General features: G+C 43.5%; 1 protein-coding gene across 1 annotated transcript; it reads right to left on the bottom strand.

Annotated features, from left to right (window-relative positions):
- Positions 1–737: 737 nt before the first annotated feature.
- Positions 738–72731, bottom strand: GAS6 (growth arrest specific 6). Its single transcript, XM_032777823.2, has 15 exons — positions 72641–72731; positions 71847–72013; positions 53793–53817; positions 52944–53006; positions 41588–41710; positions 39203–39322; positions 33733–33858; positions 32466–32587; positions 30920–31038; positions 30319–30508; positions 22580–22744; positions 20665–20833; positions 16222–16394; positions 14298–14526; positions 738–1287 (listed from the first exon to the last, which is right to left on the bottom strand). The coding sequence occupies exons 1-15, from the start codon at positions 72708–72710 to the stop codon at positions 1136–1138; spliced, it is 2013 nt and encodes a 670-aa protein (XP_032633714.1). The 5' UTR covers positions 72711–72731; the 3' UTR covers positions 738–1135.
- Positions 72732–121896: the final 49165 nt, after the last annotated feature.

The raw sequence follows: 121896 nt of genomic DNA, 5'->3' as shown, positions 1-121896 counted from the left end.
TCTCTAGAGGCTGGCAATAGCTGAAAGTGAGTAGACAAAACAACAATTTGCACAGAGACAGTGTGCAACAGTGAGAGAAAGTCTGATCCGCCTAAAACAGTGTTAGCAAAGCCTACTGTGTCTATCTTGAAAAGCCCTTGCTGGTAAGCATGGAAATTAACACACTTTGTTCTGCTGCATCCTCTGGTGAATAAGCCCATACACATTCTCAGCCACACTACTATCCAACCTGGGTAGCTCACACTTAATCACAAAGCCTCAGTGCTCCTATAGGCTCATGGTGAGTGAGCCAACCTAAAAATTAAGTGGCAAAAGTTACATCACTGCATGATATTCCCTGTTCTCAGTATCTTTCATCACTTGCCTCACTGATTACTAACATAAGACACTTTGACTTCTACCTGAGCTACGTTTTCCTTTTAATTGTTTCTTGCTGACCCAATATTTCCTCTCACTTTCAAGTTCTCCATTGACCAAGAGCTTTTTCTAAAGGTTGTGACTGAGCTTGTTATCTCTGGAGAGCATGTTACAAAACAAATCCTAAAAAAACCACACCCACACATCTCCCTGCCACCTAAATATGAACTTGTGCTCTAGTCTAGAGCCTACTTACAGCTTTTCAGAGGCCAATGAACACACTAGTCACTGAAAGATGAATAAAATGGTATCGGCTCTGCAAATCATCCCCCCAAGAAACAAATCTCAGTGCAGTTAAGAAGTTTTATGTAAATATTTTATTCTTTCATATTTTGTAAATCAGAAAGCAGTGTTTGATAATAAAAATAATACAGCAATATTATTTTTCTTCCAGTTCACCCTGACATATTACCAGGTTTTCCACATTACAGCTATCCATCTGTCTTTTTACAGTCTTAACATTCACTTTAGGTATAATCTTCACTTTTGGATTATTAATCTTAAGTATTCTGAACTATTTACAAATATATTACAAACTCTAAACCTCAAAGCAAAGAAATATTTCAATAATCAATTTGACTTGTGAGGATCAGTAGCGCCTACATAACTTCAGTGTTTAAAGAGAAACTATACACATAGTGCCGGAAGTCTGAATAATTTATATCTTAAAAAAGCATGGAAAGTTTTTGAATATAAAACTTCTACACTGCAGTGGTACCTATTGACCAGTCTCAGTTGGAGGACAAGAATGGGATGTGATGTCACTGTGCTTGTAAAAAGCCTCATCTAAGTCCAGTGCCTTATTATTCATCTTCACAGTCATGCAGCCATGGTAGAATGCAGTGACTGGAGTGGAAGTGACAGGAACATCTGTGTAAAAGCAGAAGAAAATTTCTTTAACTTCCTTAAGTTTCAACAAACATCATCTCTACCAAGTTAAATGATTGGTACTTTGATTAATTCTAATACATTCCCATTTCCTCTCCTCGATTCTGCACCCTTCCATTCCACCTTCATGGTAAGCAGAATGCAAGAACACTCTCTTTCATATTTAGGGCCTTTTCTTGAAGGGACCTCACATGAGCTTCCATTTCCACACACACAAAAAGAGGTCAAAGGCCAGATCCTCAGCGAAGGTCCATTGACCTCAATAGAGCTATGCCAGTTTACATCAACTGAGGATCTGGTCCCACACTTTGAACATTAGACCCTCATTGCTTTTCCATTTCAAAGTAGACTCAGACTTTAAGGCCAGAAGGGACCATCGTGATCATTTAGTCTGATCCCCTGCATAACAGAACACAAAGCCTCACCCACCCACTCCCGTAATAGACCCACAGCCCATGCCCAAACAACAGATGCAGGTTTTGCATCTGTTATTCTGGTAGCAGTGGCACCGGAATAGGGGCAGCCAGGGGCCAGGGCCCTTCTACTTTTCACCAAAGGCCCCCCGTCCCTCCTCTTCCCCCGAGGCCCCACCCCCCAGCCAGAGCAGCAGCTGGAGCCCAGCAGCAGGGGGTGCCGCACCACAGACCCTCCACCTGCCCAGGGTAGGAGGACCGAGAGGAGCCCCCAGCTCGTGTCCCCGTCCCTGGACCTTCCACCCAGGGCAGGTGGAGGTTCCGCAGATCCTCACAGCTACCTGGCCGCGTGGCTCTTACCATGGCCAGGCTGCAGCTCTGAGGCCCCGTCCCCCAGCCAGAGTCAGGTCAGTGTAAAAGCCAAGTGGGCAGTTGCAAACCCTCCACCTGTCCTGGGAGGGGGTCCGCAGGGCGGGGACATGGGCTGGGGGCTGCTCTCGCCTCCCCACCCCCGCCCTGATCAGGTGGAGGGTCCATGGCTCCTGGCCTGCTCTGGCTTGGCTGGGGGTGTGGCCTCAGAGAGTGGGGACGGGGCCAGAGAGGGCAGGAGCTTTAGCCCCCCACTTTTGGGAAGACTCCGCCAGGCCTGTTTGGCAGGGTCTGGTGGCAGACACACCAACTCAAAGGAGCACCAGATCCTGCCAGAACAGATGCAAAACCTGCAGACATATCTCCACACTACGACCCCGTCCCCCCATAACACACCTTTCAAGATCCATGGATCCTACAAATGCCTATCACAACATGCAGTGTACCTCATCCAGTGCGCTAAATGCCCCAACAACAACTATGTGGATGATACCAGAAAAATCACAAGGAACTCACACAGGACAATGATAAAAGACAGAAACACTATCACCTGGCAGTGTTGCCAACTCTCATGATTCTGTCATGAGTCGTATGGTAATTATTAAAGTTCCAGCTCCTGGAGTCAAGTGGATATGTGATGATTTCAGCCTTCATTCTTAAAGAAAAAGTACGTTTCTAGCCCTTGTGGCTGTGAAGAAAGCTTCAAAATGTGACCCCAGTGCACCCTAAAGACTCAAAAAGCAGAGGGCAAATAAAAATCTATTATTTTTACATAATCTCATGTTTTTAAAGTCACTCTCATGATAGTTGGTGAGCCTGATTCATGATTTTTTTGAACATTAGAGGTTGGCAATACTGGAACTCTTTTCATAAAGTGATCACTCGATCTCTGACTTATCACTCCTCATCCTCAAGGGAAACCTGCACAACACTTTCAAAAGACGAGCCTGGGAGCTTAAATTCGTAAGGCCTTGTCTCCTCTATAAAGTTTTGTTGGCAAAAGTTATGCTGCTTTAATTAAAGCCACTGTTGCATGTCCACACTAATTCCTTGTGTTGGCAGAGTGCAGCCACACTAACAGCTCTTGCATCCATACAGAAAGCAGTGCACTATGGTAGCTATCCCACTGTGCAACTGGCTGCAAGGTGCTTTGGGAAAGGTTTGCAATGTACAGTGTCACATGATGTAGGCTTCTTAATCCCATTGTTCCAGGGCATCCTAGTAGATTGTCAGCCACTTTTTCAATTGAAGTGTATGTGGGGAGGGAGAGGAGACTGGGTGTCTGCAGCAGGGGAGACAGCAGGCTCACTGACCTATTCTGAGGCAGGGGGAGGGGGACACCCCCACACATTAGCCCCCAGCTCTGTTCGGCACAGCAGTCTCTCCCGAAGCAGCCCGCTTTGCCTGCCTGCAGTTCTGTGATTCCTACTAAGTTCTCCCACAGCCTCCTCAGCTGCCAGGAGCAGCATCCTGAACTCTCTGTGCTGAGGATAGGGTTGGCCGGGAGTCTCCCAGAATTGGCCTCAATTTCTGGATTGCTATTGAAAGTAATCTGGGAGTTTTTAAACAAGCCAAAAGTCTGGCAAGGCAGGCTTCTTATCTGCCCTCGCTCGGCAAGGCTCCTGGAAGGGGTTGGCATGTCTGGCTCCTAGGCACAGGCAGCAAGGGGGTCCCTGGACGCCGACACCACAGCCTACAGGAGCTGCGGGGGTGTTGTCTGCAGGCAGGGGCAGCGTAGCTTTGTAGTGTGTACACCTCCCCTGTTTTGCCAGCAAAACTTCATAGTGTAGACAAGGCCTAACTCTGCTAGACACAAACTCATGGAATAAATAGAGATACTAAATTAATGGCTTACTACAACAAGCTGTAACCCACTAATCACCGCCTTTGGTTTTCTGACTGCAGAGGTGTTAACGGGCAACTCTACCCTGAATGGTCCCTTAGAATGTGCTGTCTAGTTATGCTAAACAATCTGTTCCACCCTGCACTGAGCTCTGAAGCTGGAAGTCCCTTTCCCAGACCTGAAGAAGTGCTCTGTATGGCTCAAGAGCTTGTCTCTCTCACCAACAGAAGTTAGTCCAATAAATGATATTGTCTCACCCATCTTGTTTCTTTAATATCCTGGGACTGACAGGGCTACAACTATACTGCATATCAAGAAATTAAAAACATTCTCTGGAAAGGAGCTGAAGGCAATAATGCTTCCTAAATTATTTCACCCTTTTAAGAGAGCTTTAATGGGCACGTAAAAAACCTTTTATTCAATGCCCACTAGTGGCCATATAAATACTGAAGCCGGAAAAAAAGACAGAAATTTAGCACATGCCAATAAATCAGAAGAAAATTGTTGATATTATTATTACTAATTTCTATAATTCTATCACTTAGCCTCCTTAAACACAGAGATTAAAAGGCAAAAAGCACACAATAAAACTGTTAAATGAAAGCTTACTGAGATAAGTGTCCTCTTTCATGCCCTGAAGGCCACTAGCTTGTCTGTCTACAGTTTAGGCTAGTCTAAACAAGCTGGTTGCGTAACAGAAAGTGATGAATTGCTCAAGAATGATTTAATCTCACAATGGCATGGGAACATGGGTAAACCCCTCATCTCCACATCAAAGCAAGGGGGACTAGATCAACAGGATTCTCCCATGACATAAACACTACTTCCCTGGATACTACAGGACATCCAAACATGTCCTGCTTGGAGACACGCAGGGCCAAATTCAAAGTTTGTGTATGCAGGCATAACTCTACTGAATTTGGCAGCTTTAAATTTGGTCCGCAGACTTTTGGGTTTCAGAGCAGACAGAGAAGCACGTGGTGCCACACCTGTGAGTCATGAAACGGGTTTACTTTTACATATCTTGTTTAGTTTCTTTAAACAATATCCTGTAGCTAGGGCTTGGGGCATTTTCTACAGTGACCAGCTGAATTAGCATAGTTTAACCAACTTTATTTCATGCTTTTCCCCCACTTGCCATATTTAAAACAACAGACTTCTTATGCTGGGGGATAAATCGTCATTGGGGTGCATCGTAGGAAACTAAACTAAACTCTCATCTCAGGAGAAACTGATAGACAACCTGGTCTAGGGTAACAAACGTAAGTGGGAAAGGGGCGATGGGCAGTGTAGGCACAGGATGAGCTGAATGACCTGCAGGGTGCTAGGACTTCTAAGATGGTATATAAAAATGAATTAATTTCATTGCATTAGTATTATATATGCACCTCATTAGTAAAGAATTTCTAGTACTTCCACAGTAAATCTTTTAAAAATTATGATGGATGAACCTCAGAAAAGACAGTTACCTGTTCCGTAACTGGCGTTCTTCAAGATGTGTTGCTCATATCCATTCCACATTAGGTGTGTGTGCTCACCACATGCACTAGTGCCGGAAGTTTTTCCCTCAGCAGTATCCGTAGGGGAGCAGCTTTGGTGCCATCTGGAGTGACACCTGCATGGCGCGGTACAAAGAGTGCCGCCAGCTCCCCCCACCCTCAGTTCCTTTTTGTCAGAAACTCCGACAATGGGGAAGGAGGGCGGGTTGTGGAATGGACATGAGGAACATCTCAACGAAAACCAGTTACAGAACAGGTAGCTGTCTTTTCTTCTTCGAGTGCTTGCTCATGTCCATGCCACATTAGGCGACTCTCAGCAGTTCCCCTGGAGGCAGGTAGGAGTTCACGGCTGTGCAGATTGTAATACAGCTCTGCTGAACCCAGTGTTGTCTCTGGCCAGCTGAGTGATGGCACAGTAAGATGCAAACATGTGGACCAAGGACCACCTTGCAGTTCTTCTGATGTCTTGGATAGAGATGTGCACCAGGGAGGCTGCCGAAGATGCCTGCACTGTAGTTGAATGGGCCATGACAATTGATGACACCTTTGCTAGGTCATAACAGGTCTTTGTGAAAGAGATGATCCAGTTGGAAATCCTCTGTGAAGAAGCTGGAAGGTCCTTTATCCTATCCTCCATAGCGATGAAGAGCTGGGTCGATTTATGGAAAGGCTTGGTATGCTCCAAACAAAAAGCCACGATCCTCTGGACACCAGTGCGTGCAGACGCCTCTCCTTGGAAGTCTTGTGCAGCTTGGGAGAGAACACGGGCAGGAATATGTCCTGGATCACATAGAAGGAAGGTACTACCTTTGGCAGGAAGGCTGGGTGGGGCTGCAGCTGGACCACGTCCTTAAAAAACACTGTAAGGCAGTTCCAAGGTCAAGGCCTTAATCTCTGGGACTCGTCTCCCTAATGTCACTGCCACCAGGAAAGTAACCTTCCAGGACAAGTAGGAAAGAGAGCAGGAGTCCAGCAGCTCAAAAGGCGGGCTGCTGAGCCTAGAGAGGACCAGGTTAAGGTCCTACTGTGGGATGGGGTCCATACCTGTGGGTAAAGCCTCTCGAGGCCCCTTAGGAACCTGACAGTTATGTCATGAGAAAAGACCGTCTGACCTTGGATCGGCTGGTGGAATGCAGAGATGGCTGCAAGGTGCACTCCGATGGAAGAATGCACCAGACCCTGGTTCCTGAGCTGCACTAACGAACATGACGGAGAAATGCCACACCCTTATCCGCAGCAGGAAAACCTCGTCTACTTGGCCAAGTAAGTTAGTCTCGTGGATAGCTTCCTACTCTCCAGGAGGACCTGCTGGACTTCCTTTGTGCAGGTACGCTCCTCTAGGTTCAACCATGGAACATCCACACCGAGAGGTGTAGAGACTCAAGGTTGGGGTGTAGGAGCTGACCATGATCCTGTGATAGCGGGTCCAGATGGTAGGGAAGGGGCCAGGGAGGGGCCACCGCCATGTTCATGAGCATGCCTAACCAGTGCTGGCAAGGCCATGCAGGTGTGATTATGATAACCTGTGTCTTCTCCCTCTTGATCTTTACTGGGACACGGCTGACTAGAGGGATCAGAAGGAACACATACATCAGACCCTTGGTGCATGACAGGATGAAGGCATCGGAGAGGGAGCCCTTGCTCAGGCCCTGCCAGGAACAAAACCGATGACACTTGCTGTTTCGCCTGGTGGCAAAACAGATCTACCTGGGGAGTTCCGCACCTCTGGAAGATTATGCAGGTCACCTCCAGGTGGAGCGACCAATTGTGGTGAGAGGAGAAGTCCCTGCTGAGGTGATCTGCTAGGGCATTCCTGATGCCTGGGAGGTGACCAGCTTTCAGATGGATGCTGTGGCCGATGCGGAAGTCCCAGAGATGGAGAGCCTCTTGGCAGAGAGCCGACGAGCGCGCTCCTCCTTGCCTGCTGATGGAGAACATTGAGGCTGTACTGTCCATCAGGACTCTCAGCACTCTGCCCAACAGATGTGGCAGAAAAACCCTGCAGGCCAGCCGGACCGCTCTGAGATCCTTCACATTTATGTGTAACATTGTCTCCTCCAGAGTCCACATCCCCGGGTCCGGAGATGTCCGCGGTGCGCCCCCAAACCAAGGTCCGAAGCGTCCGACACTAGCTTGACAGATGTATTAGGACTGTTGAATGGGACTCCTTCCAGGACCTTCTCACAATCGGTCTACCACTGCAGCAAGATGAGAACCACTGGAGGAATGGTTCTTTTCCAGATGGTCCCTGGATTGGGAATAGGTTGACGCCAGCCATTACTGCAAGAGCCACATGCGGAGCCTGCCATGGAAGACCATGTATGTGCAAGCTATCATGTAGCCTAGCAGGTGCAGGCACACCCTGGCCGTTGTCAGGGGAAATGCAGACGCTTCCGTGATGAGGTCCATCAGGGCCTGAAACCTGTCTAACAGCAGGAATGCTCTCACCCAGGTTGAGTTGAGCATGGCTCTGATGAATTCTATCCTTTGAACTGGAACTAATGTGGACCTTTTGTGGTTGACCAGTAGTCCCAAGGAGTGGCACGTGGCTTGTAGTATAGTGACATCGCATTGGACCTGAGCCTTGGAGTTGCCTTTGAGCAGCCAGTCGTCAAGGTACAGGTAAATCTGGATACCCAGTGCCTGAGGTAGGCCGTGACTACCGCCATGTATTTGGTAAACACTCTTGATGCTATAGTCAAGCCAAATAGAAGGACCGCAAGCTAGTAGTGGGCTGAACCAACCATAAAACGGAGAAAGCATCTGTGTCCTGGGAAGATCGCTACATGAAAGTATGCGTCTTTCAGGTCAAGGGCAGCATATCAGTCTCTTGGATCCAAGGAGGGGATAATGTAGGCCAGGGAGACCATGCAAAACTTTAGCTTCTTTAGGTATCTGTTGAGATCTCGCAGGTCCAGAATGGGACATAGACTTCCCTTGGCCTTTGGGATCAGAAAATACCAGGAATAGAAACACTCCTCCGGTAAGGAAGTGGGAGCTCCTCCACCGCCCCCAGCTGTAAGAGCCCCTGAACTTCCTGCTCGAGAAGGCTCTCGTGAGAAGGGTCCCTGAAGAGGAATGGGGAGGAGTGGAAATAAATTGGAGGGTGTAGCTGTGCACCACCATGCTGAGGATTCAGCGGGCCGAAGTTATTGCCAACCACGCTGGGAGGAAAAAGGAAAGTTGGTTGGGAAAAAAAAAAAATGGGAAAAAATCGGATCCAGGAAACAGACTAGTGGGTGGCCCTCAGGTGTATGCTGAAAATGACTTTTTAGCTTCTTGCTTGGAGTGGGTCAAGCCCGACTGGGCAGAGTGTGGAGGCTGGTGGCTCATGCGCCATCTATAGCCCTTGAGCTCTTTGTGCAGCAGGTCCTGCCCAGGCTGGCTCCCTTGCCCCTTGAGAAGTTGCAGGTTTGAACCGCTTACATGCCAGGCTCGGAACACAGACACCAGGTTTTTAGGGTAATTCGGGAGTCCCTCAGCCCATGTAATGTGTTGTCCATGTGCTCCACAACTCAGGAGAGGAACAGCCGGGACACTCGCCACATGGAGATGGCGGACGCCACGGTGTGGGTGGCAGAGTCTGCCGCCTTGGATGCCGCTTGAAGAGGTGCCCCCGTTGAGGATCATCCAGAATTCTTTACAGGAACCTTCCAGGAGGGCACTCTCGAACTTGGCCACGGTCTTCCAAAAATAAAGTCATAGTGGCCAAGGAGGGCCTATGGTAGGCCACCCTCAACTGTAAACTAGATGAGGAATAAATTTTCCATCCGAACAAGTCCCGTGTCCTGGTGTCTTTATTTTGGGGGTAGCTCCGAATTGCCCCTGGTGTTCCCTGTGGTTAACTGCCTCGACCACCAGGGAATTTGAGGCAGGATAGGAGTAAAGGTATTCATGCCCCCTAGTTGGGACAAAGTACTTGTGCTCTGCCCATTTGGAAATGGGGGGCAAAGAGAAGGGGTGTCATAAGTAGATAGGTAAGGTAAGGGTTAATTTTCTTTTACTGTAAAGGGTTTACAAAGGGAACCAAACACCTGACCAGAGGACCAATCAGGAAACCGGATTTTTCAAAAGTAAGGGTGGGAACCTCTGGAGGTTTTTGGCTTTGTTCTGGTCTTTTTGGTTTCCTCGCCTGTGAGTAAAGCTTTTCTTCTAACTCATTCTCTTTCAAAATATTCTACTCAAGTGTGAGTACAAAAGGAAACAAGTAATCGGCTGTGAATGATTGATTTGTATTTCATGGGTGTGATTTGCTGGACTGGTTTAATTGGCTCTCTTTTAAATAACTGTTTTATTCTATTTTTCTTATAAGCCATAGTCTGTATTGAGTTCTTAAATGCAGTATTATGTTCTGTAATTTTCTTTCTTCTTTTTATATAAGTTTCTTTTTAAACTTGTGGGAGTTTCTTTTCCCTAGTGGGGCAGAGGAGGAGAGGATTTCTGTGCCAGGACCTAGGGGGGATGTGAAAAGCCAAGCTCTGATGTCTTACTTCCCTATTGGTCCAGGGCGGGAAAGGCACGGAAAAGGAGGGTTTGAATTTCTTGTGTGCTGAACTGGTTTGAATACATAGCCTCGGGGAGCAGATTTGCCTCTCTGGTTGTATTCACGGGAATAGAAGCATCCGCCCGTGTTTAACCCAGGAAGCGGGGAACTGGGGGATGAGAATACAGGGGCTCTGGCTGGAGGGGTTCCCCAAGGAAGAATATAAGACCGAGGGGGAGCGAAACCACTGGAAATCGGCTGTGCAGCGAGTAAGATCACAGCTGGGTATAAGCTTGGGGGAGGTTCACAGTAAACACTCAGATGTTGAACTCTAAGTCCAGATTTGAGACAGACGTTTACCACAAGGGGGTTTGCCACAAAGCACTGGATATCTTCAATACTCCTTTGTGAAGGTGAAGGGCCACCCTAGCAGGGGCTATGGAGGAGAGGATGTTGAACAGGGAGTCCGCTTGCTCCTCCAACTCCTCCGCCTGCAGACCAAGGTTGGACGCAACCCTCTTCAACAGCTCCTGGTCTGCCTTAGTGTCATCTTGAGGAACCAGGTGAGGGAGCTCTGTGATGGTCTCATCTGGTGATGACAGGAGGTCAGTACCGCGGGCTTCATGGCACCCATTGGTGGTCCAGCAGGCTGTTCCCCTGGGTCCACATGGACTTCCATGGTCTTATCCCCTGGGGCCTCAAGCACTGGAGGGAGTTGGGTCAGAGGCCATTGGCCTGTCCAAGTCTCACAACACTGAGCGGGCAGTCTGGGAGGGCTGGGTGAACCCCCATGGGTTCCAGGGGTACCACAGGGCCAACCACTGGGCCTTAGGCCACGGGGCAGATTTCGTTACCGATGATGCAAGTGGCACCGAGGATCTGGAAGGCTGACCTGCCGATGTGGAGCTTTGCTCCATACCGGAGCCTTATCTGGAGCGATTGCTACCTGGTGACCTGGATCCACTGGAGCAGCAACTCCATGCATGGCGATAATTGTGCTTGCGTCTAGAGGAGGACTGGACTGAGCGGGCCATGCACCTCTGTGGGGACCTTGGTGATGGGTGGCGCTCGGCAGATCCACGACAGGAGACCAGTGATCCATGCCTCAGCTTTGAGACCGGTACTGGGACGAGCGGGACCTGGAGGTATTGCAGTTCGGGCGCCAGGGGATCTCCCCAAATACGGTGACACGTCTCGGAGATCGTTGGCGGGGCCTGCAGCTCCGGTCCTCCAATCGTTCCCAGGATCTGTAATGGCGTTCCAGTGACACAAGGGACAGTATCGATGTTCCTGCTGGGGAGCGTGTGCATCTGTGGGTCTGTACCAGGTAACCGGTGAGGTCTGCCTTGAATGCCACTGCTGGTGCCCAAGGTCCGATGACTGTAGAGGACTCCAATGCATCTGCCTCCCTAACTCCAAGGCACGATGGCTTTGAGCAGGTGAATGGTGTCAGGAAGTTCCCCTGGATGGGGAGCGAACTGTTGGGCCAAGGGCAAATAGGAAGGTCCCAAGGAGGGCTTACCCCAAGATCTGGGCACCACCGGGGCTGGTGTGGGTGGCAGTGGGAGCATCAGGATCTCTGGTGCAGCCTGGAGTGCTTCAGGCATCAACGGCACCTGAAGCTGATGAAGGCCTGCCTCTCCGTCCGGGCTTCCAGGCAAGGAACAGGGTGGACTGCATCGCCCGACATGAGCTGAGGCCCAACTTCCCGACAAGGGAAATGAGCCTTCCAGCACGGGTCTTAGTTCACCCCCATCCCTGTCCTTCCCGTTGCAGGGAGTAGGAGACCATCCCTTACTGGCCTCCTTAGACCTCTTGGCCAGGGCTGTGGACAGGGATCGGTACCAGCTCATTGACGGTAGGGCACTACGCACCGATGCCGCGGTGCTGGGTGCTGAGTTGGACCTTTGCTCCGGGGCTGGAGTGAGCGCCAACTCCATCAGGAGTACTTTGAGTCTGATCTCACACTCTTAGACATACATTTTAACAGTGAGAGTAATTCACCACTGGGACAATTTACCAAGGGTTGTGGTAGATTCTCCGTCACTGACTATTTTACAATCAATAGTGGATATTTTTTAAAAAGATCTGATCTGGGAATTATTTTGGGGAAGTTCTATGGCCTGTGTTACACAGAGGTCAGACTAGAGGTTAACAACGGTTCCCTCTGGCCTTGGAATTTATGAAAAATAAATGGCTGCCACAGCTCAGATTTTAAAAGATCTACAAAATGGATCCTTTGCCATAATGACCTCTGTTACACTAGACAAAATAAGCATTTAATCCTCCTGCTTCAGGGCATACAGGATTACTAGATGAGTCAGGAAGAAATTTCCAGTTGATACAGTCTTGAACAATTTGAAAAATAGCTGTCATACCACTTAATTAGAAATAGTAAGTGTTCTTGATGCAGTGGGGCAAGATATGAACCTGCAGCAACACACATGTTCAGAGACATTTCTGTTAGTGGGATTTATGCAGTGTAAATAGTGTTTCCCTGCAATCAAGGAAACAAATTCCACTTCTCGTGACCAAGGATGAGCTTCCATTGATTAAAGCTCTTTCTGCACTGCAAGCTAATGCTCCGACAGTCCATAGAAGAGAGACCAATTAAAGATGCCATGTACACAGACCGAAAGAACAGCCCTATTATTAATGTTAGGAATAATATATTATTATTAGGTGTTAGAGCTAAACAGAAATTTCCAAATGCTGATTTTTCTATGAAAATGTTCATAGAAACGTTGATCGAAAAAAAAACCCTAACATTCCCCTGCCGCACTCCCTGTGTTCAGCCAGCCCTATACAGCTAGTCAACATGTTCCAAATTTCAAGAAAAAAATGGGAAATGACAAAAATATTAATGATTTTTTTCTCTCCATTTTTTTTTATTAGACCTAGCACATGTACCTATTCCAGTCAGAGCTTACTGAAAATGTACCTTACACTGCACTCAAAAGCCAGCCTAAAAACAAACTACTCTAGAGAACTATAGCACAAAAAGCTACCTCCATTCTAAGTGTGAGACAGACACTTCCTAATTTTCAGGAGAAAATCCTGCCCTCTGCTGCACCAGTGATGAAAGAGAGCATTGGTTACCTCCTACTGGTGCAACAGCTGGGAAAAGTCGCAGTTCAGTATGGCACTCCGCTAAGTGCTAGATGGAGGGACTGGCTATTGCACCCGCCAACGCACCAGAGCCCCAGGAGGGTGTGGTCTCCCATCTTCTGGCATGCCTAGGAGCCAAGTCTCCTAGTATAAATACTGTTTTGTGCAGCATGAGCTATGGGGAAGCTTACATTACTCCTTCTAGGAACAGCAGTAAAGGGCACTCTACTATGTTACCCTTCAGCTGCCCTGTGCTGGCTTAACTGCTGCGGCACCTACCACAAGGCCAGCACTGCTCCAGCCTCTCTTCCCCATATTACATGGAGTTGACATGCAAGGCCAGGACTTTGGCTGTGAGTACTGCAGATAGTAACTACTATTATGCAGAGAGACATGCTTTTCAGGGCTTCCTTATTTGCATTTCTCAGCAATAGGGAGTGGTAAACCAGTTCAGCCAGAATGAGAGAGAACCCCGAATAGCCAAATCTTTTATTCAAATCAAGGATCAATCTGTCAGGTTCCAGGCAGAGAACAGAAGTGACTCCTGCAGAGGCTCTATTTTTGCTGGAAAAGCCAGAAGTTGTGGCAGCCTCTATGCTGTGTCCCCTGGGTGTCCCTGGCTGGAAATGACATGAGCTCTTACACATAGTGCTCCCTGGATGACATCAGCAGAGAAGCTACAGAACCACAGCAATGAGCCTCTAACACTTCTGACAGAGGTGAGGTGAATGGGTCACCCACACAATAGAGGGCTAGAGGTACCAAGAGCCTGCATGGAGCCTTGAGTCAGTCTGCTAGGCTAGGAGACAAAGGGAGTGAGAACCTCAAAAGGTTGGACTACACCTTTAAAGTGTTTTGGTCCTTATCTGATACTGATCTCAGACTCCTATGTGAAGGTAATGCTAATTCAGGGCTGCACACATTTGAGGTAATAACCACCACAGATTGTGCCAGACTGATAGTGACCCTCCACATAGCTCTTCTTTGAACAGGTAACCCCATTTGCTGACCAAAAAAACCCAACCAACATTCCTAATCTTGCTTCTTCCTCTCCAAAAGGGTTGATATAGTCATTCAACAAAAACAAGTTAAAAAAACCCCGCAGGCTATCAATGCTAAGTGCTCTCCTTGCACCTACTCATGCACAACAAAACTCACTTGAGCAGAAATAGTGTTTGACTTCAGGGTCTAATGAACACATTTGATCCCTTTTCCAATTACCAGTACTATTATTTTTGTTAGAATCTGCATTCTGCTTTGCAGAACTTGATAATTACCTGGCAGTCCTCCCACATATGTCTTCACAGATGACTGCAGGTAGCCCTCCAAGAGAAACAGACTGTCCTGTAGCTGGGAACGGCTTAATTCACTCTGTCCTGCAGTCCCATCCACGGTGAGCGATAACTGCCCCTTGCTGATGAAGATGTTCACAGAGTGTTCCTGATCATCACAAACGTTTATTGCCAGTCTGGACACAACTGTGCTCTCCATGGCCAAGATAATGAACTGGATAGCAAAAGAATGCAATAAGTGAAGACACAGGCACAAACTGAAACAGACACACTTACAATTTTTCTGTTTCATAATGCTCGTGACTGCAGCTGTTTAGAAGGCTTTTTACAGAGCCAGCAAAGAACTGATTATATTATTATTACTGGAAATCAGATTCTGAGCTCACTTACACTAGATTTATACCTTGCGTAATTCCATTGTCTGGGTCTGATACTCATTTACATTAACAGCACACCCAAAGAGCTCTGTGCAGCTCCAAAGCTTGTCTCTCACCCACAGAAGTTGGTCCAACAAAAGACATTACCTTCCCCACCTTGTCTCTCTAATATTCTGGGACCAACATAGGTATAACAGCACTGTAACCACCACCACTCTGGCAGTTCAAAGGAGCCATAAGGATAGACGACTGGTGCTGCCCCAGACTGGGAGGGGGGCGCCAGCTAAAGAGGAAGACCTCCATGTGACTCCTCCCATCCTGGAGCCCCCGCACTGTCCCTGTCCCCACCTCACATTACAGCAGCCTGCTCCCTGCCCAGGCTCAATTTCTGGAGACAGGAACCAACTCTGAGCATCCTGGGAGGGTAGGGGTGGAGCTCCGACTCACTTGGTCCCTACCCCCAGAAGCTGAGCCTGGGCAAGGGGCAGCCTGCTGCTGTCGCAGCCAGGTGCTCTCCCAGGCAGCTGCTGTGCTGCACCAGGCAGCATCCCAGGCAACGTGGCTGGAAGAGGCTCTGGCCCCGCCCCTTCCTCTCCCCGCCTGGGGCCTGCTGCTGGAGGGGCATTTGACTCTTTGTGCCCCTCCCATGAGTTGTCTCACTACCAGAGTGGTGTTGAGCAGCCAAAGGGCTTGTCTTCACTACCGCAGTAAATAGACCTAAGTTACGCTACTCCAGTTACATGAATGAGGTAGCTGGAGTTGACATAACTTAGGTCGACATAGCCTGGTGTCTTCACTGCACTGAGTCGATGGGAGACGCTTTCCAGTTGACTTCCCTTCAGCTCCCTGAGAAGAGTGAGTACCAGAGTGCACTCTTCACTAGACCCGCTAAATCGATACCCGCTGCATTGATTGCAGCAGTGTCGATCTCCCAGTACTGAAGATAAGCCCTAAGTATAAATGAGAAGTAGGCTCACTGACTTCAGCGGAGTTACTTCAGAATTGTGACAGCAAAATCTAGCCCTATATTATGAATATAACAAACTATATTGGTTATACTGTACATGGGACTTTGCAGACACTCTGGAGTTAGGCCCATGTTACTCCCTTGACTACAGTGGAGTTATTATGCGCTTACACTACAGAACACAAAGTCTCCGTACAAAGTAGTTTATAGTATAATTCAGACTAGTATAATAAAATGAGATAGTGACTCAAATTCAAGAGGTTGAGCAGATATTGTCAGTGTGGAGATATCTTCTACTGAATCAATATCCTTTATAAGGGCCAAATGTTCAAAGGAGCGTCTACCCTCCTTCTAAAACTCTCCTCACAAAAAGCAGAATTCCTGTACTCCGATGATGCTCAAACATCTAATTTGCATATAAAATTCTGAACTGGTGAACATAAATGTATACACAAAATGGCAGGCACAAATTTTCAGATTTTTTGGATTATGGCCCTTGAAATTCTGATGAAAAAAAATCAAGGGATCCTTTTGTTTTACACCAGTAGAAGATTCAAGCTTGTACCTGTTGTTTAAGTTTCTTTGTGGAATGATAGTCAATCAGAGCCAATGATAAAGGGACTGAAGCTTCTTCACCAACCAGAGCAAACAGTACCCCAGTATCTGCTGCTGGTCGAATTACAGTGTTTACTTCTACTTCCCAATTCCTTTCAGTTTCATTTCCAGCAGATGGTTGCACTACAGAAAGAGATGCATGTCAAAAAAACAATGATTGACCAAGTGGCAGACAAGACGACTATAAATGGAAGAGCACATGGACAGATTGCTACTTCTCTTTGATCCAGAAAAAAACAAGTGTTAGTGTATAAAATCAGAAAGGAAAATGGTAACAGCTCTGCCTTGTTACACTCCACAGAAAGGGCCTCTGCCTTTTAGAAAGTCAAAAGTCAATGTTGAGGGTTTTGTTTTTTTAAACCAAGGATAGAGATTCAAGGGCTATCAATCATGGGCGGTACGTAGCATAGGTTAAGAAAGGATGAGCTCCCCCAACAGCCTCATGTGACTCCATCCATGTTCGGCCTCAAGACTCCCTACTGTTTGCTGCTGGTTGCCCCACCCCAAGCAGACTGCCTCCTCTTCCAGGAAGCCTGCTGGATGGGGCTAGGGCAGCTAGCCTGTGGCCAGGAATTGGGGTGGCTGGGGTCCCCCCGACACTGGAGCTGCACCACTCAGCACTCCAGGGTTGGGGGCGGAGGAGGCATGCGCCACCTGGTGCTCCGGGGCTGCAGGCTCTCCGGGGGCCTGGAACTGGGGGAGGTGGGGGCAGGACATCAGGCAGGAGGCACAGGTGAGGCCGAGAGATAGCCTCCCCGACCCCATGGTTCATCCACCGCCCATACTATCAATCCATCACATTCTCAGAGCTGCTGCAAGATGTCTTGAACTTTACAAAATGATTGAGGGATTGATTTCAAATCTGACACAGAGGAAACAGAACACTTTCACACAAACATGAAAACAAAAAACTGAAGAAATATAAATAGAACACTTTGAGCACTATCCCTTTATAAGCCAATCAGAAGTTCTGAAGCCATTTTAGCTTGCCATAAATGGTCTCATGCTGAACTCAGAAGTAGATCCTGTTGATACGCTTGTAGCTTTTTAGTTTTCAATCTGATATTGGCTAGAAAGAAAGAGGCTTACATGATTTCCACAAGAACATATCATAAGAACAGTTATACTAGGTCAGACCAATGGTCCATCTAACCCAGTATCCTGTCAATCCAACAGTGGTCAATGCTAGGTGCTTCAGAAGGAATGAACAGAACAAGTAATCATCAAGTGATCCAACCCGTCGCTCATTGCCAGCTTCTGACAAACAGAGACTAAGGACATTTCAGAGCATGGTATTGCATTCCTGCCCATCCTGGCTAATAGCCATGGATGTACCTATCCTCTTATGAACTTTGCCTTTACAATATCCTCTGGCAAAATATTCCACAGGTTGACTATGCGTTGTGTGAAAAAAATATTTCCTTTTTTGTTTGTTTTAAACTTGCTGCCCATTAATTTCATTTGGTGACCTCTAGTTCTTGTCTTATGAGAAGGAGTAAATAACACTCCCTTATTTACTTTCTCCAGAACAGTCATGATTTTATAGATCTCTATCATATACCCCCTTAGCCGTCTCTTTTACAAGCTGGAAAGTCCCAGTCTTTTTAATCTCTCCTCATATGGAAGCTGTTCCATACCCCTAATCATTTTTGTTGCCCTTTGCTGTATCTTTTCCAGTTCCAATGTATCTTTTTCGAGATGGACAACCAGATCTGCACGCAGTATTCAAGATGTGGCCTGTCTCGACAAGATCATACAGAATACTGATTTATTACTGCTGTAAATAGGATAAATGGTGTCTTTACATCCTTTTACTGTTACTAAACAAAAAAACCAAAGTATAATTGTTTATAATAAATGAATATAAATATGTAAATTCTGAGAATACAACTCTTAAGAATGTGGTCTCATTTGCACTTCAGATGCCAGACTCTATTTGGCAGTTCTTACATCTTTGTTGTAAACAGTATGACAGCCACCTAATAAGATATTCTCTAATTTATACTAGCAAAACAGAAAAATCCACATAATCCTGCACAAAAGGTTTCAGGAGAGGAGAACTTGTAATCAGGTCTGTCAGCATTTAAAACTTTTACCAATGTCAATCGTCTATTTTAGTTCTTCTGTGGACAGGTATAAATGGAAGAATCTGAAACAAAGGCAAAGCCATCCTTCTAATTTCTAAATTATGATTAAGAGAGGGTTGGAACTAAACCCAGGCCAATTTCACACAGCCTGTGTTGAAGTCCTCGCTGTATCATTGATATTGTGACCATGACTAATTTGAATTTAATGAATATCAACTTAAATCACAAGTGAAATTCAGTACAGACATTTCATTTTAGGCAATAGTGAACTTCTATCTATCTAATGCCATGGCTACACTACAGAGTTTAGAGCGGTGCAGCTGCACCTATGCTAGTGCAGATGCTCTAAGCCGACGGAAAAGAGCTCTCCTGTCGACTTAATCACTCCAGCCTCCACAAGCCGCAGTAGGTATGTTGGTGGGAGAAGCTCTCCAGCCAACATAGCACTGTTCACATCAGTGCTTAGATCGATGTAACTTACGTTGGAGAAAGGGAGGGACTTATTCAGACCAGAGTGACTTTACAGTTTACATTATGTGACAGACCCAAACCAGTGGGTACAGGAGTCTGGTAGAAGGCAAATATACTGGTCACTGGATGAGTAGTTTTCTGTTCCCTGGGTGACCAGAGTGGGGGCTGCACTAGAGTAATCAGGAACCTGCTAGAACTAATTAAGGCAGACAGGCTGATTAGAACACCTGGAGCCAATCAAGGCAGGCTAATCAGGGCACCTGGGTTTAAAAAGGAGCTCACTCCAGTCAGGCCAGAGGAGAGGAAGTACATGTGAGGAGCTGGGAGCAAGAGGCACAAGGAGCTGAGAGTGAGAGGGTGTGCTGCTGGAGGACTACGGAGTAAATGCGTTATCAGATACCAGGAGGAAGGTCCTATGGTAAGGACAAAGAAGGTCTTTGGAGGAGGCCATGGAGAAGTAGCCCAAGGAGTTGTAGCTGTCATGCAGCTGTTACAGGAGGCACTATAGACAGCTGCAATCATTGGGCTGGAACCCGGAGTAGAGGGCGGGCCCGGGTTCCCCCCAAACCTCCCAACTCCTGATCAGACACAGGAGAAGTTGACCCAGACTGTAGGGAAGATCACTGAGGTGAGCAAATCTGCCAATAAGCGCAGGACCCACCAAGTAGAAGAGGAACTTTGTCACAATTGGTATAAGTTGTGTATACATAGCTGTGACGGGGCGGCAACTCAATGGCGTGGCACCTCCTGCTGGTTGTCCTGGGAATTCACTCTTCCAGCCAGCGTGCCCTCTGCAGACCGGTGTCTTGCCTGTTGCTGGTCCGAGTCCCTCCTGGACCCTGGTGCCCTTCTACGTCAGGGTTCTGCCCCCAGCAGTAACCCACAATATAGGTCTCTCCTCCCAGGGGAACCCCCAACCCTCTAGCCCCACCTTGCCTCAGTGGCTACTGTCAGTCACCATCTAGCCCCTGCTCACTGGGGCGGATTGCAGTCTACAAACCACTCATCATCGGCAAGGGGAGTTGGACCAGCTGCCTCTGCCTATCTCTGGGCTGCCCTCTGCAACCCCAGTACCTTTTCTGGCCTTCAGCAAGGCCTGCAGCCTGGGGGCTTTGCAGGCCAGAGCTCCCCAGCTCCTCTGGCCTTTCCCCAGCCCTGCTCCAGTCTAGGTACCCTGCTCAGCTCGCAGCAGTCAGATCCCTCCCTCTCAAAAGACTAGAGAGAGTATCTTCAACCTTCTGGCCCACTGCCCTCTTATAAGGGCCAGCTGGGCCCAGATTGCACTGGCTACAGCTGGGGCTGCTTTCCCAATCAGCCCAGCTTTTCCTCTGCCACAGCCCTCTCACAGGGCTGTTTTAAGGCCTTCAGGGCAGGAGCGGGGTAACAATCCCGTACAATAAGCTTAAGTCATAAATCTAATAAACATTACTCTGACTGATAGTTTCTTGTTTAAGAGAAGTCAGAGTTACAATAGCAGAGGATTAGGGTACATACACAGAGGGAACCTAATCAGAGTTGCCAATATGTTGGGTTCTGGCCAGCATTATTAGATCTTCCTTTTCATTAATCCCAAATTCAGCTTCTCACTACAGCTGCTAGGTTTCTTAATTAGGAAAGAGCTAATTAACCTGCTTTATTTTTTTTAGTATACATGATAATTTTTCCTTACCCATGTACATCATTTCAGAGCATATGCATATATGTCTTTAAAAACATACAAAGGCTTACCTGACAAGTCAGGAATACATACATTTTTACAACTGTTATTTCTATTCTATTTGAATACATAGGTATGGATAGCACACTATGACAATGATTAAAAAAAAAGCACTTACTATAATTGAAATTAAATATAGCAAAACCACTGCCAGGATAGAAGGATCCTCGTCCTGCCACTGAGAAGCACTGCATCTTGTCATTCAGCTTTATTGTTTCTTGGATAGTAGTATCTTCGCCATTCAACCAGTTCCATCCCCGCATACAACCATCCAGCCGAGGGTTTATCTTGTAAGACAGAGACATAATCTTACCTTGAGTTCTGTGTTAAACAGAGAGAGGACTATGGGCACAGAGGGTTCTACAAGATCAAACTATATAATGGTGTGGGGAAAATAATCTCACCACATTTACCAACACGCAGCCACAGCAAAACAGACTTGGGCCCCAAGCCTGCAATGATAACCATACAGGCAGACCTCTGTGCCATAGGCACTGACGCTGTGGGTGCTCCAGGGCTGTTCAATAGGAGGTTCTGGGGGGAGGAGGTGGAGTGAGGGCAAGGCGGATATGGAACAGGGATGGAGCTAGGATGGGAAGAGGCTGGGTAGGCGTGGGACCTTGGGGAAAAGGGGTGGAGTGGGTCCTGGGATGGAGTGAGGGGTCGAGCACAGCCAGGAAAATTAGAAAGTCAGTGCCTATGCTCTGTGCCCCTGCAGACCTCCACTGAAGTCTGTAAAGCTCCACTGGGGAGCAGGGGTATGGCTCATGCAGGGACTAAATTTGCCTTTGTAACTGTGTTACCTACTTCTACATGCTGCATATTATTAGTGCCACTTATTTCTAAGAATCCCTGAGAGATTAGCCATGTGTAAATCCATGTGAAACTCCTTACAAACAGAGGGCATTTATATGTAACGGATTATAACACATTTCACCGTAAAAAGCTCACGTCACACGTGTTGAACATAATGAGAAATAACCAAGTGGTATGTACTGCGACCAGAGAGATGTAAAAGACCTATGGCTAAGAGCCAGAAGTTGGGTGCAACCTCACACACACACCCCTTTAATTCCAGCTTTTATTTATATTTTAAACTCTAGCATTAAAATGTGAGAAAGCAAGTAGACAAAAGGCTCCCTTGAAGCTGCTAGATTAGTAACAGCATCCACACTCAACGGACAGAGAGAAAGTAAAGTGTCAGATATAGAATAAAAACCCAGGAGTGTCTGGCTCCCAGGCCCATGTTCAGATCACACCTCTAGTTGAAACACATTCAGAGTGGCAATCACCCTGAGCGACTTATCATGGGGAGGAGAGACCTCCTTAGGTTGTTACATTTCCGGTCTCGAGGCCACAGGGTTGTCACCTTATTTAAAAACAAAATAAAACCCAGCCCCATTGTTCAAGGTGGAAAGTCAGTCAAAAGAGAGGTAGAACAACAGCTATTTGAACAATAACTCATATAAACCTTCTGGCACTGTTGGCTTACATGGGAATTCTGGCTACATTAATTTAACGGCTTCCAAAATAGTCCCAAGTCTCAATCAAACACATCCAAGGAGTGTCTTGACTTTCATTTCTATAAAAGTATCTATCTTAATTAGAAAAAACGGGAATTGGTTTCTTAGCTGTAACTGACTTTCATGAAGACGGAGCACAGGGGACAAAAAAACATCTCAAATCAAAAACAAAAACCACATACAAGCCAGTAAAAAGCCTTTTATAGGGTGAGAAACCGCCCGTGCTACCGTGACTGAGGCTCACTACTAAAAATAGATGCTAAAAAGTTAGCAGAAATAAAAGTTTGGCATAATAACTATTTCAACATTAAGTACTCTGCTGGTGTATGGAAGGAAAGCTCCCCCTCTCAAAAACACACTGGACGTGATTTGTGTCTCACTTAACCTGCTGTAAATCAGTACTTACTCCACTGGGGTCTATAAAGGTAGCCTGTTGTAAGTGAAGCTACAAAAGTCAGGCCCGCTACACTCTGTGTACCAACATGACTGAATATTAAGAGCAGTACTCACGGGCTGAATAAGGTCTTTACTTTTAAAAGGAATGCCTCCTACTGTTAAGTTCAGCTGATACAGTCCTTTGTCCAAAGTAAACAGATCTCCTGCAACTGCTATTTTCATAACTGCATCCTTGTTGACCTTTATAAACAAACTTCTCTCCAGTTCTTCAACAGAGATCTAAAGAAATAAAATTGTAAATAAGAATATTCAGAGACAGAGAGGTTTAGTATCTGCAAAGTCACAAAGTACAGACACAATTAATGAAATCCTCAAGCTAAGAAAATATTTATTGTGCCGAGCCCATTTCATTAACTTTTTACAATCTCTTTTACCTTTTTTAATTTTAAAAACAAAACACTTGATAACTTGTGCTGTCATAACAGTAGACCCTATCCACCTGTTTTATAACAAATAGAAAAAAACCCACATTTGTTTCAAGTTGAAATCAACATTGCAAAAGGCAGAGAACACAGTCTATAATATGAGTGGATTAATCATTTAATGTTTATACAGTGTTTTGGAGATGTAACACTAACTGTAACAACAAGTTATTTATTATCCTCCTCCTATTACAGTCATAGATGAAAAGAAAAGCTGAAAGGACAGATAAGGGAGGGTTTCTTATTGGACCTGCAATTAATGAATAACAGATACTTTCAGGTCAGAAATGGGTCCCATCTTGGAGCAGTGACAGCTTAATAAAGAACAAAAGAAGAAAGGTTTCATATCTGAGAGAGTATTTAAAAAGTTGTATATTTATACAGTGCTTTTCATTCCAAGAGGATACCAAAGAGCTTTACAAGCTATGGCTCCGATCCTCCATGACATATCTCCAGGAAGATCCCTATGTCCATGCAAAACCCAACTGACTTCAGTGGGACGCCAGGTTGGCACAAGGATTTGCCTGCATGCATCACAGTGCAGAATTAGGGCCCACATACATAAATTACCATTGAAATACAGCCACCTCCAGAGAGAAAGGGAGGGAGTCAGGCACAAAACTGACATGCAACACACAGAACAAAAATGGGAGTTGGGGAAAAATGTGGCCAAGGAAACTAGGGCAAATGCTATTCCTTTGAGAAGTGGCATGCGATTTTTAACATCTACTCAGAACAAAAAGGACTTCAGTTATCTCACTTTAAATTCTCATCTAGATGTCTCTCTGACACATACATACGCACACACCCCTCTTTCAGAAAGTTGAAAGGTTAAGTTGATTCTATTAGGATTTGAACCTGTGGTTCTGACAAATACAGGTGTGTCAAACTTAATGCTTAAGGGTACAATTTTCAGAATTGCCTAAGGGCTAGATTCACAAAGAAACGTAGGTGCACAACTGCCATTTTAGGAGCCTAAGACCCAACATTTAAGCACCAGTTAGATCCTCAAAACTCCTGTTGACCTGCCACCTAATCCTGGAGATACCTCAATTCCCTAGGTGCCCAAGATTCTCCCTGTAAAGTCACCATGGTGCCCAAGTTCCCACTGCTGGCATGCACAAAACTGCCTAAGCCGTGACACTGTTGAGCTGCTCAACATCCTCACTCATACCTAAACCCTGATGGGACTGTCAAACTCAGGATTCCCTGTCTACCTCTGTAACAGGCACCGATCCAGTAGGAGTTCTCAGAGTACACTTACTGAATTCGGCCTGGCAGAAGACAGCCGGGGCAATCATATCAGGAATTTTGAGGACAGGGAATTGTGTCAGAATACCCAGAAGGCCAGTGGTTAGGCCAATCATCTAGGATGTGGCCGACCCATTTTCAAATTCCCACTTAATTTGGAGCAAGGGACTTGAACCCAGGTTGAGTACCCTAATCATCACAATTGTTTGTAAAAAGGTATCATCTAGAAGCCCCAGGCACGGTACGAACACTGAACCGAAACATGGTCCCTGCCCTGCCCCAGATAAGAGACAACAGATGGAAACAGAGAGATGAGGGCAGTACAAGAAAACAATGAGATAATGTTGATTGGCATGATAGGTTGTGGTATCAGCAGTGCACATGAGCATAATATTCATTGATTCCAAGGCCAGAATGGACCATCCTGATCACCTAGGCTGACCTCCTGTATGGCAAAGGCCCTAGAACGTCCACAGAATAATTCCTAGAGCAAATCTAGGACATCCAATCTGATTTAAAAATGATCTGTGATGGAGCATCCACCACGAACCTTGGTAAATTGTTCCAATGGTTAATTACTCTAACCATTAAAAATGTATGCCTTATTTCAAGTCTGAATTTTGCCTAGCTTCATCTGCCCTTCTAAAAACTTTCCTTTCCTGTGATGCTTTGCTCATCAAGCTTTCTGTAGGCATCAGAGCAGAGGAGAGTTTTAAGGAGGTATGTTTTAAGGAGAGGGGGTATTTTGGTGCACTATATATTTAATTTGGAGCTGTTCCACTCTGTATAAAAAAGGAGAGACTGAAAGAACCCCACCCAGAAACCCAATCGCCCTGTTGTTCAGACACTTACTTGGGACATGGGAGATGCAAATTCAAGCCCCTGCTTCAAATCAGGCAGAGCAGGGATCTGAAAACAGGTCTCCCACATCCCAGGTGAGTGCTGTAACCACTGTGCTATTGGCCATAATGGCGCTGGGGAGGAGGGGCTAAATCTCATTTTCAAAAGTGATGCAGGCACTTACGAACCTAAATCCCACTAGAGGTTGGCTCCTAAGTGCCTAAATCACTTCTGCAACTGGCATTTAGGCCTCTAATTCACATAGACCTGGGTCTTCAAAGGTGTTTAGACAGCTAACTCCACTGAAGACAGTGGAAGTTAGGTGCCTGAATACCTTTGAGGAACAGCATCTTAGGTACTTTTGAAAGTTTACTGATGGGACCCTTATTCCATCCCACCTTTTGCAGGGATTCCAGGAGCACTTGTGGAATGAGAGGTTAAAGACTTGATGCCAGACTTGTGGAGAGTAAAACAGCCTCCAGTGCTAGTGTGGACATGCAGGGCCTCCATAATGATGGCCTTAATCCAGCCATTTCCTAGACCGAGACCTGGCAGATCTTGGGAGCAGGGAAGCTTCTTTGGCAGCTAAGCTGATAAACCCAGACCCAAGGTAAAATACAGAGGGGGAATGCCATGGAGTCCTTACACAGACTTTTCCATGTAGTGGCAAGATCTAAACCCTAAGCAGTTTCCAACTCGCAGTTGCTGGCACTCCTGTTTTCCATGTTTCTCCCTCCTGTTGGATATCTATGTTCTGGATTACTATTATACATCTGTGGAAAAAACTAACTTGCATTGCACCTCAATTTGTTATTTTTTCCCCATATTTCTAGTAGCTCCAGGTTCCTTGGCATTCACATTCTTCACTAGTTATTACAAATCTACCAGTTTAGTATTACTTGCAAATTTCATTTCAGATATTGTTTGCCCCCACTTCCAGGTCTGTAATAGAGATATTAGTAACACCAGACACCACAGTGATCCCTGCAGTGTCCCACTACACCCCTTTGCACAGCTTAATATACTACTTTTTGTTCACTATTCTCAGGTCCTGCAGCCAGTTTCCAATCTATATGCTAGCATTCATATTCAAGCCATTTTGAATTGATTTGCTGAGTAGGAGTTTGTGATATTTTACCAAATGTATAACTAAAATCCAAATGCATTACATACCAACTAGTGCATGCTCTTCGGTCACTAATCTGTCTCTCTCTATATTAAAAAAGGAGCAATAAGATTTGCCAACCCACCAATTACTAAAGGAGATATTCAAAACCTTCACATGACTGGAGTTTCACATAAATGAATTGGGGGTACTTTTATGAGCTTTAGATACAAATTTTCGATGAGAAATCTGGTGATTAGGGTGCCAGCCCAGAATTCTGGAGAAATAGGTTCAATTCTTTGCCACAGACTTCCTGTTGGACCATGAGCAGGTCAGTCCCTTAGCCCCACCTTGCCTCGGTTTCCAATCTGTAAAACAGGGTTGATAGTATTCCCCTATTCTCACAGAGGTGTTGTGAGAGTAAACACTTTAAAGATTGTGTAGTATTCGGATTCTAAAGTAGTAGGGCTACATAAGTACCTTAGACAGAGTTAACCTGTTCATGGTTCCTATTGAAATCAATGAAGAAATCTGCCCAATACTTGGAGGCACAATATGACCCTTAGCGATTTTTTCTCTTAGATATTTGAGCATTTCACTAGGAATTGACGTTGGATCTTCCAGATGAATGGTTTCAGGATAATCTCACTAGCCTTTTTATTTTTTTTAAATGGTGGCATATTTGCTTTTTTTCAAACCCTTCAGTATTTCCCTTAGATCTTCATGACTTTTCAATATAAATTGTCAGCGGTTTTGTACATCTATTGGCTAATTCTTTTAACACATTCTAGGATATATGTCACCCAGGACCACTGATTTGTACACATTCAAACTGGCTAATATCTACTTTATACAGTCATTGTAAACATTTACCTAACAGCCCCCCCCACCCCCCGCCACGGCCACTGAGGATCCTATTTGCAGTAGAACCATAGTAACTCTTCCAGGTAGGGCAGGGCGACGCATAGGTGATGGAACCAGGAGCGTGGGAGGTGCTGCCACATCCCCTGGCTTGAAGGGATTTCCATTATGTCCAGGATTTACAGTTTGGTTCAATAACATTCAGCACCCCCACTATACAAATTGTTCCAGCATTCCTGGGTGATGGGCATCCTAGCAACAAAAGTTACCATAGGGTCAAGGTCTGTGGCCACTACTGAGACCTGAGCCTACAGTGCCCTATTGTATGTGTCAGGAGTATGATTGTCTCAGTCTGTTTCCCAAAGGACTAGTGTACAGTATGCACAAAAAAAAAAAAGTCACCACAGTATTTCACACCAGTTAGCACCCTTACTGGCAGTACAGACACTCCCCGACTTCAGCAAGAGTCCCGTTCCAGAATGCCTTGCGTAACTTGAATTTTGCTTAAGTCGGGAATGTATAGTCAAACATTGTGCAAAAACAAAAAAACAAAACAAAAAAAACAACAACAACAACAACCACCACCACCACCACCACCACCACCACCACAAACCTTTCTATCTTACGGAACTTTTTCCGTAACTGCGGATTTGTGTAAGTCCGGTTTGCGTAACCTGGGGAACGTCCGTAACCTCGTTGAGAGCCTAGGAAAGGAGGCTGAACTATCCTCTCACCCATAGAGATGGCCTTTCCATGAGAGGACTGCATGGCACTAGAAAAAATTGCTATATCCATGCCCATGTTGTGTTTCCTTTAAAGATAGAGAACTGCAAGCTCCAGGGCTGCCAATACAAGATCTTTTATAAGTAGTAAACGCTCATTAAAAGAATTTTTTTATTTTTATTTATATTTTATTTTTTTTAAAAACCCTACCCAGCCACCCATGGTTATTAAAAAGCCTGTGGAAACTTTCAAAAGAAGAACTGCTAATCCCAGCGCCCTTCACAGATTCCAATTTAGGCAATTACATTCTGCCCACCTAACATCCCTCCCCACCTTGCAGTTTCAATGGATGTAGTGTTCCTGGCATCTGGCCCTAAAATGTGCCTGGACTCAATAAATACTGGCTGCGTTCCACCACAAAGGTGAAATGCCACTCCTACCTACCGGGAGTGCTGTAAGGGTTAATTAGCTAATGGCTGTAACATGCACTGAGATCTTTAGATGGCAAATGCTAATTGTGAAGTGCTCCTATTAATCACCACCACAAAGGAAAGGAGGTTTGCACTGTAATTGGGTGGTCCATTCATACACCCAGCCACCCTGTCTGTTCTTTACTAGAAAGTGAGCACAGGCTAGAACAGTCTAAAAGGCACTGAGGAGGGTTAGAAATAGAGCTAGGTAAATTTTTTGGACAAATATTTTATTCACCAAAAGATGCAGTTTGAGTCAGTAAAAAACTATTTGCAAATTTGTGTTGTTTTCAACCTATTGCTTCAGTCAAACCTAATAATAATAATAAATAATAATAATAATAATTAAAAATCAGCAGTCTGTCTCTCTTTCTGGCCCAACCACTATTTAATTCTTTTAAACAAAAAGTGGAACAGCTTCAAAAGGAGAGACACAGACCCCCACACCAAAAGAGCTTAGACCTAGTACTCAGAAACCTCCCTGAAGGTCAAGTCCTTGCTCCAATGACTATTTAGTTATACATTGTGGAACAGGTTCAACAGCAGAGATTGAGAGTTCCTTGCCCTAAAATACTCCACAGCCCAACGGCTAAAGAACTCTTCTGGAGAGGTGGGGAAGCCAAGTTCAAATCTCTTCTCCCCATTAGGCAAAGGGGAAAGGTGAACCTAAATCTCCCACATCGCAGGTGAGTGCCCAAAAGGTTACAGAAGAACAAAACATTCTGTTTGACCCAAACTGAAATATTTGTCCATTTCTTTGATGTGCCATATATATTTTTTGAATTTATAGTTCTAGTTCAAACCAAACCGATTTTTTCCCCCAATTTTTCAGAACTGACAGTGAACCAAAAAAAATCAGCTCTTCATCCAGCTCTAGTTAGAAAGCCAAAAAAATAAGCTACGTTGACAACTGTTTAACCTTCAGTCCTAACAATCAGCAGTGCATTTTGGTGATTTTTTTTTTAAACTGATTTTTCCCAATGCTTGTAACAAACATTAAAAACAGCACACAATGCCCATTTTTCTTTGAATTGCAAAACAAACAAACAGAGGGGTGCATGTATTCTCTGCCACCACAAATTCACGTGCCACTTTATTTTGTATCATGCGTAAATAACTTCCTTGATTTAAAACACCAGTCTTAACATTGATCTATCCTTCCGCATATTTTTAGCATATCGTTGCCAAAGTAAGAGCATCTACCAAGGCAGGTTCTGTAGAACTTTTGGCCTAACAATCTTGACAATATCTTAACATCTATACAAGAGGAAACTATCCTCCAAGAGGTAGAATATTCACTTGTCTCTGATCATACTGCTTGTTTATAAACTGTTCTTGGTCTCTTCGTCTGCTGAAGGGGAAATAGTAAGACTATTATTATCAATATTACACTACCACTTGACTCCAGCGAGGATTGAGACCCCACTGGGCTAGGCACTGTACAAACTCAGGGCTTGATTTTGCACTCACTGAAGCCCATGGCAAAGCACCCAGTGACTTTAATGATATTGGATAAAGGCCTTAGGGTATGGCTACACTGCAATTAAGACACCTGTGGCTGGCCCATGTGGAAGGGTCCCATATATATGGTTTGTTTAGGTTTCATAAATGTAAAATAAGGATTTTGGGGGGTGGGGAAGAGGACACGTAGGGTTTTAAGCAGTAGGGGAAGAAGGCACTGTTGGTGCTGGGACCCAGGGACAAAGATGGAAAATAAGGGGAAGGAAAGTAAAAAGGGGAAAGGATTTGGGAAGGGTGAGAGAAGCAGGATGGGTAGGGAGCATGAAGATGGACTGCTGAAGCGCTGCATTGGTCAGAGGGATGAGATGCAAGGAAGCCAGCAACCAAGGGGAATGAGAAAATAAAGGTAAAAAAATATCCAAAGTACAAGTTTCAGAGCTGAGTGAATGATAAAGTCAAGAGGCAGTGCTGGGAAGCCTCCTCCCAGCTGCTATTCACCATGTGGAAAGATGGAGGGGAGACCCATGGGCAGGCGTCTCTATAGCTGGTGGAACATTTGGCAGAATATTTGAGATGGAATTTGAAGAACAGATTTTAGAAGCAGCCCAAGAATCAAACAATGTGACAGTAACACCCACGAAACAAGCAGCTTATACTCACTGTTTGCCACATGCCATGGTTGATAACTGGCCCACTGCTTGTCACACGGCCTATTCCATTGTACTTCAACTGCAATTCTAACCGTCCGTTGCGCAAAGCTAAGACTATCCATGTGCTGTCTTGATGGCCTCCAGCAAAGAAAAGGACACCTTCAGGATCAAAGGTTCTAAAGTCGAATTCAGCCACAAGTCTGACCACATGGGTGTCAAGAAACAAATTAGTTATGCAGAATTCAAAAAACCACTGTGCGCTTTCCATACAGAGAGCATCAGTTCAGACAGTTAAAAACCAAGTATTAAAAAGTATTAGCTTTTAACTCATTTCTAAAAGACTAAACTAGGTGGAGGATATATTAGGAAAATAGTAGTAGAGAACACACTGTCACATTTCAGAGATTATCAAATTCTCTGGAGCAAGGACTCCTTTCTTGGTAACTTGTCTGTACAGTGCTTCGTATAGTAGGGGTCTGATCCTTGATCGGGGTTCCAGGTGTACCATAATACATACAAACAAATAATTTTAGTCTCAAGTGGTTTTTTAATTCTATACATGTACCGAAGTGACACTCAACGTTCAGCTGCAGTTCTAAAAGCACTCTCACCTTGTGGGCTGTTTCCTTTTAAAGCGTAGTCTGATAACAGGTGTACCACTGAACATTCTCCCCAGGTACAGAGATTTAACACTTTTCGCAACAGCAAAAGATACACAAGGTATAATATCCTATAATCGAAACATATTTGTAGACTAATTATTTGCTCATACATTAACGAAAGAAGACGACAATCAAATGAAATTTCCTTTCCTATTTTCAAATCTCAAACACGACATGGATACAGTTGTTGATCAATTATTATATAACAACTGTTGATAAGCTTTAAGACTACAGTACTGTAATTTTAGTAATGAGTTCATTTCCCCCTGCTTCCCGAGAGCATATTTTTCTATAGCAAAAATAAATTAAATGTACACATTAAAGAACAATTTCCATTGTAATCCACATCCTCAGAAAGAAGTCCACTATAAAAAACTTGCTAATGAATGCCTTTGCATTCACGCAAAGTATCAGAGATTCCTGCCTGCCTCAGCCAAAGGGAATAATCATAAGGGATCGTGGCACACAACAAAAAGTGAAAGCACTACCCTGTAACTTGGGCCACGCCATTAGATTTCTACACTGTCCTCAGTGACTCTAATTCAGAAATGCTTATGCAGACAGATGTAAATTACAGCTAAGCAGAGGATGCACGATGCTTCCACTGCCATCCACTTTGTGGAATGGGGCAACAGATGCTTAGCCAGTGGGATCCTAGGCAGATAAGCCTTGAATAAGCTATTCCCTCATCACTCTAACAAGACCCCTTTCCTAGCAGGGTGGAGGAGTCAGGACACCAGCCTCTTATGGCAGAGGTGGGCAAACTACGACCCGTGGGACCGTCCTGCCCAGCCTTTGAGCCCCTGGCCCCTCCCCTGCTGTCCCTCCCTCTCCCACAGCCACACTGCTGCACGGCTGGCTCCAGCCAGGCGGCACGGCTGCCTGTCCTGCCACTCCAAGTAGCATGTTAAGGGGATGGGAAGCAGGGGGTTGGATAAGGGGCAGGGGGTCCCGGGAGAGGGTGGTCAGGGGACAAGGAGCAGGGGAGGTTAGATGGGTCAAGGGTTCTGAGGGGAACAGTCAGGGGAGAGGGAGCAGAGGGTGGTTGGACAGGCATGGAAGTCCCAGAGGGGCTGTCAGGGGACAAGGGTGTGGATAGGAGCTGGGGGACAAGGAGCGGGGGGGGTTGGATAGAGGGTGGGGTCCTGGAGGGGTGGTTAGAGACAGAGGTCCAGGAAGGGGGCAGTCAGGGTTGGATGGATCAGGGGTTCTGAGGGGGACAGTCAGGGGCGGGAAATGGGAGGGGGGCGGATAGGGGGCAGAGGCCAGGCTGTTTGGGGAGGCACAGCCTTCCCTACCCGGCCCGCCATACAGCTTCGCAACCCCTATGTGGCTCTTGGGCCAAAAGGTTTGCCCACCCCTGTGTCTTATGGTATCTACTACCCAACTCAGGTAAACCTGGACAGCTGGACTCACCCGTCTGAGTTATTTAATCCAAGCATAAATTATTTCAAAGCTTTTTGTTTTTCAGTTACCGAAATGAAAAAAAACATACCTCACAGGTGTTCATGTCCTGGGAAAGCTTAACTCTCCCTTTGCCATCACAGTGACAGGTGTAACTCCCTGGTGAATTGACACATGTTTGCTCACAGAGTTTCTCTTCACATTCATTCACATCTATACACCACCAGTGAAGAGAACGGGGGGACAATGAAAAAAACTAATGAATTTTTTAAGCAAATGGTCTACAAGCCGTATAATATCTTTACTCTTCTATAGTGCCCTTAATCTGATGATCTTAAAGTGCTTAACACTCAGTAATTATCCCTCAATACCCCTCCAAGGTGAAGAACGATTATCATCATCCCCATTTTACAGGTAAGGAATCTGATTTACAAACAAGTTCTGGCTGCCCAAAGTTACATAGTGAGTCATGGGAAGGCTGAGAACAGAACCCTAACTCCTGGTCTGACCTGGTCTCCTGATTCATAGCCCTGTGCTCTAACTGCTAGACAATGCTTCCTCATAAGGCCCATTGTGGTACTCTTGCGCTGAGCAGATCTTACTTGTTTTGATAGCCCAGCTGTGGTCAGCATGACTACTTGCATAATTGCTACTCAGTATAATGACAGCAGAATTGGGTCCTTAATAAACAGCAAGGAGCTGACAATACTAATGAGATGTCTCCATTATTTTCTTTCCTCCTTTTGTGTTTTCTCATTCACTCCAGAGATCTTGGGCGGAGGGGGGCGGGGGGGGCAGCAGTCGTCACGTTTGTTGCCCAAGGATATATGTAGCTATTTAAAAAAAAAAAAATAGAAGAGAAAAAGAAGACCTCACACTCTGTAAAGGCTCGTGTGAAATTCACATCCTGAAGCTACTCAGGCTTAAGGCTGGAGGCGACACTGGTCCTGGAACACTTACAGAGCTGTACATGACGCTATTTACACAGGACTCCTAGCGCAGCTAAATACTGGAAGAGATTTTTAAACAACAACAACTGTTTTGTAGCGTTCTGCCACCACATATGGAGACAACACTATGAGCAGATTTGTCTGGATCCCAACCAGATCACTGCCTGTCAGTACAAGAAGTCTCAGTTAGTCTGTTTTGTACAGTCTTATTCAAGCCATCAACGATGACTGAAAACTTGACATAGTTGCTCACAGGAACTGAAAGGCAATCGACCTACAGTGGTTAAATGAACTAAAAAACAAAGGAAGATTAATAAAATGTACTGTACAATCGCATAGTGCTTTACATTGTCACAGAACTTTATAAATATTACCATGGAATTAATCCCATTACTTCCATGCACTTACCTAGACAAGACTTGCTTAAGTTATCATATTTGTAGCCTGTATCACACAGACATGCATACGAGCTTATTAAATTTTTACAACGAGCTTCTCCACAGATGCCTATTGATACTGTGCATTCATCTATGTCTGCAAAACAAAACACAGTCAAACACACAGGGCTATTTCACATCAGTATCATTTCAATGGCTGCAAGTTTTGAGTATGGCAGTGGTCAATTGTCTTCTCAGTTATTTAGGTAATTGAGAAGTTTACTAATATCCTTGAGAATTTGTCTACAGTGTTGGTCTGATAAATACTAAAGCTGTTCAGTGCCAGTACGGAAGTGATTACAGACTTCCCAAGAATAGCTGGTGGTTTCTCTTCAAGCCATTGGCAATCTTTGGAAGAGGAATGCAAAGTGAGCCAGAGGGAAAACACTGAGAAAATAGACCCAGTTGCCAAGTTTGACAGGGTTACAAACTGTGGAACAATAAAGAGCACACAGTCAGGAAGTAGAGGGTCAGTTTTATTTTTGGTGAAACAAATACAGATTTGAAATTCAAAATCAAAGAAATGTTATTTTAATAAACACAGGTTTCTCCTTTCCCCTGCTCTCTTTTTAACATACAGTTTCATAAAATGCATATAATTTTTTAAAATTCTCAGCCTCTAACCATTTGTAATTCAATTTCAATTACTTTATAAAATTCCCACATCTCTTTCAAACACCATCTCTCAAATTTCACCTAAAGCATATCATTTTAAATGTAAGATACCTGTGGCATGCATATATATTATATATTATTATTAATTAAACATCTGTCTTTAATGGCAAGTTTTTTTGTTCTATTGTCATCATGTTGGATTAATAAACCTACATTAAACAGAACATTTTCTTGTAGACAAAAGGCAAACTTCACAGCTGGAATAACGGGTACAACTCAAAGTCAATGTGTCCCTGTCATAAGCATAAATCCCAATTCTGAACCTTAGCATCCAAAATGTGGGTGCCTAGCATAAATCCTCTAAGCTTAATTACCAGCTTAGATCTGATAGCGCTGCCACCAGCCAGATTTTCAGTCTCTGGCACCCTCTGGTACTCCCTCAAACCTTCCGCGGGACCCAAGTCTCTGATGTTGCCTGGAGTCATCTACAAACAAAGGCGATAATAACCGACTCCTTTCCCTCTCTTTACTCCCCCAGATTTTCCGCCCTAGGTTAACAGGACGGATTACTGTACTTTAAAATCCTGAATTACACAATAAACAGACGGGACAATTTACCTTCCCTCTTTTTTGCTCACCCAGTTCCTGGTGAGCTCAGGCTCAGTCCCCTTTAGTCCCCACTAAGGAAAAAAAAATCACAGGTCTTAAAAAGAAAGCTCTATTATAAAAGACGAAAAAGACATAAACGTTTCATGCAGTTCAGCGTTGACATCTACAGGTCATGCGATTAAGAAAAAATAATAAACAGGCCTTATCAAAGATTACAATTTTAAATCATTCCATCAAACATACCAGCACATGTATACAAAAAAAAGAAAACTTAAAAAACCTCTTGTTTCTACCTTTTTGTACTCTTCTGGAACGGAAGACTTAGACAAAGCCTGGAGATAGAAATCACTTCATAGCCGAGGAGCCAAATAAGAGACGACAAAAGACACACACCCAAAAATTCCTCCCTGAACTTTGAAATCCAGTTTCCTGATTGGTCCTCTGGTCAGGTATGTGGTTCCCTTTGTTAACCCTTTGCAGGTAAAAGAAACATTAACCCTTAGCTATCCATTTATGACAGTCCCTTTGCATTATTCTGATTTAGGCCCAAAGGAGTGCATGTCTATAATCTAATCACCAAATTAGGCATCAGATTAAGTGTACTGGGGGGTTCTGCTAAAGGGAGGCATACTCCCCTTAGGTCTAGATGGGGAAGAATAAGCCTCTTTTCAGCAGATGCTGCTTAATGTGAATAAAGTTGTAACTTTAACATATGCTAGCAGGTCATGGTAAACACTAGGGTAGAGCTTATTATCTAGCTCGACCTGCTAATGTGTTAAAAGTACAACTGCCTTGTGCACACTAGGATTTTACCTAAGCTGAGCTAAAATGTGATAAAAAACAAAAACCCCCCTCCCCAAAAATCACCTTTTCCCCCCTAGTGCGGGTACATCATTACTATAGGCACAAGCTTAGAAGGAAAACTAAGAGTGGCAAAAAGTAAGAAAAAACAAAAATATACATTCAGATACAATTGACACTACATATAAAATGTCAGCTGTTTCAGGGATAAATCTCCAGACTGAGTGTTTATATGCAGTTTTCAAAGCAGGTTCTTCCCATTTATAACCATAACTTTTGCGGACAGACCTTCAGCTGATATACATCAGCATAGCTCTATGCCAGTTTACACCAGCTGAGGATCTTGTCTTGAAAAACCACCACTTATTTTGCTTTTACGATAGTTTCTCTTCCTGTCAGGAAAGGGGCACAATGTAACCACTTTGTGCATTGGAAATGGTTCAGGACAACTGCACTTGTATTCCCCCTCTGTTGTGTCTCGAGGTCACCCACTCTAGGCTCCTCAGCAGTCATCTCTACTGGGTAGATACCACGTCTCTCCCTCCTGACCGGGGTTTTTCCAGACTGCAGTTCCCTGCCTACAGTGTGATATCCCCCGCAAGCCAGACTGCATAAACAGGCCAGTGTTTGTGCTTTGCTTCCTCTTCAAAGGCTATGAACAGCTGAAATTGCCTGTAGTCACAAGGTACTACATAGCTCTTTATAAGCAAGCACCTTTATTCTCAAGGTGACAGAATTCTAGACAAAACATAAAAAACAATGAGTTCTTATACGCATGCCAGAAGCTTACCAAAAGTCATCTGTCAGTCTTATGGGGCCTCAGTAGCCCAAAGTCCTTCCAAAAACCTTCCCAAGGATTGGGGGCCCCCCTTTGACAGAAACTCCTGTGTTTTCTGGATCAGAAAACAGCAAACATTCATGTCCCGGTGGGGGAGTGGGGTGATCCCCATAGGTGTGTACCCGTGAGCGTGTTTAAATTCACGCTGTTTATCAAAAATCCTTCTTTGTCTGTTTGTCTCTGGAGAAACCAGTCTGAACTAGTATGTGCGCATCTCCAGGTGGTAGTACTTCTCTAGAAGTAGCAAAGAGTCCTGTGGCACCTTACAGACTAATAGACATATTGGAGCATGAGCTTTCGTGGGCGAATACTCACTTCATCAGATGCACCCACAAAAGCTCATGCTCCAATACATCTGTTACTCTATAAGGTGCCACAGGACTCTCTGCTGCTTTTACAGATCCAGACTAACACGGCTACCCCTCTGATACTTCTCTAGAAGTGTTACAACCTTATTGAATTTGCCTAATCACCCCCTACTGTTCTTAGTTTCTGTAGGAGCTTTGGTCACCCTCCCTGATGGAATTATATACATAAACTTAATACAATGAGAGCTCCCAAAAATACTGCAGGAAATTTCCATTTCTTGTATTTATTTTGATACAGTTATTGTGGTTGATAAAGTTATTGTGCTGGAGATTCCGCATATGTTTGGCTCTATTTTCTGCACTGTGTGTGTAAACCAAGGTTCTTATAAGCAGGGATGACTGAACCGTTATAAAATAAATTATGTGGCAGCACATTAAAAATTTGATACATAATTTGTCTTTTGAATGAGATAAATAGAGCTGAGGGCCACTTGTGGTCACTTTGATCCCATGGCACAGCATGGAAAAGACAGACATTTGAAATCTGGATTAGTTAAATTCTGGGGACATAACATTCACCCTGTAGCTTCAACTGGACATGACATTCTATTTCATTTTCTGTCCTAAACTGCTTTGTAACATTGCTGTCTGCCTTCACCAGGGCACTTCAACAGTTAATCTTAAATGAGATTATGCAAGAAAGGCTGTAAGATCCATTGTTTTCACTTTCACCTTCTGAATTTATTAGCTGCTGTACATACCCAGATTAAGAAAAAATATTAAATTTAACAAACACCACAAAGAAAATAAAACAGGCTCACATATTGCAATCCAGTGAGACTGGAAACAATCATAACAACTCTTCTTGCCAATCCTTCTTCCTCTCAGTGTTGTCAGGATGCGAGGGCTGATCAGCTGGACCAATTTAATACAACTCAACCCACAAATCCTTCGTGAATCACTGCTATGTTATGATGTTGCAGAAAAGTTTGGTGTGACTACTCGCATGCCTAGACATGTATTCCAAACTTGCACTACTGAATAAAATCCTAATAGGCTGCAGCTACTTGGGGAAAAAAAATAAAACAACCACCTAACTATTAAGAGTTTCTTTTGGCCTAACAATTAACACACAACATTTGATGTAAACCTACAGTATAATATGTAATGGTCACAACTCCAGGTTTCCTAGGTCTTCGTCTCATATACTGCTGCTACCACCAAGCTTCTCGCTTAGCAATTTTACCTTGGGACACCCCTCCCTCTGCTTCCTTCTTACAAAGGCCTTGTTCCCAGGAGCAGGAGAGTGGTCCCAATAACTACGGTAGGTGTTCTCTGAAGGCCACTGCATAAATCCCATTCACCACAGCTCCACTCATGACTGAATTAAGCGACCTGTATTTTATTATTTACAATTCAAATCTGTGAATGAACTCCGGTACTGATCAGCTGGATCACTGACCTTTTCCAGCCCTGGAAAGGACCATTTCACCCCCCGTTCCCCCAGTTCAGGCTCTCTCTCTTCATAAGCCACAAAGCCTGATGTTCTTCCAGTCTGGTCTTACCACCACCCATTCAGCAGCCCAGGCCTCTATTATCCCTGATGGGCCAGTCTCTGAAGAAACCATTCTTGACATCCTCAGCCAGCTCGGACCAAACTGCCTACAGCCAACAAATCTCCACTCATTCCTCCAATGGTACCCCACCCACTACTGACTGTCGAACACATAGGCACCCACAGGGAAAAATTAGCAGGGTGCTCCGCACCCACCAGCAGCCAAGATCCCCCGCCCTCCTCTCCCCTCACCCCCAAGTGCGCCATGTCCCTGCTCCTCCTCTTCCCTCCCAGAGCTTCCTGACCACCACCACCACCCACCACCTAATAGCTGTTTAGCAGCTTAAGACTTTCTGGGACAGGAGGAGGAGTGGAGAGGAGATGTGGCGCACTCAGGGAAGGAGGTGGAGAAGAGGCAGGGCAGGGACTTGTGGAAAGGAGGCAGGGCGGAGTGTCAAGCACCCACCAGGCAGAGGGGAAGTCAATGCCTATGGTTGAACAAATATTCAAGGCTGGCTCCCAGCAACCCAGGGGACCCTCACAGAGTCCTTAGGTTTCAAACCACTATCTCATTTCCACCCACACAGTTTACCTCCCCACCTACCTTATATCCAAAAATAATATGAACATAACAACTCCGCAATGATGGAGAACTGCTACTCATTGACTTTAATGTATCAGCTAACCTGAAATTAAAGGCATACATTGATCTTACCTTCACATATTTTATCGTTTTTAAGAGCATAGCCACTATAGCATGAACAGCGGTAACTGCCTGGGTTGTTGAGACAGACTTGGTTACAGCCACCATTCTGCACACTGCATTCATCAATATCTAGATATGAATACAAAGTTATGTTAGGCTTTCCAGCTACTCAACATTGTGTAAGTGAGGGTAGGGATGGGAAGTTGGAAGGAGGGAAGAAAGGCAAGAGATGGAAGAATAATTGTTATTTAGAAACAGCTTCAAAACATTCATATCAACTCAAATATACATACACATTTGTTTATTGCCCTTAGGATCTTCTACAACCACCACTGAATTGTGGGCCCAACCTTGCAAACAGGTATGAGTGTCTTTACTCCTGGGAATAGTCCCAATGAAGTTGATGGCACTATTGCCATGAGCAAAGTAACTCCCATATGTCTTTGCAGGAGCAGACCTGATGTTCATATAGCATCCTGAGCCATCTCTGGGAAGAGATCTTTATACACAAAATTTAAACAACAGTATGATCAATACAGTGTTGTTGTAGCTGTGCTGGTCCCAGAATATTAGAGACAAGGTGGGTGAAATAATATCTTTTACTGGACTAATTTCTGTTGGCGAGAGAGACAAGCTTTCAAGTTACACAGAGCTATTCTTGGGGTCTGGAAAATGTACTCAGAGTGTCACAGCTAAATACAAGGTGGAATGGACTGTGCGACATAAATAGTTAACACATTTCAAGGGACCACTAAAGGTGAAGTGGCCTGTTAACTCCCCTCCAGTCATAGGTGGGAAAGGAAGGGAAGGGGAAAAAAAGCCAGGGAGGCGGAGGAGTTGTTAGTGGGTTACAGATTGTAGTACTAAGCCATAAATCCAGTGTCACTATTCAGTCCATGATTGTCTCTCCAGGGGATGAAAATATCTTCGATGTATCTTAGGAATATCATTGGTTTTGTGGCACATTTGTTCAGAAATTCTTTTTCAATGTGACCCACGAAGAGGTTGGCACACTGGGGAGCCATCCTCATACCCATGGCTGTTCCCATGGTTTGGGAACAGTGTTTGCTGTTGAATGTAAAGTTGTTATGGGTGAGGATGAAATGGATGAGTTTGGTGATGTGTTTGGGCTGAATATCTGAGTGTTGTACATTGTCTTGTAGATATCTGAGACAGGGAGCGATGCTGTCATTGAGAAGGTTATTAGGGTACAGGGAGGTGACATCCATGGTGGCGAGGATGATGTTCTGAGGGAAGTTGCTAATGTTGCGGAGTTTCTGGAGGAAATTGGTTGTGTCCTGGAGGGAGCTGGCCCTTTGGAGTGGTTTGAAGATGGTTTTTATGAATCCAGTGTCCCTTATTTGCATATCTCGAGAAGCATGTAGAAGGTCACTGGGGTGGTTCATGTGGGATGAGGTTGTAGGCAGTCCCCTTAGCTGTGACACGGAGTACCTTACCCAGACCCAAGAAAGAGCTCTGTGTAAGCTCGAAAGCTTGTCTCTCTCACCAACAGAAGTCGGTCCAATCAAAGATATTACCTCACCCATCTTGTCTCTCTAAATGATCAAGACAATGGAAGAGACATTGAGTAAAAAAACAAAAACAAAACATCATTGCAGTTGCCGAGCTTAGAGAGATGCTCAAAATCAATTCATGAACAAATTTCATATTTTTAAAAATAAAATATTTGTGAATAATTCCACCACTCTGCATAATATTCCCCCAGCTCTGCAGGAAGCTCAAGTTCAGTTCCCCTGTGAGATCTCCTGCTGCCTGGGCCAGCATGATTGTGAGCTAGCAGAATATGATCTCAAATGAATCTTAATTAATCCTTGCAGCCAGAAAAATGATGGCTCTGATGAAAGCCTGAAAGGAGCAGAAAGCAGTAATCAGAGAGAGCAGGGGAAACCTCTGTATGCCATAAAGGAAATGGCAAACCCTCTCAGGAAAACCTCCCATTTGTAGGACCACCAACACTTATTCAACCAAGTAGTTCTTATGTGAGTAGCCCCAATAGAGTCAATGTGAATCCTCACTGAGATTTCAATAGTCTTGGGAACAGGTCCTCTATAAATAAGGGTATCGAGGATCAAGCCTCTATACAATTAGAGGTTTTTTTTTAAATGTCATTTTATACAGTTACACAGGACTTGGGGGGGGGGGCGGGAGACGACCCTGAATGATGCATAAACCAAAGTTCAGTGCTATGAGAATTAAGAATTATGTGACAATGGGGAAGGAGTAAATACTGGAGTCTGGCATCAATGACTATTTACAAGTGCCCTCAACAAGAGTTCAAGGAAATGTATGAGGTATAAGACACTGTACATGACAGACAATCCCGTATAGCCTGGTAATCAGAAGTCATTAAGAAATAAACCGAATATAAACTACCTTGTTCACATTTTCGCCCAAGCCAGCCACGTCTACAATGACAAAAGAAGTCACCCTTTAGATCTTCACATGTTTCAGTCCCCTCTTTCTGGCAAGGGTAAGGAGAACACTGATTTGGTAAATCTGGTTAAAAAAAAAAAAAAAAGAATAAAACACCACATTGAACTCTCAGTTTCTTTTCCTGCCTCTGTCAGAATCAAGATATTTCAGGAATACTGGAATTACTATCAGAAATGCAGGTGATTGGTGCAACAGATAGAGGCTTCATAGTGCTAGGATACTGAATTATCCTTCTGTAATTATCCTTATGCAATGCTACCTCAGTAGCAATCAGTAAAAGCACTGAAGTTGAAGAGCACCTTATTAAAAATGGGAGGAAGTTTCTTCCATTATGAGCAAGGGTCCCTATATTTTGGAACTGATGACCCCAGGTTGGCAAAAATAGTCCAAATTTGCTGACTTTTAGGGAACACACAGAAAAGCCCGTCTACTCTCCCAGGCTTTTGAGGGAAAGGGGTGCAGGAAGAGGGTCAGTGTTGCAGGAAGGGGATTGGTGGTTTATTTTTGGCTGTGGAGGTGAGGCGAACAGTAGACTGATACGTTTGTTGTTGGTAAAGACTGTATTTTACATAGCTATCAAAACAGCCATGGATACACTCTTTTGTAGAAATTGTAAGGAAAAAAAGGAAAAGAAAAAAAAGACTGATGTAATACTAATAAAAACTTCAAACCACTAGTCTAGAGACAGTAAAATGTTCCTAACCAGACAAAGCTGAATAAAGTCTAATGACAGACAGAACTCCAACTGATGTCAGTGGGAGCTCTGCATGTGAAATGACACTAAGTATAGCCGTTACAGCTGATACTATTGTACCAGGCAGCAATATTTCAGCACAAGACAGGAGTCACCCAGTTCAGGATGGATCTTTAAATCAAATACCAAACTGTTAATTTGACTGTTCTCATAGAGTGAAATTCACCCATCCAGGCACAAAACCAAAATTATAAGGCTGCACACCAGGAACTAAGTGGAAGTGGACTATGCCCCTATAAAATCCATTAGCAGCCCCTCTGCAACTGTTGTAATATACAAGTAGGACTCTACCAAATTCATGGCCATGAAAAATCCATCACGGACCATGAAATCTGATCTCCCCCATGAAATCTGGCACAAAGCGAGTGGCTCCCAGCCTGTGTAGGGCTCCAGCTGCTAGTCCTGGTTGGGGATGAGGAGGGAAAAGACTTCCTGTTCCCCTACAGGGGCTGCTCCCAGGGCAGGTCAGACCCACCTCCAAAATCTTCCCTTGCTGCAGAAAGCTCGGGTGGCTCCAGCTGTCACCTGCCTGCCACGCAGAGAGCCTGTAACTCTCTCTCCCTCTCCCTCTCCCTCTCCCTCACACACACACAATGTGCACAGAGAGGCTGTGGCACCAGCTGTCAGCCCCCAACTCATGCAGGAGACCCGGATGTATGGTAACCCACCCCTCATACTCTGTGACCCTCACTTCTGCACTGCTGCTGGAGGTAGTACTGGCATTAGACATGGGCACTGGGCCAGCAGCCTTCCTCTCTGGCTGCTCAGCTCTGAAGGCAGCACCCCAGCCAGCAGCAGGGCAGAAGTAAGGGTAGCAATCCCAGAACCCCTCTACAATAGTCTTGCGACCCTCCCACCCTGACCGCCTTTTGCTTTGGGACCCCCAGGCTTATACCACCATGAAATTTCCGATGTGAATATCTGAAAATGTGAAACTGACTAATTTTAAACCCTCCTGGCTGTGAAATTAACCAAAATGGACCATGAATTTGATAGGGCTCTAAAAATAAGGGCTACTGACCCTTTGTGCCCCTTATTCAGGGGCTTTGGGCTACTGGATCTTCATAAACATCCCATGCGGCCTTTTCAAAACCTGCCCCTTCACATCAGCATATTTGGAACAGGTGTAGAGACCATTCTGTCCCATCCAGATAGTAGAAAGGCCCACAAACATAGAGAGGGTTTTCTACATGAATTTTAGTCACAGTACAATCTGCAGGACCATCGGACTTGGCAAAAACTATTAAATACTGTTGCATATTATGATTCTTCTTTGACTCCCTCTTCACTTTGAGCTGGATTTTTTTTTTTAAAGTAGTTTCACATCTCAGCTTGGATTTGCAGTCCCAAACTGCTGGAATTTCTAATACTGTTGGTTTACTTCAGTTTAATGCAACAAGGAGGAGTCTATAAAAAAGTTCAAATAAAATCAGGACAAGCAATGCTAGGTTCAGCTATGCATAACAACTGTTTGTAAAATGGGTGCCATTAAAAACTGGACATTAACCACCTGCAGTATATAAATGCACAATGATGGGTTTGAGACATTTCTCATTCTAAGTGGAAATAATACTACAAACGATGGGATAAAAGGTAATTATTTCAGTGAGCAAAAACGTTGGAATCTTTATGGTGCCCGTTGCAAGCATTAGCACTATTGTGAAGGCTCCAATCAGGACTGGGTGGCCTCACTACAGGACACAGTACAAACACACAAGAAGAGAGAGTACTTGCCCCAGAGAACCTACAATTCACGGTCTCAATCCTGCAATTTACAATTCTTGAGTGGTCCCATGCATGGCCAAGTAGCTAGTGCTTGGCAATAGCGGGGATTCAGAGCTAGGACTCCCTGCTTCCTTTCTGGGGTGTCTTATGCCCCCAGGAGACTAGAGAACACCCCACACTCCATATCTGTTTGAGGCCTTGACAGACTGTAGCCAACAGTGCATAGAGAAAACAATTTAAGTAGTTTCACAAAGCCCACTCTGGCCCCACCCTGCAATCAGGGCAGATAGACTCTTATGACTTAGCAGAACCCCAGTGAAGCAAACAGAGCTTCAAATACACCAAAGGTCCACCAGGATCAGAGCCTATGCTGTGACAACAAATGCCCTCCGCATAGGACCAAAGCTTTGCTCAGCCAAAAATCTACTGGTTTAAATGACAAAAATACTCATAGTGCTAATACTATGTTCCACTTAATGTGCCTTTTGTCAGAGGATCCCAAAGTCCTTTTACAAAGGTGAGAATAATTATGACTATTTTACATATCAGAAAAGTGAGGCACCGAGGTTACGGCCAACATTTTCAAAATGGCCATTGATTTTGGGTGCTCAGATTGAAAGATATATGGCTTTATTTTCAGAGTTGCTGAACTCCAGCTGAAGGTAAGCACATCTTAACATCAGACCCTAGATATCTCAAGTCAGACACATTAAATTAGTGGCCTTTTTTGCAAAACCCAGCCTTAGTTACTCAGCCATAATAATTTAGCAAATTAGTAGCACAGTTGAGGAATAAAAAAAAAATTCTCTCCTGACTTTATTCGCTGCACTAATCACTATTTGATATTGTCTCCAGTAAAGGCTGATAATACACCTCTACCTCAATATAACATGACCCGACATTACCGCGTTATAGCCGAATTCCTGTTAAGCAGTGTTCCGGGGGGGGGGGGGGAGGGGCAGGGCTGCGCACGCCGGTGGATCAAAGCAAGTTCAATATAACACGGTTTCACCTATAACGTGGTAAGATTTTTTGGCTTCCGAGGACGGTGTTATATCAGGGTAGAGGTGTATTGCTGAATACTTCTTCCATTACAGCCAGACTGTTTTTTTTACCCACTGTAAATCAAGATCACTGCCAGGATGTTCTTAGGCAGCATGTATAGGTCAAATATCACTGACTTCACTTTCCTCTCTCACCTCTAGTACAGTTACAAAGTGTGTTCTATGCCCAGCAAGTGTGTGTATAAATTAAGGGGGAAAACAAGAAGGATTCTCCATCCACTGATTCTGATAAGACTAATGATCAGGCCATCCCTTGACAATTATTTTCTAAAATGTGCTCTGTGCGCATGCGCGCGTGTATTATAGGGGAGATGGATAGTGTTACCTCATCTCCCTATTTTGATGAGAAGTCTGATCAAAGTGCTCAGCTACAGAGGATTTAAGACTTTGGGTTAGGTATTTCACAACTAATAAGTGAATGTTTTGCTTTGTCAGAATAACGGGAACTGTATTTCTCTCGTCTTACTCTCTTTGACCTTAAAGGCATGCCTTTGAAACAGTTTACTTTGAAAAACTAATACTTTTAATGATGCAGACAAAGCAAATCCCTTTGACATATTTTTGAAGCATTTATAGTACAGTGGTGTTTGGCTCAATAAACATTTGAGAAAGATTCTCAGGGATTGTCTACAGGGGGAAAACAGCCTGGGACAGGTACTACAGAATAGCTATTCTGCACTAGCACCCATGTGGGTACTCTTACTCCACACTAAGGGAATGCCTACACTTTCAGTGCTGCATCTGCCACTGTAGCGCTTAGTGAAAATGTCAACCACATTGACAGGAGAGCTTCTCCCATCAGCACAGGCATTCCACCTCCCCGAGAGGCAGTAGCTGTGTCGACAGGAGAAGTCCTCCCATCATCATAGCACTGTCTACGCCAGCGGTTAAGGTGGTATAACTGTGTCACTCAGGAGTATGGATTTTCCACACACCTGAGCGACATAGTTATACTGATATAAATTTGTAGTGCAGACCAGGGCTAAGAATGCTTTTGTATGGTCTTGTTCAGGGGTCGGCAGCCTTTCAGAAGTACTGTGCCGAGTCTTCATTTATTCACTCTGATTTAAGGTTTCGTATGCCAGTAATACATTTTAACATTTTTAGAAGGTCTCTCTCTGTAAGTCTATGAACTTTTGTTGTATGTAAAGTAAACAAGTTTTTTAAAATGTTTAAGAAGCTTCATTTAAATTAAAATGCAAATCTTATCAGTTTAGTGCAGTGGTTCTTAACCTGGGGTGCATGCACCCCCTGGGGCAGGGCCACTACAAGGATATTTTGCACCCTAGGCAAAACTTCCACCTTGCGCCTCTCCCCCATCGGTTCATTGAGGGGCAAATCCCAACGAGTCCTTATAGACCCCAGGAGCCAGCTGTGCCCAGAGGCTGCTCTCCAGACCAGGTTCCCCCCCTCCCCACCCTCTGAACTCTCCTGGAGGGTGCACAGCCCCGCCCCCCCCAAACCCTACCCACCCCACCCAGGTGGCCCCTGCCCTGAGTCCACTCACTGGCTTTCCGGGCTTGGGCCACTGCAGCAGCTCGGCAAGGAGGAGCCACCTTCCGGAGGCACCGGAGAGCCAGAGCGTCCTGCTTGCAGCAGCAGTGAGCTCCAGCCATGGAGGAGCCAGCATGGCACAGCAGGGCAGCAACCCTGCAAAGGCAGTAGTGCCGCTAGCAGGGAACAGCTGCACCCCCCTGCCCCTCCTGCCCAGGCTGCAGCCCGGTGCCCCGCCCCAGGGGCTCCTGTAGGCTGCAGTGGATGTATGCGGGCGCCAGCCCCCATGCGCCCCCCGACTCCCCCCTCACCTAGAGTTACCATATTTCAACAATCAAAAAAGAGCCCTAGCCTCACCCCTATCCACTCCCTCCCACTTCCCACCCCGGATTGCCCTGTCAGAACCTCCAACCGCTCCCCCCGCTCCTTGTCCCCTGACTGCCCCCTCCTGGAACCCCTGCCCCTAACTGCCCCCCTAGGATCCTACCCCCTACCTGTCCCGACTGCCCCAACCCGTATCCACACTCTCACCCCCGGACAGACCCCCAGGACTCCCATGCCTATTTAACCGCTCTCTGCCCCCTGACAGGACCCCTAGAACTCCTGACCCATCCAACCCTCTCCTGGTTCCCAGACTGCCCCCCAGGATTCCCCTTACCAGGCCCACGCCGGTCAGACACTGGCTTCACGTGGAGGTAAAACTCCACATGGAGAGTTGATGCAGCGGGGGTGGGAGCTGCGGTAGGGGCAGCGGCAGCTCACACTTCCAGGAGCTGCAGAACCCGAGCGCATTGAGGGGAAAGCCAGGGTGCCTGGGGTGCGGCCTGGTGCCCCCCCCCGGGGGTGGGCTCCTGCAGCGGATTCATGGGGGCAGTAGTCCCCGTGCGCCCCCTGTTCCACCCCTCGCCACACTTGGGCTCTGCGGCTCCCAGAAGCATGAGCTGCCGCCACCCCTCCCTCAGCAGGCTCAGGGCCCCGTGCTGTGGCAGACATAGCAGAAGGCAAGGGAGGCTAACAGTTAGTCTGGTGCGCAGCTGCAGACATGTCACTTTTACAAAGAGCTGCATGCCATCCTTGGTGGAGACACCATCACCACCCCTAAAAGTCCTGTTGATACTTTGGAGGACTCAGTCACAGGACTCCAGAATGAACAGTGAGAAGAAGCTGTTGGATGAGGAAGAGGAGGGGTAGTATGGGGGACTGGTAACCAGGAGATCCAGTGGCAGAGTGAGCCAGGACCTGTTTTTGACTCCTGACCAGTCCCTACAGTCCAGTGTGGGTGAGGCTGATACAGAGGAAGGAACCTGTGGTAAGTTTGCAGTTTGCTTTGATATTGCAGGGACACATTTGTTCATTTACTCTTTTATAATCACGCTAGACGAGGTGGTAAAATAACCAATAGAGGAAGAGTTACTATCTGCTTCTCACTCCTCTGTACACTTAGACAGAGGGGACCCTGCAGAACAGTTTATGTGCACTGGGATGTCCTGAGAAACCTTTAGAGAGGTCTCGAGGAAACTTTCCTGGAGGTAGTCTGCAATCTTCTGCCAAAGGTTTCCGGGGAGGGTTCAGTTAGTTCTTCCACCGTGGTAGGACACTTTCCCATGGCACTCAGCAATTACTGAGCAGCATACGGACCCGGTGCGCAGCATGATGCATGCATGAACTGTTCCCTTTCAGCCTCCGTTACCCTCATGAGTGAGATATCAGCTAAAATCACCACTGCCTGTGAAAAACAGTGCCACTACTCAGTTCAGTTGCCCTATATACATATACTCATGCCCTTGAGCTACATAGGCCCCTTCTTGTCCCAGTTCGCCTGCACCCAACCTCCTGGGCCATACTCACTATAGCTGGGACTGCCACCATGCTCTGAATCCCAAGAAGAAATGTGAATGCAGTGTTTTAAACTTGTGTGCATCAAGGGGAGCGAGTTCAGTATAGCACGTTTCCATTTATCTTGTGAATACACTCACAATAGGACCTCTGTGCATCTTTGCAGCTGGAAACGTGTCCTTGAGGGTCTCTCCATCTACATCAGTGCAGCAGCTCAGCCAGATGAGGAGAAGGAAGAGGAGGCAGGATGACATGTTCCAAGAGATTCTGCAAGCCTCTGGTACTTCAGATACCAAACACAGGGCTTGGAGGATCAGCCTCACAAACAGCACGGATGGGGATCAAGCAGAGAGGAGAAAGACACAAGAAAAGGAGAGAGACATGTAGCAGGAGATGCTAGCACTTTTCAGGTGTCAGACAGAAATTCTCGAGACTCTTGCTGACCTTCAAGGTTGAACAGACCCGTGCTAGCCTCCCTCTGCAGCCCATTTAAAACTGCATTCCAAGACCTCCCTTCACAGCCCCGCCACATTCCACATGGCATCCAAGGCTGCTGCACTATCCCTATCACTCCCGGGGAAGAGTGCAGGCAATCTCAGCCACACATACACTGGCCTGTTAGAGACAAGGCTGATATCATAGAATATCAGGGCTGGAAGGGACCTCATGAGGTCATTAGTCCAACCCCCTGCTCAAAGCAGGACCAATCCCCTGACAGATTTTTGCCCCAGATCCTTAAGTGGCCTCCTCAAGGATTGAACTCACAACCCTGGGTTTAGCAGGCTACTGCTCAAACCACTGAGCTATCCCTCCCACCTAGTTCTTCAAGACAGATTCAAAAAATAAGTTTATCCATTTTTACTGCAGCAAAAATCCAGTTTCCCGGTAGCAACAGTTTTGTATTTATTTTTGAACTAATGCAAGGGATAGCATGAAAATTTCCCCCCTCCTCTTTCTGTTGAATGCTTAATAGTGCCTAGTAATAGTAACTGGATTAAAGGATGGTATGGTACAAGTTCAGATACTCTCACAAAAATACCTGTAAATTGTGATCCTGCTTATTATAAAGACTCAATCATTTGTGAAGGACAAAGGAAACATAACTGGTGGTGGTTTCTGTATATGGTGCATTGGTTGGGGGGGGGGGGAGGAGGAGAAGAAGGAGAAAGGAACTCTTAAAATAGCCCCAAAGGGCTAAATTCCCTACATTTGATGGCATTTACATTCCCCCCACCAATAATTCTGTCCACTTCTATCAAAATATGATAAGGCTACAGTCACCCGAGCAGCTCTGCAATTAAAGTAACATCAAGAATTTCTAGTCAGGATCAAGCTATAGAGAAGATAAGAACTTATCTTAGGCCTCAGTAATACTTCTGTTGCGAGAGAGGGAGGAAGGCGCTAGAGAACTGTTAGGGAATGGAATGTGGTTAGCCTGCTGCCATGAGAATACATATTTGTAATAGTTTGTCTCAAAATGCTGAGAATGCCTGAAAATCACTAGCCAAAGCCTTTGCATCTAGCCCTCCTTGAAAGGCTCGCAGTGATAATCAAGGACACTCAATCACAAACAAGGCCTAAATGTCTTTCCTCCCCCCAGCTTTGCAGAGCAGAACAAACCCATCGAAAGGGTATGAGGAAGGCTGCACAGTAGGAAAAAGCAGCTATACAGCACACCTGCCAATGTCCCCTCTAGGAAGTCTCTGCACAACTGAGAGGCCATACGGAAGCAGGGGGGAGGAGGAGCAGAGGGGAAGGAGGGAAGGAGTGATCAAGGAGCAGAGAAACAAGCCAAGAAACAGCAGCTCTGAGCATGTTCCTTTCCCTGTGCAGACCAACACTTGTGTACAGTAAGCTTAACATTGTTCAAAGCAGCATTAACTAGCCATGTACACTTTGTGATGCTCTTCAGAGGAGCCTCGTAGACAAAATGAATGACAGGGTTGGTGCCCAAATTTTCAGAGGATCCCCAGCCTCTGCATCTTTTCCTACACACACCTGTTCTGCAAAGTAAAACGGGAGAAATACAGTGCGACAATAAAATAAGTCAAAACCCATTGGGAGTGGAGGAATTAACTACTTTATTCTTTGTATAGTACCAGCATTAGGCTGGATGCTTTGTTCCTTTTCCCATTGGTTTGTGTGTAACACAGCATCTGACTAGGCTCTCGCACTAGTTTTACAACAGTATAATTCCAATGACTTCATTGGAATTATTCCCGATTTACATCAGTGTAACAGGAAACAGAATCAGGCTCTCAGGGCCTATGTCTCCATCCATTTAGATCTCCTAGCACAAGTAAGTATTCTCTTTCCTCGTATCCAGGTATCACACCCTAATTTATAAACTTCTAGTTCTTTTTCAAAATTGACATCAAAACGAGACCTTGGCTTGAAAGTCTAAAAATAGTAATTGCCACTTGTGACTTCTAAATTTATCTTCTGAGACTTATGAACTTCTTGGATTAAAACTGCACTGGGAATTTGTCAAGTTACAAAAACAACATAATCTACATGCCTTTTTTTTTTTTTTTTTAATAAAAAAGAAGAAGAAGAAGAAGATAATCATAGATTTTAATGCCAGAAAGAACCATTACATCATCTAGTCTGACCTCCTGCATAACACAAGTCATAGAATTTTGCCAGTAATTCCAGCATCAATCTTACAATTTGTTTGAATTACAGCATCTTTTAGAAAGACTGTTATAAAGATTTTACATGACAGAGAATCTTCACACCCTTAGTAAGCTGGTCCCAAGGTTAAATTACCCTCACTGTTAAAAGTGTGCACTTTATTTCCAGTCTGACTTTGTCTAGCAACAACTTCCAACCACTGGATCCCGTTATACACTTGTCTGCTATGTTGAAAAGACCCTCTACCATCTTGTTTTGACACAGAAATGAGGTCACTGAGAAGTGTCAGACGCATGGAGTCCTTGTGGTCACGTGAGCATAAGGACTGAAGTGATAGCAAATTCTGAGAATAGATATAAGATGGAGGGGCTCCTTCCACACTCTCTTTCCCCTACCTCCATGCACCCAAGCAATGGCTGGTCACAATGCGGCCATTAGTTAATTACATTTGTATGCCGTCTGTTTTAAACATTTCTGGATTTTAAACTGGAAAGAATATATATGATTATAGTGCTAAACCTCTATCTACAATTGGCCAAATTCTTAGCCCCTTCCTCAGCTTTTATTCATCCTTACACAGGTAAACACCCTTTGGCCCAGTATTTCTAAAAAACATTTATGAATTATTCAGATGATTCTTTTACATTATGTAAGTTCTGTTGCTGCTTTTTTGTAAATTCAGGTCTTAATTTTTGCTTATTAGTCTTGGCGTTCAGATACAGCCAACTCTGTCAACAGTTTAGGGAAGCTGCTGATGGATTTTAATCTTGAAAAAACTTAGTGAAGTGGCAATTGTATCCCACTTTTGTGAATAACTCCCAAACATTGGTCATGAAATCCTACCAATCAAACTGGACCATGATAAGACACTAAAATACATAGGAAAAATTAAAGTGATTAGCTATAAATAATGCCTGTTTACTCCGTTGATTTGCCTTCTGGGTATATTTAGAATTGTATCTGCTTACATGAGTGAAAAAATATTTTTGCTACTTGATATTCTTAGCACTATGCCGCCAACATAGCTATGGGAGAGGAAACTGGATAGTTAACATAATGGTTAACTAAAATCCAACTGTAGAATCTTTATCACTAATAAATTCACAGGCCAGAAAGAACCCAGCTTGATTTTCAACACGATTCCAAGTTGAGTTTGCAGGTTGACAAACACATCTTTTTAATTATAACCTGAATAAATGTGATTTGGCAGTTTTTCATACAACACAGAAATTTGTTATGTGATAGATGAAATTCACCCTGTGCAGAAAGTCACCAAAGTCCCTCTTAAGTATCAGGGGATAGCCATGTTAGTCTGTATCCACAAAACCAACAAGGAGTCCGGTAGCACCTTAAAGACTAACAGATTTAAGATGACTTACGGTGAAATTCAGGCTTAACAGAGAAGAACCACACTTTCTCTTTCCTTAGAAAAATAAGTTAAAGGGAGGAGCCAAGCTCAGTGAAAGACCTAATTGTAAATCCTAGTTCTTGTCTCTTGCTTCCCAGATTGCTCAGCCCTTGAGAAAGCAGGGGAGAAAAAATGCCCTGCGTAACTAAACACGAACCCTTTGGAAGATGAAGGAGCAGCATTAATGGATTCTGAAAGAATAAAGTCTCAGCTGGTCCTTCAGCTAGAAGGGTGCCACACATGACATAAGGTCCTCCAGAAAGCAAATGGACAGAAGGGGTGCTAAAGTTCTATCAGAATGGAGATGACTGAGGTGCCTCCCCATCTCAAACCAAATGACTGTTATGTTTAGTTGTAAGATACAATATGAAAAATGCTTACTATGAACGCATGTAAGGAAATCTGGACTTCTTGTATACGGTGACCCAAATTTCTCAATACAAGCTGAAGAACAGAAAATGAAATTGTTATTATGTGCCAGCTGTCACAGTGTGTAAATTGATATCTGGCCTGCTGATGATGTATCATTAAGCAAGGTTCTGGAGGGTAGGTACAAAATCCATGTTAAACTGCAGCCCTTCAGATGCATTCTGAAAAATTCTTCTCAGTTCATATAAATATTTTAGCTCTGATATCCAGTTGAACAGTTTATAATTCTACTGTACAATATGATCATTCTACCAGATGCTACTATTGTGCTAAAAGGATATTAGTAGCTACTAAAGGCTGACCTAAACAGAAAAGATTTCTCTCAAATCTAAAAAGCATATAGAGTTTTCTAAAACTGCTGATATATGTAATGTTAAATACTAAACGTTCAATGCAACTGTAAAGCAATGTGGTGGTATGACAATGATACATAGAATGTAAAAAGCAATAGGTCTGCAAGCTAATACTCTTATTTAAAAATACTTTCAAAATTAAACTATTAAAAAGTGTATGCACTGTAGAAGACTGCAAACTGTTTAGTCTTGATGTAAGCTACAGAAATAAATGCAACATTAAACATACACATATATATATAAAAAATGTAAAGTGTTTGTGTATGTCATTCTATATATATATAAAATATACCCACTTTAAAATCATATGAGGAGCAATTGGTTCTATTTCAGGATGGAATAGTGGATCTCTATTACATTCTTTTGGACAGACTGGCTGTCCCATGTTCCAATGTTAGGCACACATACCAGCACTGTCAAAAAGTGAAAAATAATAACTGTAACTCACCCAAGTATTTCGGGTAAAAATAGTCCTGTGGGAGAAAGAAAAAAAAAGCAAAGATTTATTGGGATAATGTTAGTTTTTATTATCAATTTTATTCATTTTTAACTGCTGCTGCTAGTTTGATGGTCTAGCCTGGTGGCGGCACAACGGGGTCCAAACGTAGGACTCTTAACTTCTTTTGCCCTGGGCCAATGGAGACAGAAGAGAATGGAACTGATTACTCTGATCTGAAGGGGGAAAAGGGGAAAAAATGGTTTGTCTCAAAGAATTTTTTGATAGCTGACCTATGAAGTGGCACTGGCAGTGACTGAACAGGAAGCCACTTACCCACTATCCAAGAAGTAAAGATGCTGATCATGGCATGAGGTAGAGGAAGTAAGAGGTATCTGGGGATAAAAACCAGAGGGAAAAGTACAGAATCATTTAGTCACCCACTGCCCCCTCTTTGGAGTCACTCTGCAACAGCAGAACTCTGACATCACCTTAACCATTAGAATAAAAGCCTAAATTTCACCTTTGCCTCTAGAACGAGGAGCAAACTATTACTCTGAAGAGCTTCCCTTATAAAACTGCCTAGTAACGTATACAACTAACAATATCTGTTGAAAGAAAAGAACACTCTGAGCATGCAAATATGGGGGACGCACCACAGCAGCAGGGTTTAGAACAGTGTGTTTCTCAACCCTTTTGATACTAGGGACCAGGTTACTGCCTTCCTAAACTGTGTCAGGGAGATCTCAGGGACCAGCACCAGTCCATGGATCAGTTATTGAGAAACACTGGTTCAGAAGGGTCAATATATTTTTCCAATGCATTTTTTATATAGCCACAAATTGCCTTCAGAGGTCTTTGAAAAAATGGACAAAACTTGTAACATTGGAAAGAGATCTCTTTCCAATGTTACATCACCCTTAATACTTTTACTTTAAATTGCTAGTTTAAAATGTTGTTAAAACTAAGGTTTACAGAAGTCGGATGACTCAGGATAAAGTACTGACAATTTCAGGGATTTAAATTTTGTTGCTTGAGTTAAGCATACTCTTCGCCCAATGATCACGATATTCTACATATAACTGTCGGTCTCTGTGAGGCCACTTGAAAGATTTCAGTACAATTCCAGTATCTACAGTGAGGTTGAGATGGGTTTGACGACATGTTTTGTTAATTATCTTGTGTACCACAAGATCCGTTTAGGCAGCAGAATTCTCAAGATTCTGAAACTACTCTAAAACTCCTATTACCACAAGCACACATGCATTATACACACACTGATATGACACCCATGGACTGTCAGCTGCAATCCAATTGACCAACTAGATCATGAAATCTAGAATAATTTTGCATTACTGTCTTCCTCCAGACAATCAAAAGCTTTTGGTGAACAAGTCCCATTTGCTGCAACACAGCCACATAATCTCGTAACCTAAAATCAAAGAAGATTCAGTAAAGACTAGTTAAAGCTGCAGCACATTTAGATTAAAAGGACATACAGGGCCAAGAATTGCTGAGCACAGGCACTCTCAATGGAATCACTAAAAATCTGGGTCATTAAGGACTCAGCGAGGACCTCAGAATCTGGTCCTTAGCATAACATTTAGACCAGGTTTCTTTGGGTTTTGGCTACTTTTACTGTTTTTCAGCCACAGTAAGAAATTAAAGCTTTGAAAAACATGAAGCAAAAATTTTATTTTTATTTTCACACTAATAGTTTAAGTATGTCAAAGAGCACTAGGATGTGCACCTAACAATATGCTGAGCCACAGTCAGTACTTGAATTGTAAAAGATCTACGTACGTGATGGAATGATCTGAAATTTTCTTAAATCTTTCCCCTTTGTAAACCTACAGCTGTGAAAAATGGGGATGTAGCACAACCACAGACACCAGCAAGAACAAATATTTGAAGTGAATCTGAAGGAACAGAAGTGGCATGTTTCATGTACATTCATCTAAGCTGGCTGCTATTACAATTCTTGGAGCTCTGTTACAAGAAGAAGCAGGGCAGAAAAATCCACTAACCTACTTACTTGTGATGAGTAAGAAGAATATTGGGAAAGTACCATCAACTTGTTCAGAATCCAAACTTCCATTTGAAAATTATTAGCTGTTTTGGTTGCAAACAACATTCTAAACACAAATTCAGCGTAAACTAATGCAATGCTAGTTTACTGAGTTTATGGACAAAACTGTGCCTCTGCTACCGCTCAGGACTTTCCAAACAGCAACAAAATGAAACTGACCAGATGTTTGTCCACTATAAGCTGTGGTCCAGAGACATACAAGTTAAGTAACTAATTTCAACTGAAGTCTACAATATAATTTTAAACTCTTTTCTCCCTTCCTCCAATGGCCCATTTATCTATTTTACAGCAAACTCCTCCCTTATCAGTAATAAAGATCAATATTCCCTCTCAGACTGTAGAGGGCCTCTGAATGGTTCACTCTTTGTCACACATTTTAAATAAAAATGAGACTGATTATGGGTTTTAATATCATTTGCTCATGATGGTTTAACTTTTTATTTAATGGGCTTAGTTCTAAGCTTTAAGAACAATGAATTAAAGTAACAAGAAGAGCGGAGCTGAAAATGACTTCTCGATCCACTACGCCCGGGTAAATCTCCACTGTTGCAAGTTTCCAAAGAGCTAGAGGTTCTGTATTTTTGGTTGGCTAAAACCAAAGGATTAACCCAAAAGGAATAATGAATTATATCCAATCGTTAGAACAGAAAATGACTTAACATCAAGGTGGTATTGTTTTGCAGGAGCAATGGTTAGCACTTTGTATTATTAAAGCTTTGAAATGTTTCTAGTCTGTAGAATAATACAGTGAAACTTACTGGTTTTCTAGCATGAGCACTGAGCTCTATATCCCCATTTCATAGATTCCAATGGCCCAAACCTGAAAATGCTCTGAACCCTCAACTTCCATGGATTTCAGTGGGAGTTGAGGGCCCTGAGCTCCTTGCAGGATCAAGTCCCTACCAAATAGTCACATACACCTCAAAAAGTATGCAAAATTAGAGAGAGTCTTCCATTCCATTTTCAGGATCTTATAAGAATAAAAAATAATACAAAGAGAAATATTTTGTGGCTTGCTACTATATCCATAATATTAAGAAGTGTGGTGAGAGATGCACTCAATGCATTGTTTAGTTTTGAACTAGCTGACTTAAACATTAGTTTGTTGACATCTCACAATCCAGAAAGCCACCTCGTATCTATAGCATCGAAAGGCAACAGTTTATTAGCTGATCCTTTTGCGGCCGCTCCAGTGGCAAAACTAACCACATAATTACAGTCAATGTTAGTTTCCAGCTAGGACTCTAAAGAATGGAATTAACACTGACATATTGTCACCCCTTTCCCCGGATTTGTTTTTACAGTAACTGTTAGAATAAAAAAAAAGATATGAGGCACGTGCTTTATTTACCCAAAATTATACACAAACATCTTCCAGACCATAACACAACCTCACCAGTCAGCATAACTATCCCATCTGTCAATAATATCCCACTCCAAATGAGGGGAAGGCAAGCACACTCCAGCCCTGCATGATGGAACTGTTAACCTCCATCAGAGAATGGCCTCCATCAGTGCAGGTGTGAACAATTCCAAACTCTGCGTGCTCCCATCAAAACAGACAAAATGTTAATGCCTCTTACTTGTGGCTCAATACGTCTCATTTTGTCTGGATCCTGCTTGTCAATCAACCTACTTTTGTACCTAGGGAAGCCTCAACTTCCAAGGATGGCTTTGTGTAACCTGCAGCATCCAGTGTTGCCTGTGTCATCTGTAAATAAGCAGTTTACAATGTGACATGTGCCCCTGCACTGATTCAGCACAGATCTCAGGTAGGAATGGAAAAAGGAGGAGAGAAGAGGTCTCACATGATCCAAGTCCCCACCAATGAAGTGGAAACGATAGCATAGGGCCATTCTCTCCAGACAGGCTCTTGCTTGCCTTCTTCCATTGAGTTCAAGAGAAAGAGACCTTTTCTTCATGGTCCAGGAGATACAGACCCATTTTTAACTCAAGAGATTTAAACACTTTAAAAAAAAAAAAAAAAAAAAAAAAAGAGAGAGTCTTTCAATGTGATGAATACAATCTCTTTTCCACTTTCTGTTTCCATCATTCCACGGTAGAAGAATTTTTATAGGTATTTGGAACTTTTACTTCAGTTTATTTTAAATCCACTGCCATGAAACTCACCTCTGGCATTACCACCCCAAAGCTAGTGAATTTACACCAGCGTCATATTTGTCCCACCACATATTTAGAGAAGATGGAAGAACATCAACTCAGAAAGCAGTCCTTAGGTAAATCACAGTATATAAATAGCTCTTCCGAAAGCATAACCAAGACCTTGCCTACAAGAGGGAAATTTTCCCACTGTGGCTAAAACTAAGTCTGCAATATTGGGAGCCCTAGAGTAGATTGTCTATCAGTTGCCTGTGTTTTGTTTTTATGTCATATCAAGTAACCCTTATCAGAGCCGGGTCTAATCAATACAGTGCTTACACACTGGTGGCAGCTGGTGAGAGTTCATCTACACTAGGGCTTCCAATGTTGTTAATACCAGCAGGTCTACTAAACACAGTGTTAGCAAAAGCGGGCTGTTTTATGAACATTTTCTTGATGTAGACAGGGACACAGTCCTTCAAGTGAGACAACATCTGAATTTCTAATGTTCAACAACAACAACAACAAAAAGCGGGGGAGGGGAGAATCTTCTCAGGCCTTCTTTAGACTTCACAAACAAAGCATAAATGGACATAAAAGCCAATTTACTTTTTCTTTGCAGCTCTGCTGTAATAGCCGAGTGTTTTTTTTACCCTCAGGAAACAAAATGTAGTGCAACAAAACCTGCATCAGAACACTATGCTTTCCCTAGCAGAAGACGGGAACCATCTTATCAACCTTCATCAGGAGAGATACTCTGTAGATCCATGGAATCAGCACAATAACTTGTAATTGAATTAATTTGGTTTTCTGGTCTACTTGCAACATTTTACAATTAAGTGACAACCCCTGCACCATTTACTGTTATTCAAAACCTTACATGGATCTTGCCTTCCACTTTGTCTTTATCAAGTAGGTTTTCATCTAGGATTCATAGATTCCAAAACCAAGAGAGACCACTGTGATAATCTAATCCGACTTCTTGTACAACACAGGCCACAGAACTTCCCCAAAATAATTTCTGCAAAATATATTTTAGAAAAACATCCATGTGGCATAGCCTCCTCGTTTACAAATGTAATTTGCGCTTCCAAACTATGTGCTTGCATTTTTTTTTGTTTTACACTTGCATATGACTAGCCCGTGCAAATGTAGGTCATTATATCCAGCTACAAGTCCAACTGGCTGACTTTTGCCTGCAATGATACCAGTAATCATTTGTGTGCAATAATTTGCAGACACATTTTAAGGGTGCAAATTCAGCACTATAGCCCTAAAATTCCCATGCATAAAGGGAAAAGGAGGAGGGTTGCTTGAAGTCTAACAACATAATTAAATAGCACTGTGCTATAATTAATAATTTCCAATCAAATATGTAAATTCAGCTTGAGCTAATACCTTGTTGAGTGCCCAAGCCTTCTTTCTCATAAATGGCTTGTCAGCCCAGTCATGGATTATGGTCACAAAGGGCTCAGCCCTGGAAAGTGTTGAGCCTCTACACCAAGCTGCTGAGCCTTATTAACTCCTATTAACTTCAGTAGGAGTTGATGACATTCAGAAATTCGCGAGGTATTCTTCATATTGCAGAATCAGGCCCATAAATAGTTCACAGCTTTTCTCTGTGTAATTTTTGACCAAACAACACTTTACAGGACCTAGCAAGTCAGCTCAAAACCCAACTAGAGTTTCGATCCGTCTTCAGTACTGCCACAACACAAACTTGTATCTTCTTTGGGTGGCACTTGGGCACAGTGCTTGTTACATGCCAATTCCACACTGCACAACTATCCCATAGCACAAATAGTATGACTATCCCCAAGGCTGGTGCAACCACTAGGCGAACTAGGCAGTCACCTAGGGCAGCAAGTGGTTGGGGGCGCCCTGCGCCGTCCTCAGGCATAGGCAGCTGGGTAGGACATCTGAAAATTTGGGGCACCACTGGGTCTTAGTGTCCACCCTACCGGTTTTCCTATCCCTGTTCTGTCCCTTCCTGCAGGCTCTGAGTCTTCCTGGGAAGGGAATCTAGTAGTTAAGAGAAAAAGTCGCCAACCTGCCAGACTATTACCACAACACTGAAACTGTTAAAAAGCCATTTAAGGGGTAATGAAGACATTTAACAGGCATTTGCCAGCCCCCAGGTATCTACTGTCAGTTTCTGAATGTACTGACAAAAACAGTTGTGCATGACTAAGGGTATGGCTACATTAGAAATTTCGGAGCGCTGCCGCTGCAGCGCTTTGAAGTGTGAGTGTAGTCAGAGCCACAGCGCTGGGAGAGAGCCCCGCCCCCAACGCTGCCGCCCTGATTACACTGACACTTTACAACGCTGCATCTTGCAGCGCTCAGGGGGGTGTTTTTTCACACACCTGAGCGCGAAAGTTGCAGCGCTGTAAAGTGCCAGTGTAGCCAAGCCCTCATATTTACTCAGAACATGTCAGTCTAAAGGAACTTAGGTTTAAAATTTGCTTTAAAAATATTTCATTAGTGAGTTGGTGAAGATTATAAAAATCACATCTCTAAAATATCCTTGCATAGATTTTTAGATGCACAATCATCTTTAGCCTTAAATGCTGGGATCTTCAGACATATGTTTTTTTAAATAAATTCTTCAAAAGACCACTCTTATCTAAAATACACATCTTATTACTATAGTTAAAAACAAACACACACACACAACTTACTTCCAAAGTCTTCCTGTCCTTTCTGCCATCCATTTGTCCCTTCACCCCCTCCCCCCTTTGAAGGAAGCAACAGCCCTTTGCCTCCAGATAGCTGGACAAAGTTTCCCTTTCTTTACTTCTGACTATCTGATGAACTAGTTTTAAGCAAAACCAATACTTTAGTAAGATATAAAATCCTTTGTTATGCCTAAAATCTTTGGAAACATATTTTTTAAAGTTGGTGAAATTTCATAAACATGTCTATTGTTCTGGAGATCACACACAGTAAATTATTGTTCCCTTTTTCTAAAAGCATTGAACATTGTTATGAACACACTAAACCTCTGTGACTGATAAATTTAAAATAATGTCTGTTTCAGTGAGTTAGATATGTAGTAATCTGGAATGATTACTTTATGAAGGCGTAAGAGTACATTTAAAATGTAAAATCAGCTTAGAAATACTGATTAAGAAAATGTAAAACAGAAGAGATGCACCATGTATTCCATAATATTTAATGTTGTATTCAGCAAGACAGCTGACTCACCCTTACTACAAAAGTTTTTGCAAATAAATGTCTGAAACTTCAGAGCACATCAAAAAACCTGTGACTGACATTTTTTATTCCCAAGTTTAGTGCTTTTAATTAGGTACCTTCTGTATATCCATTTTGCGTGATGGAGACGGTACAGGGGTCTCTGCAGGGAACTGTGACTCTCCACCACTGTGAGACGGGTTGGGCGTCTTGTTATTCTTTTTGCCTTGTCCCTCCGCCCCCGCCCAGCAGCAAGCTCAGGTTGCCGTCGGGCGTAGGGGCACCAGTTTAATACTGCATAGGGCCCTATAAATCCTAAAGACAGCCCTGGGGGCACCAAAAAGCGGTGTCCTGGCTCAGCAGGGAGGAGCCGCCTTCCAGAGGCACCGGAGAGCCAGAGCATTGGCTTGCGGGGGCGGTGAGCCCCAGCCACGGAGGAGTCGGTGCAGTGCAGGGGGGCAGGAGCCCTGCAAAGGCAGTGGTGCTGCTAGCAGGGAGCAGCCGTGCCCCCCACCCCTCCTGCCCAGGCTGTGGCCTGGCTTCCCCTCGGGGGGCTCCTGCAGGCTGCAGCAGATGCATGCAGGAAGAAGCCCCCATGCGCCCCCCAGCTCATCCGTCGCCAAACCGGACTCTGCAGCTCCTGGGCATGTAAGCCGCCACCAGGGCCAGGGCCCTGAGCCTGCTCTGGGAAGGGCAGAGGCAGCAGCAGCTCACATTCCCGCGAGCCGCAGAGCCCGAGTGTGGCGAGGGGGGAGCCGGGGGGTGCATGGGGGCCTCCGCCCGCATGTATCTGCTGCGGAAGCCCCCAGAAGGCAGCTCCTCCCTGCCGAGCTGCTGCAGCGACCCAAGCCCAGCAAAGCCAGTGAGTGGACTCTGGGCAGGGGCCACCAGGGTGGGATGGGGTGGGAGGGCTCACAGGGGGGGCTGTGCACCCTCCAGGGGAGTTCAGGGGGCAGGGAGGGGGGAACCTGGTCTGGGGAGCAGCCTCTGGGCACGTCTGGCCCCTGGGGTCTATAAAGACTTGTTGGGATTTGCTCCTCAGTGAACCAATGTTACCTGGGGAAGGTGGGGGGGGCGCAAAGTGGAAGTTTTGCCTAGGGCACAAAATACCCTTGCACCAGCCCTGACTGTCCCTTCCACTGAGTTGCTGATTTTGCCCAATAAACCACTAACCTTTACTATAACATACATTTAAGAAAAGGATTTCTAGCACCAGCAGTTGTGTTTCTATGCTAAGGGAATAGAAGGTGTCGTTATAGAACCAGAGAAGCTGGAAGACAAAAGTTTAAAACATCTTTTCTTTCATTGAGACACAGGACTGTTTCCAAATAGCATACTCTAGAGCACCAGTCAAGGATTTTTGTGGCCAAAAATTAAAATAAAACCATAAAACCAAGTTTGCATGAATTAAAGAAAAATAATATCAAGACAGTAACAAATGGAAAGAAAAGAAAGAAACAGCCACATGGCTCATTGTTGAACAGAAGGCAAACAGCAAACAATGAGGGTTTCTACTGGGAGTCTGAGACCATTCTTGATTGGGAAATAATTATTTGAAATGGATTAGAACGATCCTCCTGTCCAAATGCTAGGATATTTGTTAATGATTTTGGATTGCAGTCTGTCTCCACTGGGTTGGTTATAAACTATGTTAATCTAGTCCAGATTTTAAATTACTCATGCCATGAGGATTCCTCTATCACTTCCATGGAGAGTCCACCTATCTTCCACTGGTACCATATTTTTCCTCAGCTATAACCTGCAATTTTAAAAGGATGAATTTAATTTGTTCTCCAGTCTCTATTTACCTAACCTCTTTACAAATCTTCCCTAATACCACGTTGCAGCCTCTTTAGTTCCAACACATCCCAATGTGTATTATTTGTAAATTTAACTAATCTATTGTTTATCCCTCTTTGGATCATTAATAATGACGTTAAAAAAACCTGGACATAACTATCCCTGGTGTAATCAAAAAGGACATCTCCCCTCAACATGATACATTACCATTTATCGTTACTCTTTGGGATCATTCAGTCATACTTCAAACAGAATGACCAGGCACATATCCCATCCATTCTGAATTAAATGTTCAAGTCAGGTCTCAGAGAACACTGTATTAAGTCTTTTACTGAAGTACAGATACATTACACTACATCTATCACATTCCCTTAGTCTACTGATTTTATTCCACTGTTGTACACGGTGTTGTTGTAGCTGTGTGGGTCCCAAAATATTTGAACGATAAGGAAGGTGAGTTAATATCTTTTATTGTTTTGCTCTTATTTCAATTATTTACACATAGGGTTTTTTTAATTTAAACCTTTATTACCGCAGAACCTGAGCACTTCACCACATGAATAGACTCAGGCTGTGTCTACACTACAGGCCTTACAGTGGCACAGCTGTACCGCCGCAGCAGCACTGCTGTAAGGTCTCCCATGTAGCCGCTCTTTGCCGACAGGAGAAAGCTCTCCTGTTGGCATCATTGAACTACTCCCAACGAGTGGCAGTAGCTATGTCAGCAGAAACGTGTCTCCCGCTGACATAGCAGTGCCCACACTAGTGCTTCTGTTGGTGAAACTTGTGTCAGTTAGGGGTGTGTTTTTCACACCCTGACCAACAAAAGTTTTACCAACAGAAGTACTAATGTAGACATACCCTTAGTCTCAGACCAGACAGACAACTGAGGAATAGGAAAGTTCAGCAACATGCCCAAGATCACTGGAAGTCTGTGGTGGAGCCAAGAATTAAACCTAGATCTCCTGGGTCCCAGTCCAGCCTCTCAATGACAAAGCCATCCTTCCTTCCCCATTCAATGCTGATGAACTGTTCTGGAACTCACTGGAACACTCTTCCAGGAGTAAATCTGATGCGTGCTGTCCTGAAAAGCACCACCACCAGGTGTCATTCAGAACAATGATGGTCAGCCCAGTTGCAGCCTCCCATTCATTTCTCCCTCCTTCTCTTCAACTAGGTTCCCTTTGTCCTACACTGGCAGGCAGCACAAGGCGCCTTAATGTAGGCAGGACACCAAAACTTGTTCTTTTTCCTCAGCTTCACACGCCTCTCCCTCTTTGGGTTTCACTGTTTATAATCAAGGAAACAGAAAAAAGGAACCTCACTAACAGGGATGTTGCTGAAGCAGAGCGCCTAGGGAACAGACTGCCACAGCAAAACAGCCATGAAGGGAGCAGACAGGGAGGAGGAGAGATCTGTTTAATAACTTCCACCAGATATGAGAGAAAAAGAGTGATGTAAGGAGATGATGAATCCTGGTTTCAAGTGGCTTGGAATATTGTCACTTAATATTTGTTCAATTATCTTACTAGGGTTTGAAGCTGGGTGTGTTGGATGATAGTTACCAGGATGACATTTTTCCATTTTAAAGGAGAACAGTATCACATTGTCTGGTTTCCTTCCAATCCTCTGGTGCTTCACAGGTTCTTCATAACTATTTAGAAGTAACTGTCAATGGTTCATTAAGTTCATTTAAGACCCTGGAAAGCACATAAACTGTAACTGCCAATTTGTACATATTCAATGTTTCCAGTGTAATCCTTTACCTGATTTTCATCAACAGATGTACTAAGTGTCTGCCTTAATTCCCAATAGTCCAATTCCCCTTTTCTTTATTTAAAAAAGAAAGCTGTTCTGCCATTTTAGAATCATAATTGATTTTGTTTCCCCTGACTTCTTAATGGGCCTGTTTTCTCTCTGGTATTTCTTCCCCTCCTCTCAACCCCCCAATATAGTTATAAAAGTTCATTGTATCCTTAGAATTTTTTGGCTCACACTATCACACTAACTCATTCTGATTTTCCTGTGCTTCTTCCTTTGCTCCAACCCTGTATAATCCCACTCCCTCACAATTCTCCATTTTAAGTTTCCTTCTTCCATCATATATTTGAACAGTTTCTCATAACCCCATACTAGCCACTTCTAGTTTCTCATGTTTATCCTCGCAGAGGAATTGTGGTCCATTGTGTGTTAGTTATGCTGTGTTTCAGGATTCCCAGCTTTCTTCCACACTTGCAAAAGTGGACACAGCTCAAACAGGCACAACTCCAGTAGAGTCAGTGGCAAATTTGGCTCATCTCTTCCAGTATAGTTTCCTGCTGCACTGGGTTCAACATTTATAGATTTCAAGAAAGGAAATCAAGAAATCTCATACAGTTGTGTCTGGGATTCCCTTCTGTAGTATACTGAGCTTACGTCATTAGAACAAAACTCTTCTCTAATTCTCATACTGTCTTGGATACATTTAACATTGCATAAACAAATACCATCCTAATGACTTTAACTGAATTGGCCCGTTATGCCAGCAGTAAATTTGGCCCTTCATTTACAATATAGCAAAATACTTTAAGAATATAAAATGTTAAAAAAAGATTTTGCAGAACAAATCTTGCAAGATTTTGCCTTGATTGAGATAATATTCTATAAAGGGATGAGGACTTCTAGGCTGAAAGATAATATACATATTATTCATGTCTAGACTACATATATCCACTAACAGAACCTGAAGATATTTTACACCTCTCAGCTCCCCTTCCCTCCTTCCATCATTACATTTCTTCCTACTTTTCTAATGTGATATTAATATTTAGATATCTATATTTACATCTCTATTATTAGAAGTGTGACCTAAATATTTCTACTGCCAACATCCTTCCTAGAAGAGGGGAGTAAAGTTTCAGAAACTGTAGTCTATGTTTGTAACTTAACTGTGTTGTATTGTACACATCATGTGATGGGACAATAACAAGCATTCATACTTAACAAGACCACTCAATTGAACTATACAGCTGACATTTATTATACACCGGCCATTGCTCCTGCTTCATAAATATAAATTCTTGGTAAGCTCAGCTGAACACAAGAATGAGGAGGGTTTTTTAAAAATATGATAAGAGGCACTCACTGTGATTCATACTTTTGCTAGAAGAGTTAAATTGTCTATGTCCTTGCAAGCCTTCGTGTGTCCACTCTATAGCGAAATTCATAACTGAAACCATGCTTAGATCCAGTCTGTCTGGTACTATATCTAATGCTCTCTGATGCCAGACATCTATCCTGAAGGCAGAAATTTAGAACAACAATGCCAAATTTGCATCCATGTCAAAAAATTCTGCATGGAGAAAAAAAAAATCAGAAGACAAAAGACAACTCATGCTTTCTTTATCTCAGATACCATTTTTTGTTTTCAATCACTAGAAGTAACCATTAGGCAATCAGTGGATTATGCTACATACCTTGAGTAACTATACCAGTTCTCTTGTCTACATCTCTGCCAAAACAGAAGTGCCAAAGGCTGCAAAGATGTGAACCCTTTGATATACAGTGGGACTTATCCATACGTATCTTGGGAAGTCAGTTGCCCACCCTGCACACAAATGAATATTAACTGGTTTTCCATGTTACATTAAATGTGCACAATAAACACAGAGGGCTAGATCCTCAGCTGGTGTAAACTGACATAGCTCCATTGATTTCAACAGAGCTAAAGTCATTTACCCCAGCTGAGGATCTGGCCAGAATCCTGAAAAGATCTACTGCAGGGGTTGGCAACCTCTGGAACGCGGCTCGTCAGGATAAGCGCCCTGGCAGGCCGAGCCAGTTTGTTTACCAGTCGCATCCACAGGTTCGGCTGATCGCGGCTCCCACTGGCTGCGGTTCACCGGTCCAGGCCAATGGGGGCTGTGGGGAGCAGCAGCAGCCACCACATCCCTCGGCCCCCGCCACTTCCCGCAGCTCCCATTGGCGATCAGCCGAACCTGCGGATGCAGCACGTAAACAAACTGGCCCGGCCTGCCAGGGTGCTTACCCTGGCACGCCACATACCAGAGGTTGCTGACCCCGATCTACTGTAATGAAATTTCAAATGTCTACAGCAAAAATACTAGTAATTTCTTGATAGTAACAACAACTGAAAACAAATGACTATTGTGACAAATAGCTGCTGTGGCAGCTCAGTAGCAACAACAATTGACGAAAACAAGAGACCGCATCCTACACTCCACCCCCCATACCAAGCTGACCTATCACACTTTTTAAAAAGTAAAATCCATGATCACTAAAAAATTGCTAATTACTTTCCCTTGCACCCTTCATTCTACTCATACAATTGTAGAAATTCCATTTTAGGAATAGGTCAGCCAAATTCCAGACCAGTTTATCAGCAAGCTAATAGTGGCTGACGGAATACTACAGGCAAATATTTGTGTATTACTGCCTTTCATAAAGGCCCTCATCAACATGTTAACTAAGATAACATTCTTATCTCTGCATCCGAGATGTTTTGCAACTTCAACCTTATTTATCACACCTAGCTCATTTATTTAAAATGTTGCACTAGAACGCAATCCTCCTCCATTAACATGCTCCCTTTCTTATTTTTCTCTATCAATATTATCTGTTGAAATTCTCTCTGATTATTTTACTTGCCTCTTTTACCTGCCAAAAGATTTCAGCCTACCCAGGAGTTCTGCAGCAATATATAAAGATCCCGCAATAGGCTTCATTGAAAAGATAGGCTGCAAGACTACGCCAATGTAGCATGTATTTGTTTTTACCATTTATAGTCATACAGATACTACAATCTTGTTTTCTTTTAAGGGTAGGAAAAAAATTCAGACTAGAAATGTAACAAATGATCTTCCCTCCTCCAGTCTGGGACTAGTCAATATTCTCCCTAATATAAAACAAAAAGCTGTATTTACTTGCAAATAAATGGTTATTTAACCCTACCTGGTATAATATGACTAGCAGTTGATTCAAGTAATCACAAATGTGGCAACACCACCATTCAGATTTAAGAGCGTTTACGTCTTTGCTAACATCTGTTTGCAGGTGTGTTTCCAAAGAGTTGGTCAATAAAACAATGTGTGCAAGACACCAAAATGACAACCATGTAGTCATCCTACCTACTGTAGGTGCAAGTCAAAATGTTTCATTTCTGTTTATTGGGTCAACAGAGCTATCTTTCCACAAGATAAAAATCCAAAATTGGCTCTGGAGCAAACTTTATAGGATTAGCAGGAAATCTAGGCTTTTCACTTGACCAGCTTAGCGCATACTGAAGTACAACTTGCCTTGTCTTGACTAGAGGTTTTTGAAGGCATTAAACTGAACTAGCTAATATGATTTCATATCATTTCTTTAAATCTAAGGGTTTGTCTACATAAGGAGAAGCCTGCAGTAGCTAGCTATTCTGCACCAACTCCCCCTGTAGTCTCTCTTACTACGTGCTAAGAGTGCCTCTGTGCGCATGAGCTTACACTTTGGAAATGAATTAAACTCAACTGCCCAAGGTTTAGTGTGCAATACGAATGTTCACAAGGGGAGTCAAAGCATACTAGCTACTCTGCACTAAATTCACACCCTTGTTTACTATGCTCTAGCTACCTTGTGTAGACAAGCCCTTAGTTTAGACTAAATCTTAGACTGTGTCTACACGACAAAATTAAGATGACAATTTATATCAGCATACAGTCACTGCAGTAATTACATCGCTTGGGCGCATCTGCATTTTGCTCCTTGTGTCAGCAGTGAGTGTCCTCATCAGGAGTGCTTGCATCAATTGTACTGTCAGTGTGGGGCACTGAAAGCCGGTAATAGTCAACATAAGCAACGTGGTGTCTATACTGACACCGTGTCAACCTAACTACATCGACCTTGACTCTACACCACTCATAGAAGTGGAGTTATTAAGTCGGCATAGCACGGCAGTTACGTCTGCAGGAGCAAAATGTAAGTGTAGACACTTCTATAGTTAGGTCAGTGTAAGCTATCTTAGGCTCCAAAAAGTGTAATGAGAAGCAGTTATTCATGTGACTATGCCCATGCTCTTCCAGTGCTTTAAAGATAACGATCAGGAGCTTGGAGTAGATCTGGGGCTGGTTAAGCCCCACTGCATAAATCAGAGTGTTGGAATGATGTAGTCCACAATTTATAGATGTCTGTTGAACCAGTTACGCTTACTGGTTAGCCTTCAGGATCAGCCGTAGAATACACTACAGTAGTCTCTTCTTGATATGACCAAAGCATAGATCGCTGTGATTCGGCCCACATCCAAGAAATAAAGATGCAATCTACAGCCATCCTGAACAACTTGAGGACAGACTTCCTCTGCTAAGAGATGAGGTCACAGCTAGTGCAATTACTCAAACTGCAATCTAACTTCATTTCCATCTTTCCTGAACTGAGTCTGAGCCAGCTGTTTCTCATAGGTCCCTGATTCTCTCTGTCAACAAGGTAAGACTATCATCTGCGTATTAATAGCATCATAGATCATAGCATCTAGCAAATCCCCTCAGTTGTCTCATATAAAAGTAAAGAAGGAGAGGGGACAAGATTAAGCCATGTGCGGTTCTACAGATGAGAGCACTAAATGATAAGAACAACTGGCCATCAAAATCTCCTAAGCTCTGTCAAAGAAGCAATAGTGTTCCCTGAATGGGACTTCATCTATCCCTGCTAGTTTATGATTAATAGCACTGTAGGCTGCCAATAGATGTAGTAATAATGGCATAGGTGTTTTACCTCTGTCCATAATCCTTAGTTGACTGTCCAGCAGCACAAATGCTGTCTCCATGCCACATACTGATCTGCAACTAGACTGGAAGGGGCGTAAGATTTGTCTCAGGCAAAAACTACATGTGCAAATTCCTAACAAATTCAGCACTCTGGGTGGGCTGGTGGCTGTCTCAGGAGAGGACCTACAGAGCTTGGGGCATTTTAAAACATAACATTTTGGGTGCATGTAGAATATGCAAGTGGATACAAATATTAGAGGCCCGTAACCTTGACAATATTCCCTTATAAGCTTTTTTCCCCCCAAAATTAGAAAGAGACCAAAACAGCTGCAATAAAATAAAATAAATCCACAAATATAAAACAAAGCATTATCAACTGCAAAATATTTGTTATTCAAAAGGTACTTAAATAACATGGCTAGGTCTCAGGGAATTTATTTATAATTATAGAGGAGATGTAAAACCCAAATGACTTCATTGTCTTCATAATAGGAATAAAGCTTTATAATTTTCAAAAGTGTGAAATAACTGCCAAGTATTATTCTTCATAATCATTATATATGTTTACAGCAGCCTACCCTTCCAGTGAACAAGTCTGTGAGTACGCCATACACTTGCTCACCCTCACCAATTTCTTGGCTAAAATCCAATAAATACAAGTGGTGACCTCAGATTAACTTTATTTACTGAAGGTCAAAGTTCACATTTTAGATATATTTTTTCTGCACAACTACACTGAATGAGTGCAAGATTCTACTAAAACATTTTAGCTCAATGGGAATATGGAAAATAATTGTGTCAGCCAGTCTGATACCCCATTATAAGTGTTTGTATTGAATTCAATCTATGTATTTTACAGAGCACCAAACGTATTGTATCTAGGTACAAACGTAACCACGCAGGCAGGAGTGTAACAGACACTTAGTGGACCTAACTAAACAGGAGTTTGATCTTAAACTCTGAACTGCAGATAGAAGAAAAACCAGTATTAGAATCTGTTACAAAGCAAAAGTAAAAAGGACCACAATTTGCAACTATCCACTGCATTGTGATGTAGGGCATTCAGTGCACTGTTAGCCTATTAAAGTATACATGTCAAGACATGTTTTCATTTAAATATAAAACATTAAGTCAAGAGGAAAAGCCAAGTCCTTCCCCATCTCCCCGCCCCTAACCCTGAACTATGTATCTCCGCCCACTAAAAAAAGCATCAAACTATTAACATGAACACATTGTGCAATATCAAGCCTCATCTCTCCAAGAAATTCACTTCCTACCACAAAACTAATCCCTGATAATCCCTGAAAGGGGGCAGCCTGTTCAAAACAGCACACCCAGAAGGTGCAAGCTAACTGGAAAAGAAAAGAAGCAAACTTTAGTAAAACAAGACAACCATAACCATACAAAGTGCCACAGAAAGAGAATACTCAAGATTCGTGAGGACTTTACATTGTTTTTGTAGGCTGTGACTGAGTGTGAAGCTAGATGACGTGCAGATTTACCACAATGCCATGTTATTAAAAATGCTATAAAAGTCATTATTTCCAGCCTCCACTTTCTTACTTAGAGCAATCCCAATCTTAAACCACAAACAAAATACTCACTAAAAAAAGGCTTGAAAGTTTTAAAGAGTATTTATGATGTATTTGTTCATGAAATTTCTTTGATGACATTGTTTTGGGACACAGCTAAAACGATTTTAAATGCCTGGGGTTTCAAGGGATGGGGAGGATGAGGGGGAAGAGGGAGACAAAGGTGTCCAGACAAAAATACTGTAACACTGTCACCTTGATGCAACTCCCTTGACTCGCTGGAGTTACACCAGGGTGAATTTAGCCCTTTAAGTTTGAACTCAGAATAGTGATATTTTAAATAGGAATCTCATGTCAAATTATATCAGCCCAGTAAATGTATCCAGATTTTTTTTAAACTGTATTTGCTTGGCCTGACAACACTCACACAACCCTACTGAAGGAAGCGCTGATTATGCTGTGGTTTCAGTTATTTATCTAATGGTTCTCCTCCTCCCCTAAACAACTTCCCCAGCTGTGCAGACAGCTGGCGCCCTCATTCCAGCTGTTGCCGGGGAGCGACAGACTGTCAGTAAAACCCCAATATATCGGCAGCTCGACTCATCACTCTTACCGTCTCGGGGTCGTTTTCAAACACTTCCCTGGCTTCTTCCTTGTTGCACAGCTCCTCTACGCACTCCCGCTCCAGGTGGCCTTGCTTAGTCTCCTCGAAGATCTGGTAGGCTCGGCGCTGCCTCTGCCGCAAGAACTGGGCAGCCTCCGGGGCGCTCAGCAGCACGGCTGCGGCCACAGACAAACACCGGGCAAGGGGAAAGCAGTGATAAATACAGGACTCAAATCCAACCCGCCGGCTGGGCACCGCACAGGGCAGGAGCACGATGCCACGAGCGAGCACCCCCTCACAAAGGCGAGCCCGCGTCACAGCAGTCCGGCCCCGCTCCAGACACCTTGCGACACGCACCCCCCTGCTGCACAGACACCAAGTCACTCCCCACCAAGCACCGCCACTAGCACGTCCTCTCCGCAGCGCCTGCCCGCACGAGACACAATCATACACCCCCCTCCCCAAACACCGGGCAGACGCGGCATTGCACCACGCGCCCCCCTGTGCAATGCCCCAGGGGTGCGCTCACACCCTGCCTGCCCCTCCAGCCCCCTAGACCCACGCCCCACGCGTGCACCCAGCCATGCCCCCCCTAGTCCTGCCCATGCAACAATGCCAGTACCCCTCCATCATCCCCTCCCCCGTCCCGCCAAACGCTCTCCGGGTGCCCTTGGGAGAAAAGGGGGGAGCTGCTGCTGCTTCCCCCCGCACACGGGGATGTTGCATTGCTGCGGGGGAGGTGGGTCCCGGCGAGGGGCGTTGTTTTGCCCCCTGGGCTGGGCGGCGGCCCCCGAGGCACTCACTGGGCGAGGAGTCCGTAGCCAGCAGGATGAGCAGGAGAGCAGCCCCGAGGGCGGCCGCGGGCTGCGCCATGCTGCGGCAGTGCCCGGCTGCGGGAGCTGCAGGAGCGGAGCGGGGCGGTCCGGCGCGAGCGGGGAGAGCGCGGCTACTGTGGGAGCGAGGCGAGCGCGCGCGCGTGCAGGCTGCAGCAGAACCCGGCAGGGGAGTCGCTCGCGCTGCTCTCGCCCAATCATTTGGACCTGCCGGGCCGCGCGGACACACCTATAGCCTCTGGCTCGGTGCAGCAGCGCCGCGGGACATGGAGGGCGGGCGCATGGAGACGAGCTGCACACAGGGACAGTGCAGCGGGGACTGAACTGCCGGGGCCCTCAGGTGCCTACCGCAGCTCAGTGCGTAGCCCCTTTAAAAACAGCCCCGGCCATAGCGCATCCATGCGTTGTGCAAGGGCTCTCCCTTTGCATCTCATCTCTGGCTGTCGCTCAACTCGCCGCCTTGGTTTGCATTCGCCCCCGTAGTACCTGAACCCTGGAAATCTACGGCCCCGGTTCTGCAAACAGCTTTATGCACCACCTCAGCAATCCCATTGAACGCAACTGCTCGCAGGTTTAAGGCTCAGCTTTGAGGATTTACTGCAGTGGGACTAGTTTTGTGCATAAATCAAGCACGTGTGTAAATATCTGTAAGATTGATATTTAAGTGATTTAGAAGAGCTAAGTGAGCAACGTATTGTTCGAATACCTGAAAGGAAGATATATTGATAAGCTAAAAGTTTACCCCAAAAGTTGGGGGGGAGGAATTCCTCCCTGGAATCAGATTAAATGTAAATTGATTACAACTATTAGTGGGAATAAAGCGAATTAGAGGTCAAACCAAACCCAGTTCTAGTTGAAATAGGGTGCTTAGATTATTTCCTCCCTATATATTTTTCTTCACAAATAAAGGTTACACTTTTCAGTTTTAAATTTTCAGCTAATGGCCTTTAAGGGGAAAACTTGGAGATTACTTAGATGTTGATTTAACCAAAATGGTGTATTCCCATATCTGCCAATCACTTATGACTCATCAGCAGTTAAACTCCCAGGTGGCATAGTGATGCAGTAAATGCTTCAAAATACCTGCAGTTTTCAGGCTTATGTAAATAGGCAAAAACATTTCGCTAAACTTGTTGATCAATACATGATGTTTTAATATTTTAAATAAATAAGATATTTGAATATGCATATACTTTCCTGCCCAGAACACAGTAGCAGTTAAAACATGAAATTAGTTCTAAGGACATGAAAAAGGATAGAAAAGTAATGCATAAAATATTAAATTTACACTATATGGAACAATGATATTCTGCCAGTGTGTCCACTTTTTTATGCTCTGATTGACTTTAAAGATGTTCTGTATGGGCACAGAAATCTTCAGTTGCATGTATGAGCTTGTAGGTCACTGCATGTTAAAAGATATATAGCAGAGAAGACAAAGGTGCTGAGAAGGGCAGCACAGATGGCTAGGAATATGGTTGTCCTTGATAAGAGACTACACAATTTAGTATTATTTAGACTAGTAAGGAAAAGACTTAGAGGGGATTTGAGTAAAGTGTTCAATCTTCTGAAAAGTATTGGTCAGTCACTCTTCTTTACCTGGTCCCTTACCAAAAAAACAAAGGAATATTTACATTTTGAACAAATTATAGATATCTCATCTTTATGCCATGTATTCTTAGTCTGTAAAGAATCGCTGCTAAAGGGCATCATTCAGTCAAATGCTGTAACTGGATATTTTAAAAATTGGTTAATTTTGTGATAACATTTGTAGTTACAGAATGTAGTTGTAAAATGCGAGCTAAGATACTGATAAGAGTAAATGGGTGATCAGAAATCATGCTTCAAGATAAAAGATGGTCATCTGTGGTGGTCAGGAAGGAATTATTTTCCCATGTACAGCACTCCATCAGCTAGGTGCATGACAGGGACTCTTTATCATCCTACTAAGTATTGTGTTGCTCAAGAAAAATGCTAGCCTGACCTCATTGGAGACTGAAGATCTTTATCCTATAGCTGGTCCAGTTTCCCCACATGGCCAAAATGCTTCTGACCTGACGTATTAGAAGTGATAGCTAGGCTTTGGCAGACATATATATATTCCAGGTTCTCTTGTCTCATCCATAAATGGTTTGTTCCAGTAGCCCACTTATCGTCAGATTGTCCTGGTTCCTCAGCATCTGGCGCGGACCTTGTTAATCCGGGCGAACATCCAAGCCGGCATTGACTCTCCTAGTTTGTGATCACTCTCATATTTGAGGTAGGCAGTGAAAAGTGTAGGGGTTTTATGCCCAGACCCTACTGAATAGTTCGGGTACCAACCAGGATTGAACTCCGCAGGTTCGTATCAAAGGTGCGGTCTTTAACCACTTACGCTATAGCAGTTGCGGTATAGCCTGAGCCAGAAGAAAGCGCGGCAGGCTGGTGAGTGTTCCAGCCCCTGCCTACAAACCCGGAGTCATCCAGGCTACGATCAGTAAGATGCCCCAAGAGATGAGCTGCTGAGAGAGCTGAGGAGCAGCAGACATGGAGGAAGACAAACAGACAGAAGTGCATGGAAACAAGACCCTGCAGGGAGTACCATCGACATATAGCTGAGGTGGGTGACATTGGGAAATCCACCAGTGCTGAAGGGCTGGACTAAAGGACAAGCATGAGGCACTGATCATGACGGCACAGAATCAGGCACTGAGCAACAGATCCACTTGAAGCAGAGTCTACCACAGTTTTTTAGAGAGGACCAAGGTGCAGACTGTGCAGAAGGCCTCAGAACGACAGTTCCAACAACTAGTGGCAGGAGTAAATGCAGGCAGACAGATACACTGAACGGCACAACCAAGTGGCTGCATTGTGTACTGAGACCATCTGCACAGCATATGGCTGACCCTCCAAGACCAGATGGAGATTCCACAGAAGGTTGTGAGATAGCAGAGCTCAGTTCATGTGGACTTCAGATCCAGACGGACACGCAGTTGGTACTGGCCAATCAACACATCGGGGAATGACAAGGACCAGAAGACTAGCGGGTGGTGATAGATATAGCAGTGCAAGTGACGCAAATCTAGGAAGAAGGAATATGAGAAGCTGAGAAACGTCCAGGGCTGAAAGAGGAATAGAGAGATTTGGAAAGTGAGGCCAAGTGGTCCCAGTGTGTGGTAGAGCACTCGGGGCAGTGACCCTAAGCTGGTGAGTGGCTCCAACAGATCCAGGAAACAACATCAGAGCTCTCTGTCCAGAAGAGTGCAGTGCTAGGAACAGCTAAGATACTGCACAGAACCCTCAAACTCCCAGGCCTCTGGTAGAGGACCCGAGGTTGAGGAAGACACATACCACCCATAGGGGTGAGAGGGGAATTTTTTATTTATATATATATAATAAATTTTTTATTTATATATATATATAAATTTGACAGATAATATTGAAGTTAAAAATTGAAAAAAAGCTTTAAAATTATCTATTTAAATTATCACAATTGTCAGTAATTATTGGGGAAGGTCAAACAATTATTTAATGGCAATAGATGATGAGATTCAAAAAAACGTAAAGTTTTATAATGGTTTAAAAAACACACAAATTGGCAACATCACATGTCAAAATATATGAAGTAAATATCCTTATATCAATCTCTAATAAGTTCTCAAGAAGAAGTAAATTTCAATTAGCAGTGGAAATATTGTGTTGGTTTGTATATGTATGATGAAATCAACATTTACACCAGTGAAAATCTAATCCTTCCAAGCCTAATGATAGCATAGGTGCTGGGACTAGAGGTGCTGCCACACCCCCTGGCTTGAAGTGGTTTCCGTTACATATAGGGTTTACAGTTTGGTTCAATGGCTCTCAGCACAATGAAAATTGTTCCAGCAGCCCTGAATGATAGGATTGTTCCATCACCTTCCTCCTTTGGTCTCTACTGAAACGGTGTAAATTACAGTTGCAAAATTTTCTACATTCTGTATAGCAAAAAATGTGAAATTACATCATATCAGAATATTTTTAAAATTTAAAGGTGGTGGAAAATAGTGTATTTAAATGTGAAAATCCTTACAACTAAGCAGGTAGAATTCAGGATTCTTGACCTAATCACACTACCAGTTGGGAATGTGCCAAAATATACTTAGCACATTAAGATCTGGAATTTGCTGCTTACTGTTATGAACTGCAGTTCCAAGTCTGATGCTGGGAAATAAACCATAGTTTTCAAGGACAGGAAGCTCTAAAGTTGTCCCCACTGAGACTGTCTTGGATTCAGCTCAGTGTGATTTCCTTTAATTAGAGGTCAGAATTGCAATTAAAATTCAAAAGTGGCTTCAGGCATTAGCAAAATGAGATGATAATTCTGGGACACACTTGCCCTCTAGGCAAGGTCACCTCAACTATTACAAATGTCCTGGTAATTTTAGGGCCAAATCCTGAGGTAGAGTGCATTGTGTGATGGGATCAGCCCCTGGACTGATTATTGAGGCCAAACGTCTAGTGCTGAAGTACAGAATCCTTAGTCCCAGCCTGCAGACACCTAATTTGATACTACAACGGTTGAAGGAAGGGATTAGTGGACATGGCCTACTGCTCTCCTCAATCCAGAATTTTGGACCAGTGGATCTACATTGTGCATGGACCAGCTACCATGATCTTACTACTAGTGAGCAATTAGGAGGAAGGAAGCAGAATGAACTGCTATGTTTTCATAACAAGGGAGGGGAGGAGAATGGAGAGGTGGGGAAGGAAATGGAACAGGCCGGAGCTGCTCAGGTCTTCACAAATTGGAAGGTTCCACTCCCTTCTCTTCCTTTCCCTCTCAGGAAAAATGTAGCAGCCCAGCCTGCTTTCGCCAACTTCCCCTCTTGACTCTTGGGAAAACAATCCTCATATTCCTGGGCAACTGCAATCCAAATACAGCTTCGGTAATCAGTCAATTGGACTAGATCAGGTATTAAGGAGCTGAGCATCATCAGTGCCATGTAAGTCAAAGTTTTATTATAACAAATATGGGTCATACAGTTATCCAGCCCTAAGCAAAATTCATATATAGTATTTTACAAGAAAATGCATAATTTATTTCTTGATCGAAAACAATATGTCCATCATACCCTCCCCTAAATGCTCATATCACTTCTCCATACATTACTACTGAGAAGTTCAAAAAAAGAAGAAAAAACTGTCAAGGAAATTTTAAAAATAGGAAAAAATTGTAGCAAAACTATAATTATCAATATACACCCCCTATAGTGTGTAACATATTAAACCCAAAGTGGTAAGTAGATTTGTCCAGAGACCAGCTGAATTTTCTTTGGGGGACACACACAGACACACATACACACTCTTCCACCATTGCCTCTGAAATGGGGCCCTGACCCCTCACTTGCTTATAGTACTCATTAACTTTAATAAGTAATCAAACAAGAAATTGCTTAGGTACATTGAAATTCTGACTCTACTGAAACCAACAGCAAAACTCCCATTGACTTCAGCGGAGCCAGAATATCACCCACAGCATTCTGGACAATTTAAGCCCTTGCAATTTAGGGCAGATGAGACCCCATTTGTCCCCTTCCCCCTCAAACTTGCAAACTTTTGATTTTTCTAAAGATGTCTTAAAATATATACACTTGAAACAGGTGCCATCTTGCCTTCCACTGGCTTTGGTGACAAAGGAAATAGTTGTCATAACGCAGTAGTTCCCAGACCCTGCTCCATGTAGCACTTTCTCACGGTCCTCAGAGCTGGCTGTTCACATGGCACTGGCATTCTCCTTGTTTTCAGCTGCTAAATTGCACTAAAGGATCTAAAAATACATTAGCTGTCTTCCTAATAATACTTTTCTCATGTAAACTATTACTTTAGTTGCCAGAGGGATAGCAGTTAGTTGCCTGTGGGAGTGGATTCATAAACGGAAGGAGATATGGTCCTCATGATGATCTCTCTGTTGAGATGTGTTCCATGCTATGAATGAATTAGGGAACCATTCTCATAATGGCATCCACAGAGAAAGGAAAGAGGAAAGTAAGGAGAAGATATAGACATATTGTGAATGTGGCTTATAGTTTATTTGCCAGTTTAAACACCACACTTAGTATAATTAAATAGGAATAATTTAATGGCATCCTAACTCTAAATAGTTTTCCAAAACAACATATCTAGCAATAGGTTGATAGTTTGCTAAGTAAGCAAAATCTTTAATATCTACTGTGATTCAGCATTTCTGCCTGATGATACATTTTGCCTTGAAGATAAATTCCTACAACAAGCTGAAAGAGCTGTGTAGCCTGATAAATAATCAGTGAGCTACTGTGCTGATCAGCCAGCATCTCTTCATTTTATTCAAATCACTCATTTCCTATCAACAGTAGAAAGATTTTATCTTTTCCTTGCTGAAGTCAAGTTAAATCCACTCTATTTTTCCCTTATTAAAAAGGTAAACAAAAATAATGCAGAAAAGGCCCATGATTCTGGATTCTATTTGGAGAAATTTAATGAGGAAAAAAAATGGTTAATTTCTATTTTAGATATATATCCTGAAGAGTTACATTTGTTAACAGTAGCCAGAAATATATTTCCTACATTTGATAAATAAAATGTTTTGCCCACTGGGCCAAATCTTTACTCCTGTGTGGCCAAAGAATATTTGCAGGAGAATTCCAGTAGGGGCAGGCTGCAAAATGGAAATGGGCCTGCTCTACACCTTCTATGGGCCAGCTACTTGCTCCAGCAAGGGTCTATTATAGCTGTGATGTCACAACATACTGGGATATCAACGGAGCAAGAGCCTATGGACATAATTGTGGGGAGCTGAAAATTCATTTTAATTTAGTTGTGTGAGGCATTTCTGTCTTTCCCTTGCAATTTACTTTTTCAATAAACTAATTTTATTTCATGTGCTGATTGCCCCAAATCATAATTCGCTCATATATGTTTTTTTTCTTTCATTAGAAATTTTTCTGATTAGGTAAAACATGATTGCTCAAGCTGAATTTTTAAGGTGTGGGGTTTGGGGTTGTTTTTTTTTTCCAAAAGGGAAATAATTATCTTTTAACAGCCTGATATCTAGAGTAAATGATAAAGTGAATCAGGCCTTAAGTTTCACTGAAGGAGACAAAGAAAAGTTGAAGTTGAGATTAGGTTACAGCAGAGGACCAGCATGCTGTAAGGCATGCCTATAACTGTTGAAGAATTAGTTTCCAGAGGTAATGCTGCTGATCAGATTGAACCTTGTTATTGACCACCATGAGTTTTAAAAGTCTCACAAAAACCAGTTGAAAAGGGAAATGCCTAGAAAAAAAACCTCTGAGAAACAGAATTAGCACACTGCCCACTGGAACAATAGGTAGTATTCACTGGACTCTCTTATGAGGGAGCATATAGGGGTTTTTAACAAAGTGATCCACTATATGAGCATTCTGATAGCTACTGGTACAAACAACTCCTGGAATCAAATATAGCATGGAAGGGAGAAAATGGAGGCCATTGATATTAGAATCCCCAAAATTACATTTTAGTAACATTATAAGATTCTGCTTTTTTATACTTTAGTAAAATTAGGAAGAAGGTAGTTTCTAACAGACATGGCTTTACTTTCCCAGTTTCAGACAACTCGGCTAGGTGTTTCTGCAGTAGAGACATGGAGATACATTAGCGAGCAACAATATATTGCCTCTGAAAGCATATTGTCAAAAGTGATCTATAGCTAAAGTTTTAAAATGCCACGGCTTTCTAATATTTGGGGTTTTCAAGAGTAAAATTGATTTAAAGAAAGTAATATTGTTTTGGGTGTAAGCTAGATTCCACTGAAATATACTATCAAGCTTAACTCTCTGGTAAAACATTTTTGTTTATGAATATAGCAACATTCAAAAACAAAACATGAGAAGTGTACACAAATGTGACAGGTATACAGCATCTTCCATACAAGCATTTTACAAACATTAATGAATTAAGATTCTGGGAACAGGAAAGTATGATACCCATTTACAAATAGAAAACCAAAGTCCTGAGTTGATGAAGGACAGACTGAAGTCTGTGGAGAGCTGGAATACAAAGAGCTGGGCCATAGTTCAAAGGTATTTACTGGCTTAATTCTCATTGAAATCAGTAGGAGCTAGGCACCCACATACCTTTGAAGATCTGGGCCTAGTGTGTTCAGCTGTTAAGGAGAATAATGTGAAATGGGGCAGGAGTGGCCTAAATTACTGGTGGAAAAAAAGATGATGATTGAGGAATCCTCAAACTTCAGAGTAGGCCACCTGCAAGACTTCAGATGTTAATCTCTCCACTTTGATTTGAAACGTACTATATGTAAGGGGACTGTTATCCCCTTAGTAACATGCAGTGGGGGTGTTCGGTTGCTAGCTCCCAGCACTAAAAGGGGAGGGATCGATGGCAAATCAGGACCCTGAGACTGACAGTCCCCAGGAACAATGGCGAGAGGCCAGTGCTCCAGGTCAGCCTGATTGACAGGTTAATCAAAGAGACAGAAGGCCAGGGTGGGTCCCTCCGTGTGAGCTGAAATTGCTTAGGTCAGACAGAGTGGGGCCAAGCTAAGGAGAGAGCAGGGGCCCAAGCTAAGCTGCTAGGAGCAGAGCTGCAGCCCAAAAAGCCAGAGCGCAGCCCAGAGAGCGCAGACCTGCCCTGGGAGGGGAGCTGCAGCAACCAGAGCCAGAGGGGCCAGACAAGCAGCCCAGGAAGCAGATGAGAGCTGAGAGCAGAGTCACAGAAGCAGCCTGCAGAGCAGACCGGCCCTGGGAGCAGAGCTGTAGCAACTGGAGCCAGAGAGGCCAGAGAAGCAGCCCAGGGAGCTGAAGGCAGAGCAGCAGCAGCAGCCGTGCTGAGGCAGTGTGGAGCTGGGGCTGGAGCACTCCGGAGCTTGGGTGGTGAAACTGGGGAAAGCAAGGGGACGGGCAGTGGGCCCAGGACAGGGAGACGCCTCAGCCAAGAGGCCTGCGGCCAGACTTGGAGGGGATCATAACCCTGCAAGAGCAGGTGACACTGGAGAGAGGTCCCTACTACCCAGAGCCTGAGAGTGTGTGCCACCACCAGAGAAGTGTCCAACCCACAGCTCCCTGAGCACAGCCAGGCCTGAGGAGGCCTGGGACCTACGAGGAACAGACTGTGAAGTGCCCTGATGTCCAGAGAGCGGGGTGATGTGTTCCTAACCTTTCCAATTTCCTTATTCTTTTTTAAAATTAATTGTTAATTAAATAACTTGTATTTGCTTTAAATTGTATATGATTGATTAGTGGTCAGGACAGGCTGGCTCTAGCCATTTGCTGCCCAAGCACGGCGGCACGCTGCGGGGGGTGTTCTGCCGCTGCTGTCCGCGGCTCCGGTGGACCTCCCGCAGCGTGCTGCAGATGCTCCACCAGAGCCCGGGACCAGCAGACCCTCCGCAGGGACTGCTGCAGGAATCCAACTGGAGCCGCTGCCGGCCTCCTGGCAACCGGCAGAGCGCCCCCCGCGGCATGCCGCCCCGGCGCGCTGGGGCCTGGAGCCGGCCCTGTTCAGGGAGGTGCGCAGTGCAAAGAGAGTACCCCGGAGTGGGGACACCCTAGCCCCTGTCCTGGGTGACCACAGCAGGGTTGGGGGTTGAGCCCCCCAGGAATCCTGGGTCCAGCCTTGTTGGGGTTACAAGGATTCTGCCAGACAGAAGACTGGAAGAGGGGTCCTCAAGGGCAGGTAGGCCTCTGGGTAAAGAAAGTGGGAGCGAGGACTCAGATCCTTTCGCCAGCCCACTTCACCAGGATAGTGTAGAAGCCAGGAAAGTTCCCCACAATAGCGGGACCATTCCCCCGCTTACATACAGTTAGACTTATGCCATAAGTTAAGACTAGAATTCAGGACAATGGGTTCTGATTCCTGGCCCTGCCACAAACTTCCTAGGCAAGTCATGACACTTAGTCTTCCCATGCTTCAGGTTCTCCCTTTGTATAATGCGGATGATAATGATTACTAATTTCACAGTGCTGTTGTGATAAAGTTATTCATGTTAAGAGTAACTCAGACACCATGTTGATGAGCATCACAGAAAGGGTCATGAAGAACAGATTTCTCCTGGCGATTGCCCTTAACCAAGGAGATATTTGAAATAAATTCTTATTCTTGTACAAAAAAACCAACAAAAAAACGCATGTTAGTATCTTATTTTTATGTGCTTTTCTGTTTTATTTTTTCCTTGTAAGGCCCCTGCTTTAGGATAGCTACTATTGGCTTCTTTTTCTAATGTGATTTTTTTTTATAGTGTTATATAGGGACTTTATAAAGGAGAGAGATAAACCAGACATTACCCTAAGAATTAATACTACGTAGCCATGTATACTGTATCTTTAACTGTAAGTCTAAAAAATATTGCTTCTATTGGACCAGTTCCTGTAGCCCTTAATCAAGCAAAATAGCCCATTGATGTCAATAGGAGTTTTGCCTGAGTAAGATCTGCAGGTTCAGGCCCATAATGTGAGCATAGGAAAACATAGGGCTTGAACATGCCCTTATATTAATCCTCGCATGGATTTTCTGTTCCCACACACTGGTGGCCTAAAGATCTGCACAGGCAGAGAGGGTAGGCAAACTGGAGTGGATGTGCTTGGTCCCTGCAGCAGCCTCGAGGAGGCAGAGTGGGGATGTAATAATGCCTGGAGCTTGATTATTTTTCCATGTCCCCGGTTTTGCAGTGGAGATTCCCCTTTTAAGAGAGGTCCCTGGGGGGAAGCAATGGCAGGGGATACCCTGGCAGCGCAGCTCCGTTTGTGAGACAACACTGTCAAGGCATAGGTCAGAGCTGCTATGGGGGTACGGATCTCCATCCCCGCCGAGCCTTTGGGATCTATTTAATCCACAGGCTTTGTGGAGGTTCCTGCAGTCTGTTCCATTGGAAGGGAGTCAAACTCGCCTCCAGATGGAATAAATGGGGAGAAATCTCTGTGAGAAGAGCCTCTCTGAGGTTTCCTCTCCTTTAGTCCCAGTCTGTGGGCTTTCCTATAGGAAAAGATGATTGGGCCCATTGGGAAGACAGTACCATTGGGAAAGACTGCACATGCTACATTTATACTCACAGGGAGAAACTGACCCCAATGGAGGGACCCAGTCCAATGCCTATGTAGCAACTAAATTCCATTTAAGCCCTATTTTGAGGATGTGAGCTGTCTTGTGGTGTCTGCTACAGAGGGGCCAATTTCATCCAGTCAATGATTCTTCTCTTATGCATAACCTTCTTTCTTGGTCTACTGCAGGCAACAACTGAAACTGAAGGAAAAACCAGGACTCATTAAATTATAATCTAATTTTAAAATTATTGAACCAGAAACTTTTGCTATGGGTCCCAGACATCAAAGATTGAGTTCATTAAGGGGAGTTTTGACTATATTTTAAGCAGCCAATGTCAAATAAAATTTCACAGAAGAAGTTAGATTATGATCATGATTGAGATATTTGTACAGTGCCTTAGAATCAGGATCCAGTTCTTTTCAATACCTTCATCAATGATTTAGATAATGGCATAGAGAGCACGCTTAAAAAGTTTGTGGATGATACCAAGCTGGGAGGGGTTGCAAGTGCTTTGGAGAATAGCATTAAAATTCAAAATGATCTGGACAAACTGAAGAAATGGTATGAAGTAAATAGGATGAAATTCAATAAACACAAATGCAAAGTACTCTACTTAGGAGGGAACAATCAGTTGCACACATACAAAATGGGAAATGACTGCCTAGGAAGGAGTACTGCAGAAACGGATCTGGGGGTCATAGTGGATCACAAGCTAAATATGAGTCAACAGAGAGAGGCACTGCTTTTGCTGCTGCCTCTCCCCATGGAGCTAAAGCAGCGGCCCTTCCCTGCAGTTCCCAGCAGTTTGTCGCTGCCTCTCCAGGCGGAGCTAACACCTGGGAGCTGCAGGGAGGGGCCACAGAGAGTAAAAGAGTGTGTGTGCCTGGGGGGGCATGACTCAGGCTGTTGGTGGGGTGAACTTTTAAATTATGCCCCCACTCCAATCTGTCCCCCTCCCCATCATCTCTGGCAGAAGCTCCTAGCCCCTCCACTGAGTAGAAGCCCTGAGCTCCCTAGCCCACAATTTGGTAAGCAGAGCACAGGGTGCTCTGCAAGCCGCACTTTAACTGTAAAAGAGCCACAGTTTGGCCACCCCTGGTCTAGATAATACTTAGTCCTGCCTTGAGGGTTAGGGGACTGGACTAAAAGATTTGTCGAGGTCCCTTCCAGTTCTACAATTCTATGATTCTGTAAAATAATGTTCAATTATCTGGCTGGAAGACAAAAATTCAGCTGTTTATCAGCATGAAACCTTTCCAATTCTCATTTTAATTGTTTTTAGAGATGTCTTGTTTATAAATCACTCTCTAAAAACTATTGTTATTACAATATTTTTAACTGAGAAAGAGACAGAGAAGAAACCAAAATTAATGAAGGTTATTTAAAGCTGCCAGGCAGTATATGCTCCGCAAGAGAAATTCTCACAACGTGGTTCAGTTATGTCACATAGCAAATATGTGTGTGAAGCACACATGCGCACAGAGTAATCCCACTGCAATGAAAGGATTTGGAAAGGAAAATGCTAATGTGAAGTAATATCCATTTGTCTGAAAAACTGTAACATCCCGTTGAGGAATTTATAAATAATAGTGTGGCTATTATAGAAATTCCACAAATTCCTATGAATTACATAGAAATTTGAGGGGGAAAATATTTAATTTAAATATTGAATTTAAATGCTATTTATTTTCATATTTAATATCACAATTTTCATTGTTGGAAAAAGTAATGAAAAATCTGATTATCATTATTATGGGCAATATAATTTATGTCAAAGAAAAATCAAATAGCTGCAATTCATGAAAGTTCCATGTTCAGATTGATAATTCTATTAAATTCCATTTAAATTTACAATATCTGCATGATGAGTAGCACTGGAGATTATTTTTTGTTGGTTTTTCCTCCCTTCTTTTTTAAATTTTTCTCTTTTTATTTTTCTTTTTAAACTCTTTGATTTTAGGGTTTTATTGAAAGCTCACTGAAGGCAATGGAAAGACTGCAGATGAAATTCTGGTCACATTTAAGTCAATAGCGAATCTTACACTTTCTTCAGCAGGTCCAGAATTCCCCCATCTCCCCATTGGCTTCAGTGCTTTGGATCAGGCCCTAAATGCCAAAAACTGGCCATGATCCTACAAACACTTATGCATGTGATTAGTCTCATTGACGTCAATGGGCAGCTCACATGCAAAAAGTTAAGCATGTGTGTAAGTGTTTGTGGGATTAGGATTTAAATCACAAAAAGTCAAGAAATATGAAAATTAAGGTTCTGGTCGCAGCTTTAACTCAGCAGCCATTCTCTCTTTTTAATTCCCGTTTTTACTGTTAAATAATGTGTAGCTTTGTATATTTCTCTTAATATCATAAAGGCCAAATCTCACCTTCATCCCCTCAGGAAATCTCATACACAGATGAGCTGTCACAGTTCCATTGCGTGGTGGTGGCAAATTGTGGAGAAGCCATTCGGAACACCTTTGGTCCTGAGGCATAGTGCTCTGTGGAAGCTATGAAGGGCAGAAGACACAGCCTCTGGACTCTAATAGCAACTCTGTGGGTGCTCTGAGGTTTCTGGGAAATGATACCATCCCTCTAGCTTCCACGGAGAAATGCTTTATTCTGAGGATAATGGGACCCAGATTTGGTTTCAGCTGTATGACAAAATATACTGCTGAGCATCATGTCTTATGTAATGTTGCCTAACTTTAGCTTTGTGACTTCTTATGCTTTAAATCTATTAATTTAATAGCCTAGTACTGCAGTAACTTTGTTCATAATTAGTGTCCTACCAAATTTGCAGTCCATTTTGGTCAATTTCATGGTCATGAGTGTAGTAGGAAGAGAGTCTGAGACATAAGCCCTTGTATCAGAGGCCTGGTATGAGGCAGAACCTGCTCACAAAATTTGGCAAGAACAGGGCTAATATTGCAAAAATACACATGCCTAAGAAATGCTAGTCACATATCAACCAGTACCAGAACATCCCAACATCAAAGATGGTACAAAAACATTGCCCAGGGATAACAGAAACACACTGACCCCTCCTAAAAGATAAGATCAGGAAGACAGTATGTAAAGAGATGTTTTGATCGAACCAACATATACAAAATGATGGGCAATAACTAGCAACATCAGGGGGGCAGTAAGTGTGTCAAAGGGGCAGTACTACTTGTTTGTTTTGGAGTATAAAGATTTATCTCAGAGGGAGTATCTTTGTCTGGCTTTTTGTCACCATTCACTGAACTGGTCCATTGTTACAGGCTTACATGTATTAGTGGTCCGGTAGAGTCTGCGGAACACTACTACCATGCTTTGGCAGTAATAAACCTGCCTGGGTGCCTTTGTCCCTTAACGGATCTTGTGGTCATTGGGTAGCTCACTCAAGGTCTGCCGTGCCAGCTGTCTGCGCAGGGCTGTGGCAGCACACACAGGGAACACACACATACAGCCAAACATTTATCAACATCTAACCTCAATAAGATTTTAAAAATAATAAATTTCATGATTTCAGCTACTTAAATCTGAAATTTCACTGTGTGTAATTGTAAGGGTCCTGATCAAAAAAGGAGCTGTTGGGGGTTGCAAGGTTATTGTAGGGAGGGGGGTTGTGGTACTGCTACCCTTATTTCTGTGTTGCTGCCTTCATGGCTGGGCAGCTGGAGACCAGCAGTTGCTGGTATCCCAGCTGGTATCCCAGCTCTGAAGGCAGAGCCGCTGCCACCAGCAGCACAGAAGTAAGAATGTGATGTTATGGTATTGCCACCCTTACTTCTGCACTGTTGCTAGCAGGACACTGCCTTCAGAGCTAGGCACCCACGCAACAGCCACCACTCTCTGGCCACCCAGCTCTGAAGGCAGCCCAGAAGTAAGGGTGGTAATATCGTGCCCGCTCCTCCCCCCCCCCAAAATAACCTTGCAATTCCCTTTTGGGTCAGGACCCTCAGTTTGAGAAATGCTGGTCTTCACTGTGAAATATGTATAGTTTAGAGTAAAAGCACACAAAAGACCAGATTTCATGGGGGGAGACTAGATTTCACGGTCTGTGACACATTTTTCATGGCCGTGAATTTGGCCCTATTCACAATATACAGCTAAGATATTTACAGTTTATCTTATTTCAATAATTATATACCACTCTGACACTACACCCCATGTTCATCATAGTAATATTATTATGACATGATTATGGGATAATTATAATGCATTTTTAACAAGATGAGTCATGTAAAGTGTTGTTGGAAAAGTTATGATTTGCTGAATATGATTATCCTATTTGTATGCATATACCCTATTTGTATCTAAAGTTATAAATATTGACTATGAATCTGTATTTCAGATGGGCTTTCTCTGGAAAACACCCACATCCAGCCTTTCAGGTACAACCATGAAGAAGCCAGGCAGTGCTAATGGCTCATCAACAAAGACAATGGGCTGTGGAATAGCTTAGCCGTCCTGTGAAGATTTCGGCCAGCCTGTAAGTAATGGCTGTTATGTCTCTGCAAGGCCATGTAACCAGACCACATGACTCTGAACTCCATGTTGGGTACCTATATTTTCCCATAGACTGGTCTGGGAACCAAGTTTGAAACAAAGGGTTCCTGCCCTATTGAAAAGCTGTTCAAGGCAAGGAGTGACGTTGGTTGTTCTTCATTCCCCCACAACTCAACACCCGAGAGAAGCTCTGGAAGAAAAGGACTTGGAATGAGAGTGGGGAGCCCAAGCTACAAATCAAGTGCAGCTTGTGCCTTGAGAATCTGAAAACCTGCCTGTATCATCAGTCAGGGTGAGAAATTGCTAATTCATATCCTGTCTTTCTAGTATCTTAAGCTTAGTTTTCAGTTTTGTTTATTTACTAGGTTATCTGCTTTGATCTGTTTCCTATCATTTAAAAATCTATATTTTGGTAGTTAATCAACTTGTTTTTGCTTTATCTAAACCAGTGTGCCTTTGAGTGAAGTGTCTGGGGAAAAATCTCAGCTTGGTTAACACAAGTTTGTTGCATATTCCTCTCCACATTGAGGGAGAGGCAAACTGGGTAATAAATTCATACTGGTCTGGATTTCAACCAAGGCAGGACATTACAACTGTGGGGTCTTATGCTGGAGAGCTGGGGGTTATTTTGACTGCAACCTCTCTATTGTTGGTTCATGCAGTGCCTGGCCACAGCCTTCATGCAACTGCAGCTGACTGTGTCCCTGCCTGTGTGAATGCTGATGGGAGTGTAGGACTGGGTGCTTTCTATAACTTGTCAAAGCAGCACAGTGCTGAGAGGGAGCCCAGCCTGCTGAGTCAAAGGGCTAAGTGGAACCCCATTTCCTGGTGACACCCCAGAGGGGACCAGTCACAATCGTGTTTCAGGCCTGTCAAGTTCAAGGTTCTCTGCTTTCACAGAATCCTGAGCACATTATGGGAACACTAATAAAATCTTAATCCAAAAGCAGACTAGTATAACCTCTACATTTTCTTAACATTAGTTTTTTCTGCCCAGTATTATTCTTAAATTTCAGATATACATGCTGCTTAAGCTATAACATCACATAGCTTCCAACTTGCAGATGAGTATTTTCCACAGCAAAAAACAAACAAAACCATAAAAAGGCAGAAAATACTGCAGATTATATATGTTTTCATTTTACATGTTGTTCAGCGTGCTGGTTTTCAGATATGTGCAGTATGCTGTTTATCAGCAAAATTGTATTTTTGCCAGGGACCACAGAACTGTTAAAGTGAAAAAAAGCTCACATGATTTTCATCCTTGTCTAACAAGGACTTTTACAAGAAAGATTGTTGTCTAAGAGTTTCACAATCAAAATGCAGCTAAGGCCTTTAGCCTTTCAGAAATAAGATTGGTGTGCTGGCCAAATTAAAGAAAGCGGAATGTTGGCTAAATAAATATTTTTGTCCAGCTTTGCTTATCTGATCTTACCAGCATGGAGCTATATTTTGTCATAACAACTAATTTCCTCTGCTAAATGTAAGAGCGAGTGAGAGCATTGTTAAACACTGCATGCAGCCATGTCCCAAACATTTCTTTAACTTTCTGCTGTTAGCGTGAAATAAAACTCTTGTTGAAGAGCCTTAGTAAAGCCCTCTGTACTGGACATTACGAATACAAAAGAAATAAGCAATAAATAAGTCAAGAGTTCAAGACATTTATACATTATCTGTTTAGAATTCAAATGCTTTTACAGAGCTCACACTTTCAAGACATGTTGCAAAGCCTAGCTACTAGCCAACAGCTTTCTGAGGGTACATGGTGAATGGGGCAGGTTCTAGTTTTTATGGTTTGGGAGAATCTTGTTGCTGACATTGGTGAACTTTAAGCTTTCATACAGTAGTTGCCATTAAACAGCTTTTGCTACCAGTAACCATAAGTTGCGTCTGAAATATCAGAGTATTTGCCTGTACTTAGTAATAGAATATACCTATGTGATAGTGTAGTACTGGCTTCTACTTTATATGATTTTAAAAACTGGATGTTTATAGGCCTAGAGCTTGATGGATAGGGGAATTTAATGAACTGAAACAAGTGAGGGGCCTGTAAGGGGTTCCCTTCACTACCATAGCAGCCCTGCCATCAGAGCAAGGATTTGCAGGTGTTATCATTCCTAGCACCCCGGTGACCACTTCCATTGCCCTGCAATGGCTTGTCTCTGTCTACAACTTGCATAGTCCAGCCCTTCATCCAAGTCCCTTTTTAAATGCAGTTCCCTGCCAGGCTAACGAATCCAACTGAAAAGCCAAATAATCATAAACAAATAATCTTTCTGCCCCTTTTGGGCTACACTGAGGTTCCCTGCTCTTCATCCCTAATCCCAAACCCTGCAGAGTCCTTCCAGCCTTCTCAAGCCTCCCAGGGCTTTTCCCCTGCAGGGCCTTCTTCCTAGCAGGTTGTCTTTGATGGATCCCCTCTGTAGAAATTCCAGCAGCTTCTCCCAGGGACCTCCCTGCTTTTTACACAGTAGATTAACTTCCTCCCTGAAAATCCTATTCACCAGGCACTTCCCTGCTTCCTCTCTCCTGGGTCTGTCATGTGAGTGAGTTCTCCTCTCTCCCCCATGTAGTTACCTGTGACTCTTTCACAGCTGGGATCACTAGTAGTAATTAAGTCACTAGATCAGGATCAGCTGGGGGATAATTTATGCCACAGGCAAGGCTAAATCTGACCTGCTTTAAAATGCCAGCTAGCTGCAAGGGAAGGCTCTTGGAGGGAGTGTTTTCCTCTCCAACATACCCACACAGGAAACCTCCACTATTCCTCTCTAGAGAGGCTGGCAGCCGGATAGCACTGCCAGTAGCTGTTCAGCCAGGGGTGAACGTAACTTAAAGGACTTACTGGTATGTTGGAGTCCTGAGCAGGGGCATGGCCTCAACTGCAAATGATGGGGCCTTTCGAGATTTAAAGGCCCTGGGGCTCTGACTGTGGTTGTGAGCCCCAGGGCCTTTAAATCACCCCGGAGCTCCCAGCTGCAGAGGCAGCCTAGGGTCCTTTAAATCACTGTGGGAACCTGCTGCCGCAACCCTGGAGCGGCGGGGCTTGGGCAGGGATTTAAAGGGCCCGGAGCTCTGTGGCAGCTGGAGACCGGGCCCTTAAATCCCCACCAGAGGTCTGGCAGCAGAGCTTGGGTGGCGCTTTAAAGGGCCTCAGGCTCCCCGCAGGAGCTGGATCCCTGGGCCCTTTAAATCACCGCCGGAGAAGCTGGTCCAGTCTGGCACAGTATACCGGACCGGACCGGACTGGCTTACTTTCACCTCTGTGTTCAGCCCCCAGAACAGTTATGTCTGGATGTGGTTTGGGCACAAACAAGGCTTGTCTATTGCCCCAGCCATTATCTGTTTGCTGTTGATGCTCACCTGGAGAAACACAATCAGTATCTTTAGAACCAGTGCAGTAACTGCCACATTGAGTGTGCTCCACTCCCCCAGTACTGCCTCAGTCATAATGGCCTCGCTATTTCTGGGGGAGCAGTGCATCACCTCCTTATTTGCGTAGCATCTCTCTGTTCACAATGGTAAGATAAATAGTTGTGAAAGACAGGGACATCTAATTTATGCAGTTTTACATAGTTATTCCTCTGTTCCACTTAGCAACTCCATAGCTTATTGGACTTGGGATCCCTATGGGCAGCAAAGCATCTTTATACCTCCCACTAAGTCGTATATCTTGTCGTTTTACAAATATTTAGAGGTAAATGCATGCAGTCCAATAAACACAGGTCCCCCAGCACTCATTATACTGATTAAAATAAAACAATCATAAATGAAGGTTCACCATAAGAACTTTGCTGTTCCCCCTCCTCTTTAGGAACATATACTTTTATCCCGAAAAGAAAAGATTATGCAATCCCTTTTGATATAAGATATACAAGATGAAAGAAATGGCTGAAATATGTTTGTGAGAATGAGAGAGAGAGAGTTTGACTGCTCTTTCACCAGGCTGTCTTTACTGCTTTGAGAATGGAGGACAGATTTCAATAACCTTACTCATATGGAAACAACTTCAGTTGGATGACCTGTGGAGCAAAGAGCTAGTTGGTGTGAGTAAGGGTATCAGAATCTGGCCCTAAATAACTAGAGCATGGGTAGCTGAATTCATTTATGACTGCCTAAACTGTGGTTGATAGTCAGTAGTTTAGTGTGATACACAGGTATCTAAATGTGAAACTATGACAGGAAAAACCTAGGTTGAACATCTGGAACTACTTCCAGACAATGAAATCTACACGGAATAATCTTACTAGAGGAGTGGGGCAGGCTCAGTCCTTTAGGCCTTTTAATACTATATTGGGCAGAACACTAGAGACATTCTGTAAAGAACAATCCTTTATTGCATTGCCAGGAGATGGACTGGATGATCTTCCAGGTAACTTCCATTTCTAACTTATTCATAGATTCAAGGGCCAGAAAAGGACCACTGTGGTCACCTAGTCTGACCTCCTCTATAACACAAGCCATAGAACATCCCCAAAATAATTTGTGGAGCAGATCTTTTAGAAAAAACATCAGATCTTGATTTAAGTAGTGGCAATGATGGAGAAACCACCACAACCATTGGTAAATTGTTCCAATGGTTCATTACCCTCACTGTTAAAAATGTACACCTTATTTCCAGTCTTAATTTGCCTTCCAACTGTGGGATTGTGTTATACCTTTCTCTGCTAGATTGAAGAGCCAATTATGAAATACTTATTCCCCATATAGGGACTTATAGACTGTAGTCAAGTTACCCCTTTAACAGTCTCTTTGTTAAGCTAAATAGATTAAACTCCTTGAGTATCCCTATCTGGCATATTTTCTAATCCTTTAATCATTCTCATGGCTCTTCTCTGAACCCTCTCCAATTTATCAACATCTTCTTGAATTGTTGGTACCAGATCTGGACCCCATATTCCAGCAATGGCCGCACCAATGCATACCAAAAACAGAGGTAAAATAACCTCTTTACTCCTACTCCAGGTTCCCGTATTTATGGATCCGAGGATCACATTAGCTTTTTTGGCCACAGTGTCGCACCAATAACTCATGTTCAGCTGATTATCCGCTATGATCCCCAAATCTTTTTCAGTCACAGCTTCCCAGGGTAGAATCCCTCATCATGTATATATAAAAATCTGTAGTGTATAAAGGATATTAAGATCTACAGGACTTTGCCAATCCCTTCAAGCGGAGTAGGACTGGGGCCTAGTTTTGAAATGTACAAGATAACAGTGCATGCATAACCATTCCTTGAACTGTGTAATCATTTTCATAGTGCAAGTGGAAACATATCAACATAAATGCTGCTGTGGAGCTGAACTGAAATAAAATGAAACAGAACATTACACACTACATTGCACCATGAAAGTTTTTCATCATTTTTGTAAGGACATGGCAATTACTCCCACACAGAGACTCGTTATTCCAATCTGTCAAACTCCGTTATTTCACACAGTTTTCTTTTTTAGGGCATAATGACCACCTGAAACAACATGCTCCGTGAGTAAAACAATAGGAATGTGTGTGTGTGTGTGCGCACATGCACTTGCAAGCTAGATACATCAGTTGCTTCCAAGCTGAACTAACCAGCAGAAGTGTGCTCTCCCTAATTTTTGCCAGCGAAATTGGAAGAGAGCATAAAGAATTTACTCCAGCTGCAGTGTTATATTACTTGTAACTATTTTGTTTTGCTACAGTTAATAATGGTTAAAGAAAGCTGGCTTGCTGACCTATTTGCAACCCCCAGCAGAACGTCTCAGCTCAGTTACTAATATTTTGCTCCTTTTGTTTAGCAGAGGTTTGTCGTATTGCTGAGCCACAGTAGCATGTGCAGCTTCTGGTGGATTGGAGGGGCCCATACCTAGAGCTGTCACTAGGTCAGGTCTAAATCAGGATCACCGGTTTTCAAAGCCTAGCTCCTATAACCTGCTATCCTAAAATTTCTTTGAGTCTGTCTTGTATTAGAAGTTTTGTTGCCTGTTAATTATTTGAATTATAATGTCACTGGCACCTCAGACTAACCCAGTAGTACCAATGTGTCATATTAACACCATTGTCTATTTGTTTATTTTGGGTACTGTGCAGTGCCCCGTCTGCATTAAAGACAGTCCCTGCCCCAGAGAGCTTCAAAACAATGAGACAGAATCATGCAGTGGGCCACTGGTTAAAGCCAAAGGGGTTGCAATTCCTCTTCCCCAAAACAAAACAAACCGGCACAAGGAAAGCAAAGTGATTTGAGGCGTGCCAAACTTACTTGTTTATACTGATAATTTTTTCTAACTGTTTTTAAATTTAGGACTAGCACAGTATGGTGATGGCTGAAAGTGAGGCGAGGAAGACTGATATGTAAAGATGTACCCAGAACCAGTTTACTGCATCAAGGAAAGATCTTAGTACAACCAATAATTGTAACATGCCAAGGATGACTTCTGTGTGGGCTTATGAATCATGCAGCCAATGTTAACTTGAATCACAGGAACTTATGGTTGTTTGCAATTATAGATGGCACTTAAAGCTTTCTGCAACCCTGCTTATACTGTACACATTTATCCTGCTAGAAAGCTATTTTTGTAAGTTACTGAAGCAAATTTGAAAATAAACCTTAATCACTTAGGCTATCTCAGGGAGGGCAGCAAAGGATTATCAGAAAACACTTAGATCTTTTACATCCATTTCTCAATGATGAGCTCTTTTTCTTCAGGAAAGAACTGACATCTATTTCTTTAGCTACAGAGAAATCCATTTCTTAGTCTTTGGGGAAGTTCGGTGTTGTTACGACAGTTTTACATTTTTTTAAAATGGTAAATTTTGATAAATTTGTGTGAGGTAGCTCAGCGTTGGGGTTAATCAAAGTGTTTGTTATACGAAATGGATGGTTTCCAAACACCTACATCCACTATAGCAGTGTTCAATTTCTTTACAAGACTCTACTTGACTACCAAGGAATTTCAGACAGGATAGGACAAGTGTCATGGGCTGGACTCTCTCCCATATGTAAATTAGTGCCTCTAAGGGCTTGTGCTCACTGTCTCTCAAGTTAGTCTAGCTTGAGAGAGGACAGTCACACTGCAAAACACCCGAGCAGCACAGTATTGGTATGAGCGGAGTAGAGTAGCTGAGTCCCCACTAGCACCAGCACCCCTCAACGTCTTACTCACACCCCATGACAGAGCAGATAGCTGGAGTTTAAAGCACTACTTACCTTGAACTAGAGACCGAAATTGAGTTAGGGGTTGAAGACAGCCTCTGAGACAGAGATTTGGGATGTTTGACTCCACCCAAATGTAGTAATGGAGTTTAAATCCACCATTTCGCATTTGGATAACTCCCCTCAACCCCCACCCCACCCATTGACTTGCTCTCCAAAAAGAAACAATGAGGAATAAATGTGCCCTTCTCTCCAAGGTCACACAAGTAATTCTCCCAGTATTAAAGCATATTGAAAAGTCAAACTAAGTTTTGACTAGACCTTTTGCTAAACAAAGAGAATCAAGACTCACATGATTTCTTCCAGGTTTGGCATTTTCCCCTCAAGGAGTCTGCCCATTATTACTTTCATTGAAATTGACATGACTAATTTGTTTCATGGCACTCACAACATATTTGAATATCTTCCAGTGAAACTTTATACTCCATTGAAGACCTCTGATGAAATAAATTGTCACTGGTCTTCCTATTTCTCTCCTTTTTGCAGTGAATTCCTGTTTTACCTTTGGGATTAATTATTTCTAAGAACTTCCATTTTGTCCTCTTCTCTTTTGCCCACCTGCAATATGTTCTTTTCCCTCTTCTCTTTCAAAAAAATTATTTCCCTGTCTTTCAATTTATACTCCATCTGAAGTGGTGTTCTCTCTCCCGGGTATTTGATGCCCCTCAGGACTTGATATCACTATACAAAGTCTTTCATGTCAAGGTTCTTGGTGCAAAGCCATTCAATGATATATGAAAACTATTACCATCTGATTGCAACTTGGTGGTCTCAGTACATTTTCCAATTAACAGGTGTCCATGTCTTAAAACCACTATCACATTTGGCCTTTTTTGTACTCTCAGTAGAAAAGTCAAGGACTGAGAGAGACACATTTAGGTAAAAAGCAACAAAGAGCCCTGTGGGGCCCCTTAAAGACTAACAGATGTATTGGAGCATAAGCTTTTGTGGGTGAATACCCACTTTGTCAGACTTCTGACGAAGTGGGTATTCACCCATGAAAGCTTATGCTCCAATACATGTTAGTCTTTAAGGTGCCACAGGATTCTTTGTTGCTTTTTACAGATCCAGACTAACACAGCTACCTCTCTGATACTTGACATTTAGGTAAGTAAAGTTTGTGCATAGACAGGACATAGGGTCTGGATTGGTTACATGCTGAGGAGCTAGAAGAAGCTGCAAGTGGTGTAAGAAGTTATAAGTTAAAGTAGACCCTGCCTAGTTTAAATTACATCTTCTCCTTGCTCCTTAAAATAAAAGTTAGATGCCCGTAGTCATTGGTACCATGGGTGTAAGTAGATCTAAGGGAGTCTCACCGAATGCAAAGGAGTCCAAGTTAAACCATCTTACACATTGTCTCTGAATTTGGTCTCTTTGTAAGATTCCTCTTAGGTCTCTCCCTTGAGGTCACAATGTATTCTTCCATATTTACAAAAAGATCTGAATTCCTATGGGTTTGACACTAATTGGACTTTGTGGCTGTGGTCAAGGGCTTTTCAGTGTGCCCCAGCCCAGCCAAGCATTTGATAGCAGCCACCTCGCTTCAGTTTCCATTTTTGTATTAGTTCAGAAGTGTGGCTAATAGCACGTAGCCTCTCTTTATGGCTCCAGTGGGGTCATTTGAGTTTCTTCCCTTTCAGGTAGTAAGGGGTCACACCCCAAGGTCCTCTAACGGGCCTCTGATCACTAGGCTCAAGATCTGATAGCTCCCTCTCCCTTCATCAGGGAAGTAACAAAAGGCAAATCAACACCAGAACAAAAATAGAGTTCAGTAGGCTTATGCTATGACCCCCAAAGCTGGGCTTCAGCTGTCTCTGCCCCCTCTTCAATATGCGTGTGTGGGAGGGGGGCATGGTAGGGGGTCCTAGCCCAGAAGCCCTTTGTTAGACTGCCAGACTGCTTCCTATCTATGGTCTTTACAGGCGTCTGCTGTATGACAACCTTCCCTGAATCCTTCTCCCTGAAAACTGGTGTCTCCAAATAGCTTTTCTCTGTTTGGTGCTATAGAACTACTTCATGGCAGCTTCCACCATCTCTAGCAGCCACTCAGCTCTGTCCCAGCCACAGCTTTATATCCTAACTGTTGCTAACCAGCCATTCAGCCACAGCTGGGGGAGGGATTGCTCTGTTTATTAACTCCTTAATAGTCACTGCCAGGTGGGGTGCATGTAGCTCGTCACCGAGCCTTTGAGATCTATTGATAAGGAGTGTTATATAAGAGCTAGGTATTATTATTACAAGCCACAGTCCATGGTAAGAAGGTACATTTTATGATTGTGATTTTCAGAAACCCTCAGTAGTTGCCTAACTTTGCTCCAGTAAAGTCAGTGGTAAAACTCCCATTGACCATAGCCCAGATGACTCAGGCCAAAAGTAACTGGACTATCTCCGATGCCCAAAATCAGTTCTCTCAATGGGTTTCACAGCATTCTTTAATCTTGCATTAAATAGGACTGTATTGATTAATGGCTAGAATGTTTATCTAAGGGATTGAACCTGCAAAGAGGGAAACACACATCACTTTACTCCACTCATATGGGGTCAGTGTTAGCAGTATTGTGAGGTATCAGAGGGGTAGCTCATGCTCCAAAACTCCTGTTAGTCTATAAGGTGCCACAGGGCTCTTTGCTGCTTTTACAGTATTGTGAGCTCATTTTTAAATTTTTAGGAATCTGTTCTGCACTTATTACCAAATATTGGTCTGACTTCAATGTAGTAAATGCTCCTCTTAATAGTAATTGATAAAAATGATTTCAAATGACATTTTCCTTATGAAGAAAATTGGAGAGATTAAAAATAAACATAAACATAGATATTTAAGTCATGAAAAAGTTCTTTCATTATTTTAAAGCATATTCATTTGGATTCCTTTTGGCTCCTTCTTCCCCAGAGGCTAATGGTGCTGAGGAAGTTAAAAAACCCATGAAGCCACTCATCCAATTTTTTTTTTTACACTATTGACATTTGATAGACATGCCTGTCTGTTAAATAGGTGCTGTCAGGGTTCCTTCCCCACTCTGAACTCTAGGGTACAGATGTGGGGACCCTCATGAAAGCCCCCTAAGCTTATTTCTACCAGCTTAGGTTAAAACCTGGTACGCTGACACCACCAAGTGATTTACAAGAAACAGGGAAAGGACCACTTGGAGTTCCTCTTCCCCCAAAATATCCCCCCAAGCCCTTACACCCCGTCTCCTGGGGAGGCTCGAGAATAATCTCCTAACCAATTGGTTACAAAGTGATCAAAGCCCCAAACCCCTGGGTCTTTGGACAATGAAAAAATCACTCAGGTTCTTAAAAGAAGGATTTTATTAAAAACAAAATGTAAAAATCATCTCTGTAAAATCAGGATGGAAAATAACTTCACAGGGTAATCAGTTTCAAAGAGCCCAGAGGAACCACCTCTAGCCTTAGTTTGAAAGTTACAACAAAACAGGGATACTTCCCTCTAGCAAAGGTGAAATTCACAAGTTGAGAAAACAAAGAGAAACTAATATGCCTTGCCTGGCTGTTACTTACAAATTTGAATTATGAGAGACTTGTTCGGAAAGATTTGGAGAACATGGATTGATGTCCGGTCCCTCTTAGTCCCAAGAGCAAACCCCCACCAAAACAAAGAACACAAACCAAAGCCTTCCCCACCCCCAGCTTTGAAAGTATCTTGTCCTCTTATTGGTCCTTTGGGTCAGATGTCAGCCAGGTTACCGGAGCTTCTTAACCCTTTCCAGGTAAAAGGATTTTGGTGCCTCTGGCAGGGCGGGATTTTATAGTATTGTATAGAAGAGGGTTGTTACTCTTCCCTTTATAGTTCATAGAATATCAGGGTTGGAAGGGACCTCAGGAGGTCATCCAGTCCAACCCCCTGCTCAAAGCAGGACCAGTTCCCAACTAAATCATCCCAGCCAGGACTTTGTCAAGACTGACTTTAAAAATATCTAAGGAAGGAGGTTCCACCACCTCTCTAGGTAACCCATTCTAGTGCTTTACCACCCTCCTAGTGAAAAAGTTTTTCCTAATATCCAACCTAAACCTCCCCCACTGCAACTTGAGACCATTATTCCTTGTTCTGTCATCTGCTGCCACTGAGAACAGTCTAGATCCATCCTCTTTGGAACCCCCTTTCAGGTAGTTGAAAGCAGCTATCAAATCCCCCCTCATTCTTCTCTTCTGCAGACTAAACAATCCCACTTCCCTCAGCCTCTCCTCATAAGTCATGTGCTCCAGCCCCCTAATCATTTTTGTTGCCCTCTGCTGGACTCTTTCCAATTTTTCCACATCCTTCTTGTAGTGTGGGGCCCAAAACTGGACACAGTACTCCAGATGAGGCCTCACGAATGTCAAATAGAGGGGAATGATCAGGTCCCTTGATGACAGGTGCATATAGAGATTTCACTCAGTGTAATAAAAATCACTATAAACAACATAGGTATTGTAATAATGCTCACTCTGTGATATGGTAGCACCCTGCTAAATAGAAAGAGCTAGTGACTATATTTCTATATTATAGATTTTTAAACAAAAGCTAACTGTTGTAATGATTGTTTTATTTGATATTTACATGGCAAGGATTTGTGAATGTGTTAAAACTTCCTAAATAAATAGTTTAAACAAATAAAACAAAAAACCCACAACAAATCACTGAAGTCAGAGTTTAGCAGGTTTTGTAATATTGTGACCTATATATTCCTACTGAGTTCCTTTTAACAGTTATACTTCCAAGCTGTAAAAACTGTGTGTTTCATTAGGAACTTGTAATTACATGGCTGGAAAAAGTGTACAGGGGAGAAAAATAATTTTTAAAAAAGCATGGATATAGCCAAAACCAAAAAGCAGTAGACCAGGCTGTGAGCTAGCATGATTATCTTTAGAAAGATTTTTTTCCAAACTCATCTGTTTATCATAAGTTTTCATGACCATGCAAGCATTATTAAAAGACATTTGCTGATGTGGTAGTTACTGGAATCATTACAGAAACAACAAACCCTGAGGAGAAAGTCAAATTCTTTCAACCTATTTAATATACAGGACAAGCAATAAAACATACTTGTAACATTTTGAAAACTTCATAGTTCCAATCATCAAGTGCTTTGTAAGTAAAGCCCAGTTTTACAGCAGGTTTCAATTACGTGCATGGTGGATTTCAGGACAGTTACATCAGATCTTTATGCACTGGACAAAACAAGAGGACAATCAGACTTGATGAATCGTGCAACTGGAGAATTTGTGGTTCCGCTCGGAGTTACTTTCCTCCATCTTCATCCACTTGAGCATGGGATTATTTCAAACAGTATGCAGCATTTTAAAAAACATCACTGTGCTGAACTGCATATAGAATTCAGGTTTCAGAGTGGTAGTCGTATTAGTCTGTATCAGCAAGAAGAGCAAGGAATACTTGTGGCACCCTAGAGACTAACAAATCTATGCTCAAATAAATTTGTTACTCTCTAAGGTGCCACAGATACTACTCTTTCTTTATGCAGAATTCAGACTGTTCAGAAACAGTATGTGTGGATGCTGAAACTGCATTTCCTGGGAACCCAGGGGCCTGTGAACATGCTGATTTTTTTCATGCATTGGATTATAAAAGGCAATAGACTGAGGTTGTGTATTAAGATTTATTTATTTTTGCATGATGCAGCTAAATTTTCTGTGTTGCTATTCAAAACAGAAGGCAAAATGCTAGAAATGTAAAAATTGGAAACTTTTTCCAGTTTCATGATTTAAAAATGGTTAAATGGATGGAGGAAGGCACTGAAAAGGATTCAGGAATTGGCTATGTTATGGTAAACAAACCAAATGATGGACAGAAAAGAAACTCTTAGGTTTAATGCATTCTACTTGAACTTTGGATATTATAAAACCACAATGCGGAATCCTGCCAGCTCTTTATGAATACGACAGTATAACACAGTGAGCCAAATAATATGATCAACTGCCTGTCTAGACATAACATTCCTACCTTTTTTCTGCCCTAGTGCTCGCCACATGAATTCTTGAAATATACTAGCAGCGACAGGACTGAAAACACTTGCAGAGAGGTGGAGAATCCCTCTGTAACAACTTCATCATGCAGTCTGTGCCAGGTACCAAGTTGTTCATGGGATTTCTGTATAGGGACAAGCACAATGAGCAGTCAGAAAGGTTCTGAATGAAGTTATGTGTCCTCAATGGGCAAAAGAGAATAGTATGGCACCCTAGGAAAGTATTTTATGCAAACCTGTTTAGGACACCTAATGTCGCAGAACAATACTGAAGATCTGGACTACAAAGATGTGAGCCTGTTTTTGTCCTTGGATTTCTTGAAAATACATTACCACAAGAACAAGGAGCTGAAAAGCAAAGGTTCCCAGCAGTGACCCTTCTTGGTCATGTCCTTAGAGATGGCTATGTACACCTCTTTATTCTGGTGATCTTTGGACAGGGCTGCCAGCACTTTTGCTCTTCCCCAGAGGGTGAGAAGATCCAGGGCCCCTGCATGGCTTTATGTGGCTGAACAAGGCATCTTATAACACTGCTAGAATGCTGAGGGATGTGACTTCAGGAGCCAATGGACCCATCCTGGCTTTGCACCAGCATTTAAATAGACAGGTGATATTTGGCCAACATGATCCCAGAGCTGTGGAGGGCCCACTGATAGACAGACAGGCTGGGCCCAGCATCATACAAAGCAATGTGAGATAGTTTGTGGATTGCCACGCAGTGCGAATGAAAGATGTGTGCATGTAAAGGAGTACAAGAGGAGTGAGTTTGAGAGACCAGTTACTGCGTTCCACACATTCAGGGAAAGTGGGTGGCCAAAAAATAATGGAAGCAGTCAGTGGGAGAGAGGAAGATGGTCCTCAGAAGCAGTTCCCGTCTGGGAGAAAGAAGGCATAGGGCCACCCCAGCCCATAGTTTCTTTAAAGGCCCAGGAGCCTTGTAAAGAGGGGACATGGGGTCCAAGACTCCCCTCGTGCTGGGTCAGCAAAGGCAGGTTGGGGAGGATCAAGAGAGTAAGTAATTAGTTAATAGCAAGTGACTAAAAAACAGACAAACAAAACAAAAAAAACCCACACCGGAGGCTCCAAGGCCAGTCAGAGAAGGCAGGGGCTGGAAGAGATGTTGCTGAGAGGGAGAAGTCAGTCAGAACACCACCGCCAGAAGGAGCACTGTGAACACAAAACCTGAGGCGTGAGTGGCAAGGGGACTTTCTGGGAGCTGACTGATAATTAATTAGATCACAGGAGGGTGGGGAATATTGTTTCAAAGACTTTGGCTGTGAGTGGATTATTTTGGGAATTCAGAGGGAAGGTAAAGCAAAGTGTCTGCAGGGCAACCCCAGGCCATGAGGCAGGTGCTGTCACAGGAAGCTATTTACAGTGCACAAGAACATTAGTCCATGCTAACTCAACATGAAAAGAATTTACTCCACCCTCAGTGGATATGTATAGCTAGCCAGTTAGTATGCTTTAAGACGTGTGAGGATGCAGGTCACTTTAATGAATACAAACTTAAGTAGGGGAGAAGGCAGGGGTTATACACTATGTAGACAAGCCTTACGTCATCAATACTTGCTGATGGACGCAGCTGGGGAAAAAGGTGAGGTACAGGGGAGGAGAGCAGTAGATGATCCGCTATATGAGAATTACGTAATAGTCTAAACAGATGACAAGCAAGAGAAATCCCTGTCCAGTAGCGGAAGAGAGTTCATCACAATATTTAATCTCACAGAGTCAAATGCCTATTTTATGAACTAACAGGGGATTGAGGAGTTCATAAAATTGAACATCTCTAAATTACAGCAAGTATGGTGCATAAAACTATTAATCATTCACCATCCCTTGATGAAACAAAATTTCAGAGTTTTTCTTTGGTTGTGAAATTGATTTCTCTACACCTGACTGCTGTACCAACTCAGTTGTTATTACACCTCCGTCCAGCCTTTCAGTAATCGTACTTTTAAAAAAAATATTAACATGATTTTCTTACATTTCTCTGCCATTGTGAAAAAGAACAGTGGCAACCTCTCTGAGGCGCTTTCATCAGAATGTGGGAAGATCAGTACCCCCACTCTGAGTGTATGTGACCTCTCTCACATCCACAGATGGGAACCTTGTTGATCAATGGTTCATATAACCCGTCATTCGTCAGCTCATTGTTCATCAAAGCAGGGTTCTACCGTAGAAGACCTTTGAAGTACAGCATGACTGAAAAAGCATGTCAGTGCATTGGACTGCAAATGATAGTGTACCAGAGTCTGAATAAGTTGCTTCATCTGGATATGAAGAGAAAGGGGGAGTACAGCCTTAAATTATATTCCATTAAATTTCTGTCTCTCCCCCCCTACCCCAGGCCCTAACTAGAAACAAGATTGCAAAACATTTTACCCTGTTCAGCCATGACTGTTCCCAGAGGATAAACTTCCCGAATATTAAAAAGTAAAGTTGGGCAATTACCGCCCAAAACATTTCACTGGAATTAAGAACAGGATTTTCTGGAAATCACTAGATGCAGAGCACAGTCCAAACTACATGGTTTGAACTGAGAGGCACTCTTATGAATGACAGATGTGGTCAGATCTCTGATTTTGGGATCAAATGTTAGGTGGATGAATCTCTGTTCAGGGAGTAAAGTTCCTGGCACTTCTAAAGGTTCTAAAAGCACGAAGATCCAAGATTTTCCAAAAGTGACTAGTGTGTTTTTAGAGTGCCCAATTTGAGACATTAAAAGCCTAGATTTTCAGAAAGTGCTGAGGCCCCCACTGCCTTAAAATAAAGAGCTCTTACTGTGTTTCAACTTAGGCACCCAAAATCATTTGTTACTTTTGAAAATCTTGGTCTGAAGAATAGTGAGCTGTTTTACTGTGCGTAGAGGGTAGTTATTAGAGTAACAGCCATGTTGAACCTTATCCTTTAGGTCAATGCATAGCTGAAGGTCACATAACTTTTGGGTAACACATTTTGTGTTGGAAACAGAAGATACATTATTTCTCCATGTTGCTTGCTTCCTGGATGCACTGCTTTCCCATATTCTCTGTGTGTAATGCTGGCATCTCAAGCTCTGGTGACTGATTCCATGCTTGGTTGTACAAGGTCCGGGAATAGTCCTTGTAGCCAAACAGGGATATTCATTTTCTCTTTTTCCTCTGAGATCAAATATAGATGTAGGTTCACCATATTTATGCCAGCAGAAGTTAACTTAAGCCCTGCGGAAAGCTCTCTTAATGAGTAGCCTACTAGAAGAGGCATGTGTGGTAGCAGAAAGTAGCTACAACCTCTCACTCTATTGGTGGCTTATGCCCTCAGAGTGGACATTTCTGTGCAGGGGAGGGAGCATGTCCAGGCTGGCTGAGTGATGTGCTAATTAGTGCATCTATTTATCTTTCTATCCATCCAGGTGCTTAGATGGTCCTCAATATCATAGCATCTGAGTGCCTCTCCTGAGAAGCCCTTACTGCAATTTAAAGTGTGAAAACTTAGGGTATGTCTGCACTTTGAGAAGAAGGTGTAATTTCCATCTGGAGGAGACATACCTGCACTAGCCCTGATCAAGTTAGCATGCTAAAAGTGTGTAGCCTTGGCAGTGAGAGTGGTGGGAAGCTCTGAACAGTGCATACTATTGTATGGGGGGAGGGATAGCTCAGTGGTTTGAGCATTGGCCTGCTAAACCCAGTGTTGTGAGTTCAATCCTTGAGCAGGCCACTTAGAGATCTGGGGCAAAAATCAGTACTTGGTCCTGCTAGTGAAAGCAGGGGGCTGGAGTTGATGAGCTTTCAAGGTCCCTTCCAGCTCTAGGAGATGGGTATATCTCCAATTTAAAAAAAAAAGATATGGTCTTAGTACCTTATAGAGAGGGACAGCTATCTCACTAATGTCTAAGAGTTCCCACAGGGCATCACTGCTCCCAGGTATTTTTTGCTACCACATTGTATTAAAAGCTCATCTCTAATTTGCTTTCCCTTATGTTCCAGGTGTTTTGGAATTACTGCTTTCCAGCAGTTCTTGCTATCAGAGTTTGTAATTATTTGCTCCTCTTTGGTATTTACTTTCAGTTTTGCGGTCTGAATCCAGGCACTGTTTCTCCAATCTAATAGTCTAATCCTGCTTTTACCAATTTCAGTGAAGGCTGGATCTATATTCTCTGTGCCCATTTATTTGTTGGGTGTCCTCATTCGTGTGCCCAACACCTCCATATTGTAGCATCCTCTGTTTAAGTAATGTAATTTTTATACGTTCTTCCAGCTCATTAATAAAGATTTTCTATAAATTCTGGCACCTCACTGAACATCATTCTCTAGCTCAGATTGGACCAGATTCATCTCAGTCATGATTCCATTGGTTTATATGAATTTTGATGGTGGTTTAATTTGGCCCCCTTGCCATCTGCCATTTCAGCAGTATCCATGTATGAGAGAGCCTTGGGGAGAAATTCTTCTTCAATTAATTATTCCTTGAGTTTTCCCTACAACAGTCCTGGTCTTGCCTAAATTCAACAGTTGAGCCCTAGAGTATTATTTATTTTGTTAGTTGATATTACAAAGGATTTAAAATGATTCAGTACACAGACCAAGTTGGCAGAAGCGCTCTCTAACTGTCCCAGAACATGCCTACATTCATATGAAGTACAACAAAACTTATTAAGCCAAAGAACAAAGAAACAAAAAACTCCAATTAAACAGTGAGAGGTAAGCCAGAATCAGCTAGAAGTTAACAATAATATATAGATATAGCTATGCTAACAAGCAAAAATAGCAAGTTTCATATTTTTAATTGTCTTCTAGCACAGTTAAAATTTCAAACAGCTTGTCTAATGGATTTGAAGGTACAAACTAGATTAAAATCTATTTCTCTTTTAGAAATGTAATAGTAAATGATTTTGGTTGATTATAACTCTGAAGATACACAATCACAGAAACATGTCATGTACCTTTCCCAGAGGTCTTCTAATATAAGGTCAGTTCCCATGTTATGCTGCCTGAACTGTAGCTGTGATATAGTAATTGGCTTGTTTTCCTCACTGTTTCCTCTTTTTGGGACTAGAGATGGTCCCAAGCCACAAAGTTTGTATCAAGATTTGAACTTTCTCAAAGTTTAGGCATATTTGGATCTGGAGGTTTGGTTTGTTCCATTAGAAGCCTGATGCAAAATTAATGAGCTTGATTTTTCATTGACTTGCACCTTCTGTGGTCATGGACACCAGTGTACAGTGGATGCAAAATGCTCCCAAATCAGAATGTTATCATTATACCACTGTGAACAGGTGTAAGTGACTCCATAAGGTACAAGGCAGTGGAGAATCAGGCCCTAGATTTGAACTTCTCCAAAGACAGCCAGGATTTGCACCTAATGTGAAAAGTACCTTTTTTTTGGTAACCTGTTTCCAAGTAATGTCTTAAGATTGTAAATATAAAGGGGGGGGGGGAGGAACCTTAAACTATACCATTTATTAAGAATGGATTACAGAAGAAATGAACGTAGAAACAGTTATGTGAGATACCTGCTTATGTTGCTCAGTTAATAAGTCGGACATAGCTGTAGCGTAGGAAAGTTCATTCTTAGAGATATTGCATATGATGGATCCTTTATGCTAGCCCCAGCAACTCATGCCTTGCTGGAGTGCATGTGAGTTTTGTTTCACAGGGCAAATTCTCATTTTTGCCAGCTCCTTCTGCAGTAGCATGAGCGCTAGAAAGATTAGACCTGTTTGGGGCTGCCTATATCTAAAGATAAGCAGGAGGGCCCTCGAAGCTAAAGGCCCTATCTAATACTATTGACTTTGATGACAGTTTTACCATTGACTTCAATATATGCAGGATCAAGCCCTAAGAACACAGTTGCTGATTGCTCATTCAGTATCAAATTCTGTATATCAAGAACATGTTACTATCAATATACGACCCCATCTGCAAACATGAGTGAATGCAGTTCTTGATTAGGATTGCCAGGTGTCCAGTTTTCAACTGGAAAGTCCAGTCAAAAATGGAACCTGTCAGCATCCGGTCTGATCTACTGAGTGACCGGACACAAAGTCTGGTTATCCCAGGCAGGGTGGAGGGGCAAGTGGCAACCTATCACCTGGCCCTTACATGGCAGCCCCTGAGGCAGCACGCATGCACCAGCTCGTGCAGCGGTGGACCCTTTGAGGAGCACGGTTTGCAGGGCTGTGGTGGAGGACAGAGTGTGGGAGCGCATGGTGAGCAGGGCAAGAGGCTCCCAGTGGGCATGGAACATGCCCCAGGAGGGAAGGAACACGCACTTCCCTAGCAGCCAGCGCTTCCCCTGGCCATGCACTCAAGCAGCTCTGGGACGGGGAGGGCTTGAGTAGCCAGGGAAGAGGGTTGCCGGGCACTCAGTGCAAAGGGAGGCAGGGGGTTGTTGAGCAGGAGGGCAGCATTCTAGCTTGCCAGCAGGGCTGCCTTGGCTGCAGCTCTCTTGTGACCTCCACTCTGAGCCTTGGGGGAAGAGGCGAGACAAAGGCAGGGCCTGGCAGAGAAAGAGGTGAAGCAGGATGGGTCCGGTTTTCAGACATTAGAAAGTTGGCAACCCTATTGCTGTACATTAGCTTTAAATACAATGAGGCCCATAAAGGCTATTTTTCCTCAGAAGGCCTGTCTTCAGTAACACAACCTCATATGCTCAATATTCAAAAATCATTGCTGGTCAGCAGACTTCACAACAACATTTCAAATGGTTGTCACAGATTCTACAATGGGTAATTTCTACTTCATTGGAACAGAATAATTCTTATTTATGACTGAGTTTAGCAAATTTGGTAATATCTGATTTTGTTCAAGAGGCCCCAGTTCTCTGGGCCAAGTTATGGTATCACACAGTCAGAACAGTTAAACATCCCCAGATGGTCTCTTTTGCACGTTAGCATTGTAGGTATTTTACAGCACTGTCATATATGCTATTAATCTTGGACTGCACAAATGTTGCTTTTCAGATCCAGGTTTGTAAACAGTCTAGGTGGAATCTCAAGGGGAACATTTTGGAAATATGCACACTTAGGCCTGGCATATGTTTAAAGTACTCTGATTTTGAATAAATCATATCCCCATGTACTACCATGATGGAATGTGGATGATACTTTTGTGGTTATCCACAACTCCTCTTGGAGATTCTGGGAAGAAAAACTAATAGCACTCTTCCAGATAGTTTGAAATATTACTTACAACTGCAAGAGAAAGAAAGTTTAAAGAGAAATTAAGCCTTCACTTTTTTGGACTAATAATAAGCAATGGTAGAATAAGCAGCTAGTTTCTGGGAAACCTTGGTCAGCAGAGAGCACTTTGATGAACTCATTTAGCCATCCATTTAGAATTCCATTACATCCAGTAATATATAAACTATAAATGCTTAGGGGAATATATACAATGGGTTGACAGAGAGCCAAGTATCTCCAGAAAAGCAGTTAATCACTAAGAACTCAATCATGCACAAAATCAAAATCAATGGCTAAGCTCCCATTGAGTTTAGTGGAGGAGGATCAGGTCCCAGTCTAAGAGTATGCTTTTGTAACAATTCTGGGTCAGTTTTATAATGTACCTACAAAACCAGAATGAAAATAATTTGCAGGTAATTTCAAGAATGTTATAACAAATCATAAGGATTGCTATACTGGGTCAGACCAAAGGTCCATCTATTCCAGTATCCTGTTTTCCGACAGTGGCTAATGTCAGGTGCTTCAGAGGGAACAGGTAATCATCAAGTGATCTAACCCGTGTCACCAATTCCCAGCTTCTGGCAAACAGAGGCTAGGGATATCATGGCAAATATATCTCAAGTCTGAGCATTACTTTATTAGGATGCGGCAGATATTGTGACAATGTGTTTAAAAATTCAGTTCATTTTTATAGGAATATGCCATGTCACATTAGACTGAAACAAGACGACCAGCCTTTTGGAACACAGACCCTGGAGCTCTCTCTTTGTCACTGATCTGAAGTAAAATTCCCAGTGATGTCAATGTGAGATCTGCAAAAATATCTGAAGTCAGGACATGGCTCTTTGTTTTTCATTGATATTTCATGATCACAGAGAATAAGTGAAATCTGGTTCTCAGGCTTTTGAGCTTGACTGCAACTATGAACCATGTGGGAATGGCTTCTAGCATCACTTTTTTGGTGTAGAAAACTTAGCTTTAGCATAGCATTTGAGAACCACAACTGTATTTGATACTGTCTGGAGTAAGACCCTCAGCTGCACCTGCTCAATACTTCTAATGTCCTAAGGAGCCTGTTAGGCTGCCTAGTGGACCGCCCTGCCTGATTGACTGAGGAAGCCAACAAGCTGGTTCTTAACCCTAGCAGCAGCATCTCACTGGCTGCTCAACACACATGCCCACAGACTCTCTGCTTGTCTGTGTTAGTCTCTCCAAGCCCTGCTTCTCCACCACTCCAACCTGCCCTGTGCCCAACCTTGTTCTCATCCTGTTCCAGCCCTGCTCCTGCCTTTCCTGACTTCTGGTAATCTGGTTCCAACCCTTGGTTCAGACTCCTGACTCAAACCTTGGCTCTGGAATTCAGACTCAGACCACTCAGCCTGACAAATACCTACTCCAGACTGCTTCACCTTTTTCAGCAATACCTTTGGAAACGACTTCCAAGCCCTCGCTTTGCCAAGTATCAACTATTTTCCCATAGCACAGCATACCAGCCTTATAAAGCTTTATCAGTGTTTTTATTTATAGTGAAGAAGGCATTCAAATCTTTCTGGCAAGACTTATTGACCTAGATCAATTTGGAACTTTCATATTCCTTTCCCTTCTCCTTTTCATCTCTAAGCTCATTGAATGCACTATTGACAATCATTGTCTAGAGCTTCTCTCTTCCAACTCCATCCTAGACCCTCTCCAATCCACTTTCGCCCCTGGCACTCAACAAAAACTATCGCTGCCAAAGTTTCTAATAACCTCTTCTTACCCAAAGCTAGTACTCCATCCTCATCCTTCTTGACCTTTCAGCCACCTTTGACCATGCTCTTCTTGAAATACTGTCCTTCCTTAGCTTCCATGACACTGTCCTCTTCTGGTTCTTCTCCTACCTCTTTAATTACACCTTCAGCATATCCTCCTGTCACAGTTGTAGCTGAGTCCTTCCCTGACATGAGTAATTAACACCTGGAGGGAGGCCTCATATCTTGGAGGACAGAATTAGGGAGGTGAATAGATTATTAGGCTAAGAACAGAAAGATAGGCAAATAGGTCAGTAGGCTAAAAAGACAGAATTATCTTAGCTGGCTCAGACAGAGAGAGAAGACCCAGGGAACCACTTATTGACAATGGACAAATTAAATTAGGAATGTAGAGAGGTGGTACAGACAGAGCCGTGGGGGAGGGAGAGGGGGGCAATTTGTCCCAGGCCTCACAGGGCCCCCCACGAGAATATAGTATTCTACAGTATTGCAACTTTTTTTTATGGAAGGGGCCCCCAAAATTGCTTTGCTCCAGGCCCCCTGAATCCTCTGGGCAGCCCTGGGTAAAGACTCTGTCCTGAGCAACGGACAGAGCATGCTGCTCAGGGATTGGTTCCTACAAAGCAACCCATCCAATCCAAAAACAGGTGATGCAATGTAAGTGTATATGAAGGAAGAAGTTTTCTGTATAATTTCGGGTATGTGATATTGTCATAAACAGATAGTTAAGAGTTAATACCTCTTTTACCCGTAAAGGGTTAAGAAGCTTAGTAAACCTGGCTGACACCTGACCAGAGGACCAATAGGGGGACAAGATACTTTCAAATCTTGGAGGAGGAAGTCTTTGTTTGTGCTCTTTGTTTTGGGGGTTGTTCGCTCTTGGGACTAAGAGGGACCAGACATCAATCCAGGCTCTCCAAATCTTTCTGAATCAGTCTCTCATGTTTCAAACTTGTAAGTAACAGCCAGGCAAGGTGGGTCAGTCTTATTTTTGTTTTCTCAACTTGTAAATGTTCTTTTTGCTGAGAGGATTTTACCTCTGTTTGCTGTAACTTTGAACCTAAGGCTAGAGGGGGTTTCCTCTGGGCTATATGAATCTGATTACCCTGTAAAGTATTTTCCATCCTGATTTTACAGAGATGATTTTTACTTTTCTTTCTTTAATTAAAAGCTTTCTTTTTAAGAACCTGATTTGTTTTTAGATCCTGATTTGTTTTAAGATTTGTTTTAAGATCCAGGCCAGAATCAGTATAGTTGGAAAAGACTCTGGATCCTTTTGTAGTAATGAAAGAGCTGCAGGACAAGACATGAAAAGGTAGAGACAGTGCACATCTATGATAGGGTTGCCAGTTTTGGTTGGATGTATTCCTGGAGGTTTCTTTGCATGACACAATCTTTAATTAAAGATTAATCTTTAATTCCTGGAGACTCCAGGCCAGTCCTGGAGGGTTGGCAACCCTAGTCTGGAATAATAGCAAGCGGAGGTGGTGGTCATTAGAGTAGCAATGTTTAGAACCCCAAGGCATAAGGTGGCTCTGAGTGATCAGACAATCACTTCGATAGGGGTACATGGAAACATTTTAAGCACAAAAACAGTTACACTTCCTCTGAAAGTTAATATGGCTATTGCATTGTATTGCAAATAGAGGATAAGGTGGCACTGTGGAAATAAGGTTCATTCCCTTGGAACATGTAGTGTAGATCATAACAGTGGTAATATGTATTTAATCAAAATCCTAGAGAGACTCCAAAGAGGAGTCTTAATAAGTTGTGTTTTCTTTTTCAGGTGGCTGTGTGCTTTGGAAGCAGAAACCCAGCCCAACACCAAGAAAAATCAGTGAATACTGTGTAAGAAATGGAGCTTAACCACTAACTCGCTTATCCAAAAGTTCTGTAGTGTAAAATAAAGGTTATTAGGAAGTAAAAACCTATATTGTAGGCTTTTGTAAATGGAAAAAAATTCTATAAAAGATTGAAATGCCCTAGATGGGAAACAAATTCAACTAATGATTTAGGATTAAAATTATTAAGGAAATCTTGTTTAATAATGTTTAGTTTATTGTGCCAAGTGTTACTGAATTTCACCAGTCTGCAGTCACTGGGGTTAGGTCAAAAATGGTTGAAGTACTGAAAGGACTTTATGGACAAAAAAAGTAAACTTTTAAAATATATAAGTCTGCCAAAGTGGGGCAGGAATAAAACTGCAGGGAGCTTGACACAGGAGCTGGGCTGTTTGGGAGTGGTATGCCACTCTGAAACCAAGCTGACAGACGCTGTGGGAACATGACCAAGTGTCTCAACGGAAGGTATCACTAGAAATTCTGCATCCATGACATTAGCAAGTGTTTCAGCCAGAATTAGTATCTAGAGAATTGTATTTTGAAAGTCAACAAAGTCAAGAATTTATTGATAAAGAGGTTAACTATTTTATATGTATAATGTTGTAAGTGGGGTTTTTTAAATGTGCAAGATAATGTTAATTTCCAATCATGACAGGTAAAAGGCAAAAAACAATGACATGCTCTATACAGAAACATATGCTATATAAAGTAAGAGGCCTTACTTGACACAGAACAAAGAAAGTTGCCTCTTATCACCACAGGAAAAAAGTTAAAAAATTGGTACAAGGGAAATAATACTAAAAGAACAGTGTAAGAAAGGTAATAAGGGTCCAGTGTCATAAAGTTAAACATGAAAAGTACTCAAATGGCATGAAAGAAGTTTGTTTTCCCTCCTCAAATACTGTTGCAAGACAATGCAAGGTCTGGAAAGCCCCAGACGTGTACTGCTGTTTGTACCTGGGGTTCACTTACAGGCAGAGTCGCCGGCATGTGGGTTCACTCTGGCGGATCAGTCTCCAAATTGCGAAGTACAGTTGAGATGCTCGGACATTGGTAAAATAAAAACTGCCTATGTTGGTGATGACAAGTATTGTGTGGTGGCTGAAAAGGGCCGCTTCTTGTAAGCACCCTGGGAATATTCTTTTAATTGGTCTATGTTCTGTTTCACACCCAAATTTCCTGTGATGATAAATAGAAATATTTTTATATTCTAATTAAAATAAAAGCAAAATTAAAATTATTGAAGGAGGCTTTAAAGACAGAGCAAGTTTATAATGTGGAATTTCACACTGGTGGGCTGTACCAGAGGAAGTGAGTTTGCGCCCTCTGGTTTATACTTTAAGCCTAATATGAATGGTGGTTCTAATAATTACAGCTATGGTCTTAGGCATGTGTTGCTGGGTAATAAAACTTGAGAAAAAGAACACAGAAGACAGGAATATGATGCAGAAGAAACTAATGCTAATATAAAATAAAGACAGAAGCAAGGAATGTTGTTGACATGAGTAATTAACACTTGTCCAAGCTCATGATCATCTTATGTCTCAATTACTGAAGTGTCCTTTTCTCTGCCTTGATAAAGGCATGCCCATATCCATTCAGAATGCTGGCATGAGTACGTAGCACCTGGAAGGAAGCCTCATTTCTTGGAGGATAGAAGAAGGGAGGTAAAGAGATCATTAGGTTGAGAACAGAATGTTTGTGCTAAATAAGATAAGTAAATAGGTCAGCAGGCTAAAAAGATAGAATGTCTGAGCCATCTAACATAAGAGGGAGAATACCCAGGGAACCACTTATTGGCAATGGACAAGATAAGTTAGGAATGTAGAGATGAGGTAAAGACACAGTTGAGCGTGGACAATGCATGGACAGAGCATGCTGCACAAGAATTGGATCCTGCAAAGTTACCAAGCCAATCCAAAAAACAGGTGATGCAATGTAACGTATGTGAAGGAACAGGTTTTCTGTGTAACTTTTCATGTGTGATATTCCCTATACCCACCTCCTATGCTTGAGTCTGATCAACTCAGCCTAGCTTTGCTGAATGACAAATAAAGGAACCGGAGCGACGAAATCTGGAGTCAAACTGTGTTTTGTGGATCCCAGAGAACTGGATGAAGTGCTCTCCCAGAACTGGACAAGGTGTTGTGAACAAGCCAAGTAGAAAAGATGTCCGAAGGAATTCCAACAATACTTTCCGGGTAAGTGCATCTTTAACTATCTCTGTGGTCTGTTCTAGGAATGCCCTGTTAAGGTATCAAGTCTGTCTTGGCAGGGATCTGTCCCTTCTTTCTCCAGACCATGGTTCTAGGCTGTAGTCCTCTTGCACTTCACTGTGATTATCCCAAGCAGGTCTGATCAGCGCCTGCTCTTTATTTTCTCTCCAAGGACAAAAAGAGCAATTTGCCAGTAATTTGCAATTTGCCAGTAATTTGCAATTTGCCCAAACAGCTCTGTCAAAGCAGAGGACATTTATTTTAGGATAAGACTACAGAGAAGGAACAAAAAAGAAGTATCTCAGTGCTTTATGACTAGTTCCCCCTCAGTCCTATGGGAACCATGCAGCAGGGTTGGAAATAAAAGTCATGGCCATTTGCTGTGCCAAACTCTGAAGGTTAAACTGAGCCTTTTATGCCCAAAGCCCTTTCTTTGCCTCCTTCAGTTGCTGGTACCTGTTTGAAGCAGTATATGCAAACCACCCCCAGGGCATGGTACTTCTCTGGAGCTGTTTACAATCCCAGGAACTGCAATAATCACTGCCCCACTGTTTATAATTCCTAGAGGAGCTGAGAAACCTCCTCATGGAATAGAATACAATCCCTAGCCCCCAGCAATACAGAGAACATTCATAACGTCAAATACAGAAGTCTCCAGCTAAGCCTGTGTTGATCTCAGTCTCACCATCTTCTCTTCCACTCCCCTCCAGCTTTCTGTGAGGTTTCCACAGAACACTGTCCCTGGTCCTCTCCTCCCTCTACACCTTATCTCTAGGTGATCACTCTGCAGATGACCTACAGTTCTAACTCTACTCCAGACTCATCTCCTTTTGTCCAAAGGAAAAAACTTGCCTCATCTCTTGGACTTCTTCTCACGAATGTCTAGCCAAAGCTCAAGCTAAACATGGCTAAACCATAGCTGTCCCCCCAACACCCTTTCCTGATACCTACTTTCTTGATCACTATGGACACCCTGCCTGTCACTCAGGCCCATAACATAGGCCTCATCTTCAACTCTGAAGTATCTCTAGGTCCTCACATCCAGGCTATATCTAATAAGTCTTGCAGATTTTTTTTCTGTCTATTGTTTCTAAGACACAGCCTTTCCCATGACTGGCCCGTGAACCTCTGGGTGGGGGATGCTATCCCCCGGCCCCTCCCCTTCTGAGCCCCAACCCTGCCGGAGCCCAGACACCCCGCCCCCCCAATGTGGCCACCAGCTCAATCCTGCCCCAGGCTAGCCCCCCAGCCCCAAAGGAGTGCAGGAGGGTGGTTGGTGTGTGACTGTAGCCCCAGCCTCACCAGTCCCAGCTGGAGCCCTGGGGGGCTGGAGCTGCACACAGGGAGTGGTGGTAAGCAGGGGGGAGAGCCACGCCTGGCTGTTTGGGGCAGCACAGCCTCCCCTAGCCCATGCAACCAGATGCTCATGGCCTTTCCTATGCATCCACACAGCTAAAACTCTTGTCCAAGCTCATCATCATCATCACCTTCTCTCTCAATTATTGAAACGTCCTTTTCTCTGGCTTTGATAAATGCCATCTTGCCCTGCCCATATCCATTCAGAATGCTGCTGCTCAGGTCATTCTCCCAGTCAGTTGCTTCGGCCATGCCATCCTTCTCGCTGCATCTCTCCACTGGTTTCCTCGCCTCTTTCATCTAAGCCAAAGTACTTGTCTTTACTTTCAAAGCCCTTCACAGCCTATCCTCAACCCAACCTAGCATCTCTCATTTGGCATTGAAAGGCTGATGCCGGCCTCCCATTGGCCCATGTTGTCAGCCTCCATTACCCACTCATCACATTTTCAAACAAGCACCTTCCTGCTTCCTCCCAGGGTGTCCCTAATGCCTGAGAGGAGCTCTCCATAAACACCAGAGCCATTTTGTTGTTCTCTCGCAAAGCCCTCTTTAAGACCCTCCTTTGTTGTGATGCCCCCCCTACACACACCACTTGACAATGGCTAGGCTGCTGAGACCACAGCCTGTCATGTGCCCTGTATTGTCTTATTATTTCCTTGTATTCACCCACATCAGGCTGTCTGCATCCATCTATTGCAGGAGTCGGCAACCTTTCAGAAGTGCTGTGCTGAGTCTTCATTGATTCACTCTAATTTAAGGTTTCGCATGCCAGTAACACATTTTAATGTTTTTAGAAGGTCTCTTTCTATAAGTCTATAATATATAACTAAACTATTGTGGTATGTAAAATAAATAAGGTTTTTAAAAAGTTTAAGAAGCTTCATTTAAAATTAAATTAAAATGCAGAGCCCCCCCAGACTGGTAGCCAGGACCCAGGCAGTGTGAGTACCACTAAAAATCAGCTTGTGTGCTGCCTTCGGTACACGTGCCATAGGTTGCCTACCCCATATCTATTGCATGCACTGTTGTATCCATCTATTGTCTTATATTTAGATTATAAGCTCTTTAGGGCGGGGAATATTGTTTGTTCTGTTTTTGTACAGAGCCTAGCACAGTGGGGTACTGGTGCTACAACAGTACAAATTAATTAAAACAAACAAACACTTTGACATGGATAGACATGTTCTCCCTGACTGCTGTTGCTGCTGGAATGCACTGATGTAGGGGGGGGGTGTATTAGTTAGTGGAGACATGGGTCATGAAAAGCAGGTAAGGACCAGCAGGAACCCAGGAACAGTTCAGCTTAATGGGCAGCCACTAGTCTTGATGATGCCAGGGGTGGTGATGCTTTTCCTTGACCCCAAAACTGGCTTGGATCAGATTTCAATGCAGCGTGCACAACTTGCCTTTCCGCAGGATTCCTACTGAATAGCCAGCAGGTTGACTAGGCAGGAGCCAGTTTTGGATGTGAAGCTTCTGCACAATGGTCACATCCCTCTTTGTGCGGCTCATAAACAGTCATTTTGGGGATCTAGAGGGGAAAGGTATTGGGTGATTGAGGGAGGAAGGTATTGATTTAGTTTTGTCTTTTGAAGAAAAGCCAGTGTCCTAGCCTGGATCATATTACAGAGGTTTGGGGCAGACAGGTAATGGCTGTGTACCCCACACTGGTAAGGAATGGGTTAATGTGGGGCCTGAGGTCACTTAATATACTGGACTTCACCTGGAGCGTGGGCCAGGCTTAACTGCTGACGAAGTCCAGCTGGAGGGGCAAGTAGAGGGCTATAAAAGAGGGGAGTTCAGAGTAGACAAGGGCAGCAGGGAGTGAGAAAGGAATCCTGCAGGCATGCTGGGATTTGGTTGACCAGAAGAAAGCAAGCCCTGGGGTGGTCACCCCAGTAAAGGAGACTGGCAAATAGTCAAGAAAGATGAAGTGCAGCCACCCAGGTGGAGCAGGAGCTGGTGGTATGCTCTGAAAGAAGGGCAGGAATTGGACTTTCAGGGAGAGAGCTCTGGAAGGTATTAACTGGGGAACAAAGCAGGGGAAACTAGAGAGGAATGAAAGGAAGAAATTAAACTAGAGAGGAAGCCCAAGAAGGGTGGAAGTGGGTTTAAGGATTTAGGATTTTGTTGTGGGATTGCAGGGCCCCAAGAGGCCTGGTCCTAAAAGGAGGGTGAACCTAGAGAGGTTTTGGGGAGAAGGCCAAGGAAAGCCTGGTAGGAAGAAGTCCAAGGAGGTGGCAGAAAGAAGTTCAGTGAAATGAACCTTGACTGACCGTCCTAGGGCCCCTGGACGGGAGCTCACTGGAGTGGGAGGGCCTGGGTTCCCGCACCAGCCACTGGTAAGGTGGAGTAAGGCCACGAAAAGGGAGCCAAATACTACTTTGTAAGGACATTCCAACTTTTATTTGTTGTGACTCGGCTGGAGGGCCGAGTTACAGGAACAGATGCCTCAGGGCAGTAGTGACGGTTGGTTGGGGGTAGGTGGGGATGCCATATCCTCACTGCTTGTGATACTTCCTGGGGGTAACCAGGATAGTGAGGCACCTCACTACCGTCTGGCCTTAGCATGAGGAAGCCACCTCTGTGCCTGTCAGGGGCCAGCTCCCTGACACCAACAGGTAGCACAACATTCTCCTCTCAGTCTACACAGGCTCTGCTGTCTGTCTGCCAGTTAGCAACAGAGATACTCCAATCCTTGAGCCCTCCGAGCATCTGCCTGCCATGCCCAGTCTCTGATACACTGGACTCTCCGAGATTCTCATTCTGAGAGGAACAGGACACCACAACTTACCAGTTACACCATAGGACGTAGCTCTGCTTAACACACAGCACTTATGTTTATAGTACAAACAAGAAGCTTATTTAACAAAAGAATAGAGATTGAAATGATAGCAAGCAGAAACATTGGAAACAAGGGGTTATGTATAAAAAAATCATTACACCCAATATTGGAGCTTAAACATCACTAAGGAGACAGTCTCCTGTCTCAAAGTTTAGCCCACCTAGAGTCTCTCTCCCAGCATCAGTCCGAACAGTCGTGATCATCCCTTCATAGAACAAACATGCTGGCAGCTTGTCCTCTAAGTGAAGGATAACTGCACCCCCAGATATAGTTCTCCTACTCCATGGTCTTCACTTATGAAAAGGGTAACCCCCCTAACGCCTGCAGCTTGTTCTCTCTCTCCCCCTCCTCCACCCCGGTCTAGAATCTCTCCTGGAGATTTTGCAATCACGTAATTAGCAGTTAGCGCCGTCTGTAAATAGACATTCATTGTGAAGTATTCCGTACCCAACCTGCATGTACCAGCCAGGCAGACATGCATCTCCTGCCTAAAAGAAGCTTGTTTAACACTTTCTTGGCACCAGCCCTGTATTAAGGCCACAGGAGTATAATTTTCAGTGTATACACACAGACATACAGTTAGCAATGATAATGACCACCAGTGGGGTCCTTATATGGCACTATGGCAAACTAGTATGTAGATACCAGACTTGGGGGCAGGGGTGTGTGTGCTTGTAACCCTTACACACCCCTGTGCCCTCTGCCAGTTGGCACCAAGAGGTCCCTGGGTCACACTGTTCCAGCTGAAAAGAGAAGTTGGAGCATCTCATAACACTTTCTATCACAGATTATTATACAGATTTGGGCCTGAATCCCCACTGCATTACACCTTGTATAGTTATTGACACTTGTATAAGAGGAGTACAAAATCCATGTAAAATGCTACCAAGTTAGTATAGGTTGCAATATACGGTAGTCTGTGGTTCCCAATATACCTAGCACCACACATTAGGTGTATCATATCTCAGCATAACCCTAACATATCATATTTCTTACTTAACACGTTTTTATTCTATTCTTCTTAAAGGCCTACTTAAAATGATGTGTATTCATGTCTGGGTAAGGTATGTGAAAATATTTGAGGAAACGCAGAATGTATGCCAAATAGTTTAGAAGTTAGGAAGACAGTGTTTTGCTTTTATTTTTACCTTTTTTCTTTTTGCCACTGAGGCTTTGTCTTTACTGCTAAAAAGGATGTTTTTACTGTGAGCTAACTAAAGCAGACCAGCTCTCTTGCTGTAAAATTCTAGCGGAGACAAAGCACTATAGTTTTACCCCAAAGTAAACTAGGAGAAGTCTATGTGGGAAAAACAGGTGCCTTGTCTTCTCTAGGATTTCACAGAGAAAGTATAGTTTGTTATTTATCTCACTGTTTAAAAAAAAAAAAAAAGCAACACTTTTTAGTAGTGAAGACAAAAACTGAAGGTTCTCTGAAACTTAGGCCACGTCTACACTACCCACCGGATCGGCGGGTAGTAATTGATCTATTGGGGATCGATTTATCGCGTCTCATCTAGACACGATAAATCAATCCCTGAATCGACACCCATACTCCACCTTGGCAGGAGTAGTAAGCAGAGTCGACGGGGGAACCATGGTGGTCAACTTGCAGCTATGAGGACGGCCAGGTAAGTCAAACTAAGATACTTCGACTTCAGCTACATGAATAGCATAGCTGAAATTGGGTATCTTAGATTGCCCCCCCCCCCCCCAGTGTAGACCAGCCCTTAGAGTCAGAAGTTACACAGTCCCGTCCGGACACATTTAATCTTGGCATACATAGATACAAATCCCATTAATTCATTGTACTTCCTTATGCACAGATTGAATTTGTTCCTATATTTTTGCCTCTGTTTTGCTGTACCCCGTCCTAGCTATCATTGTAAAAGCATTACTTTTTTCTAGAACAACCCAATTACACCTAATCCAAGGTAGTCTTGAGACTTGTAAAATAGTGCATCTCTATGATTAGCATGTTTGCTGTCAACTAGTAAATATTTCATGACACCATTTAAGAACTTGTGCAAAGAGAGAGAATTGCAGTCTAAATACAGTATAATGTACAGTACAATGATTCCATACAAGGAAGCGTAGACTTATTCCCTAACTGAAATGCAAACTAGTTGCAAACAACCATTCTCAAACCTTATTTAGTTCCAAGAGGAGCAACCACTGCACATACATTCAGGTTCTGATCCACAGCCTGGAGAAGTCAGTGGGAGTCTTACTATTAATTTCAGAGGGATTTGAATTAGGCCTTTAATGAATGGTATGAACGAGGCAGGGTGTGGAATTTATAAACCCAATCCCACAAGGAGCTGAGCAGTTCTGGGTGGTGCTGAGAACTCTCAGAACCCATTGGCTTCAGTGTTGAGGTCTCTTATAGCCCCACTAGGAGGTGTTCCACACCTTTCAGGTTCATGTCAAGATTTCTCTTGTGCCATCTTGTTCCCTGCCCCCCTGTGCAGGGTGTTTTCAGAAATGTTGGAATATAGATCACTTGATAGATGTTCATTATGTCCAGATAACATGGCATTAGGTCATCAAAGTGGTTTTATTTGTTGCTGTAAATGCTCTTTAGAAGCAAATGTAACCCTTCTGCCCCTCTGAGTTGGCAGCAACAAGGGCCGGGTTCAGTATCCAGGTGTTCTGTTTTAATAACACAATGCATAACCAGCTCGAGCCTCCACCCAGTGACCTGGGAACACTTACATACCACCCCCCCAGGCGCCTTCAGGAGGCAATACTTCCCCACTCGCAAGCACGGAGTCTTGAGTGTAGCAAAATCCTTTTAATAAAGGAGGGAAACAATGTGGCATCACATTGGAGAAATACCACAAACAGGATTATAACACAAACCATAAGCAAAAAGAAACCCACCTCCAAGTACATCTGGCAATGTCCTTTCCCCTTTAGGGTCTTAAGTCCAATCACCCCAAAGTCCAACAATCCAAAAGTCGCTGGTCAGTGCCACCCCAGAGTTCAAAAGTTTATCTGCAGAGTTTTACCGCCCCCCAGCCTGGGTGGGGGAGGGGAAGCCCACACAGGGTGTTAAGGGGCACCTTACATGGGCCAGGGCCAACTGCTCCGCCTCTCCGTGGAGTTCTGCTGCAGCCTTCACCACAAGCAGCTCCAGCTGTGCCACTCCTCCAGCCAACCCCTGAGTCACTCCAGCCGTCCCTGCAAACCGCTCCACTCCGCTCACTGTTCCATGGGCTGCTCCAACATGCTGCAAACTGCTCCACTCTGCCAGCTGCTTAGCAATAGGTCTTCAGGCTCCCCCACTAGCTAACACAGCACTCAGTGATCTCAGCTCAGCTCTTTTAGTGATTTCAGCTCTTAGTAGGGGAGCCCTGGTGG

This window comes from Chelonoidis abingdonii, chromosome 1 (genome assembly GCF_003597395.2).
Source record: "Chelonoidis abingdonii isolate Lonesome George chromosome 1, CheloAbing_2.0, whole genome shotgun sequence".
Taxonomy (NCBI): domain Eukaryota; kingdom Metazoa; phylum Chordata; order Testudines; family Testudinidae; genus Chelonoidis; species Chelonoidis abingdonii.
Note: the sequence above shows the minus strand (reverse complement) of the source record. Positions and strands in the feature narration are given on the sequence as shown.

What these genes read in the sequence shown, in the direction of transcription:
- GAS6 (XM_032777823.2), bottom strand. Translation starts at nt 72,710, where the DNA reads ATGGCGCAGCCCGCGGCCGCCCTCGGGGCTGCTCTCCTGCTCATCCTG. An exon ending in TTGAAAACGACCCCGAGACG is followed by an intron (nt 53,818 to 71,846) that starts GTAAGAGTGATG and finishes TTTCTCCCACAG; the next exon opens with GACTATTTTTACCCGAAATA. An exon ending in ATATGTGGGAGGACTGCCAG is followed by an intron (nt 1,288 to 14,297) that starts GTAATTATCAAG and finishes GCTTTTACACAG; the next exon opens with ATGTTCCTGTCACTTCCACT.